The sequence below is a fragment of the Simochromis diagramma genome, unplaced genomic scaffold (genome assembly GCF_900408965.1).
Source record: "Simochromis diagramma unplaced genomic scaffold, fSimDia1.1 OVJJ01000553.1, whole genome shotgun sequence".
In the NCBI taxonomy this organism is placed as follows: Eukaryota; Metazoa; Chordata; class Actinopteri; order Cichliformes; family Cichlidae; genus Simochromis; species Simochromis diagramma.
In genome coordinates this window covers 2,183,230-2,327,408 of record NW_024387095.1, presented here as the reverse complement: position 1 = coordinate 2,327,408, position 144,179 = coordinate 2,183,230, and the positions used below count along the sequence as shown (strand labels likewise).

The 144,179-nt window shown below is 39.4% G+C and overlaps 1 protein-coding gene and 1 long non-coding RNA gene across 3 annotated transcripts; one reads left to right on the top strand and one right to left on the bottom strand.

The window, feature by feature from the left end:
• Positions 1-51,759: 51,759 nt before the first annotated feature.
• Positions 51,760-115,457, bottom strand: LOC120742887 (BMP/retinoic acid-inducible neural-specific protein 3-like). Of its 2 annotated transcripts, none has more exons than XM_040046374.1 (9): positions 114,850-115,457; positions 98,471-98,840; positions 80,501-80,691; positions 77,623-77,813; positions 71,631-71,736; positions 71,218-71,454; positions 66,770-66,992; positions 60,469-60,811; positions 51,760-55,831 (listed from the first exon to the last, which is right to left on the bottom strand). In XM_040046374.1, the coding sequence occupies exons 2-9, from the start codon at positions 98,689-98,691 to the stop codon at positions 55,061-55,063; spliced, it is 2,283 nt and encodes a 760-aa protein (XP_039902308.1). In that variant the 5' UTR covers positions 98,692-98,840; positions 114,850-115,457; the 3' UTR covers positions 51,760-55,060. The 2 variants fall into 2 exon arrangements, with proteins under 2 accessions (XP_039902308.1, XP_039902309.1); XM_040046375.1 differs by lacking the exon at positions 114,850-115,457 and adding an exon at positions 113,696-114,805.
• LOC120742888 lies at positions 68,372-90,683 on the top strand. Its single transcript, XR_005697984.1, has 4 exons — positions 68,372-68,771; positions 73,213-73,221; positions 89,465-89,468; positions 90,673-90,683. It is a non-coding gene; the product is annotated as an uncharacterized LOC120742888 (long non-coding RNA).
• Positions 115,458-144,179: the final 28,722 nt, after the last annotated feature.

Here is a 144,179-nt window from a genome sequence, read left to right as displayed (position 1 = left end):
GCGCTTCCAGATTAATAACATGTTAACCTGGGGCTGTGAGTGTTGCCTGCACTGCTGTACACATGCATGTAATAGACTAGTTCATAATCGGTCATATGTAAGGCTGACTGACCAGTCACTGGGGCTGAGAGTGCTAGAAATGCAATTCTATTTCCTGGCTGGTCATCGATGAATCTCTAATTGCACATGTATGAGTGCAGTGGATCCTCTCCCAAACATGGCAAAGACGTAATAAATGGTTACCTCTCAATAGAGACAATGTAAAATAACTTAATATGATTTTTAAAATTTACATTATCAACATAAAATTAGTTGCTTCATTCAACAGTGCCTTCACTTTTTAAAAAAAAAATACTTTCAGTATAATAAGGAAGTGTGTTTAATCAGGCGCCTTGCTGTCCATTTACACCTATGGTGAGGGCAGAGAAATGAATGCAATGGCCATGTTTTTCATTTTAGAACTGATAAGTTTCCTTAGAGAAGAAAATCCAAGTCTGAGATATTTCATTATCATGTTATTATGTTCAAAAGGATGGCTTTTACAGTTAAATTCCTTTCATTCAGTTGTACTTAGGTTTATATTCTCATGAACTGGATTCCTATTTTGATCAGGAATATGTCAAGCATTCACATGACACAAGCAGTTTGTCTCCTCTTAACGATTTCCTTGATGCTATTAGATGGCCGACCGCATTCAAAGTCTGAAAAGTCAACATGGTACATTTATAGTTATTACATCCGAGCCAGACTACGGGCAATAGTAACAGGAGGCAATTGTGACCGACACGCTTTTATATGTGTTCAAACCATATTAGCCAATATAATATGGACAGAAAGGAACTGTTTATACACATTTAACAATATCCAACATGTAAACAAATTTGAAAGTACAGTGGATAATGAGCGCTTCACCAGCAGAGATGGGCATAACACATTACAAGTAACATGTTACTGTAATCTGATTATTTTTTTTCAAGCAATGAGTATTGCAATTACTATTGCAAAAAAGTAATTACAGTATATTACGGTTACTTTCCCGTAAGCATACTGCATTACTGCGTCACTAAACCGTCATGATTTTGTTTGTGAGAGTGTCTCATATCAATGATGTAAGGGTGTGCGACGTCCGTGGCAGCAACAGACGTGTGTAGATCAACAATGGATAATACGGAGTGCAGGAGAGAGCACAGCCATGTTTGAAGCGTGGACGTACTTACGTTACTTTAAGTTTTATTCTGTGAAAAGTGACAAAAACATTTGCGTCTGCTGTACACTCTGCATGGGAAGAAAACTTCTTTCTACTGTGAAAAATTAAACTTGAAATCAGAGCAAGTACCTAGCACGCTGCCACAGGAATGTGAAATTCACAGAGAAACCCTCAGTTCCCCCATTGACATGATCACTGCAGCACTGGGCAAACTTCCACATGCTCCACTCGTGCTAAACAGGTGAAAACAGACTTGAAAACAACAGGAGTTAGTGCCACTGAATCTTTGATTTTATTTACTTTTTGCTGTGTTTTACTTGCATCTATTTGAAAGAGTGAGTGTAAACACAAAAAATTATTTTATTTTATATGCTGGAATATGCAGAAAATAGGTTTAAATATTTAACAATTTCTTCAAGTCAAAGACTGTTGCATAAAATTAAATTTTTGCTTATGCAATGTGCATAAAATTAAAAGATTACAACTAATAAAACAAACAAATGGAACTGGCTTTCCATTTGATTCAATTTTATATGATGGATTATGCATAAAAAATAGAATCGGGCTGAAAAGTCTATTGCTTTATTACGTATTCAGGTTGTGTATTGTGTTTTTGAAAAGTTACTAAGTAACTAATTACTTTTGAAAATAAGTAATCAGTAAAGTAACGGGATTACTTTTTGGAGAAGTAATTAGTAACTAATTACTTTTTTCAATTAACTTGACCAACATTGTTCACCAGTACATATAATGTATCTCTAAAGGTGCTACTGACATGAAATTCTCACCAGATCTCGATAACAACAAATCCAATGCACACATGCAAAGAACTCAAGCCATTATTTTTAATGAATGAAATTAAGTTATGTGTAACAATGAGAAATGACACAAATAAATGCATGGAAAGTCATGACACCAGCTGGAACCTATCAGTAACTAGACAACAATCCTGCCACTTAGTGAAAATTATTATCAGCTGATTCAGTCCCAACTGATGGCCTAAAAATTGGTGTGTCATTACCAAGATGTCACCAAGAAATGATGATTGGTAAAAACCAATGCCCAGGGGCTGCCTGCAAGATTTCAGACAGAGTTGTGGAAATAATAATCTGAAGAGTTGTCCAAGAGCCCAGTACCACTTGTGGAGAACTACAGAAAGACCTGGAATCCGCAGTTTCAAAGAAAACAGTAAGTAATGGACTCAACCTCCATGGCCTGTATCCACACTCACCAGGCAAGACTCCACAGCTGAAGAAAAAGCAAGTTGAAGCTTATTTAAAGTTTGATGAACAACATTTAGACAAGCCTGTGAAATACTGGCAGACTATGGTCTGGTGACATGAGACCAAAACTGAGCTCTTTGGATGCCATAATACAGAACATGTTTAGAATTCAAAAGGTATTTCAAAGCACCCCAAAAACACCGCACCAACAGTAAAGTTGGAGGTGGGAACATCATGGTGTGGGGTTGTTTTTCAGTATATGACATGTTATGCTTGTCAATTCAAATATTAAATAAATGTCAGTGAGAGTGGCAAAAAAGTGCCAAAATCTGGCAGGGATTTCATGTCAATAACACCTTCAGAAATATACTTACTCTGGCATGATCACTACATCTTTTACCCGAGGATTAAGTTATGCTGTTCACAATAGCCTCCACCAAGGGGGCAATGCCATTATAAAGAACATTATAGCCTTGTCCTTATTATTATAGGAGATACAAATTGTATTGTTTGTCAATGTGTACACACACGCGCACACACACACACACACACACACACACACACACACACACACACACACACACACACACACACACATATATATATATTAGGGGTGCAACGATACACAAAATTCACGGTTCGGTTCGATACTTTGGTGTCACGGTTCGATATTTTTTCGATACAAAAGAAATATTCATGCCTTTTTAATTTGTCATTTATTAAAATTATAAATATATATTTTAACTCAAAAGTACAGTTTTTAAATTTAACCCTAACCCTTGTGCGTGTTTTTTATTTTGACAGCGAATGCGCACCTGCGGACCACTTATGTGCAGCCCTGGTTATTTAGCTCATCATATTGCAGCCACAGAAATTATTTTGTCCATGAAACCATAAAGCTGCACTTTCTTTTTGCCTTATAGTCTGATTTGTCATAACTTCTCCGTTTTGTGGTAAGCTTTTCTTTGGCTGTCACTTCTTCACCCTGACCTGTCTTATTTGGCTCAGCAGAACTAAAATATATATGCTGCTGGTTTTACACACGCACTCACATAAGCTCAGCGATTCTCTGCGCGATCAACCTCTCACATGTTTAAGCTTGCTGCGGGAGATTTCACTTGTCATGTTTGCATAGTAAGCTAACGATTAATAAGACGATGTCAGAGGAATTGGTGCACAAATTATCATCACTCACAGATCAGTGCTGTCGCTCTCTATACACAGTTCGCACGATTGCAAAGTGAAAGCAAAAAAACAAGCGCAAATTCAAACGCGATTTCAATATGTCACATATTGACAGTGGCTCACCGATGCCAATGACATAATTACCCAGCTACATTTCTGAAAGAATGCAAAAGCATTGACATATATTTTTCCTACAATAGCCCGACGGGCAGGGAAGAGATAGATTTTGGTAGCCCGACTGAAAAAATCGCTAGCCCCGGGACGTCGGGCTAGTGATATTGCGAGCCCTGTATCTGATTGAGGAATCACTCATCTTTGGAAAAGAGAGTTTATTACAGAGAAATGTCTCTTTCCAAAATAAAAGCTATACTATCCGCTTCTTCTGGGCTATATTCTCAGCAGCATAAGGAGAATCATGTGCTAACAGCTGTCTAAATGACTCGGCTAAAGTTAGTAGCATGCTTGTTGTTTTTGTCTTTGCACTAGGATGATGTCGGCGTAAATGTGCAGTCATATTCGTTGTGTTCCCACTAGTGCTTTCAGGTTAATCTCGTTGAAATGACCTTAACGCCACAACACGGCAAATCTCCGTTAACGTGCTACCGCCGATCGCCCCGTGCATGGGGCTAGACGGCCAACACGTTAACGAGCTAACTGCGCTAACACACTAGTTCCCACCCATGTAATTGAGCATTGCATGGCACATCCAACATACTGTTTTACTTTAGTCCATGACTCGCTTACCTTCAGGGTCATACGTCACATGAAAACCAAAATAATTCCAAACGCCAGATCTGAATGAGGGTGGGGGAGGTCCATGTTGCAAGGCGAGCTTAACTTCTGTCTTGCTAGCTTGCCCTGCGCTCTTCCTTCTGACTATGCTGTCTGTGTTGAGCGCTCAGTGGATCTGTGCTCGACAGTGCAGCCTAGGCGGAGTAGTCGAACGCAGATTCACTGAGCGCTCAACACAGACAGCATCGTCAGAAGGAAAGTTGATAAAATAAATTACAAATGTTGTATTGTTCGATACATATGCGTACCGAACCGAAAGCACTATATATCTGTATATATATGTGTATGTATATGTGTGTGTGTGTGTGTGTGTGTATATATATATATATATATATATATATATATATATATATATATATATATATATATCCATCCATCGATCCATTCACTTCTGCTTATCCTTTTCAGGGTCGCGGGGGGGCGCTGGAGCCTATCCCAGCTGTCATAGGGCCAGAGGCGGGGTACAACCTGGACAGGTCGCCAGTCCGTCGCTGACGGCAGCGGTGACCATCTACTACCTTCCAATCATACCACACCGGCAAACGGTTCAAGTTACGGCCATCTCAATGGACAACCAGGTTACAGCCAAATCAGCGGCAGTGGATTTCCCAGTGACCTGAAACACTGACTCTATCCATCAACCAAACTTTAACAACAGCAGAGGAATGACATCAACTTTTTTGACGTGGTGCTTCTTCATTAGGAATAATATTGTATTTTTACCTTAAGTAAAGTGTTTTAAAATTTAAACTATCCCCCTTTCTTTCTTTTCTATATACACACACATACATATATATATATATATATATATATATATATATATATATATATATATATATATATATATATATATATATATATATGTATGTATGTATGTATGTATGTATGTGTGTATGTATGTATGTATGTATAGGAAAGCATGAGGACAAGCATTCAATTTTCCTCTCACAATTCCAAGCCTTCTTTGAGTTTGGAATTGAAAACACCTCAGTTTTAGACTTTACTTTGTAGTCACACAGTGATTGCAGCAGAACAAAACACAAGGAGGAACAATACAGTAAGGTATTCAAGCACAGAGAAAAAAAAGGTACTGTGAAGATTTCAAAAATGCCAAATCATAGTGGGTGATATTTTCTTCCACTTACGAATATGCAATTACTTTTAAGGACATCAGAATCCTTGGGCAGTAGAAGATCCTGCAGCACGCTACGAGTCTGACACCTATACAATACTGTCACCTCTCTCATCAGTGACACTTCTGCTCCTTCTTAGATGAACTATCACAGATGTCATATGTCATATTTCCAAATCTCCATTAAGAAGCTCAAGGATGTGCAGGGAGGAGTGTGAGTGAGAGTGTGTGTGTGTGTGTGTGTGTGTGTGTGTGTGTGTGTGTGCGTGTGTGTGTGCGCACGCGTGTGCATGAAATTTAAATTTAAGATTCTCCTCCTGTACAATTCTTAGACCCCAACTGCTTCTACGACCAAGAGGATCACTGTCATCTGTTGGGAATATGACAGAACTTGATAAGGGATGGGCAAGTGTTATGGGGAGTCTCGGGAGACAAGAGATCACAAGAAGAGCTCCTCATAGGTCCAGGATAAAGGAAAGTCATAGGAGAAATGGAGGTAGGAGGCAGGGTAGTAGAGAACAAGAGGTGTGGAGCCCAGGGAAATGGAGAGAGGTGAGGTCAGTATGAGTAAAGTTCAGGACTCAGTGTAGTAGATTATTTCTCATCTTCAACCCAATATAATTTTTTTCAAAGGAATACAAAGATAACTGGATGAGTCATAGTTTGTGCAATTATAAAAACAAATATTTTCAATTAAGTGTAATATATTAGATCTTAAAACAATGAACTTAAATGTTATATTTATTATATTTCAGCGTAACCTTCTATTCTGCTGAAAAAAATTGGTGCATTTTTTTAAATGCAGGACAACTTTGATCACTGGAAATCTTTTGTGCTTTTTTAAAACCTATTTTTTGAGGGAAATGTCAAGCAAAGAGGTGGATACAGAGAAATGTTGTGAAAAAGCTCTCGAGAACCACTGCACTGGCTATGCTGTGGTCTATGATTTACATCTAGTTTGGTGCGAATCGAGGAGTGTACATTATGTATAACAGCCCAAAATAATAGTAAATAATAATATGACTTTTGCAACATTACCTGGCTAAATTCCTACAGTTGGGCAAAGGCTTTCTCTGTATGTCTGTGTTAAGAATGCATGTCAGTGATTTAACCACATTTCCAATAAAAGATGAATACAGGAGGGAGCATTTGGGGATTTTTACCATAAGCAATTGTGAAGAAACAAATTAAATGAACAGGTCATTCAGAACCACTATAGTTGAAATAAGATTGTTTCCATCTGCAGCTATTTAAACTTGATGGCACTGCTCTGTTCTGGGACCTCCACACTACATCCATGTGGATACAGAAAAGCTGGCGGAAAAGCAGAAGCAAGACCCCAGAAAGAAAAGACTAGGCAACAATGACAAACAGATATGATGCCAATTACAATAGAAGCAAGAAATTAGGAGCACAGGAGGACGTGGATTGCTAAGCGGCCTGCAAAGTGAAGCAAACATGTGCAGGCTACAAAAAAATGTTAATCCATTGCCCTTTATTTGCCAATTCCATCTGTTGAAGGGTATTAGCTGATGTGGGCTGGCAGTGAGATCAGCTGACTTACTGAGCTTGACTTCGTGGCATTCCTGAATTAATCATAAGTTTGATTATAACAAAGACATAATGTAGAATATTTAGAAATGCCAAATAATTATCACTGCATAGACATTTTTCAAAACTTTTTTTTTACAGTTCTCTGTCACTTTTTATGAGCCTGTCTTTATAGTCCTCATATTTGTGCAAATGCAGAATGTAATGAACTGGGATTTCTTTAACAAACATGTACTTAATCTTTTTTTTTTTTTTTTTTTTTTTTTTTTGTGTCCCGTTTGGATCTTTGGCCATCAGAATTGTTGTCTTAAGGCCAAGAAAGATGCCAAGCGGATTTATTTTACCAAGTGGATCATCATGGCCTTGCCATATTGGTCCATTTGATTGACCTTTATTATAATTATGAATTTATTTTATTTTCAGTTGCTACAAACGGGACAGACATGACTGGGGGATAGGACAGGGAGAGAGAATGAAAGAAAGAGAGGGAGAGAGAGAAAACCAAAGGGGAGAAGAGACGGTGAGAAGGGGGGGAAAAAAGAAAAAAAAACAAACAAAAAAAACAAAACACCTGGATCACCTGTATGGAGAAAAAAAAAACAGAAGAGAAAGCAAACAACAAAGAGCAACATAATAAAAAAAACGGCACCATCACAATAAACTAGCTAGCAGTAGATATCAGTAGATACTAAATAATAAACGATATTGTGCAGCACGCAAGATAGACAGCGCACAATGTGCTTTGAGGCAGCAGCCAAGAAAGGTGTAGTCCGCGTCTGTGAATACCCGTGTGTACACCTGTGTGCATACCTGTGTGCATACCTGTGTGGATCAGCATGCTTGCATTCCAAAGGTTTCTCCATGTAACGATCTGCTAGGGAGTGTGGGGAGCCACAGCCCCGTCCTCCAGGGTATGAAGCAGGTATGGAGGAGATCAAAACTCCAGACATCCAGAGGCCCCCAGAACACAAGAGACCAAGGAAGACCAACAGAGGGGCAGCTGCGCCACTGTCCCAGTAAGAGCTGAGGAGAGTCCCAGATGAGGGCTCACTCAGCAGCCGCGGAGCAGAAGCCAGGGGGAGTTGCAGTGACGCGCCCGTGAGCTCCGCCGGCAGCCAGCTGTGCCTGAGTGACCGAGCCCCAGGCCGAGAGGCCGGGGGCACCCCACCTCCGAAGTGGCCCGAGCAAGCCCCAGGCTCCAGGCCCCGATAAGCGGCCGCCAAGGAGTGAGCCGGTGTGTACCCGGACGCCCACCCCCAGACACAAAGAACCACCAACGCACCGACACCTGAGGGAGTCCGCCACTGGCAGGGGAAGTGGTGGTGGGTGGAGATAGGCCTCCAAACCTTGGAGGGCCTGAGATGTCCCCAGAGAGGTGGCGTCTGATACCCAACCTGACATATAGACACAGACATACAGGCACACACAGACACAAACATCCATTCCCACCCTCATGCTCTCATATGCACTTACTCCACACTCAACCAACGTGGAGACAGACATAAAGAGACGCTGTACACACGATCACACTCCCCAAGCGTACTCTACGAACCGGGTCTAGGTACCCTTGCCCCTGGAGGGGGGAACTGCACCCAGACCCAGGTGGTGTTACCCTTTTCCCTGCGGTGGGGAGAGGCAGACCGCCCCGACTCCGCAGCAGCAGGGAGGCCCCACACTCCAGACCGCAGGAGGACGTGGATTGCTAAGCGGCCTGCAAAGTGAAGCAAACATGTGCAGGCTACAAAAAAATGTTAATCCATTGCCCTTTATTTGCCAATTCCATCTGTTGAAGGGTATTAGCTGATGTGGGCTGGCAGTGAGATCAGCTGACTTACTGAGCTTGACTTCGTGGCATTCCTGAATTAATCATAAGTTTGATTATAACAAAGACATAATGTAGAATATTTAGAAATGCCAAATAATTATCACTGCATAGACATTTTTCAAAACTTTTTTTTTACAGTTCTCTGTCACTTTTTATGAGCCTGTCTTTATAGTCCTCATATTTGTGCAAATGCAGAATGTAATGAACTGGGATTTCTTTAACAAACATGTACTTAATCTCAAGACGCTTTTAGTAGGCTACATTCAAGGTCACTGTGACCTCACCTGTACTTTTACTGTGAATGAGATCATTCTTGAAGGTCTGCTCATATTTACTTTGCAGTTCTGTGAAAAACTAAGTACACTCCATGCTTCAGTTAATTGTAGATCTGCCTTTAGCAGCAATATCCTGAAGCAATTGTTTTCTGTGTGACTTTATCTTCTTGACAGTGTTACTTCAGTTCACTGAGGTTTGCAAGCATTTGTTTATGCACAGCTCTCTTGAAGTCCCACGACAGATTTTCAGTCGGGACTGAAAAAGTCTGGACTTTGACCGGGCCATTGCAAGGTTTTGAGTCTTATCTTTTTCAGCTAATCTGTTGCATATTTGCTGCTGAATTGAAATTTGGCCAAATTTGAATTTTGACCAACATCTCTATTGTACTCTCATCTATTCAAGATTGTGGCATTGTCTTAACAAATACTTAAATGCTCCTGACCAGCAATTTGCGTTTGGATTTAAACAGGCATTCACACTTGCTGATAATCACTTAATCATGTGCAGTCAGATTTTATATAAAATTATGTGTTGTCATTTATTAAAAAAAACCCATTTTGGAATAAAAATCATGACACATTAAATATGAGTGTGTCTTTGTTTCCAATTTTCTGACTCCCTGCTGTATTGTCATTCTGTTACTGACTATGTCAGTAGGTAGGTTACTAGATACTGCCAGCAACAAAGAAGCTTGTCTGTGGAAGTTGCAGTGCTCTCCCTTAACATAATCCGTGTGCAGCCCATTGACAGCAGGTAAACTTTTGCTAATGATAGCTTAAGAATATCTTCTTTGCGTCTCCAATGAGACAGAGTGATATTTGAAAGATTAAATGAAACTATGTAATTTAAGCAAGTCACTAATTTAAATAGCATTCATATCCATATTTAAATACATTGAATAATAAGACTTCAAACCTAGTATGCCTGTTAGTTAGCCAGCAAGCTACTTTGCTAGCTAGCATGAGTTGGTTTAGTGTAAAAATGCATCGTATTACAGTTTGTTTGTTTTTTTTTTAAACAAAACGTATCCTTGTTTGCAACTTGGTTATATTTTCACTTGGGTTATTTTACAGCTAATGACAAGTGTGCAGGTCTGTTTTCTCTGTTCATGTTAACTGCATACAGACAGCTGTCTACTCATGCTGCTGCTACTGTCTGAGAGCATGAAAATCATTAACTGTTGGGACTTTTAAAAGGAAAAATTTAATGTGTTTTGTACACAGTTGAACACACTTCAGATGCTATACCAGCAGGAGGGCAGTGTTAGAAGCTGGGTCCAATACAGCAGGTTGCATAACAAAAGAGCAAACCGTATAGATTGGCATGTGAATGAGGCAAATTCACTGATTTCCTTTTCTCACATGTGTAAGTGAAGAGCACTTTTGACAGCATTACTGCATTAATATTTATCTTGTGTTCTCTTTTTAACATAAAGTGTCCAAAGTGTCACGATCGGGCGAATTACACACAGTAATTCGGCGTGCCCGTGTGGCGTGCTGGCTAGACCCAAACGCGGCGAAGGCTAGCGATGGGTTGGAACAGACACGCAGTTATTCTAGTAACGATCAGTGCAGGAAGCGTGGCTTCAGAACTGGCGTTACAGACGGAGAGCGAGCGGAGCCGGGATGAGAAAATGAATCGAGAGGGAAAACACTCACAGTTGCTGAATCAGGCGGAGACTGACGTCAGCAAGGTTTCGGAGCTCCTGACATGAAGAGAACGATGTCTGAGCGGCGAACAGGTGGGTGGCGTCTCTCTTTTAAACCCGGCCCCGTGATCAGCTGATCACCAGCTGACACCAAGTGTATTCCTTCCTCCTGGATCTTGTGGATTTCTTTGCATATTATAATAGTAATAATAATTTTTTTAAAGGATATTCTTTTAATAATGATAATTTGTGCCTGTGTGAATATGGTCCGTAAGAATCATGCACAGTTCAAACTATGTGTGGCATATGCCATACCATAAGGAAGCATTTCGAAACTGTATAGGACAGATGTAGGATTTAAAAAATGGAAGATAAGATAGATGCAGACCAGGCAGTTTTCAATCTAAGGATTTTCACTATGTAATAGCCCTAAATGAAATCCTTAGATTGGAAGCTGTTTGATGTACACATCTACCTTCTTATGCTATGTAGTGCAAATTGTCTAAGCAAATAGTCATTCACAGAGGTTGTAACTTATTCTCCAGTAAGGTAGGAAAAGTTAGTTGTTTTATTATATTTAGCTTTGTCAGTGTTTTACCATTGCATTTTATTTAAATCAAAATTTCCTGTCATAACAAGGTTTTGAGTATTTATTCATAATACACATTTTTTTACTTTAGCTTTTAGGCTTACACAATTCTGTCAGCACTTTGATTTGTTTGAGAAGGGCTGCTTAACTCAACTTAGAGAGAATGTGGTGTGGTGTGGCCTATCACCTATCATCTAATCATTCTAATAATGGTAGGTTGGGTGTGCTTCGAAAAAAAAGACTTAACCCCAAGATAGCTTGGGGTCAGATTTATTTTTTCTTTCTATCTCAATTTCGCATAAAATAGTGTTGATTGCATCCTTTGGACATTCACTACACCACCTGATTGTGCAGCTTGGCCCCTCTCTTTACAGCACACAGCTACTTCTTTGCCAGCATCCTCGGTAACACAGTGGATGAGGAAAAAAATCTCACACAGACTTAAGCTTGTTGGTCTCAAACAGCCTCTCCTCCACAGTCCTCATGTATAAAGTGCTCCAAAGACCCTAGCATTAAGGTCAGCTGTTGAATTCTGCGTTTCAGCACCTTGCTGGCTACTTGCTACACTTACTACAAAAAGTATCAATCAATCTTTTCTTCTTCTTTTTAATACAAAATGTTTTGCTGAAGCCAGGAGCAGTATAAAAGTGACTCCCTCAGATCAATTTTTTGTTTTAGCAGTCATGTAGTTGATGGCGTTACACTTCCTCTTACACTTCCTGTGATTAAATCCAGTTTCTCAGACAGTGTTCAGTCTGTAAAAATGATCAGAATAGGTGTCCACAGTGTAAATTAGGATTAATACATGTAGTGTATATGTTACACTATGGAACAAACTTTTGGACTCAAGCCTGAACTGATTCAAATTTACTGGTCAAAGAAAGAATGAATTTTGCACTTATACTCTTAAAGTTATGCACATGTAATTATAATATATGAATCCAGACACACGTGAATGTAAACTGTAACTTGAAAAGGATAGTTAAGACAAACACATCTGGTTGAAAGCATAAAGTCAGCTTCTGCCAGACACCAGAGCAGTGTTGTTAGAAAGTTAATTAATTTGTTTCGTTTTATTATGCTTCTTTTATTTGTTTGTGTTCACAAACAAAATTGTAGGCTCTGATAAAGCAATATTTGTTATAATTACTTCTGTGCCTTTCGCAGAAAAAGCAAAACTCTGAATATTCATTATTTATACATTTTGAAAAACAAGCCTGAAAAATCTTTTATGTAAACAAGGCTGTTCACATGAAAACAGAGCAGAGGTTTTTTTTGTTTTTTTTTTGAAAATTCTAATCATACTTGCTTTCTTTCTGACCTTCGCTGGCACACGAAGACCACTTTTTTCTCCATCACACAGACAAAAACAATCTGACATGTTTGCCTGAGGACCATCCCATTTCAAAGGTGGATTTTGTATGTAGACAACAACCTAGTAATTTCCCTCGACGCAGCAGCTGAGCACACTCGTCTGTGCGATGACAAACGGAAAGGGTTATCTGGTCCCTTCAGAATACCTCGCAAACATCGCTCAGATAAACCTAATTTTGCCCAAGGCTCTCTTCACCTGCTTGAAAAGTAGAGCAATAAATTTGCAAAAATCTCCAAGAATTCCCGCTTCTCTCAACCTGTAGTAACTATACTTCCACAGGGGCATATCACTTTCCCTTGAGGACTTTGGGGAAATATCATTGAAGCCTTTAGTTTTTATTTTTTTCTGATGGTAAAAATTGCAAATGTCATGGAAGAGAAATCACAAGCTCCATCAGGAACCCCGTAGCACTTTTTAGGGGGTGACAATGCCAAATGTGTTGGCTGCTTATTTATTAATTTTCTCTTTTCTTTGCGTAACATAATTCATGAATATTAATGTCGCCTCATGGTGGGAACTGTTTGCAGTACTCAGTGGGCTGAAAGAGGCCATGAAACAAAGCTGAGAAAAATCATACTCGCTAATGTGAAGTGGGAGTTGTGGGCTTCCAATGCAGTGGATCAGTCACTGAAATAACCGCAGAGTCATTTGACGTTTTTTTTAAACACATGAATAAATAGGTTCAGGGGAAAAGGCAGAGCAGGCGTTTTCCACTCAAATATTTGACATAATTTTCTCTGACTTGCCAAAGAGCTGTCCAAGAAAAGCTTTACACGCACCCTTTTCTATGAATGAGTCATTCGGGAGCTGTGGGCTGACCTATAGTGGGTCTTTACCCCAAGACTAGAGCTGCTTTTAGAACAGACAGCCAAACTTTAGGTCAGCAGGGATTAATTAGCTTTTTGAAACCCACCCAGCAGATGTCAAGGTAATCTTGGGATGCGGGCTGTAGAGGTCAGTGCAATATCTCAGAGCAGAGGGAATGAAAGCTGATCTCACCACTGTCCAATGCTCTGCCGTGCCAGGTATGAGGCCCACATAGGCCAAGGCCACGCCAGACCTCATTCAGGCCTCATTAATGGCAACACGTATAATTGGGTCACACTTTTAATGCCTGTGATAATTAACATAACTTGGAACAGTGTTTCTTTCCAGCCCCCATCATTAACTGTGCTGAGCATGTGTGAATTATTGGGGATGATCCTAATATTTATTATACAAAAACTTAAAAGACTTTCTGATCTCTTTGGATAAATCAACTTTTATCTCACATTGCCAGACTAACCTCAGCTATTCTGGAGCCCTGTGCCAGCCCAGGAGGAAGCTCCTGCCAAACTCATTATTATTCTGTGAAAGGTGAGAAAACACTCTAAGTTGAGAGGTGCTGAAATCAGAGTTGTCAAGAGCTGGTCTGAACTGCTTTAAATTTCCCTTGCTCTGGTTAAAATATGCCAGGGGCAAATATTACTGTGGACCATTCTGAAAACAACACTTGTAATATACTATAATATACAGGATTACTGATCACTTATGATAGCGTAGTAACTCTGCAAGAAACTAATTCATCCCGTGAAGTGTAAAAACTGGACCTTCTAGCAAATACAACACACAACAAATCAATCAGGCTGACCTGAACAGTGTGAGCTATTTTTGTTTACTCTATCCCCAGCATATTGCCAGCTTTATTGTTGTGAAAAGAAGCAAAGCGAATTACTTTCTAATCAATAAAAGATGATAAATAAACAATAGATGCTCATTCCATAGAATAAAGAGATGTTATTGTTATACAACTGATGGATTAAGAGAGGGAGTTTACACACTTGGCACTGGGTTCTGGATTTTTTCCCCTTCTTCCCCCATGCCCAGCCAGCTGTTTTGATTCCGATTTTACATAAGTAAACTCATCATTTTGGGTGGTCAGAGTCCATTTCTATAAAACATGCTAAGCACAACAGTGAGAAGAGGAAGCCTTATGAATCTGAATTTAAAATGAGCACTTAATCCTGTGGAGGGAATTTGTTTGTTTTTTTGAAGTAGGTTTTAAAGATTTTTAATGTTCCGGTTCATGTTTTCCTTTTCTTTCGTTTACTAGTAGCAAAGTGATGAGAAGAACAGAGTTCTTAAGGACTGGATAAAATGTCTTTGATGGATCCCTCTATTACACTCAAAATAAATGCTGACTGTACGTAATTAGATTACATGAAAATTTACCCTGCTTCCCACCCTGTGGTAGCTGGGATAGGCTCCAGACCCCCATGACTCTAATCAGCATAAGGATGAATAAATGGATTTTATAATGTAAAATATTAAAAGTAATGCGATCTGGTTGAATGAAATTTACTTGATTGGTATATATTGTTTACATGAGCGGTTAATTATTTGAATAAATACAACTTTCATTTCATATATTTCAGTTTTTGCATTTTTTTGCATCAGAACATGGTCAGCCTTTCGCTAACGTTAACCTTATGTTTTTGAGAAGGCCAAGAATTCAGGGTTTTTTTTTCTCTCCTGGAAAAAAACTATGAATCATTTATAATGTGTGTCAGGTAGAATGATGGAATCTTAGTTAGAAGTGGACTAATATTTGTGCTCCCAGAAAATAGAGTGGACGTTTGTTCCCCCATAATGCAAGGCCTGCCTATTGGGGTCATTTTTTTTCCTAAGAATGAAGATCATTGCTAGATAAAGACTTTTTGCCTGTTCTCCTGAGTAATCAACCTCTCTGTATCTAGAGTCAGCCCGAAACAGACTCCAGTATCCCTAGGCCCTGGACTGCAGGTTTGAACTCCAACCCTCAACAATTGTTTAAAAAAATTGTGTCTGGAAAAAAAAAACTAACTATTTTACCTGCCTTCAGGGTTATTGCAGTGTGTGTGTGTGTGTGTGTGTGTGTGTGTGTGTGTGTGTGTGTGTGTGTGTGTGTGTGTGTACCACTTCAGAGCAGCTTGCTTTTAACATCACTGTGCAAGGTGCAACCGAATAGCTGGTATTGTTTTCTGTGTTTGTCATTTATGGCAAAATGTGATCCCTTGAGACACTTTGTACAGTAAAAACGTCTGCAAAACATTTTCCCACATGTCTGTATGTTTGTGGAAAGATTTTCTTAATACAGCATTGTTACTGTACAGGCCTGTCATTAAAAGATCAAGTTTGAAGGTAAATGTGTTTCTACCCATGAGTGCTAACTAAATGACGCTGGAAATAGGCACCAGTAGTGCTGCCTGAAAGAATCCTTAGGCCTGGAAAATCACTTTGCATTTTTTATTCTTCTGATTCATTTGACTCAAAGTCAGCATCATTTTTTGTTTGTTTGTTTTTTGTCCATGCTTTCTTTTACAAAAACAGACACATTACCAGTGAACAGCAGCACAGATAGAGCACTTTAAATTTGGACTATTTTGTGTAAGGGGCATCAGATTGTGGTGATGATCTAACTAATGAAAACTCCTCAGAACTGGTTAAAAACATGCTAATCCATTTTTTTTGTTTACCATTAACATTATGGTTTTTTGTCTGTTAGCCTGCTTAAATATCACGACAATACAATATCAGTTAACACAAACTGCAGTGCAAATTGACTGTAATTTTATTATAGCCTGTGCTTGCACTTGGCCATTTATCAAATAACATGGCAAAAAATTGTTGGATCCTCACCTTCTTACTATAATCATCATAGAATATTTATATACATACGTCTCTGTGCACACTATCTTCTCATTAACTGGCAGGCCAATCACAACACAACTTTGGACAAATATAGTCACAAATACAACGATTATTAACATCTATATGTTTATAACATTCTTTTCAATATCTCAGTTCTTTTGATTTTCACATTCATCATCCCATTGGAAACGTAATTTTACATTCTCAGTTTGTGTCATATGTCAAATTCAGCATATGCTGGTGGTGGTGATTACAATCTCATGAATATGGATTGGACTCCTGTCATTGAAACCCATACATTTCAATCACATAATTGTCAAACTCTATGAGTCAGTGGACATTAAAAGCATTCTAAGTCCCTAAAATCCACGAGTTTCCATGGAGGATAGCCCTAGGACTAGGTTATGCAGTTATGAAAATTAATAGATTGGTGAGAAACCATCATTACCATCACTAAATACATGCTGTTTCTGTGGAAGGGAAAAAATTACAGAAGGACTCGATCTATTGCCGGGCAGTCCAAGTCATCATCATTGACATGTAAAATCTTTGTTTAAACATATTATATTATTGTTGCTTAGGAGAGGATAAGGATCTGGTAAAACTGTCTCACTGTGCACCTGGGGGAAAGAATGTTGGCAAGCATGCATTAACTGCATAAAACCAATTGTTCAGTGATCCACATGCTCATAATTAAACACAAACCAAAACCAATCAGCAAATATGTGTGTGTGTGCTGGTTGATGCGGTGGGGTGGGGTGGTGTATTCTAAAATTGATTTTAATGAATTAGAACAGGATAATCTGCAGATTGAACCAACCACTTCTTGTCCTCACAGTTAAAATACATTGTGATGAGGCTTTAGATATGGCAATGCATGTGAGGCTGTACTCTGCTGTTATTTGGAAAGTATTGGCAGTGGTCCACTTGTGATAAGTAAGACTATGGTGAAAACACACAGCTTTAGTACATGAAGAGGTAATGACAAAGAGGTGAAAAAAGCTTACCGTGTATTCATGCTAGGCGCCGAGAAAAACTCAGTTACTTTTGTTCCTGGTTGACCCCACTGATGAGAACTGGTGACCCACTCTGCAGTGGCACAGATTTAATGACTCAGAAAATGTAGCCCAGCAGAAAGCTTCCATGGGGGCGTCGGTATGGGCACATACTAGATGTGCACTGTTTTAATAAGCAGGTGCACTGCTTGAATGTAGGTCCCATCAAATCAAACAGTTAATATGTTCATAGGAACTTTGATGGTGAGCATTTATTTCAGCAACAGTCTACTAAAAAGCAGCTCAAAGTTGTGCATTAGTATAAATAGTCTTCTTGCTATATCGCCTTGTATTTTCTCTTTTTTTTTTGTGGTGTCCCTGTTTGATTCATTTGCCTATGTTTTTTCAGAGTTTGTGCTGAACACAGCAAAGCTTTCTGTTTGAACCCTGCAGCCTGAAGGCTAACGTATTTCCATATGAAGCAGCTGATATTGTGTCTTTTACAATACTAAGAGAATTCCACTGTGACTTGACTTATGAGATTTTCATAGATTGCATTGATCACCACTGCTTGTTCAGACTGGAAGGCTGGAGAGTCACAGTGCAAGAAGAAACCCACTCTCTTCATACTAAGATTGTCAGTAGCATCCAGCCTAAGTGGTCCAAAAAGACCTAAGAACGAAATGACAATGAAGATGCTGAACAGAGCCAAAACAACCTCTGACTTCAGCTGCTGTTGTTATGAAATCGTTATTCCACTCATTTGAGGGATGAAATTAATTCATTCGAGAACACAAATTGCATATTAGACAGTATGTATTGCTAATTTGTGCCACAAAATTAATTACTCATGCGTATAAATTCACAACTTGCACACAAATGAGTCGTTTGCAGTTACTTTTCCTAATTAAGAAACATGCTACCCCTGATACCTGCTGAGCTCTGTACGAAAAAATGTTTGACAGACAAAACAGTACTAATGTTAAAAAGTAACAAAACAATGGCCATGCTTAAATGTCAGGCTCCAGAGATAGGACACAAACCCCTGCTGTGTGTTAAGTAAAAGAGCAATCCATTAATACCTATGATTACAATTGTTTGCACATTTGATTTTGGGGGGTCTAAAGCTGACTGTGACTAAAGCAATTTAAATAAACAGACAGGACTATGTCATAAGTACACAACTGACTGATCTCTGAGAGTCCAAGAACATACCTACCCAAGAAGGATTTGTTTGAATTCACAACTTTACACCTGGATTTACCTTGAGAATATGAAGAACAAATGGTCGAATTAATGTTTTTGGTAGCATGTGTAACAGGACCATGAGTACGTGAGAGAAAGAGAGAGCAAAGAAACCCCCCAAAATTTGTAAAGTGCACACTTTCAACTATAGTATAAACAAAACAAACACATCAGTTTTAATGAATCACCCCAATGGATAACCCTTATCAATTGATAACACTCCCACAGATATCACCAGTAGACAACTCACTGCGATTAATGGTGGTCATGCTGCTTTTATGAGCAGTAATAATAAGTATTTCCACAAAACAAAAAAGGAAAAAGTACACAAGGAGGGATAATAGGTGGCACCATTTCCATTGCTTTCACTCGTTTCTTTTTTTGGCCACTTTTTTAAATCTATGAACCATTATATCATATAATTTTCCTCATTTTCAAATTTGATCTTCCTTGTTGTTCAGCTATCAGTCATATCAATAAAAAATAAATAAATGGAATAGTGAGACATACTGTAGAGTGGCCTTATTTGGCCTATACTAGAGTATCTCTCTACAGCTATGGCAGCTACTTGAAATTGATTTCACATCGACTGCAGCTAAAATAAAAATTGCGGCAAGGTTCATCTTCTCAGGTTGTCATTTGCTCTCCATGAATCTGTCTCACGCTTGAAAACAATTTAACAAGCAAATAGTTAATTATTATTATTATTATATAATTATTTTGTGGTATGACAATATTACTAGTTAAAATAGTTAACCATAAAAAAGCACAAACCTTACCTGATTAACATTTGGTTTGTGGTTTCTTCAAGGTGGACCAAAGACTGTAAAAGGTGTTGCCCTTCACTGATTTTGGACTCTGTTTTTAAGTGTCAGTGTTTGAGTTCGGGCTACTGCCATGTTCATTTCTCGGGATAAAGTTACATATGTGGGAGAAAGGGTGGTGTTAGTTGTCGGTTAACACTAGTATAGGTTTGATTAGGAAGCTGTATGTGACACATACAGCGAATATCCTTTAATTAGTGCAAGGTAAGAGACTAACACTGGTAATTCTGTTAGAAATCTCCAAAGGGCACCAGCAGCTGCAGAGAGATCTAATTTAGTGATTCAGTCCTGTTAGCAGAGATGATTCTGACCACACATTATCACAGCTACCAAGTGTCCAACTTCAGTTTTCAGGATGAGTTATTAAAAAAAACACCTATTGAGCAGTTTTTATGAAGAGGAGAGCTGACTAAAGAGACTAAATCCGACTGAAATATTGTTTTTCTACATGATTATCTTTAGCCCTTTAGGGTTGCTATATGGTTTTGTCATTCATTTTAGATCTGTCCCAGCATAACCAGTTCGAGGTTACATACGGACAACCTTGAACTGGTTATCCCAGCTATCATGGGACATCGGGGGGTACATCCTGGGCAGTTCGCCAGTCTATGGCAAGTCTAACAAACAAAGATCGACAACCATTTATGCTTACATTCACGCCCAGTGTCAGTTAGACAGTGGGAGGAAACTGAATACCCAGAGTGAAATTACGGAATTTTCCAAATTTGCACGGACCTGAAATGCTGAATGATGTTAGTTAGAAATCCAAGTGATGTTATACTTTATAACAACACTCGCAGAACGCCTCTACCACAGTCAAATTACTTGGCCAAATGTGTTTTATAGAGAAGGTTTTTGCAAGTCAGGGTATTCTCTTTTGGATTAAGGATGCTGGCACAGATTACTACTGGGGAAAAAAAAGGAAAAATTCACCATCCAATTTGTGTTCAGCATCCGTGGCATCTGTATTCTATACTTTGCATCAATTAATCTTGGCTTTCATTAGAGTTGTGTTTCCTCAGGGCGTCTTTTCATTAGATGGAGCTAGAGCTTCGGTATTGGAGGTCTGAAACTTAATTCTTGTGCAGTACCTTTTAATAGGGCTGTTATTAATATATCACATAACATGAACCATCTTATTACTTTTATTTATTTATTTATTTTTAGATCTCCAGATAATAAATAGCTACAGGCAGCAAATATGTTAACATTTGCAAGCTCTTGCTTTGCACAGTCTACTTAAAAAAAAAAAAAAAAAAAGGGGGGGGGGGTACATTTTGCTGGCTAAACAAGAAATAGATTTACTTGTGTTTTTTCCCCTCCTTTAGCATTACCTAGTTTTCTCACTCAGTCATATATATAACTTCTATTTTTATAGCTTGTTGATAGAAGGTAATATCCTTATATCACTTTATATCCCCAATTTGTTGTACCAGTTGTGGTAGATTCTATTCAGTTCAGTTCAGTTTTATTCATATAGCGCCAAATCACAACAACAGCAGCCTTAAGCCAATTTCTATTGAAAGAAAGACCCTGCAATAATACAATAGACGCCCCTCCCTGAGCCTGGTTCTGCTGTAGTTTTATTCCTGTTAAAAGGAGTTTTTCCTTCCCACTGTCACCAAGCTCTGGCTCCGGGGATTTCTCTCTACTATTGTAGGGTCTTTACCTTACAATATCAAGCACCATGAGGCAACTGTTGTTCTGATCTGGTACTATATAAATACAACTGAACTGAATTGAATGGACAAAGAAGCTGTATGAGATGAAAGCAATGATTAAAAAGACATCCCTGAGCTGGATAGGCATTCATACTTTTGCTGAGGACACTCCGCTGCATCCTTGCTCACCACATGACTCAAATGCCATTAACAAGGTTAGGGAGAGGAAAATGAAAGACTTTGTCATTAATAATCAAAGTGCAGTGGCATTGTTTAGTGAAACTGAATTACTGAAGAGTTCATCGCCAACATATATTCAGCCCTTTTCTCTTTCTCACGTCTAATTAAAGAATGGAGCACTTCCAACTGAGACTCGGGAGAGACTAGGTGCACTAGAATCATTGTGACAGTCACTCACAATGAGGGCACTGATGCAATTTACATTTGTTAGACCCATCGTTCAGTCTGCAAGAAAATAATCAGAACAGAAAATATTAATTGGATAAGTTTGAGTGTGTGGAGAATCTTTTGACTTTGAAGAGAGGACAAACTGGGTTACAAAATATTCTACAACAACTTTCAACTCATGATATCATTATGCATGTTCTTATGTCTTAAAACTACTCCTCTTTAAATTCTATGTCTTGCTTTTTTATTATTGTCACTTTCCTAACACAGCAACCTTTGTGTGTGTTTTAGTTATTTGTTACATTAAAACTACTAATGGGATTCAGTAAGGGGCCACAGTGGCAAGCTAGTTAATTAAGAATTGTTGATACAGGATTTTTTGCACGCAATCTTATTACATATTAAAGGCAATTGTTGTTTTGCAGGCCATGAAAGTTCTTTTTAGAGAGGAAAGTGGTTGTTCTTTTAGTGTTTCAGTTTTTCTTCACATTTCTGCATAATGAAAGCCAAAAATGCCTCAGCTTGTGTCTGTAGTAAGCAGTATACATAGAAAGCAAAAAGATCACAAATAAGCTTCCATGTTTTTTGGGTTTTTTTTTCTTTTTGCTTCCTTTACTTGTCTCTAGTATCAGATCTAATATATAACACGCTGCAGTGTCATTTCTTTGATTTAATAAATACCTGCAGCATCACATCTAAACTGTGTCTGATGTGCACCTTAACACACTGCAACAGTAACTTCATAAAATGTATCTGACTATAAATACTGTTCTGTTTTCTTTTACACATCTGACAAGACAGCTGTTCCACACAGAGTCGACGTTTATATGCTGGAATTATTAATTTTCTCTTGATGATTCATGAGTTCCAAGTCAGCTGTCAGGATTCATCCAAAGAAAGGGACTTGGAGGGATGTTAAAGGCAAGAGAAGCCTGTCATTGTCTGAAGATTTAGTCCTTGCATCAGAAAATATAATTTCTTTTCCTGCCCTTGGTCTGTGTTACTATGTAGTTTGCCATAAGAAATACATGATTAAAAGCTACCTTTATATTGTGTTACTATACTACAAGTATCAAGAAAGGTAAGAAACGCTGGCAGACACAAATGCAAAATTTGAGTCTATTTAAAAGGTTTATTGTCAAAAAGCTTTGGCTGTGTGAATGACGCTGGCAGATGAGAAGGTCTTGAGCTGGTGAAGCAGCACATATGAGGGGAGGAATTACCAGTGAGGAGTAGACAGGTAGGCAGGTGAATGGGATTGGAAGGCTTGCAGAATGACGCACGCGGTGAGCTGCTTGTCATATGAGGAGGATCGGGGGAAAGCTGTTAGAACTTGAGATTTTTTTTAACAGAAAAGCAAAACAATAAATGTTGAGCGTGGGATGGAGGCCAAGGAACGAAAGAAAAGGTCAGAGCAGCAGTGGAGAGATGGGACTATGGTATGACACACTTCTGTTGCAGCCTCATAACTGTTAATTGCAGACATTTGTCTTTGTTCAGTTACGACAGTACAACAATGTCAGCTCTGACTGTGCATAAAAAAGACTCAATATGATATTGTTCAGCCTATAACGTGTTTCAGAAAGGTTTAATTAAAAGTCATATTAACTTAAGCTGCCTGTGCTTCATCCCATTCATTTCAACACCCTGTCTAAAAAGTAGTAGCAACTTCCTGGATATAAAATTGGAGGACAATGAAGTATAAGAAAAGACCAATTAAATAAATCTCAGAGTAGCTTATAAGCATTTTAGCGGTATTCTTCTTCGTTATTTTTTTTAAGCCAGCAAAGCCACGCTGGAGCTGGTTTTGTTCCCCTTGAGAAACTGTTTACCTCTAACTGCATTTCTTCGTTTCCCCTGATTGTTTGCAAGTTGAGGAAGGTGTTGTTTTTGTTGCGCATGAATGCTATGTCAGAGAAAGTTGTACAATTAAAGAGAAAAAAACAGTATGCATTAACAAGAACAAAACAAAACAACCACAATAAATGGATGAAAAAATAACTTACAGTGTATCCTCTCACTTTCATACTCTGGTCTTTTGACTAATTCTCTGTAAATATTTTAATTGTATGTTTTGACAATGTCTTTGTCCTGTTTTTTGTTGTTGTTTTTTTTTTGTTTTCTGCTATTAACCCTGGAGCAGTTATCACAGATTGCACAGATTGTCTCAAGAAAAATAAATGAATAAATGGGTCATCAGCGCCAATCTTGAACCGTGGGAGGTAATTAAGAGTGATATGAGACACATATTACTGCAGTGAGAACATTCACATGAATTCAGAGCTGAGAACAGAGGGCAGAGTTTTTGAATATTTAACGACTGTCACATTCTTATCAAATAGTCAAATTTGTACTTATTTTTTTTTTATTCCCACAGTTTATGCATAATGTACAAATGTTATGCAAGAGAAATGCGTGTGACATTCTTCAGAACCTGCGAATGTTTTCCGTCGTCTCAGGAGGGGCTGGAGAGATGAGTGTGACTGAAAAGATGCCTTCTCCAGCTTCTACTGTACCATGTTCTTGGGTCAGTAATTAAACTTTAAAGAATTTTTCTCATCTTAAGAAAGACGAGAACTGGAATGCCTCCAGGCTCAAAGAGTTATTATGCGTATTTTGAGCAGTTTATCATCAGTTCCATCTGAGTACCTTTCGAGAATATAGTGATCAAAACATGATGGATAGCTTTCACATTAGCCCTCAACTGCAGTCCCACTTGGCAGCACCCACAGAGGTATTCATTCGAGCTCGGTCGTGTGGGCGTAAATGTGGACGTACATGGCCGTGCAATCTGTCACGCTTGGTCATAGCACACTGGGGAGCAATTAACTTTAATCAGGCTTCAGCTGGGTCAGTAATTCCTATCGTAATGACAATTCTCCAGACATCTTGACGTTAGATGTAGACTTGTCACCAAGCTTGTTTCATCAGATCAAAGTGTCCACAGAGGCTTTATTTGCTAACATTCATTTGACTTTAAAATCATTTCAAATACCAGTTTAGAGACAACTGAAAGACAAAACTGATTTGAAAACTAAACGAGTATCTTTTTAGTTACTAAAATAGGACCACATAAAGTTGAGGTATGATTAAAAAATTTTGCAAAATATTGAAACAGAGGTTTTCTGTCTTGTGAATAGTATGTGTGAATTGTAAAGCATGCTGATGCTGTTGTTTGGCTTTACTTGACATGGAGTCTTTGACCTGTAATTACTCTTTTGCCAGCATACCCTTTGCTTCAGTTGTCTGACCCTACCTTATCATAACTACAAAGTACTTACATAAAACATATGCTGTAGTAAGAACTGGACACAATACCCTATTCAGTATTCATGTCCTTGTCTGACGATAGGGATTAACTTTTAAACTTTTAATCACTAGTACAGGTCAAGCTTCAAAAGCTAACTATCACATAGGACTTGTAGCTACAAACAGAAGAACTGCTTTGAAGTAATATAAATGGTTATAAGGTTGCATTTGGTGAAGAGGATTGAAGTAGGTCTTTGTGAGCTGTGGCAGCAGACTGAGGTAATCCTACCCACCGTGAACACATGCATTGAAAAAATTGGATGTTACTTACTAGTGCTGTGAATAAGCCTGGGGTGTAGCTGAAAAGAATGGCAGATCATTGCGTTGGCAATATCACCTATTCTCAGACAGAGGTGTCATATAAAAAATACGAAGGAGGGGGTTCTGAGAAAAAAGGAGTGTTTCCTCTCTAATTCATCATTTTAATTAATTACGCTCACTGAACACTTGCAACTCATTTAGGCATCTACTGTAGATATGGTGAAGATGACTTGTTGTAGTTAAAACTGTGCATCAATATGGGGCAGAAGGTAATTTCAGTGACTTTGGACATGTTATGGTTTTTGGTACCAGACGGATTGTTCTGAATATTTCAGAAACTGATGATTTACTTCCCACAGCGTTTACAGAGAATGACAAAAAAAAGAGAGCATATCCAGTGAGCGGCAAAAAAGCCTTGCTGATGACAGAGAATAGCTAGACTGCTTTGAGTTTATAGAAAGGCAATAATAACAGAACAACCACTCATTGCAACCAAGGTATGCAGAAGAGCATCTCTGAACATACAACATAAACCTTGAAGCAAATGGTCTACAGAGGTTGACCATGCCAAGTGCAACTACTGTCAACAATTAACAGGAAACTGGGCCTACAATTCTATTCAATTCTAAGGATTGGAAAATGTTTTGTCTGTTCAAAAGAGTCTCAATTTCTGTTGTGCCATTTCAATGGTAGAAACAACAGTATAAACAACACTTATAAAAGCCTGGATCCATCCTGCCTGCTATCAAAGGTTCAGGCTAGTGGTGGTGTAATGATGTCAGGGATATTTTCTTGATGTACTTTGAGCCCCTTTGTACCAACTGAGCATCATTTAAACGCCACGGCCTATGTGGCATCTTGTTGCTGACTGTGTCCATCCCTTTATGACCAGTGTACCCATCTTCTTATGTCTGCTTCCTGCAGGGTAGAGCATCATATCACAAAGCTCAGACCATCTCAAACTGGTTTCCTAAATATGACAATGAACACTAGTACTCAAATAGCCTTCATGTGGCTGCAACCAGACTTTTGTTATCTTCATTACCACCAAGGTTCAATCGTTTTCTTTATTACAGCTTTTGTATTGTTAAGGCAGGAGGTCTTATATTATAATATTATCTATTACAAGTCAGTCCATTTTCATGTGGTTTGCAACACAATTTATTTCAGACAAAATATGGGGATTTTTTTCCATGAACCCTTGCTGGCTCATTTCTGGTCCTCCTAGGTGTCACTGAATTTAAAAATCCTGGAAACACAAACACAAATTGCTTGCCCATCAGAAGTGTACAAGCAAAACTTCAGTGTTGTTCAAAACTAGTGACTTCCTTGATTTGCAGCCCTGCAGTGAACTGCAATAGTCTATGTAGCTCTGGCCGGCTACAGTAGTGTTTTCTTTTTTACTTTCATTTTGTTTTCCTTTGTATCTCAGGTTTGAGAGTGTGTATTTGTGCATGAATGTGTGTCAGTTCCTTGTTTACATTTGTTCCAGTATGCTGGGTTCATTGTGAGTGAGCGTTTATTCAATAAAGGCTTACAGGGATTTAAGATGAATCTTGTTTCTCTGTCGTTTTCTGTTCCCTCTTTGATTTTCGTACGAGGGCTGAAGATAACGATTAGAGCTGTGCGACCTTCAAAGAATGTGTTGGGACTATCTCAGAGGCACGCGCCTTTCATGTGACCTCTTGGCTGATTTATGTATGACTCAATCTGATGCTGTAAATATTCAGATTAAAAGGTGATGTATCTGTAATCACTCCAAATTATCTTGTCCTTGAGGAATAAAATTCTATCAAGGCCTGACGCTGGTGCCTTGTAGAATGTCTGGGTGGTCCTTTATTTGGCGTTATCCTCGTGGCTTCCTTTAGTGTGTCCAGCTTGAAAGGAAAGCTTTGCATCATGAAAACCTGAATAAATTACAAATTGTCTAAATGCTCAAATAAAAAAGACTCCTAAAAAAAAAAAAAGTGGACGTCATTCCAATAAAAGGTCAAAGCTGGACAAGATTCATTGGTCTCCAAATGTATATCTGAGGCCTGGGTTCACACCTTGACTTACATACATATCTCACTGCCAGAATGAGACAAGAATATGAACTGTATGCTCACCCAGGCATTGAAAAATCAATATCATTTGTGAATTTTGCATTGTAAACCTTTACATGGAAATTCCAGTGCTTAAAGGCAACAAAAGCCTCTGAAAAAATATACTTTTTTGTGGTAAATCAGCTGTAATTTGGCTCGATTTGTCAAGTCGGTATCTGCAGGTGCACCAGCGAAAATACAAATGCTGTTCCTGTTTGTGTCAGATTGATAGTTATGACATAAGTTACATGTTATCCTGCTGCTTTGGTTTATCTGATAGAGCTGTGAGCTGACATATTAGCAAGAACATTGGTGTCCTTATCAATATTCACTCTGCATCCTGAACCGCTAAGAAACAGATGGCTTCGCTGCTCTTTTTACAAAAACCCACAAGAAGTTGTTACAACACTTGCATACAAAACACAACACAGGCTAGACTAATGTGATGCCACTCTGCATAATGTCCATGTTTCTGATGGATTTAGGCACATAATGGATTCTTAATTAATGCCTGTAAGTTTTGAAAGGTGCCGGTGCCTGCACAAACGATAAGGCTCGCTGACTGCCCTACATTTGCTTTTTGGAAACAACGCATGTGAACTTGATGATGATGATGGTGATGATAACATAAGTAATTAGTTTCCTCTGCGCCTGTGCATAGATGAGTGTGCCATACAGCCATGGGTAGTGATCCAGTATTCACAAACGTAAGCTGAGGACATTTGTCTTGAGTGTCAAAGCCACTTGACTTTACAGGCCCTCAGGCTCACTTCTCAGAGACAGGCTGACAGGGATCTTGCCAGGCGATTTGGGGCCATATAAGACAGGGCTCGACTGTCAGAAATGCCCTCTTCGTGCACTCACCCAGTAAAAACCTGGTGAAAAGACATCAAAGACAACTTTGTAAGATGTTTAAACACAGAGACTTGGTTGAAAAGTGAAAGGTGAAAATGTGTTCTTCAAGCCTGTTGAAAAGACCTCCCTTAATGTCTACATGTAGTTGAGAGGTGAACAGACCCATGACCCATGGCACATACGAAGTGTGTATATATATATATATATATATATATATATATATATATATATATATATATATATATATATATATATATATATATATATATATATTAGGGGTGCAACGATACACAAAATTCACGGTTCGGTTCGATACTTTGGTGTCACCGTTCGATATTTTTTCGATACAAAAAAAATGTTCATGCCTTTTTAATTTGTCATTTATTAAAATTATAAATATATATTTTAACTCAAAAATACAGTTTTTAAATTTAACCCTAACCCTTGTGCGTGTTTTTTATTTTGACAGCGAATGCGCACCTGCGGACCACTTATGTGCAGCCCTGGTTATTTAGCTCGTCATATTGCAGCCACAGAAATTCTTTTGTCCATGAAACCATAAAGCTGCACTTTCTTTTTGCCTTATAGTCTGATTTGTCATAACTTCTCCGTTTTGTGGTAAGCTTTTCTTTGGCTGTCACTTCTTCACCCTGACCTGTCTTATTTGGCTCAGCAGAACTAAAATATATATCCTGCTGCTTTTACACACACACACACACACATTCACATAAGCTCAGCGATTCTCTGCGCGATCAACCTCTCACATGTTTAAGCTTGCTGCGGGAGATTTCACTTGTCATGTTTGCATAGTAAGCTAACGATTAATAAGACGATGTCAGAGGAATTGGTGCACAAATTATCATCACTCACAGATCAGTGCTGTCGCTCTCTATACACAGTTCGCACGATTGCAAAGTGAAAGCAAAAAAACAAGCGCAAATTCAAACCTGATTTCAATATGTCACATATTAACAGTGGCTCACCGATGCCAATGACATAATTACCCAGCTACATTTCTGAAAGAATGCAAAAGCATTGACATATATTTTTCCTTCCTACAATAGCCCGACGGGCAGGGAAGAGATAGATTTTGGTAGCCCGACTGAAAAAATCGCTAGCCCCGGGACGTCGGGCTAGCGATATTGCAAGCCCTGTATCTGATTGAGGAATCACTCATCTTTGGAAAAAGAGAGTTTATTACAGAGAAATGTCTCTTTCCAAAATAAAAGCTATACTATCCGCTTCTTCTGGGCTATATTCTCAGCAGCATATGAAGAATCATGTGCTAACAGCTGTCTAAATGACTCGGCTAAAGTTAGTAGCATGCTTGTTGTTTTTGTCTTTGTACTAGGATGATGTCGGCGTAAATGTGCAGTCATATTCGTTGCGTTCCCACTAGTGCTTTCAGGTTAATCTCGTTGAAATGACCTTAACGCCACAACACGGCAAATCTCCGTTAACGAGCTACTGCCGATCGCCCCGTGCATGGGGCTAGACGGCCAACACGTTAACGAGCTAACTGCGCTAACACACTAGTTCACACCAATGTAATTGAGCATTGCATGGCACATCCAACATACTGTTTTACTTTAGTCCATGACTCGCTTACCTTCAGGGTCATACGTCACATGAAAACCAAAATAATTCCAAACGCCAGATCTGAATGAGGGTGGGGGAGGTCCATGTTGCAAGGAGAGCTTAACTTCTGTCTCGCTAGCTTGCCCTGCGCTCTTCCTTCTGATGATGCTGTCTGTGTTGAGCGCTCAGTGGATCTGCGCTCGACAGTGCAGCCTAGGCGGAGTAGTCGAACGCAGATTCACTGAGCGCTCAACACAGACAGCATCGTCAGAAGGAAAGTTGATAAAATAAATTACAAATGTTGTATTGTTCGATACATATGCGTACCGAACCGAAAGCACTGTATCGAACGGTTCAATATCGATACGAATATCGTTGCACCCCTAATATATATATATAAAAACACCCAGCACGCCCCTGCGGGCGGTTTATCCTTCAAGCTCGGGTCCTCTACCAGAGGTCTGGGAGCTTGAGGGTCCTGCGCAGTATCTTACCTGTTCCCAGGACTGTGCTCTTCTGGACAGAGATCTCCGATATTATTCCCGGGATCTGCTGGAGCCACTCGCCTAGCTTGGGAGTCACCGCACCTAGTGCTCCGATTACCACGGGGACCACCGTTACCTTCACCCTCCACATCCTCTCGAGCTCTTCTCTGAGCCCTTGGTATTTCTCCAGCTTCTCGTGTTCCTTCTCCCTGATATTGCTGTCATTCGGAACCGCTACATCGATCGCTACGGCCGTCTTCTTCTGTTTGTCTACCACCACTATGTCCGGTTGGTTAGCCACCACCATTTTGTCCGTCTGTATCTGGAAGTCCCTCAGGATCTTAGCTCGGTCATTCTCCAATATGGAACCAGGGCACCCTGACAAAAAGTGGGCTACTGGAACAAGAAGGCATCGGTGGGCAAGAGACGAAAACAGGGCGTTGTTGGAATGCTACTATGCAAGTAACCCCGGAATGCTACTACGCAAGTAACCCCGGCGGAAGGGGCTACATGAATAGGATGAGGGACCTATGGATATATATATATATATATATATATATATAGACACACACACACAAGCTTCTCTTGTTCCTTCTTCCTGATGTTGCTGTCATTCGGTATCGATACATCGATCACTATGACCGTCTTTCTCTGCTTCTTTATCACCACTTTGTCTGGTTGGTTAGTCATCACCTTTTAGTTTGTCTGTATCTGGAAGTCCCACAGGATCTTAGCTCGGTCACTCTCTACCACCCTAGGGGTGTCTCCCATTTTGACCTCAGGATGTACAGATGCACAGATGTTGCTGTACACTATGCCGGCCACTTGGTTATGGCGTTCCATGTATGCCTTGCCTGCTAGCATCTTGCACCCTGCAGTTATATGCCGGATTGTCTCAGGGGCATCTTTACACAGCCTGCACCTGGGATCTTGCCTGGTGTGATAGACCCCAGCCTCTATGGATCTTGTGTTTTGTATACAAGATCCATACTGCTGAAAAGTACCAACAATGGTTACAAGAGCATCATGAGCATCAGAACAGGACCACAGAACAATAGAAGAAGGTGGCCTAATCTGATGAATCTTTTTTCTTCTGTTTTCTTTTACATCACGTTGATAGCCGGATGCATCGGAAGAACGTAAGCCAGTGGAAGCAGTGTGATGCTTTGGCCTTTTGCAATGGGTGTGCACCTTTTAGACATCTTTTAGACCTCTCTTCAACAGAAAATTTCAGTGGGTAAACATCAATAAGTGGATGATCTTCTTTTTCTTGCAGAAAATAACATTGATGGACATCCAAAGTAACACAGTATGTCTTCTGGAAATCCAGCTCTCAGGTTTGAAACTACAGTGGTAGAGGGACACCATTTGCCAGGGTGCAGCATGATGCAAGAGAAAATGACTAGATTATACACTGACTACTGCAGCATGATGGGCTTTAGGCCATTTTGCAATTTAACCAAAGCTCGTTAAGTGGTGGGATGGAGGATAGTAAGAGGCACAGAGGCCTTTAAACTCATTCTGTGTAAAACTGTTTTTATGAGTCATATGATTTTTTTTCCTCCACATTTTTTGTGTGTGTTATATTTATGCAGGTTACTGCATAACAGTTCTCTCAGATACCTCCAGAAATCTGCTGTGGTGACAGGACTGCATCAGTCTGCAGTCCCGCTCTCGCCTCAAAGAACGAAAAAATGATTTGAAGGGCATCTTTTTGCACTGAAAAAATTCCAGAATTTAATGTATCCAAATTGGTTTTAGGAAAAAAAGAAATGGTTTGCAATTTGCACGGAAATGGGTGGGGAGGGTGGTTTTTTTTTTTTCTTCTTTCTGATCTAACAGCACTGAGGGGGGAGCTTGCACTCCTGCTATGTCTCATAAATGTCTCAGCAATGATTTATTTCCGCAAGATAGCCACAACGTCACCATTCTGTCAAATCCATTCACTCTGATCAAGGAGCAATTTCAGCAGATACACTAGAAGGGCTTTTTTTGATTTAGTTTTTGACATTTTTGCCAATATGTCTGACATACAATATATGCAAATTGAACTTCTCTAATAAGCATCTTCTTTGGTTCATTTGGTTCAGACCTTTCTTTTTTCCCTCTCACTCTCCCTCACTTTCTTTTTTTTTCTTTCTGACAGTCTGCATGCCTAATTTTGGTCATGAAAATAGTCTTATTATTTCCCTGATAAGGGCATGCCTATTGAGATGTCACTATTATGTTCTCCTGGAGCAATCACCCCATCCATTCAATTTGGATTCAAAATATCACTTGCACTCCTCGGGGGAGATTGTTACCTCTCCACAGCATGTAGGTACATGCGCAGATGCAATGCATGCACACACACTCAAGCACCTCATCACTGTCACCTCAAATAAGACTTGAATGATGGATGGTTTTGTATTGTATTCAAGGCCAAACGGGAACACTGTGCTCTCCCAACCAGTTTTCCAATTTTTTGCTCTCTGCTTTGCCAGGTAGAGGAGCAAAAATGCAACATCAATATGTACTGTTGATGTTTTCCTCATATAAAGAAAAATGCAAGAGATGGTAGCTCTAGGGGGTCAGTGGGAATCACATTAACTTCCTGTGAAGGAAGAGCATAAAAGACGTATATGACCATGCCTTCTGCCCATTGTTCCACCCTGCACGGTCCCCACTCTCACGCCATGGGCACACTCTCCCCACGAGGCTGAAAAATGAACGGCACCAAAGCAGATCTCAGAACTGTTACCAAGCAGCTGCACTGTGAAATTGATATTAATTGAAATTGATTATTCAATCTGGGACATATGGGTCATTAATTTCTAATCTTTCCCTTCAATCAATAATATATCCCTCTCTCCACAGCATCTTTTGCCACTTTTAACTCGTGTTTATGAATAAAAATGATCACAATGATAGCATTCCTTAATTAAAGCCACAGCTTCCCTGTCTCGTCATTATTTTGGAGAATTTCATGCCTCTATTAGAGGAGAAAAAAAGTCATTAAAGCTAAAAGAAACAGTAGGAGTTGGAGAAATGTCCTTGTGTGAACTCACAATGCAAATGTGTTTGTACCTAATTTACAGTTTGATTCATTTCAAGTGAAAGCAGGGGGGGAAAGAGTTTGCTGCTGCTGTCCTAACCACATTTTAATAAAAATTCAAATGCTAGGCTTTTTAAAGTCCTTTCCCTGATGTCACATACTGATGAAAATTACATCCATTTACATATGTGGGTGTCAAAATTCAGGGGACGTTTATGCATGAACCCAACAGCTGACAACCCAACACAAGACTGAAGGATGCAGTGATAGTAAGTATGTTATATTTTAAGTTATAGTAAAAAAAATAAATAGTGAGGAAAAAATGATTAAAACAAAAAGTAAAGCTTGAAGAACAGGGGCAAGATTAGATGACAAAAGGGCAAACAAAATACAAACATCAGTTAGAGCGATGAAAAGGAACAGATAAACCCAAGACAACAGAAAGGGCAGAAAAAGAAACAGAAGTGTGGGAAATAAAGCAAAACAAAAACAGAATGATACAAAAGGATCTAACCTTTGAATTCATGCTAGAAGTAAACTGAAATAGGGAACAAGAATAATCTCACTCAAATAACAGTGAGGCAAAGTGCACAAAGAAGAGTCTGAACATCAGAATTCTATAAACTAATGTGAATCTGTGTTTATATTAGTTATAGTGTTGAATGCTCAAACTAAACATTGCCAAAGTTTGAAATAATGAGATCAGTGTATTTGTTTCAGATATTCACATTGCTTTATCACGGGCTATACTGGGAGACTTGCTACAGATGGTTTTCAACTTTGTTGTCAGTCTTGTGTTATAATTTAAAAAGAAAGCCTTTTGTTTGTACTCATTAAGACAGTAATATCTAGTAATTAACTGACAATGTAGCTAAGACCAAAATGTAAAAAGTAATGTAATGAATTACTTTCTACAGTGAGTAATTATAATACATAAAGTAATACTTTTTTTTTTTAACAAAAATGAGTTACAAGTAGCATTAATATGGTAATTTAGGATTAATTAATAAAATTAAAATTTGTTGTAAACTTGATAATAAATAAGGTCCGCGTCTGTGAATACCCGTGTGTACACCTGTGTGCATACCTGTGTGGATCAGCATGCTTGCATTCCAAAGGTTTCTCCATGTAACGATCTGCTAGGGAGTGTGGGGAGCCACAGCCCCGTCCTCCAGGGCATGAAGCAGGTATGGAGGAGATCAAGACTCCAGACATCCAGAGGCCCCCAGAACACAAGAGACCAAGGAAGACCAACAGAGGGGCAGCCGCGCCACTGTCCCAGTAAGAGCTGAGGAGAGTCCCAGATGAGGGCTCACTCAGCAGCCGCGGAGCAGAAGCCAGGGGGAGTTGCAGTGACGCGCCCGTGAGCTCCGCCGGCAGCCAGCTGTGCCTGAGTGACCGAGCCCCAGGCCGAGAGGCCGGGGGCACCCCACCTCCGGAGTGGCCCGAGCGAGCCCCAGGCTCCAGGCCCCGATAAGCGGCCGCCAAGGAGTGAGCCGGTGTGTACCCGGACGCCCACCCACAGCTTTCTTGGCTGCTGCCTCAAAGCACATTATGCGCTGTCTATCTTGCGTGCTGCACAATATCGTTTATTATTTAGTATCTACTGATATCTACTGCTAGCTAGTTTATTGTGATGGTGCCGTTTTTTTTATTTATTATGTTGCTCTTTGTTGTTTGCTTTCTCTTCTGTTTTTTTTCTCCATACAGGTGACCCAGGAGTTTTGTTCTTTTTTTTTTTTTTTTTTTTTTTTTTTTTTTCTTTCTTCCCCCCCTTCTCACCGTCTCTTCTCCCATTTGGTTTTCTTTCTCTCCCTCTCTTTTTTTCATTCTTTCTCCCTGTCCTATCCTCCAGTCATGTCTGTCCCGTTTGTAGCAACTGAAAATAAAATAAATTCATAATTATAATAAAGGTCAATCAAATGGACCAATATGGCAAGGCCATGACGATCCACTTGGTAAAATAAATCCGCTTGGCATCTTTCTTGGCCTTAAGACAACAATTCTGATGGCCATAGATCCAAACGGGACACAAAAAAAAAAAAAAAAAAAAAAAAAAAAAAAAAAGATAATAAATAAGGTAAAGCCCCTCGGCCCTTCATTGTGGAGCCCATTTGGGAGCCTAGTGGAGCAATGCAGTGTGGGTCCCAAATAGGAAGCCACCTGTGAGCCTTGGGATCACCATCTGATGTGGCAGGCCTGCTAACTCAAGCCCTCTGTGGCCTTGCTGGAAAGGAGGCCTTGCAGTACAAAGTAGTACTGAACAACAAAAAAAGACTGTCTTTAGGAGTCGCCACAGTGCATAGTCTGCCTTCATCTCATCCTATCCCTAGCATCCTCCTCTGTCACACCAAACCACATGTCCTCCTTCGCTGCATCCTCTTTTCCTCCAGCGTGTCAATTCCATATTCATCATCCCTTTTCTAATATGCCCATTACCATATGTCAATTCTCTCCTTGAGACCTTACCTGGCCAGCACTTCCTCATCACCTCTCTTCCCTTCACCCACATGTGCACTGAAATCTGCTCCAATAACCACTTTCCAGGAAGATCCCAAGGACACTCTCTAACACTTCATCCAACTTACTCCAGAATTCCTCTTTCTGTTCTGACAATCAAGAACAATGAAAAAAGAGAAAATTGTGAAACCTTGTATATAGTGTATTATCTTACTTATTTTTTATTTGTTTGTATTTTATTTGTATTTTCCTTCTAATATCTCTACCTGAGCTGAGGTAACGCAAAAAATTTCCCCGTCGTGGGATCAATAAAGTCTTATTTTATCTTATCTTATCTTATCTTATCTTCAAAATAACACAAACAAACTTTCAAAAACAATAAAAACACCACCATATTTGACAGGACAGCCAACAGTTACTGTCTGTAGTGGGGAAAATCCATAGGCATCAACATTAATGGGCTTCTGACAAAACACAGTTAATTTCAAACATTAATTCAAAATAGCAATTTAGGTCATACAGGAGTAATAGTTTATATTTATATTATATGGTACCGACCTTCTTATTCTTCAAAAGAGAAAATGAGTCTCTAAAAAGTGGCTAAAATCCAAGCAGTCTGATGATCTTTAACCAGTATGCTACACTGACTGCATAACAATCTTCAGCCATAAAAAAAGCAGAGCACAAATAGTTGGAACGTTCATGTTCACACACAAGTGGCTGTTTTTCTTCTTCTCTTTGGCAGCCTAGGCATGGTTTAGTGCATTGCTTTCTCCTACTGATAGAATGATGTCATTGCTTTCTTTCGTGTTTATTCTTTTAACATCACTTCAAAAAAAAAATCAGTGAACTTCTAAAAATTAACAGCCACTTAACTCATTTTCTTAAGTGAGGAAAGCTGGTATAGTTATAGTGCACATTTCTCTGGAAAAACTAGAGGCTTCAGCTACCACTGATTATTGATCTATAAATAATAATTTATCTAATATAAGTATTATCACAGACATGTGAAGACTTTTTAGTTTCATTTAATTTAGAAATTTAAGATCACCAGTATTTGTTCTAGCTTTAACTACAGAGTAATCTGAGGTGCTGATGTAAACTTCAGTAACAACTAAACAAAAAGTTTACTTTTTTTCCCCCGCCAAGCCTGTTAACTTCATTTGGTAAACTCACTATAACTTGCCCACAGAAAATTGTTAAAATTACTATGGGGTTAAAGTAGCCCACAATAAAACATTCATTGGGATCAAAAAGGCCAAAACCGCTGTGGGCCATGTGTAGGCATACAATCTTGGCTGCACACACAGGCTTGTAACAGACCCAGTGACAGCCGCTGTAGGTGTAACAACTGCTAATCAGACAATTTATAGTAAAAGTAAACTTCTGTAAAGTAGGAAATGGTCTCCTTGCATTACAGTAAGTGTAATGTCACAACAGAAACCAACTTGTGATTTGGCAAACACATACAAACATTAGAATCACCAGTTAACCTTACATGGATGTCTTTAGACGGTAGTAACTGACACAGGTACAAAGAGAACATGCAAACGCCACAACATACACAGCACCAGGTATGCAATAAGAAAATTGCTTCATTTAGTAAATTTCATGATAAAAGCGCAAAACCTTTAAACTTGTTTTTTTCTCTGGTAATAAATGCCTATTCAAACGGAGATATCTTACTAGCAGCCACTTTATGTAGAAGCAGAAAATTAACATGGGCTTCTTCAGGCAACGTAGCTTGCCACAATGCAGCCTGATTCGGCGTTGATTATGTTTGTTGGCTCAACCTTAATTATCCCGGCTGTTTGGTACACATCTTCTCCCTCTGATTGCTGACGCATATCACCATGAGGTTGCGGGGAGCAGCATCCTCCGCACGTCAACTGCAACGTCTCAAGTGCCACTGAGGCTCCTAATGATCATTTCCCAGCACTTCAGGCTGCTCAGAATTTGATTTGGAGTGTGTGTGTGTCTGTGTGTAATGGAAGCTTCTTTTCTTTTTTAACGAACACAAGTCATGCGTTTTCTTGAACACGCCTTTTTTTGAATCATTATTCTTAAAGATGATGAGCTCCTTTTTCGAGTGTGAAGTGATTGAATTACCCGTTTTTTATTTACATTATGTTGTGAAGTAATAAACAAAACCTTACCTTACCTACATGGGGCGATTGTGGCTCAAGAGTTGGCACAATCGCAGTTCGTCTTGTAATCGGAAGGTTGCCGGTTCGAGCCCCGGCTTGGACAGTCTCGGTTGTTGTATCCTTGGGCAAGACACTTCACCCGTTGCCTACTGGTGGTGGTCAGAGGTGGAGCCAGTGTCCGGCAGCCTCGCCTCTGTCAGTGCGCCCCAGGGTGGCACAATGTAGCTTGCCATCACCAGTGTGTGAATGGGTGAATGACTGAATGTGTAAAGCGCTTTGGGGTCCTTAGGGACTGAGTAAAGCACTATACAAATACAGGCCATTTACATGTCAAATATACAGCAAGTGGAAGATGTAGCTTGGTATCACTGAGAGATATAATACACTCACTAAAACAAAAATAGTGGCTGATATTATTTTACTTCATTAGATTTATGATGCAAGGAAAACAAAACCTAATGCAATAATACAGTCATCTTATTTATTCTTGGAACTTATGCTACTGCTTTTTATAGGTCTTCAATTAAATCAGTGCCAAATGAAGAGCATAGGAGAGATAACTCTTCTAATGTTGTAATCATATACAGCATTAGCTGTCATAGCTCATAAGCAAAGCAGCATCTCTATAAGAATCATAATACCAATTGTTTCCTAGATACAGTAGCTATCACAGTAGTGATTTTTATACACAAGAAAGCATGAATGCTAGCATGTGGGTAACACCTGAAAATTCTTAATTAGGTAAATTATCATACTTGGAACTGACAAAGCCTCTTGGATGAGAACTGAAACATCTTCACGAAACTTAAAGATGTCCAGTCGTTTTCTTTCCAAGCTCCTTCGTCCTCCATTCTCTGAACTTCTCATCTCAAAGTGAGCACTTCTGAAGTACTCCACAATTAATGGGACCCCGACCCATGCTAACAATCAACTGGACAAATAATTTTCTTACAACTTTCATGACTTTTTCAACATAATGTATCAACTGACTACCCACATTGGGCCATTCCATATAAAAAGCACCTTTTTCATGAACGATAACTTTATTTGTATAACATGTTCTAAACACACTGTTAAAAAGTGCCTTACAGTTTGCATAAAACCACACGTCAAAGATAAGTGTACATGTCAAAACATATAAACACATACATACAGTTTTACATTCATTCCTGCATGCACACTTCTGTATACAAGAAGTCAAAAAATTAAAGAAAAAACAACAACTCAGCAGTTGTTTCAAAATAACCACATGGACCACACCAGTCAGGTGATCAGAGACTCCAACTGCTGAAATGAGGTCTGAGCAGGTCTGCCATATATACAGAAGTCCAGCCATAGAGGGCTTTATATGCCATTAATCTTTTTTCTAATGTATTTTGAATTTCATTGAAAGCCAGTGAAGGGCATCAGGAATAAGGGCGATGTGTGAACAGCCTAGCTGCTACATTCTTAACCATCTGAAGACAGACTATGGAGGATTGGGAGATAGATGTGAAAAGTGAGCTACAACAATCAAGACTGGAGAAAGTTAAAGTTATCGGGAGCCAATAAAAGTTTTGCGATGGATGAGCTTTAGGGATGCGAGTTTCAAAATGTAAATGTTGGTGAGAAATAATGCCAAGATTCTTAGCAGGTGTTTTGACTTTGGGGAGGAGAAGGAAGAGTTGCCTGTGTAATGACTGACCTCCTTAGAGAAGTTAATGGGACCTGAAGACACGAACCCCCTTTTTGCCTGGATTGAGATGGAAGAAATTTAAAGACATCCAATTATCAATGGCAGTGAAGCACTCTGTAGGAGCTATAGCTAATGTAGAGGTATCACAAAAAAAAAAACCTTTTCATTTTCACCAAAGCTTTCTTCACAGCTGATTTTCTCTTATGGTACTTCTATTCATTTGCAGTACCTCCAGGAAAAACTACATAATGAATCCCAATTTAAATGACCCCAATTAGACATAATTATAAGGGCCAGTCTAACGTTAAAGAAATAAGTAAGAAATATTTTAACTGTCAGACTACAGTGTCTCAGTTATCCAGGGAAGAAATAGTACTGATTACACACCCCGGTCCCTTTACACACAGACAGACTCAGACATTGACTGTGGAGCAGTCTATTTGTAAAAAACAAACCACACATACACAAGAAAAACAGTGACACAAATCCAAATAATTCATAAATGACCTTGTCTAGCACTGGTGCCTCAATCCTCTGATGAGTACATGTCAGAGCAAAGGATTGTCTAATAAGTGATGCATTGGAAAGCCTGGACAGAGTATCCCTAAAGCAATTCTTTTGTAATTGATGTTGCAGCATAAAATGGCTCTCAGTGGGCCTGGCTGATTAGGTTGGTTTTTTGTTGCCGTCTAGCCGCTCGCCTCACACAAGCAGTCCCTCACCAGGTGGAATGACAGTTTCACATCCAATTATCCCATTAAAGCCGATCGCATTCTTGTGTGTCCCGCCGTGCTTCTTTTATCTCATCTGTAAATGTGCGTTTTGCTGACCAGAACGGTACGCGTGTTCATTCTGAAGTCTGATCACCTGGAATAATGAACAGCGGTGAAAACAAACACAAACAAGTTGCTGGAATTTATGGGAGCGTATTAGAGTATTGGTGAGAGCAGTCCTTCTTTTTGTCTCTTTTTATCTTCGGCTTTCCGTCTCATCTCTGTTTTTTTATTTTATTTTTTTGCATTCGATGCCATGGGGACTGGTGTTCCACTTTCTCTTCAATCCAACAGGGTTCATCAAGCCTAATCAGATGCGTGCTCTGTTGATTCCCCTTCATCTCAACAGATGCGGAGAAACAAGCAAACGTATATTTGTTTGTATACGCAGACGTATAATCCTGCGAAACATGTGGCTGCATTCTGCACGGGCGTTGCAGCCACCACATGCCTAATATTAGCTTACTGTGCAAAAAATAGAGATTATGATAAAGCCTGTATGAATACAGCACTAAAACCAGTGGCCCTTACAAGCAGCACTATGCAACATATGCTGCAACAATCTGACAATTATGATAACACCCTAAAATGAGTTCACAATGTGCTTTTGGTGCCGTGCGAGCAGCATTTCTATTCAAGCATAGTACATTTGTGTTCTGTTGGGTGCATCTGCACAGTTGCTGTGGTGCTGCGTGTGACGTTTGAAAGAATATTTCCATAATAAAAGTAGAAGCAATGTCCGGCCCTGTCTCTCATCCTCCATGCTGACGATTTCATGCTGTTTTCTCCACTCTGTGTGATGTGACAAGGACACATCATTCTGGTGATTTCTCGAGTACACACAGTATCCAGCTTACTTTGGGAAAAGAAATGTGTTAATATACTGGACCAAAAAATAAATAAATAAATAAATAATTGATTTTGAGCCGAGCTGAATAATTAACAGCATTTTTTTTGCAGTTGTGGACTGTTTCTGCCTTGTTTGCAGTGTGACTATGCCAATTCAATTTATTATTAATGTGTCAGAAATAGTGCTGTAGTACAATATATCCTGTGTAGGGTGCATATAATGCCATAACATTTTGAAAAGGCCATTCCTACAGCTGTGTCTGACTCCTTGAGCTCCATCTTCTTGGACTGTTGTTAATGATTCCAATAACCAGCCAAGTGGTTCTTCTCATATCGTGTGTTGTGCCACCCAGTGCTTTTACGCGTGATCCCTAAGTACAGTATTTTAATCATATACATGAATTACATATTGGATTAAACACTTTTAGTGAAATTTTGAATGTAGCTTTTTTACATAACCCAGTGTAGTAAAGTAGTACTGCTCAAAGGCTGAAATTCTAAAATGAAAGCACCTGATTGACTTTTAATAAGCCTACACGAATAGTCATAAATAAGTTATTTCCCTCCTGCTGCATGAATCCTGCAGAATGCGTTATGACAATCTTTCTTTGAAACATATACCGGTATGTTACACTACATTGATTTTCTTCTGTCCATCTTAAATGTTAAACTTAAAAGCCTGAATCACGAAAAATTCTGATTTTCGAAACTGGAGTATTTTTTAAAATTAATTTACATATAATTAGGGGAGAATTGCAATGATGATGTAAAAGTCTAAAAAATTGATCAAATACCAGTTAAGGGGTTAATCTTCAAATTAATATTGTCCTCTTCTACGCCTTGTAATCTAGCTTAACACTTATTTCATCCCCAGTACAGATAAATTCAGCCCAAACTCCAGAACTGTTTTCTTCCACTTGCCTATGTCTTTCACTCACTCGCTCTCATTCTCTGCACATCCACGGTCGATGCAGCCTCACCTCCTAATGAATGGCATTCATCTAGCACCCTGAGTAATGTCATTTTACAATGCATCATAGTGGCTAATAAACTCGGGATTGATTTGTGCTTATACAAAAACACATCAGGCGGAAACCATCACATCAGTAATAAATTGATGCTGATCTGGTCGTAGGGACGGAGCAGCCAAATGCCAGGAGAGTTTTATTTATTTATATTTTTTTCTTATCGGAGGCTCCTCAGAGGTGCAATCGATCTCAGTGCAGAGCCTTTTGTTCTCTGAAGTAATAAAGCAGCGTATTGATTTATTGGCGGGCGACAGTTACCTTTTGCCTTCTCCTCCTGTTCTCTGTTTCATTCCAGTGTCGGATCCCCAGGGAGGAAAAGTTTGGTCTTTACAGAAGCTGAAGTCTTACACTATGCTACAGTAAATGCACATCCACACTGACATTGAGATTTAAAGTCTGCAAAAATACAATGGAAGGGATATTGATTTGAACAAGTAGATTTTTCTGGAAAGGGTGTTAGACAGAAGTGTACAAATATGTTTGTTGATTCTGAGTCTCTCAAATGATAAATCACATACCATAGGATTCTCTATTCAGGTGATCTGCTCTAGCAGGGATTAAAAAAGGGGGGGGGGAAGATAATACGTCAATTAGTTGCACAACTTTTTACTTTTTAAAGGTTTATTTGAATTTGTAGATGAGAAAGGGAACATTATATTACAATATGCATGTCTTAATCATTAATAAAACTATAGTGTCACAACTTCCCATCTATAGGTTTTATCTTAATAATGGGTGTATAAAAAATATTTTAAATCATCTGTGCTGGTGTACAGAACAAAACTGGTGTACAGTAAAACTCAAGGAAAAAAACATACGGATCTAACTGTGGACACATACATATATTAGTACTGTATAACCAGCTCAGTACATGACATTCACTCTCAAAAGCTGAAACTATTTCTTGGATGGTCACTACCACACAACACAATAACTTCAATTCCTTCTAGTATAACTCCAGAATGGGTATTTGCATTTCCCACAGCCATCATGTAGTTGTTATGAAGGGAGGAAACAAACTGGTTTTTGCACCTCTATAGTTAGCCATCTTATGGTGGGTTTCTAAATACAGTGGGAGTCGGAAATTCCAAGTTCCCAGTCAGATTTTTTTTAGGGACCGGAAGTCGGATTTTCCGCTCGGAAAGTCCAACATACCAAAAGTAAGCAGCAGTAAAACTGTAAACCTTTAATCTATACTTCCACTATTGACTCATTAAGTCATACGGAGAGCTCTGTCTATAAGTATTAAGCAATATTCCTATCACTTTTTCTGGAATATAATGTGCACCCCTGAATAAGTCAGAAGTTGGAATTTGAAACTTGAATGTGCACGTAAAACATCAGTGGGGCCTGACTTGATTTTGAAGTCAGCCTCAAGTGGCCATTAGAGGAACTGTGTTTCACATTAACCAGAGGTTGCTCTTTGGAGTAAACAAGCATGCAAACAAAAAAGGCTTAACTGTGTTTTTGTAAAAACCTTTAGATGAATAGATGGAAATCTATTCAATGTGTTTGTTAAAGCTCAAGGATGTTTACCAAAGAACCCTGAATGCTAGCATAAATTTGGTTTGTTTACAACAAAACTCAACAAGGTACCCTTAACCGAGACCATGATCTTCCCTTGTAGTTAATTTTATTGTGCCACTGCTGCTAGAGTTTATTTTAATAGTAGCAAAAACACAAAAATAATGATGTTGATCAGAACTTTTTAGAGTTCTGATTTTTCATTTTTCAGCCTAGAAAAATTATTTAACAATGTTTGCTCATCACGTTGATAGAATCTGAGATTTAGTGTAGTCCTGACTTCATACCTAAAATTGACCTAACAAATAACCACTTCAGTTTATAGCCAGAATCAAGCAATTCTTGTCTAAGCAGATTTTGTAGAAAAACTACTGAAATATACTAAAAACTTTTATCTATAGTAATGAGATTTTCTCACATCTTTGTGAAAATCAACTCAGACACCTCAGATGTAGCTCAATAAGAGCACCGTGTCTCTAATAAAGTTCTCATCGCTCCAGTTCTCAAATATTTGCTCTGGGGTTCATTCTGTCAAAAATTGATTTTAAAATAAAACCGCTCCTTATAAATCACTACTCTAAGTGGTTTAGGCAAGGAAATACAAATCAGACATTGCACAGGAATATTGACCCACCAGACCTCTGAGGACAGATAGCAGAGATCTCTCAGGTGTCCAGAGAAGTACAGCAACACATATAGTAAGAAAAAAAAGTTCTCTTTTATCCATCCAGTATGCTCAAAATGTGTTTGCAATTGCTTTTAGTCAACTGAAAGCCTCTACAAATTACCTTGCCTGTCTTGTCTGGTTTCTTGTTTTGAGTGATTTTTTTTTAAAGGTTTATTTTAAATGTCCAAGGTCATCATCTGCATAACTGTTCTGCCTTTGGGCAAATTTCTCTTCAAATTCAAAACAGAAAACGAATGCATAAATAAAAGTGAAGCAAACATCTTCAGGAAACTTCAGATGGAGGCTTTAATCAAGACGCTTTACAGTGAATTAGACACGCTTTTCTAGCCTCTGATGCCTCTGACTGACAGATTACTAAAGGTCAAAGCTTCTCTAATCAAAGCGCTCTTCTTGCCACCCACTCACACTGTCACATGGGAGGCTAGAGTCATCTGTGGAATGGAAAAAAAAAAGAGAGAGAGAGCTATTTACAAGCTTGAGGTAATGAATTATGGCTATAGCTGCTTCTGCTGGATGAGTTTTTAGAACCGAGTGTAGTAATTGCACAATGAGCAGAGTGCTGTTAAACATCATAATTATGGGCGTACTACCTTGGGATCTTTTCATTTTGCTGGAGGAGGAATATGTACCGTAGGGCAGAATTATTTTCACTCCTCCATTTCCATTTTTCTTTGAAAATCACCCTCCAAATCCCTAATTACTCAGGCTGTGTGAATGTCTTGTTGTTATTTTATATATTTCTTTAGTTTGGTGAAGATGGGGGAAATGTTGTAATGCCTTTCCCTCCTGTACACTGGGTTACAACCTATTTAACAACTTCAGGATTGCCTATATTCAGTTGAGTCGGTTTTTGGACATTCAACGACCTCAAAGTTGAAACTATGTCATAACCAGAGGTGATGTCTTTCAATCTTTCCGAGCTGCATATTCCGTGGAGTGGTAAGCGCTCATTTCCTGTGTGTAATTGACACGGCTGTTTCCAGGAAAAGACATGCTGACATTTGGTAATACATTCCACCACTCACATCTCATCAAACGCTACTCATCCATGTACAGTCCTCATCCACCGTAGCTTTTGACACGAGTTGGAGTTGATGGGAGGAGCAGACAAATTGAGGTGATGACTGTTAACCTTCACAGGTGCTTGACTTCCCTTTGGTGTGCGGTGTCACTGGCGCACGTACATTTGAACAGATCAGAGATGACATCTTGCACCTGAGATTAATAATGCAGGCAGGATCTTTGACCTAGAGTACAGACGCATAACAGGATTTAATCAGCAGCTAAACGTAAAGCCCATATGTTTATTTATCTCTTTAGCATTATTTGATCCCACCTAAACGGGAGACATTAGTAATTAATTAATGTGAGGAAAAGTAAAAAGCCTGAGTCCACTCATGCGTGAAACACAACCTACACAGTGAAGCTTGGCTGCCTACAATTAAAGTTTAAACCCATAGCTAATGTAACATTAAATTTACAGCATGCTTTCATCACACATCAAGTGATATTTGACTTTCTTAACTCTGTAGTTTTTTTTTTTCATGCTCACTGTCTGCATGTACGCATTTTTTCAGAAGCAGGTGTAGTTCAACATTTACTATTAACCTGACAGGTGACGGTTGACTGAACCAAATAAGGTCATGCACTATATAGTGTCTGCAAATTATGGCCTCGGTTTTTTAAAAGCCAGAAGAGTTTTACTATTTGTGCATTATTCCAGGATTAATGTTCAGTGCCTCTGGGTCCAGTTAGTTTGTGTGCAGCGCATATAAATGATGCAGATTCCTGGTTGGAAAACTGTTGAAGGGAGTTGTGAAAGGTTTATGGGAAAAGCTTCCATGGTATATTTATATGCGCACTCAATAGGTAGTTTCATATTCATACTAATTTTGTGAATTATAATCCCCAATTAGTGTCAAAATAGAGAGAAATAAATGGCATGGTCACTTAGCTACTTGTCATTCAGCGTGCAGTGTCCACTGTTTCATAGTCAAATCTTCCCCCACATCTGTGATGTCTGGTATTGAAAAACAAAGATGCCCAGACTGAAGGCCCTCCAACACTGAGCGTGTGGCAAAAATATAACACAAAATTTCGCCTTGGCTGTTGGTGGCTGGCACTATCTATCTATCTATCTATCTATATATATATATATATATATATTAGGGGTGCAACGATACACAAAATTCACGGTTCGGTTCGGTTCGATACTTTGGTGTCATGGTTCGATATTTTTTCGATACAAAAAAATGTTCATGCATTTTTAATTTGTCATTTATTAAAATTATAAATATATATGTTAACTCAAAAGTACAGTTTTTAAATTTAACCCTAACCCTTGTGCGTGTTTTTTATTTTGACAGCGAATGCGCACCTGCGGACCACTTATGTGCAGCCCTGGTTATTTAGCTCATCATATTGCAGCCACAGAAATTCTTTTGTCCATGAAACCATAAAGCTGCACTTTCTTTTTGCCTTATAGTCTGATTTGTCATAACTTCTCCGTTTTGTGGTAAGCTTTTCTTTGGCTGTCACTTCTTCACCCTGACCTGTCTTATTTGGCTCAGCAGAACTGAAATGCTTTTACACGCTCACTCGCATAAGCTCAGCGATTCTCTGCGCGATCAACCTCTCACATGTTTAAGCTGCGGGAGATTTCACTTGTCATGTTTGCATAGTAAGCTAACGATTAATAAGACGATGTCAGAGGAATTGGTGCACAAATGATCATCACTCACAGATCAGTGCTGTCGCTCTCTATACACAGTTCGCACGATTGCAAAGTGAAAGCAAAAAATCAAGCGCAAATTCAAACGCGACTTCAATATGTCACATATTGACAGTGGCTCACCGATGCCAATGACATAATTACCCAGCTACATTTCTGAAAGAATGCAAAAGCATTGACATATATTTTTCCTACAATAGCCCGACGGGCAGGGAAGAGATAGATTTTGGTAGCCCGACTGAAAAAATCGCTAGCTCCGGACGTCGGGCTAGCGATATTGCAAGCCCTGTATCTGATTGAGGAATCACTCATCTTTGGAAAAGAGAGTTTATTACAGAGAAATGTCTCTTTCCAAAATAAAAGCTATACTATCCGCTTCTTCTGGGCTATATTCTCAGCAGCATAAGGAGAATCATGTGCTAACAGCTGTCTAAATGACTCGGCTAAAGTTAGTAGCATGCTTGCTTTTTTTTTGTCTGCTTCCACTTGTCTTTGCACTAGGATGATGTCGGCGTAAATGTGCAGTCATATTCGTTGTGTTCCCACTAGTGCTTTCAGGTTAATCTCGTTGAAATGACCTTAACGCCACAACACGGCAAATCTCCGTTAACGAGCTACCGCCGATCGCTCCGTGCATGGGGCTAGACGGCAAACACGTTAACGAGCTAACTGCGCTAACACACTAGTTCACACCAATGTAATTGAGCATTGCATGGCACATCCAACATACTGTTTTACTTTAGTCCATGACTCGCTTACCTTCAGGGTCATACGTCACATGAAAACCAAAATAATTCCAAACGCCAGATCTGAATGTTGCAAGTAACTTCTGTCTCGCTAGCTTGCCCTGCGCTCTTCCTTCTGACTATGCTGTCTGTGTTGAGCGCTCAGTGGATCTGCGCTCGACAGTGCAGCCTAGGCGGAGTAGTCGAACACAGATTCACTGAGCGCTCAACACAGACAGCATCGTCAGAAGGAAAATTGATAAAATAAATTACAAATGTTGTATTGTTCGATACATATGCGTACCGAACCGAAAGCACTGTATCGAACGGTTCAATATCGATACGAATATCGTTGCACCCCTAATATATATATATATATATATATATATATATATATATATATATATATATATACACACACACATACATACATATATGTATATATGAACTGATCTGAATAGATTTGAATCTTCTTTCTTTTTGTTTTTTTAACATCAGGTCATTGCTAAGAGTCGTTTTAGGTGTGATTTATTATAAGTTTGTCCTCCTCTCTCACAGTGGAGAAAATACTAGCAAAGACCATGTAGAAAAAAAACATGTTGTAGTAAATGTGTGAAATGTTTGACTGCTTCCGGTAGAGTGTTCCCAGCTTAACTGAACTTTTGTTGATTAAAACACAAATGGCTACCTGCTGCTGTCGTGTTGACAGCCTCCTACCATCATTTTACACATGCTCTAAAGAGACAGTCTCTCATTGAACAACAGTAAACTGTCTGCCGGATAGTTCACTTGCTCACTAGCAAGATTGCATTCGGTGTTTAAATAGACAGGTTCTAATTTTGTATCAGAGCGGCCACCCCTTTAATTCCAGCTATTAGTTGCTTAGACCAGAATGTACCGAGCATAGTGGTTTGCTTTGTCTCATCAGGCAGCACTGGGATTCTGCAATTCTCTTTTGAACTGAAAAGAGCAGATGATGATGAATACATTTCACTTTGACGAGTGTACCTCTAATTCACTAAAGGTCATGAAAAGATTGAGGTTGTACTTAAATATTTTTGAGCGCTGTCTGTACAAAATGGCCCCTGATGTTAAAAGTAAAGCTCTTGTTTTCTCCCCCTTTGCCCTGACACACTGACACAACCCCACACACAGGCATTTCTTGCAGGCACCATTTTAATGATGGTTTTGCTATGCACTTTAGCTGAACAGAAAGTGCTGTCTGCTGCCTGAGCTAATTGGTATTTCGTCCCATCACCTTGTCTAAAGCGGCCACACAGCGGAAGCAGCATGTCAACATCACAATAGCAGCATCTGCTATCCTCTGTTAGGGTCTACACTGGATCTGTTCGACAACAGTGCACCGCTGTGCACTCAAGACTTATTTGACAGAGCTCAAAGCCCAACACACAAGCATATCTGTTTGTTTAAGAGGCCTGAAAGTGTTGACAAAGGCTTCAGCTTGCAGTTAAATGTGTAAAGCAGGAGGGAGGCCACTACACAGCTGGTGTAGCCAGCTGCATAGGTATAGTGTACCTCACATCCCATCCATCCACCCATCCATCCATATCAATCACAGAGACAGGAGGAGAGACTGGAACGTTAAACTCACACATCCATTGCTGATGGGATGTTATCTTCTACAGGCGAGAGAGAGATTGACATATTTCTGAAAAACCAAACACACTGAAATATTTATGTTCCTAAACCCGGCACCTGACACTGGATGATTAACCAAAGCTACGAATCCACTCTTTATAAAGCTTAGTCATTGTTTTACACATATGCACATCATTGCTACTCTTCCCTTTAGCCAAAAAATGATCATCATTTCCATTTCAGCAGAAAATACAGATAAAATATAGACCCATAATTAGTCACCTTATAAGAATTGATACAACACAACCTGATAAAAAAAATTGTAGGTTGAAAAGCAGGAAAATAGGGATAATATCACAGTGATAACTGTCTCAGTATAAATCATTTGTTCTGTTTTAACTTCTGTTTATGTTAACGAGCGTATATGTGTACTGAAATATATGTGCGGCCGGCACATTTTTATCACACTTGTAAATAGCAGTTTATGCACATGGAAAGGCACATGCATTGTTTATATATCTGGCCCTCGGGCTTTAGTCAAATGCTGCAGCGGTCCTCTGCCCTTGACTCACCTGTGAGTTCCAGTGTTGATTGTGCGTCTCTGCATCTACCACTCCTGTTTTTCAGGAAATCAGCTCAGTGGGTCTACGTGCACAAAATTGCGAGTGACTAAACAAGCAATTCCTTTCTGCAATTTGAACCTCTTCATTTCAATTTCACACTGTTCCCCCTTGTTTTTTTTTTAACACACGCTGTTGTTTAAAGAGAAAGTAAACAGAGGGATTTGCTTCCAAACCAACCAAATATTGTTCAGAGAAAATGTACTGTTTAACTTCTGCAGATTTACCTACGCAAATAAAATAAAAGGGAACACATCCAGCATGATCTTGGAAAACTCTACTAGACAAGTGACAGCAAGCAATCTAAAAAAAAAAGTAACTATATGTATCACCTTTTAACTCATTTGTTTGAAATGATACTATAATGGCAGTAAATGCAGCAGATGTAATCCGATGTGGAGCGCATTTTTCATGTCTCTGAGCTTTAGTTTTCTGTTAAATGAAGTGGTTTCAAAATCTCGAAATAAATAAACAGACATAAATGTGTGGCACACTCTTGGCTTTCTACTTTCTTTCTTGTGTTCTGTTGCTCAAATCACATGTCACCGTTCAGCCCTGCTACTATGCGTCACGCTAAAGTTCCCAGCTGATGGTCATCTCTCTGGCTGCTCACAGTTTGTTCAATTACCCCCTCACAGATCAGTATCTACTCCAGTTAATTCCGGTGTACCCCAAGGCTCTGTCCTGGGTCCTTTACTTTTTATCATCTATCTCCTACCCCTAAGTAATATTTTTTAGGAAGCATAACATCCAGTTTCACTGCTACGCAGATGACACCCAGCTCTACCCATCCTCCAAACCCACAGCTACTCTCCCACCCACATCCATTTCTGACTGTTTAAGTGAAATCAAGCTCTGGTTTACTCACAACTTTCTTAAACTTAATGGCAATAAAACAGAATTCATTTTAATAGGCACCAGATCAAAACTGACTACAGTTCCAACCAGTCTTTCGTTATCCATTGATAACTCTGTTGTCACACCCTCCCCTCAGGTTAAGAGTCTTGGTGTTATCCTCGATAGCACTCTGTCCTTCACAGCACATATAAATAATATCACTCGGTCTTCCTACTTTCATCTCCGTAATATTAACCGTCTTCATCCCTCACTCACACCACACAGTACCGCCATACTTGTCAATGCTCTTGTCACATCTCGTCTGGATTACTGTAATTCTCTTCTCTATGGTTTACCTCATAAATCCCTCCATAAACTGCAGTTGGTTCAAAATACAGCTGCTCGTATTATTTCCAGAACTAGATCCACTGAACATATAACACCTGTTCTTAAACAACTCCTGGTTCACCTCCGTGTCAATTTCAAGATCCTGCTTCTCACTTTCAAAGCGCTTCATAACTTTGCTCCTCCATATCTATGCGATCTTCTCCATACATACTCACCCCTTCGTACACTCCGCTCTTCTTCAGCTTCCCTTCTGTCAGTTCCACCTGCTCGCCTGACTACCATTGGACTCAGAGCCTTTAGTTGTTCTGCCCCGAGACTTTGGAATGCACTTCCACTTGCTCTCCGGACCACACACTGTCTCACCACTTTTAAATCACTACTCAAAACCCATCTGTTTAGAATTGCATACACCTGATCTGTCTTAGGCCATTTTTACCTTGCTCAGTTTTTATATTTGCTTTTATACTTTTATGACTGTTTATGTCTAAATTTTATCTACCATGTTTGCTATATATACATTTTTCTTATGTTTTTTATGGTATGTTTACATGCTACTGTAAGGTGACCTTGAGGGTCTGAAAGGCGCCTATAAATAAAATGTATTATTATTATTATTATTATTATTATTATTATTCTTGACTATTTCCATTTTGGCAAGAATCCATTAGCATTTACAAACCACCTTGGCAAGTAGCTTGGGTGTTCAAATCACAATTGAAGGCTTAACAAGTGTTCCTAGACATCTAAACCCAAAACCGTGGGAATCACAGGTGCTGAAGTCCATGCAGCACACTCTGGGGGAATTATTGAGGGCCTGCATCTCTACTAATTGACAGCTGAAAGAAAAATTGCAGTTTTTTTTTCTCTCTTTTTACATTTTCAGTTGTGTTTTAGCAAGAAGGGCCTGGATTCGAATCTGCCATCTTGCCTTTCTATGTGGCGTTTGCATTTTTTTTCCATGTCTTTGTGGGTTCTCTCCTGGTACTGCAGCTTCCTCTCACAGTCCAAAGACACGCAGTTAGTGGGGTTAGATTAAGTGGTGATTCTAAATTGGCCTTAGGTGTGAATCGCTATCTATCTTTCAGTGTTAGCCCTGCAACAGACTGGCGACCAGTCCCGGTTGTCAGTCTGCCACTTGACCTATGGCAGCTGGGATAGGCTCCAGCCCCTTCCCATGACTCTGAATTGGATAAGTGGGAGAAAATGGATGGATATATTTCATATATTTATTTAATTATAAGTGAGTGAGTCTTTAGTCTTTAATGGTGGATCATGGGTTGTTTAGTTCAAGTTACGTCCCTGACCAAAGTGTAAGCAGGCACTTAAGTGTACTAGAAATGCCAAAGGTGATTATTAAGTTTCTCATTTAATTCACAGATAGCAGAATCAGTGCATCATCAGAATCAACATCTCAACCCACAGTCGCTGGCAAAAAAGTAAAGAGCTGCTGTTGTGTAATACTGTATTTATATAATATGCATGTACTTTGTAGCAATAACATCCACTAGTTATGATTTGCAAACAAGCAAACACAAAGGGAATTTTTCAGAGGTAACAGATAATTTAATGCATAAATGTTGTTTCCTGTGAGCCACTGGCCAGCTCTTTTGTTTGTGTGTAGATTGTATTTTCTGTATATGTTCTTACATTATTACTTTTTAAACTACTACAATGGACATAACACTTCTGCACACTTTTCAGAACTTCTTTCATCTTACCTATAACTTGTATAATTCAGTTTTATAATCATCTTTTATGGTGTTGAATAATAACGTGTTTGCATATCCCTCTTACTGCAGATATGTCAGTGTTTGTCAAAATTAACCAGTCCCATTCAAATCCACTAGTTATGACATGTAACCAATCAGTCAAAGTTACAGATTTAAATCAAATATATTTCAGATGTTCTAGTTTAATTAGTTAGATTTTTCTGACATTTGCTGACAGTTCCAAGTCATAGTTAGTTCTGAGACAAAATCTGCTGAAAAAGTTAAGACAAAGAGATGTTTCACCTATCAGCACATCAACTAAACAAAAAACCCAATGGCTCCACCAGAACAAGTTTTGGAATAACTTGGCAATTGCACAGACCTGAATCCAACTTAAAATCTATGAGGTGACCTGAGGACTGTACCAAGATGACCCCAATTTGAGATATTTGGGATGTTTTTATAAAGATCACTGCCCAAATCCAAATTGCTCCATGTCGATACACTCTCAAGGTTTTAATCTGTTTTCCAATTGAATTTTACAGGTTATAGGTCACCTTAAAGGTGAAAGAATTATAAAGTTATTTTTTACAGGCTATACCAAGTACACAGCTGTGGGTGCTAAGGGGGCTACCCTTAATTCACATAACGTTATCCCCACAGCATGCCCTGCATGAATTATTTTTAAAGAGGAAAGAATATCTGAGACAAATGGAACATTTTTACAAGTATATTTAAGAGCCCCTTGAAAGCGTAAATAACATTCTAATATAAACAAATCACATGTGTGGCACATTGCACCATGCATAACATTGCACACAATGTCAAATTAATTTGCTGAGTGTTACTGACATATCCAGTGCTAGTACCACCTTGTGTCCTTACAAATTAACATCTTGTGTAGGACGACGTTATGCACTGTAATCGAGTTCTTGGGGTTAAGCGCTCTATTTAATGAGGTCTCACTCACCTGAGAAACAGCCTGAACAAAGGTAAGTCTACTGAGACTGCTGAATGGTTTGTACAGTGGACCACAAGGACAGCCCACCTGCAGCCCACCTGCTTGTAGATATGGCACAGACATGCTGTGTTTCCTTATCTGGAAAGCTGACATAGAAAGTCATTTATGAAGCCCAGTGTAAGATTTGAACTTCAGACAGGACCTGCTGTAATGTATTCTTCCATTCTCCTTAATATCAAGTAACAGCCTAAACAACACTTAATTTTGTAATCCAAGTACTGCAGAGTTGCGCTGGTTAGTGCGCCTGTCATTAGCTGTACTTTTTAACCTGCTTACTTACAATTTGCCTAAATGGATGGCGACTGTTGTCTGTAATATCATAGAAATCAACATTTAACTGGTGTTGTGCATTATGAAAAAAAGTAATGATTAATTTAACTGACTAAGGTTCTTGGTGCAGACTAACAATTGTCTGGTCAAACTGGTTGTACAAATCCCTAAATACATGGTACTCTGTACTCTTGACTGTCATCCTGATCACCCCCCGAAAATTTGAACCATGCTTACAAAAAGTCTGTGATGCAATTCCTTAATACGAAAGGGACCCAAAAATTCTTCTGACAGCTGGAATGTGTTATAACGTGATGTTTTAATATCAATTTATCTACAAAATCTTGACTGACACCACTGTATTCTGGTTTCCATGGAAAGTGCACTGTCACTAAAGCAAAGGAACATATAAAAATTACAAACAAACAGACTGTACCATTTTTAACATAAAATGTCCGTTCATTTGTCATTGGTACTTACAGTATAAATGAGCAGAGTCATTTCGAAACAGGATGGTTCAACTTTATGAAGCGATATCTGAATTTCTACTGTAGACATCTTTTGTAAAGAGTTTGTTCTGGAGAGTTGTGTATTTCCTTACTGATCCTTCCCATTCATTATACTATAGCACTGAAGGTAGTTGCCACAAAAGAAAATACCAGAGCAACCAGTACAGTACATTCTTCAGCTGTCCACAGCCAATCAACTCCTGATTAATTGTAGAGTCTGGTAATCCATAGACAATGAGCACAAATATAAGCATCTGTATCACAATGGGCACAAATCCTATGTCCATGAGTTCTCCTTCTAGCCATTTACAGACTGTATTTCCTTTCAAGCAGCTGTTAACTGCACAGCTTGGTGGTCTCGTAATCCACTGAATTGGGCAGACGTGAGCTGAAGGCCTGTAAGGAAGCATGGATGCGAACCACCTCGCTGGCAGTCAGTTTGAGTCTGTGCCGGAGAAGGCAGGCAAACAGGTCCAATCTCTGTTGACCGGGAGGGGACAGCCGGTTGACCCGGTCTCGTATTTCCAAGAGCTGGAGCATAGCTGTGTCCTGGGACCCTTGAGTGTATGGGTAGTCCAGTTGCAGAATCAAGTCACGGATTGCCTCCGGGTCAAAATGCATGCTGTAGCCAAAGACCTGGATACTGTTTATCTTCATGTAGCCCAGGTTCCGAGCAGGATCTGCCATTTCTAAAGGCTCATAATAAATGCTGTCATTCAGTCCATCCTGAGTCTTTATCCTGCTACGAAGGTAGATGTGGATGGTTTCAAAGAATGTCTTCCACTTGTTGCCCAATGTCAGAGTCCAGTTGTAGCAGTCAAAGGGCAGGTCCAGTTTGGTGGCCTGCCAGTCTGGAAAATTGTTCTCGTTGACAGTGATGTACCAGCTCTCTGAGTGGCTCCCACCAAAAGGATTGATATAGAGTGTAAGGGCAGGCTCCAGGGTGCTATTCTTTGTAAGGCAAATCTGAAGGGATATTCCCAGCAGCATGTGGACCATGTTGGTCTTATACTTGTTGCTCTTAAGTGTCAGCAGCATCCTCTTCCTCCATGATGGATCAAACCAGCTGTTGAGTCGCATGTCATTGCTGATGAAGATTGCATGGACCTGTCAGACAAAGTAAATACATACTTTCAGTAAAATAAGATGCAGTGCTAAAAATAAAAATTAGATTAAAACTGATTTGATGGTAGATGATTAAAACAGCTGCCCGGACAATGCTATCGAGTTAGCAGGACGCCACACACACCGAGCCGACAGGCTAGCAGATGACTCCGGCAAGACCAGAGGTGGAGGTTTGTGCATTTATATTAACAATGCTGCATGGTGCGTGAACTCCACTACTACTGAGAGTCACTGCTCACCTAATGCGGAGTTTTTAATGGTCAAATGCAGACCTTATTATCTCCCCAGAGAACTCACCTCTATCATACTCACTGCCTTGTATATACCCCCCGACGCTAATGCTAGGTTGGCCATGAAAGAACTTTCTGCAGCCATTAACAAACACCAGAATAAACACCCGAGGCTGCTTTTATTGTTGCTGGCGACTTCAACCACACCAACTTAAAGACAGTCCTCCCCAGATTCCACCAACATGTCTCCTGCCACACCAGAGGAGACAAGACTTTAGACCATGTGTATTCCAACCTGGCTGGAGCCTACAAAGCCACACCCCTCCCCCACATTGGACAATCGGACCATTTCTCCCTGTTCCTCACACCTAGGTATTCACCACTCATCCAACGTGTGAAACCTGCTGTGAGGACAATTAAAGTGTGGCCAGAGGGGACAGACGCAGTGCTCCAAGACAGATTTAAAAACACAGACTGGAATATGTTCACCCACACAGACCTGGACCAGTACGCCTCATCTGTACTGGATTACATCTCCAAAACCACAGACAGTGTCACCACCCAGAAACAGATCACCATGTACCCCAACCAGAAGCCTTGGATGAACCGGGATGTTCGTCTCCTCCTGAAGGCCCGCAACACCGCCTTTAGGTCAGGAGATGCACACGCCTACAGTACAGCCACAGCTAATCTAAAGAAGGGCATCAAAAAAGCCAAACACCATTACAAAAAGAAGGTAGAAGAACACTTCTACCACTTCAAGTCCAACCCCCGACGCATGTGGCAAGGACTCCAGACCATCACAGATTACAGGACCACCAAACCCTCCCCCGCATCCTCTGATGTCTCCTTCCTCAACGAGCTCAACAACTTTTATGCTCGTTTTGAGCGAGGGAACCCCACAACCACAACCAAAGCAGACGTGACGCCAGACCACCAACCTCTGACTCTCTCCCCCACCGATGTAGGAGCGGTGCTGAGCAGGATCAATGTCCACAAGGCTGCAGGTCCTGATGGCATCCCCGGGCATGTTCTCAGAGCGTGTTCTGGGGAGCTTGCAGGAGTGCTGACAGACATATTCAACCTGTCCTTGGCCCACGCTGTGGTACCGGCCTGCTTCAAATCCACCTCCATCATCCCGATACCCAAAAACTCCAACCCATCTTGCCTCAATGACTACCGCCCAGTAGCACTCACCCCCATCATCACTAAGTGCTTAGAGCAGCTGGTCCTAGCACACTTCAAATCCTGTCTCCCCCCCACCCTGGACCCCCACCAATTCGCATACCGCCAGAACAGGAGCACAGAGGATGCAGTCTCCATCGCACTGCACTCTGTCCTCTCACACCTGGACAACAACAACACCTACGCCAGAATGCTGTTTATAGACTTCAGTTCAGCATTCAATACAATCCACCCCTCACAACTCATCAGGAAACTGACAGACCTGGGCATCAGTTCCCTCATCTGCAAATGGTTACTGGACTTCCTGACCAACCACCCCCAACATGTCCGGCTGGATAACCACTGCTCATCTACCATCACAATGAACACCGGTGTACCACAAGGCTGTGTGATGAGCCCTTTCCTCTACTCCCTCTTCACCCACGACTGCAGACCTGCTGATGGTTCCAACACCATCATTAAGTTTGCAGATGACACCACGGTGATTGGCCTCATCAGTGACAACGATGAGACCGCCTACAGGGAGGAGGTGGATCGTCTGGCTGAGTGGTGCGACACAAACAACCTGCTGCTTAACACCGAGAAGACCAAGGAGCTCATCGTGGACTACAGGAGGAATGCTGACCCACATCCACCCATCCACATTAAGGGGACGGCTGTGGAGCGTGTGAGCAGCTTCAAGTTCCTGGGAGTCCACATCTCTGAGGATCTCACCTGGACGACCAATTGCTCCAAGCTGGTCAAGAAGGCTCACCAGCGCCTCTTCTTCTTGAGGACTCTGAGGAAGAACCACCTGTCCTCAGACATCCTGGTGAACTTCTATCGTTGCACCATCGAGAGCATCCTGACCAACTGTATAACAGTCTGGTACGGGAACTGCTCTGCCTTGGACCGGAAGGCGTTGCAGAGGGTCGTGAAAACTGCCCATCGCATCGCCGGAGCACCACTTCCTGCCATAAAAGACATCTACAGGAAGCGGTGTCTGAAAAGGGCTGGGAAAATCATCAGAGACCCCAGTCACCCATCACATGGACTCTTCACCCTCCTGCCCTCTGGGAGGTGCTACAGGAGCCTCCGGACTAAGACCACCAGGTACCGGAACAGCTTCTTCCCCACAGCTGTCAGACTCCTGAACTCTGCCTCCTGACATCTGACCCACGTTAACACATGGACTGAACATACACACAACCACAATGGACAACTGTACCCCCAAACACACAATAATAACATGGACTGAACCACCACTCACAACCACTAGCACTTTATATAGCCTCTGTAGAAATTATCCACATATCTCACTTATCTTAACTGCACTACTGTATAGCTCTGTGTAAATAATCATTCTGTACATACGATAATTTTTAACCCTACAACTGTTTACAACTTGCATAGTTCCCATTTCTGTATAACTGTATATCTCAGATTTCTGTAAAGTTATTTATTTCATATTCTGTATAGTTTTTCATATTTATATCCTGTTCATATCCTGTACATAGCTTGTACTCACTACAGCCTGTACATACTTATAGTTATAGAATATTCACAACATACTTCATACCGTGTACATTATAACATACCATAATAGACCAATTTCTGTAATATACTTACATATCTATATTATTGCTAATATATATTGTAATATATCTATATCACTAAAGCACTTCTGGATGGATGCAAACTGCATTTCATTGCCCTATACCTGTACATGTGCAATGACAATAAAGTTGAATTCTATTCTATTCTATTCTATTTTTGATGGTTCTACTAATGTTACTCATACGTTCTGGTAATCTGTGGAGGCGAGGCTTTCACTTCACCTCCATGTCTACTGGAGAAATTCTATATTTATTGGAGAACAACATGACTTTATGTGCATTAGTTTTTAAGTGATAGCCAAATAAGGTGTGGAGTATTCTAAAAACTATGAGCTGCCTTTTTAGGCAACTTTATAAAAGGCATATTACAAGGCAAAAGAGCCTGGTTTGAATTGAAGAAGGCACAATGTATTTATGGTTTACACATGATATTAAGATATTAGAAATTGTGACATGCTCAGATGGAAAATTGTCCTCTGTTTTCACTGTATTTTAAGACCAAAATGTAAGATCCTTCATGGACTTTTTTTGGCACTATGGAAACCATCTTGGAAAATGTTGTTTGTTTGTTTTTTACGCATCCACATGCCAAAATCGCTACACTGTCATTTAATAGAGCTGAATGAACCCGATTAGGGCATAAAGGATGGGTTAAAACTATACCATGGCCTTTGGATAGAGTCAGTCTGCAATCCTTTTTGACAACATCAACATCACAAAGGAAGGCCGTGAAGGGCATCATACTGTAGTTTCTAGAGCAGGGGTCTCAAACTTGTGGTCCGGGGGATGAGGGAATATAATGCAATTTGGCCCTTGAAGTTACCTTTTTTTTTCTCAGGGATGGAGGGTGTGTTTGTTGTTGAGTGCAATGTTAAATTAAGTTTAATATAACATTAATAGGATGGCAAGAGTAGGAAGCAGAGAGTACAAACATGTTGAGGGATTGGCTGCGTTAGTTCAGTCAGAGAGTTATTTGTAAAGAAAACAATTTTCACTAGCAGCCAAAAGCTAATGTGTACACTTATGTCTGCATTTATATTTTGTTAAATATGAACAAAATTATAGCAGGAGTGCTGCCACATGTCTGGCCAGAAAGAGAGCACCAATTTGTTTATGTGGTAGTTCAATGAAAGGCTTCAGTTAGTTAAGAGTGAGAAGAAAAAAATGTGTTCATGTTTGCAGTTTTGACTTGTTATACAATATCTTGTTTTAAAAAACAAACAAAACATTACAATTTCAGAAATATTTGTGGGTGTTTTCTTGTTTGATTTTTGTACTACTTGAACGCTAAAGCGGCCCTCACATGAGATGACAGTGCCAGCAGTGGCCCACAGCTCATTTAAGTTTGAGACCCTGTTCTAGAGTGACTCCTCCAGGTCACTTTTTCATTCCCATTTCTAGCAAAAGTAAGTAAAATAAAAAGAAACCACAAACTTTCTGTGTGGTAGGACAATAAATGGTATAAAAGAAAAAGTGGTGAAACTAAAGGGTTTCAGTCACCAAGAGGGCGAGATTTTTTACATGTGTCTTTCCAAGACTACTGCTGGGAAAAGACAGCTCAGCTCTCACTGAGCCTGACATGATTACACAAAGGCGAAAAGAAAACTACCTCAAGCCTGCGGTCAGCTCTCTGCAGTAGGTAGCCCAGCTCCAAATCCTGAAGGTCTGTCTCGAACCCCAGATAGTTCTCTGTAGAGTCTGCCACCATAGGCCTGCAGGTCCCTTGTGTCAGGGCAAAGCCTGGGTTGCAGCTCCCACAGCGGGTTTGGTTGTCTGGTGCACAGGCCGCACAGGCCAAGCCTTCTCCAACAGAGCAGGGTGGAGGCAGCTGACAGGAGCTGTGTTCATATCGGCAGCTGCAGCTGTGGAGCTCCTCTGAGAATGCACCAAGCTGGTTGTTCTCTGAGCAATATAGGAGTGACTGGAAATGACTCAGCCAGTAGGACTGAGGCCTGGTGGGGAAAAAAAGAAGACAAAGAGATAAAGGCAAAGAGGGACTGGTTATTGAACTAGCTTTAAGGATGAGCCATTTTAATAGGGAAGTGTTTTATTAAGCCCAGGACACTTGTCTGGGTCTGCAGACAGCTTGCTTGTTAAAAAATAAAAGAAAGAAAGACCTGACATCATTTTAGTGATCAATTAGGTCATTTACAGGTCAAAAGACTCGTGCAAAAAGTTTATTTTTTTTACGAAATCTTTATTTCAAGAGCTTGTTGACACTTTGTTGTCACTGACTTTGTATTTACTACTTAGAAAAGCAAAATGTCCAAAGACTTTTTTTTTTCATTAATTAGGTTATGTGATAGTGACAAATGATCAAACTCCATCAGCCAAAAGAAAGGTTCACAAGAGATGGCTGAAAGTTGTGGAATATTTTGATTTAACTTTGTTCTAACCTAGATCAAGTGGAACCAACTACTGTTTGACTAAAATGAGTACAACACAGTCGTCCCAGTGTCACCAAAGTCCTTTTCATTATTTTCCCCAATGGGATGGTAACCTAAAACAGAACAATTCATAAGGGTTTCTTAAGGTCAATATGAAAGTTCCAGCTTGTTTGACAGCCTGAGGATGACAAAGAATTTTCGTAACACAAATATGGTACATAAAAAGACAAATATGAAAATGAATTCATTCCTGAGCAAACAACACTAAGAACTGGTATTTTGTACTGAAGGGTACAGAATCCAGAACTGTTAGACCAAACACTACTGGATCTAACAATAGGTTAACACTTATAGTAGGCGTATAACGACCATTAACTCTTTTAACTTTTTTGGCATGTAGATAAAAGCTCTTAAAAGCATAAAATTCACCAATAAGGCAACAATCACATGCCCGTGAGTTTACAACCCATCATTGCTCCAGAGAGAGATTATCATTCTGAGCATTCTTACATAATGCCATTTGGTCAGTAGCCAGCAAAACTGTGAAACTTTACCTGTGTTGACTGAATCAAAATAAATATCTCGGCTAGTTATAAAATCTCCATGTCCCAATAGTTTGATATTTTTGTGCTTTATACTGAAAAGATTTGTTGTTCTATGTTTTCTAGTATAAAGCACACAAAATAATGATATTTTTATATTTTCTTTGGTAATGTGTAGATATGTAGACATGTTAACACGTAAAAAAAATACTTCTAGAAGTACCTGAGTCTCTCGTATTAGTTTGCTTTACTACACTTTAATATTTTATGATGTAGGTTATGCATGCGAAGACTGCGGGTACAAGCAGTTCTGGAAAGTAAAGCGTGAGAACCTGAATAGAAAGCAAGAGAAACTGTCTTTGATGAGTTAGTGACATAAATATTGGAAGTGCACAGCAGTTGTAGGGGGAGTTTAATCTCAGACATACATATAATTCCCCCATGAGCACTTGAGTTTGATTCCCTTCTGTAGGACTTTATGGCTTTTATCCTCTTTGCTTCATGAATGCAATACTCACTCTATACCGCTGGCTTCACTTGTAGAAAAAAGGCTTCTTTGATGAGGATGCATTGAAGGAAACTTTATGCTAATCTGAAAATGTTTGCTGGATTACATTTAGGGTATTTTCCTCTGTACTCTGCTGTTATTGTGTGCTTGACAGTGGCAAGCAAGCTGGAGCTCGGAAAATCACTGATTTGAATATCAAAACCCTCTAATGGAAAATGCGGTCATGGGAAATGAACCGAAAGGACTCTTCCTTTCCATCAACCGCTACCTGTGGGTAAGGCATTTCACCTCTGACAGCTTCAGCACAGCAAAGCAGTCACCAATAGAAGACTGCGGTTGTACTGTTAGTTCCCCGGTGTGATTATGTACAGGCTTCGTGCTCCCCACAACTCTTTCTCCAAACCGCTGCTGTAAATCACAGAGTTTTGCGCTGCGAGGAGCCAGCAACACTGAGCTTTGATAATACAATCAAGCAAATGCGGAGCTGTGTGAGTCATTTAATTCTATAGATAAAGAACATAAAATATTATAGTCAAGCTTCAAGTAAAATACTGTGCAACATATGGTGACTTGCACATTATATACAAATGTCATAATTGAACTTATTATTCTGATTCCATTGCCATTAATCAGATTTCTAGTCTTCTGGGAAGGAAGGAAGATTTTGGAACATGGGTGCAGGGATTCGCTACCTTTCAGTCATAAGAGCTTAGTGAGATTCAATAATGATTTTAGACGATAAGGACCGGCTCAGTTCCAATTTATCTCAAAGGTGTTGGATGGAGCTGAGGTCAGAACTTTGTGCAAGCAAGAAATCAGTAAACCGTGTATGTATTTGTACAAGATGTACACATGGGTTTTGGCGAATTTAGCTGATGTCACCGATCATCCCTGTACATTGGGATGTGTACAGTGAAATTTTTTAAAACGCACTGAAAACAAAAGCAGGAGGAAATTATACATTGAGTCTTTAGGGAACACACATAAGAACAAAATAATGGTGAATTGTAATAGTAGCATAAAACGTATTTATAAAAAAAACAAAAAAAAAACAACTCTGGGTTCTGCAGGTACCCCAAGACTGAATCAAATCATTATTATCACTGTGGTATTTTACAATAATAACACTGCGCTTGAAATACTATTTCTACTGCTAATGTTCTATTGTTGGATTTGCAGTACAGGCTCCTCAGAGGAGCACTGTGCTACTTATTTTCAGAACATTTCATCATATTTATCTTCTGCTAGAGGTACTGTATATTATTAGTCAGCCAGTAACAGACCAAGCCATCAAGAGCAATCAATATGAAGAACATAAAGAAGTCACCAGAGTCATGAAGTGCAATAATTGCACTTGGGCCATTTTTTTTATCTGTACAAATGAATGTCCATTAAACACTATGATTTTAAAGACAAAATTGTCAAATCTACCAAATGCCTTGAAAGGGTCATTAAAAAGCTATTCAACACTTTTCAAGTCAAATCTTAATTACACTCTGGAAGTAGTCAAAGAGGAGAGGACTCCACCAGAGAAACATTCAAAAGTGTACATAGAAAAGGAAAAATCAGCACCTTTATATGGGAGAGATCTATGCATAAGAAAGGTATTTTCTAACCTGATTAAAGCATAAGTACTAAAAGCATCACTTGAATGGCAATGTGGATCATTATGCATAATGGCCAAAGTTTGAGCACAAAGAGTACCGTGCTGTCTCATCATTAGCTGCTGAACAAAAGCTGAGCCGACTGCTGCTTCCACTGGCTTATTTGCTCATAATTGTCAGCGCAGTGGAAAACTAGCCCGCAGGAAGCAAAATCAATCACATATCTCCCTTCTATCGCAAGTCCTATGAACAGGATGTTAAAGAGAGACTAAGGGTGGTTTTCAAGAGCTTCCCTTTCTCTCCAAAGCCAGCTGACGCACACCCCTTTCCAAGTCTCTTTCTACTAAGTATGGAGATTTCTATGAAGACAGAAAAGAAAAGGAAGGCTTCACAGCTGATGTGCCAATAATAATGTAGATAAACAGTGCCTGGACGAGTGCGATGACACATCCTGGCAAACTTGTGGGAATATCAGCTGCATAGATCAGTGATTAATGTGTGTTTTGGCAATGTGGTGAAGAGAATAACATTGATTAAGAAGAGGGTACACTGAGGAACAGAAAAGAAAGAACAACAGAGACATGGGCTGGACATTAAACAGAGCAAACTCTAATAGATTAATCTGAAAGTTGATTTATGTGTTGATTTATGTCGCCATTTCTGCAGCATTACCGTGGCGGTTGAATCGAGGTGAGCGTAGTGTGACTGACAGTGATTGCTAGATTCTTCACCTTCTCCAATTGCCTCTTCTGGCAGGTAAAAGGTACCCATTACGAATGTGGATTTCTTTCAATCTTAAAAGACTAGTGTGTGATTTGTCTCCTCCAAGAAAAAGCTCAAACACTTATAAGGGCATATCTGTACGTTTTACTGACAAATTACCTTTTTATTCTCATTTTGGGTTTCTGTTGAGTAACTTCCTGTTTCCTTTTGTAATTTTTGGTCTGTTTACACCATTATCAGTTTAACTTCCAGCCTGTGTTAGTTTCCCCTCCTCTGTGACTATATGCCCTGCCCTAATTGGTCTCCCCTGTGATATCCCTCACACCTGTTTCCAATTAGCCAATCACACACCTCTGTATTTTTTGAGAAGTGTTGAGTGGCTTGTTACTGCCTCATTATGACTTGTACTCTAGCCTTCTGGTGTTCGCTGGGTGGATCTATATTTTCCTGTGTACTTTTTCCTTTTGTATTAAATTGTGTTTGCTGTTACTTTTCTCTGTAGAGACCTTTTGCCTGCCTTCACTAGCTGTCTGAACTGAAGACTAGATTTTGGATCTTATCCTACCTCTGTGTGTCCTGCGCTTGCTTCCTCGTCCCCCGTGACTGTCACACTCAAGCCATAGAAATAAAAACCTTCCTCTCTCAGCAGCAAATGGTTAATGTGCATGATGTTATTATACAATACGTTATTTTTTTAAATTAAAGGATTAATTTTTTAACAAACTTTAAGTTTTTACAAACTGCTTGGAATAACAAGCTATTAAATGACTGAATATGTAGTTGTGTAAGTGGGAAATCTTCATAGCTTCAAAAAACTAAAGGGAATAAAGGGACTTTGGTATTTGTGCTACAAAAGTACATATATATTATGTGTGTCCTGTGCTTGTCCTTCCAAGTCTTCAACTATAAAGTAACTCATATTAAGGAGACAAAAAACAGCATCTCCACAGCAAATATTAGCTAGTGACAGTCAAATCAATACACATTATAGCATTCTTCTGAGCTAGGTGACTAAATCTGGACAATTAAAACAACAAAATACTGTGTAATTAAAAAAAGTGCTTCCCTCCAAAAATAAGACAACTCTCAAACAACTCTGAAAGCAAATAGTGCATACTGGAATATACCTTTACTTGCCCATCTCTACATAGATGGTGGATGCTAGGTTGTCATAGCTATCCACCTATGTGTGTGTGTCTGTAATTGTTTCAAAAATGCAGGTGCCTTTTGCACATCAGTCAATAATTCAAGTAGGTTAAACTGAACCACAGAAGTCACACATCAGAAAACATTCTGGAACAAATGTAGTGATAGTTATATTTTTAACGAAATATTGCCACACAAGCATTTATGTATAATAAATGTGTTAATAAGTCTTGGAATGTGTTACTTAATTTGCCTAAAACCAAATTTAACACTGATGTGTAAGTGTAATGTTGTCACTTAATTAGCTTAACTTGCTAATTAATCAATTCATTAATTAAGTTTTAATTAACAAAAGGCTTTATACCTCATAATTCTGTCTTTGTATTTAGACAAATTAGAGATTTTTATTCATATTTTATGAAGATTTTCAACATTCAGACATGAAACAAGTCATGAAACTCTGGTTTCAAAAACATTGCAGGGGGATTCAGAGTTAGGAGCTTAATGTTACAGTAATGTATGCTATGTGAACTCCTTTCTTTGGAAATGCAGCTGTAAAAACCTTGGATAGAAAATTAAAGCTATTTAAAAATGCCTGATCTGTTTTTACAACATTTCAATGACTGCAACAAGATGTACAAAAATTCTTAGCAAATGCAGGTGCAAGAGTGATTCCACAGAAAAATCTATTCCATAATCTCCCCCTATTCAAAAAGTAATTGCAAGGGTACGCAGGCTAAATGCCAGAACTACAATGGCAAATTGTTTACTTTAATCAATGTGTCTAGATTAGTCTATAGAGTAAACTTGTGATGTGCAACCTCTATGAGGAAAACCTCAAACAAGAACACTGCACCAAAAGACACCGCTTTAATGTTAAAGGCCACAGTATATAGAGTTGTGGTATGAGAACATTTTGAAGCTGTGCAGAATTATTGAGATTTAATGTGAACATAATAATGGTGAGCATGAGAATGCGTGTTACTGTGGTTGTGCTCACCGTTCTCTTGGTATGCGCACTTGGGGCTGTCTGTGACATCTTTTACTGAGACTGAAGAGTTTGAAGATGACTCTCTCAGCACGTCTGGAGAGGACCCGCATGCTGTTCTCCAGCTGCTCATATCGCCACTGGAACAGGCTATCCAGGGACCACAAGTGCTGTATGGTTGACATGTTCAGGAAATAGTTTTGGGGCAGCCTTGCATAGAAGGCCTTGAATTCATCTGCAACAACAGACATAGGAGAAAGAGGTAAAAGGCATAACTCATCACCACTATTGCAGTCTTACTAAGTAAGTAGAAATATTAAGAATTTATCTTGACAATAGGACTGTGATATGAAAATATAACTGAAATAATAACCAGTTTTGTTCAGGTCAATGAGCAAAACTGTCATGACTGAATTATGCAGTCAGCCCGCTATGAAGCTGGCTTATCTTAACACACAAAATTTAAATCCCTCAATCCTCATTTCATCCACAACCAATCATTCACTGTTGGACAGCACATGATCACAATATTTTGGTTATGATAACAGACCCACACTATTGTGCTTGACATGCCCCTCCCTTTTTTTTTAAGCCATGCAGCTCAACTATTAAGGACAAAGACAGCAAAATGAAAAGAACAACAAAAGCTGCCACTTCAACATGAAACATGACCAAGTTATTTCAGTATATATTGAAGATTTTAGTCAAGTGTACAGACAAAAGAAATGGCCCAAATCAGAAAATCAAAGACCTAACCAGTGTTCACAGCAGTCCATAATAAAGGTGTTAACTGTACTCCATGTAGTGCAATTATTTATTTAGGAGGCACCACTGTTGGGAAAAGTAAAACCATCCATGTATTTAAGTTATTTTAGTCAAAATGTATTAAAAAGATCTTTGAAACAATCCTGCAATACCTTTGGTGACCCTGTAACGCCAAGAGTATCGTATTCGTGAGACTTCATGAGACTTTTCTCCCAAGATCAAAACTTACATAAATTGCACAATACAAGCAATACACTGAAATAAAAGGAGAATGTGGAAAATATAATAAAATTAAACCTTATACATGCAAATTAATATTTAATTTTATTTCAGAAAACATCAGGCCGCATCATATCTTTAAGACATTAAGCATTATTATCATCCCAACAGAGCATTTTGCTCTCAGACTGCAGGCTTGCTTGTGCTTACTAGAGGTTCTAAAAGTAGAATGGGAGTCTACACTCCCGTCTCTTCCATCCCCATGTGATTATACACCATTACTGTCATGGTCTCACGAGTCCAGATCTGGTTTGGTTCCTTGACAATTAATGCATGTCATTAAACTGTGTCTTCGCTCTACCATCGTTTGTATTTTCTCCTGTCTCCCTCACTTGTTCTCTGTGTCCTCACCCCCCACCCGAATGCAGCAGATGGCCGCCCCTCCCTGAGCCTGGTTCTGCAGGAGGTTTCTTCCTGTTAAAAGGGAGTTTTTCCTTCCCACTGTGCTGCTCAAGTGCTTGTTCACAGGGGTTTGTCTGATTGTTGGGGTTTTCTCACTAATATTGTATGCTGGTTTTTTTTGGGGTTTTTTTTTTTTACAATATATAAAGTGCCTTGAGATGACTGTTGTTGTGAATTAGGGCTAGATAACTAAAAATGAATTGAATTGAATTTTTAGTGCATTTAATTTTTAAGTTTGCCCAAAGTGTCGTACAAAAACAAATCAAGAGATAAAGCGAAAGACAAAACCAGTCACATTAAAACACATTTTACAAAGTTCATTGCTACACTGCTAAATATCTGATTTATATTTTATTGTACTAAGATGGTCAGTAGTCGATCAAATCATTATGTATTTAAAAGTAACTTTTCATTTACACTCTTGTTTTCAAAAAATTGTGTCAAGACTGTTGTGGCGGGGCGTGGTCTGCGGTGCCGCTGCAGGGGAGGCGGACGCACCTGAGTGGCATCCGCAATCATGCCTCGTCGGCTTAAAGGCTGAACTAGATCCTGTACTGTTGTTGTTGTTGTTGTTGTTGAAGAGTTCAGCTGCGAGCTGAAAACCTGCAGCTCTGTGTGTGTGTGTGTGTGTGTGTGTGTGTGTGTGTGTGTGTGTGTGTGTGTGTGTGTGTGTGTGTGTGTGTGTGTGTGTGTGTGAGTGTGTGAGAGAGACAACAGCAACCGGTGAATAAAAGTATGCTGAAGAGCATGGAAACGTGGTCCGGTCTGTCGTGCATCTATTACAACTGTGAAAAATGGGGGGAAAAAAATGAGATGGTGCATATTGTCTTTACCTGTGACATTTTATTGTTTTTTTGTTTTGTTTTGTTTATTTTAGAGATATATAATTTGTTGGCCAAAACATGTTTAAAAGCGAAAAATCCTAGTACCGGTCCAGTTACCATTTATAATGCATCCCTATGCCATCATGGATACTGAAATTTAAAGCATATGCTTAAAGTTAGCTTCCTCTGTCCTCTTTTGTGTAATGAATACACATCCACGATTACATCCATGATTTCCAAAAGTAATTTCATACTTGTATTGATCAGACTGCAGTAATTTTCTTCAGACTCTTTGAGTGAGATCTTGCTAGCAGAATTTCTGGAATATGTGTATATTTATCTTCTATGCTAATTTTGTCTGTTTTGTTTTTTTAAACTTGCATTTGTGGATGCTGCAAACTGTGTTTGCTAACAGCTACTTTTGGAAGTACTTCTAAGTATATTCACTGACTTCTACTAGAGAATCATGACCTATGGATATAGGTTCTATGTATTAAACAGGGCTGTATGTTAACCTTACCTAAACTGTAATATGAGGATATGTTGCCATTAAGTGGGAGAAGTCTAAAAACTGTATGGTATCAGCTGTTGGATTTTACTTTCACACAGATTAACAGCTTGGATGAAAAAATTCTGCATGACCTTACTGTGATTTTTCTGTCCATAATGTGTAGGATGCTAACAAGGAAAACCTTTATGGCTTCCTGCCATAATTTACTCCCTGCAGCGGTTAGTTCATGTAGGATATTTATCTATCGGTTCCGCAGTTTGAGGCAAACAAACAAGGAGCCTTTTAATTTCGACACATTTTGGCGGCCTTGTCTGTTTTGACTACAAATGTAGACTTTGGAGTACCTGAATAGGGACGGCATCTGGCAGCTGGTGCTTTGCAGAGTCACTTCTCACCCTTTCATCATTTTCAGTAAAGCCAAAAAAAAATTGGGTGCACTTTGGAGCAGAAAGATATATTTCTCTCGCTGTGGATCATGGCTCAAATTTGAGAAAGCAAAATCTGAAAAAGCATTGCGACAAAAGCAGTTTTTATTTGATGCTGAAAGCATTGTAATTTAAAAAATTATGATGTAAACAGCCTTATTGGTGTTAAGAAATGTCTCGTTATCAGCTAAATTGCACATATACTATGTGAATTAAGATCATCTGAGGCCAGCAGTTATAGAAGAATAGATATATAATGTATCCTTTTATCACCTGTTGTTTCAGAATTAGGAGTCTTTATTCTTGGTTGGATTTAGATGGTAAATGTTCTGCACTTATATAGTTATTTAGGCATGTTCTAAAGCTCGTTACAATGCCTGTCAGTTACCCTTCATATACTCAGCTGCCATGCAACGTGCTCCTCTTGGCATTCAGTCTTTTTGAAGGACACTTCAACAAATGAAGAGGCTGGGGATCAATCTGCCAAACCTGCAATTATTGGACAACCCGCTCTTCCACCTGTGCCACAGCCAGCCTTTATGACTTCTGCTTCTGCTGATAAAGCAGCGAGCTAAAAATCTGCGCTTTCCATTGCTAAAGGACACATTTATGACACCTGTGGGTGTCTATATTCTGGGCACGCTCCTGCCCTAGCTTCACAGCCAGCTACTAGAACATAAAGTTTGAAAGTAATTGCACTTAGGGATATTTCAGGCAAATCTCAAGACTGGAAGAAAAAAAAAAACCCATCAATTTTGATTTCATCTGAGTAATAATCACCAAGGCTTGGTGACCGAGCACAGCAATAATAACCAAACATTATGCTTAGAGGTTCCATTCAAACTCTGTTTCACTGGTGATATGAAAAGCTGGACGGAGAATAAATGGGTTTTATAGCTGCTTAATCTGCTCCAGACATATTGTAAACTACCTGAGCCGAAAGCTGTTGATTTTTTTTTTTTTTTTTCCTAATCTGGTCATGTTGCGTTGTTAATTTGCTATATCAAGACAGGACGCCAGGATCCCCAGTGCTCAGTCAACTATAATAGTTTACCTATAAATCATAGAATAGGGAGGGACATACATGGAGGATTCTCACTCAGATTTAATGGTGCAGATAAAACAGCTGAAATCATCCCTACTTTCACTCGTATAAATGATTTATATTCAAACTGTCTGATTTTCCTGAATTTAAATGAGGAATGCGACGTGAAAGGCTCCAATAATGCATTTTTATCAAAAGGCCCTCCTCACCTGATTCTTCAAATTCCTTATACAGCATGCCCCATGTCTCGGTGATTCTTTCCAGGCTCTCCTCCATGGCTTGGATGTCCATGTAGGGGCAGTTGCACTCTGGGAACTTGGGGTCACAGCTGCACCAGCAGTCACTGTCCTTGCAGACAAACTCACCCTCTCCATTGCAGGCAATGTAGCTGAGAGCCGCCTGTACAAAACTCTCTCTCAAGTAGTCTGGAAGGATCACTTGCAAGCCTGTAAAACAAAGCTGGGTTTAGTTTTGTCATCAAACCGAGACCTTGGAGAGTCAGTCTGCTGCCAGAGTGTGTAACGCACTTAATGCAATCTAGAAATCCCCATATTTCTGTCTTTTCAGATAAAATATATAATGTCACGACAGTCACAATAAAAGTGGTAGAAATTCAACAAACCTTGCAGCTGGACTTTATTTTCAGGGCTCTGAACCAGCACCGAGCTCACAGAATCAAGGTTGTCATAGTTACTGCATCCAAGAGGACCTGTGCGGGTCTCTGTCACCTGGGCAACAACAAATAAAAGGCTCATTTATAAATTCCCAACTGCATCCATTTTAGGACAAGTGCATGATTAAGTTAGATTTCTTTATAGAAAGATATGCTTAAAGGGTACTTCTACATTTCAGGCACAAATGGGGCATAGTAGGTCACAGAAAATGTACCTTATGCAACATAAATGGCTGTCTCGCCTCTGATTAAATAAGTAGTTCCTCCATAATCGATTGCACTAGTGAATGTGAAAGGAATGGAAACGAGGTTAAGCTCATTTTGATTCCTCTAAATTGCTGTAAGAGTGCTTTGTTGCACTTATTTCTATGCAAGAAGTCTACTTTTCCTTTTTTTCCCCCAACCCCAGCCACTGATTGAAGATGTTTCGATTGACCTTTGTCACAAAGCCTCTCCAACAAAGACTCTGTTTTCACTTCATTTGCAAGACAAGATCCTATTTCAGCTCTCTCCTTTTTTCTTTCCATGACATAGTGAGGAGCACCTAACACTTTCTCATTTTTCTCTCTTTGTGGTTGCGGGACACCATATTTTGTTCAGTGATTTGTCCTGGTCAGGCTTGTCAGAGGACAGTTGGTGTAAAGTGACAGATGGACGAGGCAAGACAATAAGGGTCAGACGATCGGTAGCGCCATCACAGAGGGCTGAAGGGCTTGGGAACTAATATCAGGCCGGTGCTGGAGAGAAGTGAAAACTCAGTATGGGGCTCTTTAATCAAAAGCCTAATCCAGAAGAAAGATTCGGAAGGAAGAATAAATATCCTCTGTGAATGGGAAAAGGAAAATGGAAGATAATTTGAGTGCAATTCTCTGACTATAATATTTATATCACATTATAAATCCCTTGTTTCCCTTATGAGGGATTTTAATGCCGATATGACTGTGAGGAAATGAGATACAATGCTGGCTTTCAGACCCCATGAATATTGAATCCATATAAGGAATTATTTGATATGCCATATGATATGCCATATGGCAAAACACTGAGTGATGAGCAGAGCATTCAATTTCCGCTTTGCTTAGCAGCTGCTATTCACTGTAGATACATTCTGGTATATTAAAAATACTTAATAGGACATTATTGGCCACCTGTACCTCAGCGCAAGACTACATGAGGGATGGAAGCAAATGTGGAAGATGAAAGTGGAAAATGTGTGTCTTTGTCTGGCCATTTTCTTCACCATCTCAAATTATAGTCCAGTGGCAGTATTCGCAAACATTCTGCAAAACCCTCACAGAAAACTGTTCATTTGGCCTTAAAGCGTCCAGCAAGAAGTGTGAGCTTAGGAGTGATTGACAAAAACTTCTTTGAGGGAGTGAGGAACTAAAATTATAACCTTAATGCAGTGGTCTGGCTGACCAGGCTGGCACACGCTTTTAAAGATGAGGAAAATTGACACCCCACAGGTACACGAATGCTTCCACTAAAGTCAATTACAATAGATATATGAGACGCGAGAGGTAATGATAAGCGTGTGTGTGTTGTGTGAGCATGCTGCAGATACAGTCTCTGCAAACGTAAAAAAAGGAACAGGCCTTCCATTTTTGTTTTTTATCTTTTATGCAAGGTGTCTGTGGAGGAGTGAGGGAGTGTGGGAGTTTGGGCGTGTGCCAGAAAAACAGAACAGTATAAAGGAAACAATACATGTGCATTCAGATTCCTCTAGTAGCTACTTACATTCTGCCACATAGCTGCACACGGCTGTGCAGGATGCATTAAAAAATGCTGCTTTTGCAGTATCCTTTTCAAATCCTGATATTTGTTTTATGTATTTTCCGTGACATGGGCCACAAACACTAACCGTGCATGATCTAATCTGTACTGTTGTCATTTCATCAAACCGATCTCTGTGACTTCCCAGTTTTTAGCTCACTTAAGGGCCATTTATGGTGGAGATCGACCAGCCGGGAAACTGAATTGGCCAATTTTCAGTGTTCTCAGCGTGGACCGGTGACGGAGCGCCTCACACACAGTGCTTAACACATTTCTTAGATCAAGGTTTGTGCCAAAGCTGTCCTAAATGAACGGCATTAGTAATAATCAAAATCATTTCGTATGTTGCTGTCATTGTTAATCCATTAGTAAACGCAAGCACACTTTTTCATAAAATATAATTATTGTTGTTATTCATGATTTTTCAAATGTCAGTTTTATTTTAAAAAAAGCAGAAAAATAATAAAGCAAATTATTATTTTTGATTAAGATGTAAAATGACAGTTACCACATAATTATCGGCAATAATTATAATAAAAGTGTGAAAACTCTGACTCACACATATGACATGAACCTGAGCTAATATCTGACTAAGTTAGCATTAGTGACTGGCTGTTATGAAATGATGTCTCTGTTTCATAGTTGCTGTTTCTGTTAACCTGATGGATTTCAGGTCCATTCTCACTTCCTGTTTAGTTTTTGACAAATCCTAAAAAATTACAAACTTTATCTCAGAAATTCTGTTTTCTAAAGCTACTCTTCCTAAATTGCTCCATTCCCTAACAGGAATAGAGATACATGCAAATTTTCTTAACAAGAGAGAGAGAGAGAAGTGACCGCTGCGCTGCAGACAGCAGAAATGTGCGAGCTAAAAAACAACAAAAACCAGCCTTCTCAATTGCCTCCAACTGCCCTTATGAGTGTGTCAATTTGTGGCTCTGTGTGTGTGCAGTATGTCTATGACTGATTTATTATTTTTCTCCTTGGTATCTTCATGCTAGACATATCCTGTGAGAAAAAACTAGTTTGAAGGAAATCATAAATGACCACAGCAGCTGCCTATCTGCTCTGTGATAGTTCAGCCACCAATCGATCGAGTCACAAGACTGGGCGCACTCAAATGTGAGCCACAAAGCCCAATAAATTGACTGTCCACAAGAAGGAAATATCAAAACCAGACGATCCTGCTGTTTTCTACTTCGTGACCGGCACACTGTTCATCGCTGTGTTTAGATAGGCTGGCAAATATGGTGTGAGTCAGGTGGGGATCTGACCATTGATTCAGTCTAGGAAATTCTCAAATTGTAGCAAAACTGCTCCCCTCTGTTCTCTAACAACTGCAGTCATTACTCATTGTACAAACAAGCTGGTCCAATCAGACTCTCCTCTGCACTGTGACTTCTTGAATAAAGCCCAGATTTCCAAAGTCGTCCCCCCCGGCAAACCACAGCAAAGTGCTTTTTCTTCAAAATGAGCTTCAAATTTCTCTTTGCATGGAGACCGCCGGAGGGGGCCTTTGCCTCACCTGCAACCCTCTCATTCATTCCTCAAGTTCAATTCATGCAGGTCTGTTCTGCTACTGTACGGGTCAACACCCTGTGGAAATGATGCGCAAGTGTGGAGGAATCTGTCGCTCCTTTGACTCTCTTCCCACCAGCGTTGGAGGTGAATGTCTCCTCATACTACTTCCCACCTGTCAGTTACACCAGATGACTGCCTTTGGAGCATGAAAGCAACACTCTCTCGTCTTCTCTTCGCGTCTGTAGCTTCAGAAGAAAAAAAAAAACTGAAAAAAGCCCTGATTCCCAAGAAATGAAACAGACAAAAGTTTTTGCCTCTCCACCTCACATGTGCCTGCCTGATCTGCAGAAAGAAATATCCAATCCTCCCCGAACACAATGTAGCGAGAGGACAGAGCTTTGATATAAGTAGGGGGGGATCTGATTCATGTTCTGCTACAGCAAAGAAAGCGTCACTTCACAGGACCACCGCCGCTGTGTACCGAGAAATGAAAAAGGTAGAAAAGAAGGGTCATCCCTCCCTCTGTCACCCTATTAACCCCATGCTACCTGAAGGTGACAACTGGAGGCAGAAAACTGTCGTGAGGCGTGTTTCACAAGGCTCATTTATCTTTCCCTCACCATATGTGCTCATCACGGAGCTTCCTCCAGACTCGGATGTGCTTGCAGCTGAAGATCGTATCTCATCACAAGCGGGAGGATAAAAAGTATAATCTTCTGCTTTATTTTCATTGCCATTATCGCCGTGTTTTAACAAGGGAAAGCGTTAACAAAGGAAATAGTACTGTACCCACAACCATTTTTACCAGTTTTCAAAAGCTAAAAGGTTGAAATTAAAAATTATAGATCTCTGATAGCTCATAAGAGGAAAACTTTTATTCATCATTTATAGAATAATAACAGTTATATGCAACTAGGCAATATATTTTTTAATGCTTTTCATTTAGTACTGGTCTTTAAAATTTATGAGATGTTTTTTTGTTTGTTTATCTTTTTGAGAATTGCAGGAATAAAACTACTTTTTGCTATCGTGCATATTAGATGTATTATCATGTATTATCATTTCCTATGTTAACAATTGTCTTGTCTTGTTGCCTAGCAACTGTAGTTGTTTAGACACAATTTAAAACTATGAGCCAAAGAGAGCTTGATTTGATTAATAGATAATACAGAGCTATGAAAAAGTGTTTGTTTTAATTCAGCTGCATTGGAGGGTTGTTGAGTGTGGTTAAGTTTATGTCAAAACATCTCAGATTTATTTCTGGTATTTGATTAGGCTAGTTTTTTTTTTTTTTTTTTTTTTTTTGAGCCATTCAGAGATGGTCTTGCTGCTGAGTTTTGAATCAGTGTCAAGTTTCAGGGCAAAACTATAGTTGACCCAAGCATAGTTCCCAGAGGGTGGAAACATATACTGTAGTTGATTTGTGTGGGAATCATAGCCATGAGGAGCAAAGCTGAAGAGCTGGAAGCTGTGGATGGGAAAGTGTGTGGCAGTGGTGCAACTCTTAGTGTTCTTCTTCAAACAATTAGAAAGCATTAGTTACTTTATTGATGAATTTTAATATGTGTGTCATGTTCAGTCTATTCAGTAAAAAGCTAGCACTCTGTTATAAAAACCCATTTTCATTTTAAAGTTTTACACACTCATCAGCTACACAATTAAAAGACTAGTATGTGTTAATTATCTTGTTTGTTGAAGTAGAAGTTTTGAATTTCTGCATTTCCCATTCCTCATGAAAGTCTAAAGCAACTGCAAAATAATTCAATCACATAAAATGAATCTTAAATTCCTTTTATGTCCTGTTTTGACACTGCTGCGGCAGGGTGGTTAAAATGACCCCCATGGTGGTTCCAGTGGGTTCTAGTGCTAAATGGTCACAGTATTCCCCACCCACTTCTGCCTGTGTTTTCATGAAAATGAACCTTATAATGCAGAAGCAATACAAAGGAAGGTTTGTTGGACATGGTTTGATGTTTGCAATGAGAAAACAATCCTTATCTATCTATCTATCTATCTATCTATCTATCAATTCATTGAACTGAATTCATATTTTTATACCCAAATTTGATATAAAAAATAAAGTAATTCAACTGGTGATTTTTTTTTTTTATTTGTTGAAAGTAAATAACTGTAATTTGACAGGTTTATCACAAAATGATGATGTACTTTAGTATTGTTTCTCATTGTTTGCAAAACAATAAACCTGAAAATTCATGAATAACAACACTAATTGTATTTTAGCATCAGAAATATTATTTTGATTAAAGAACTTACTCATGCTAATGGATGAACCATTACAGACACGAGAAATATTATTTTGGTAATTACCAAGTGTGTTATTTTAGTGCAGCTTTGGCACAAATCTTACATTGGGTGGGGGGTATAATATATTTTTAGGCACTATTTATAAGAGGAGTCTGATTTAGCTCCAAGTATGCAGCAGAAGTGAAATAATGTTCCAAGTTGAGAAGGAAAGAGAGTGATCTACTGAGAGCACAAGTGTTCTAGCCTTAGATTATAGTATAACAATGTCAGTTTACTGTCATTGTGATTTTACTGATGGATAAAAACTGAACTAGATAGAAGCCTTAATAATGTATCCGTTAAATATGTCCCTATATAACTCATAACAAGCACACAAAGATACCTTGATTGCAGTGGAGGCGATCTGGATGTGGTGCAGCTTGCGCAGAGTGCTCTCCCTGTCGATGAAGTAGGAGGCAGCCAGCTGGTGCAGAGCTTCCAGAGTCACAGTGGAAGAGTTGCCCGAGTAATCGCTCACCTCTGCTTTCTTACTCAGTTTCCGCTTATCCACAAATATGGTTAAGGCCTCTTCTCCTGCAATTAAAAGATAATCAAATTTAATTGTTTTCAAATGCTGCTCGGAGTTTTAGAAAAGTTGTTTTTAGTTGTTTTTTCTTTATCGTGGACTCAGATCTTTTCACTTGCATTTTGTCATACCTGACCAAAGCTCATTATGCATGTTAATAGATTTTTTTTAATTAACTGAAAAAAGAAAATTTCCCATAAAGTATTTTGGGGAATTTTTAGCCTTCATTAGGACAGGACAGGCTCAGTAGACAGAACGAACACACATCAACCAGGTGAGCTAAACCAGCACCACTAAACAACCTAAAGTTGACATTATTTAAAATTTGTCAGCAGCATTTGTAGCATATAGAACCAGAATGTTATAGATGTTTTCCCGCATAATGTTACATAAGTGGTCTTTAAAAGACACTTAGAACATGAAATAAATAAATACATTCTAGGATCCAACTTTTCCCGAAGGCATTTATTTCTAGTGTCACAATATTTTGCAGCAGAGCTTCAAAATGAGACCTTCCCCAAACCTCTCTGTTGCCTCTAATAACCTCTGTGTAAAGAACTCTGGACAAATATTATCAAAAACACCAAGAATAAATGATTGTTTGAATAAAATCCACCCAGTGCTGCCTTTCTTCAAGCAAATGTAAGCTAAAGCTAGCATGCCTGCAAATACAGATGAAGATCATGTGAAAGCTCTTCCACATATGTAGCTAAATGCATTAAGTGTCACTGAGGTCAACTACTTCATTCAAACTTTAGGAGCTGATCTTGTACCTCAGCTAGTCCTTCCAAGATTGCTTTATTAGCTAGCATTGATGCAAATGGTCTTTCAATTGATAGGGTACTTTAAAACCTGCTGAGAGATACATGCACCAAACTCCAGGTGGTTGTGAGCACAGCGACAGCAGGCGCCTCTGAAGCATAAAGACACTTGACCATAATTAGGATAAGTCACGTCACCCCGAATCAGACGGCACTGATCACTGCAATCAGGACTTCATAAGTCTAGGAGCTGTGATGCAGCACACTTGGAGCTCTGAGAGTTCCCAAGACACTGCACATCATATTTCTCATCATAATGCAGTGCTAATGCTTCAGGGCCATTTTTCTGCCCACTGCCTTTCTTACTCAGCTGCTGAAGGGCAAGCTCTTAATATTGCAATCTATTTATTAATTTCATTAAGTCCATATGTTTCCGAACACAGAGGCTATCCATTTAGAACCACAGAGGCATATCACTGGCAAAGATCCAAGGCAAACTCCTCATTCTCCTCTCTTCATACCACTCAGTCCTGGCTGAGAGCCAGAGTGCAGGGCTGCATCAGCTCTGGTAGCTGGAAGAGTTGCATTTTATGCATCTACTCACAACAGCGACCTTTTCAAAGCCAGGAGTTGCGTCTAAAGTAATTGACATGTGTTGTTTTGTAAAAAGCAAATGTGCTTTTCAAGACTTGCCCGGGACTCTCCAGCATCTTAAATGACATTTTTTTTTTTCGTCTCTCGAGTCAGAGAACTATTAGTGCTTATCCATTCATCAGCCGGTAGAAAATCAAAAAATTCCGTGGCTATGACTGGGAGTGGGAGTGGCAGGTTCACGATACACAGGCTTTCACATGTATTCATACATCTCTGGAGACCAATTTTCTGAGCTGCCAGTGGCATATAATTCCACTGTGATGTGTTTTTCGGTTACTGTGAGTGTATTGCATTATTATGTCCCGTCCATCTGTTTTCCATACAGACCACCTGGAAAACCAAATTTTAAAAGCTTTTACCATAAATTGCATACTTTATTTAACCCCAGATCACCTGAGTGAGAACTAGTTCCTTAAAGCACATTTCCCTGTTTATTCTAAGCTGTAATATATGGGCTAAGTAGTTCTACGCTGGAGTTTAAGAGCAACATTGCTCTTTTATTTCTGTTAGTCGCGCGAACAGGTGTGGGATTAGAGCTCTGGGTAGCTCCCCAACTGGGTCTAGACTGGGTCTAGAGAGTATTTTAAATTCAGGGAATTTAAAATAGAAAGTAGCTCGTCCACAGAAGGACTGGTAGCTCCCCTTACGATAAGGGTTCAGATCGCGCGAACAGGTGTGAAATGTGTGTGTTTAGTTAGTTTGTTTGTTTGCTTGTTTTAATCAATTTTAAATCATGCTTTTTATTTGTTTTTGTTTCTAATGTCTCTGTAAAGCACTTTGAATCACCTTGTTGTTGAATTGTGCTATACAAATAAATTTGCCTTGCCTTGCCTTAGTCATTTGCAGGTGCTGACCTGGGACCAAAGTCTTTTTGCATCATTCATTATTTAGCTCTGAAAGCATGTCAGAGATATGAAAATCAGGATCAGAGCTGTGAGTTGAGCAAAACTGCCTAGCTGAATATCTAAAGTAGGTAGTTACTGCTGATAAGATCTGCCAGCAACAGATTTCATAGAAGAACGCTTACCAAAAACTGTAATTTCATCTGTTTAATCTGTTTTGCTCCAGTGTGTCATTTTGACCCTTCAACTTCAATTTTATTTCTTATTTTGTCTGAAGTTCATGGCAAAAATAGAAATGTGCACATACACATAGTTTCAACAGTTCTTCCAAAGTGTGATCTAATCTAAAAAACAGCAGCTACATGGTGGTCCTGAACTGCCCAAGGAAACAACAGTGAATGGTAAAACAATCGATAGAGGATGGTTAATAATTGTTACCTCCCAGGGTAGCTGACAACAGGAAGTGAGTCCCATACTTCCTGATCAGGCTGTCAGTGATCATCTGGGTGGTGGGCCTGCGGCCCAAGAGTCGGATGTTCCTGATGAACTCAGGAGTAAGAGGTAACGGAGACTCCAGAAAATCTCTCCTTTCCACCGCCAAGTTGTTCACCTTCCATCTTCCAAACTCCCTGGAAAATGAGAAGCGATTATTATTAATAGCCACTAGATTAGGGTTTCTAAGTGATAAGAGAAAATAAGATTACCTGAAAACAAATGAAAACAAGATTTGCGCAATTTTAGACTTATAGCAAACAGCTTGTAGCTCTGAAGCAGACATGCTCACTGGTTCACACCGATTAACAGATGAAAATAATGTGCCAAGATACGCAGAAATGCACCAGCAAAGAAGAAGGCAGCAGCTTAGCAAAGAGAAAGAAAAAAGCACATATAGAAGAGAATAGACAGATTATATTTTGTCGATTAACACTACATGTAAAAGTAATCTTTATTTAAAAGAAAGGTTCACGTGACTTTCAATCATTTATGCAGCTAAAATATGTCATAATCACTTATTACAGGTTCTTTAGTATTTTCTCTGTATTCTGGCCTTTTTACATAATTGCAAATTGAATTGCTTTGATTTGAACTGTTGCTACACTTAGCAATGTGATATATGGAAACTTCATGCTATAAATGTTTATTAACAAAACTCCTTGGAAAGACTTCAGTTGATCCAAAACGTCACAGCAATATTATAGAATAAACAATTAGCAGTGGAAAAACATGGCCTATAGTAGTCATTATGGCATCACTTCATCTAAGGTAAAGGAGTTGACCGCGTTTGCATATTAGAGATACAGTGACATCATACAGATAGATCTTCTGCCTAAAACTGAGCTGAATAAATTACACGAAGAGACAGAAACAGCAAAGACAGAGAAATAGTGAAAGAAAGAGTAGTGCATTGCATTTACGTTATTATGTTGTGTGCTATGACAGAGTTCAAAACCTCTCGACCATGCTGACACAGCCTGAATTAAGGTGCAGCTCAGAGAAAGAGTGAGAAACAAAAGAATGAATGAATTCACAAGAGTTCCTTTAGAAATAACATCCAGAGAAAAATCTGCTATCAACTGAAACCACGACTGCCACATGGGATAAAAATGTGCTCCAACTACGCAGCTTCCAGCTGTTTTCTTTAATAACCCTATCATTACAGAGATATACATCAAAATGGACAAGGTACAAGGCAGTAAAAGAAACAATAATGGATGTTTTCTATATTGAAAAAGAAAACAAAGTGAGATGAGCCTAAAGAAAAGACTCTGAGCCTTTGTTACGTCTTCAGATTCTTCCTCTCTGTCATTTCCTTCAAATTATTTTCACGTCAAGTGTAGCTTATGTGATGCATTTACTGTACATTAATACTTGTTATTTACTAGAATATGTATGAACATATTTGTGTAGGATTGCACTTGACAGACGATAATAATTCAAGAAAGAAAAATGAATAATACTATAAAGCTTAACCATCTTACCACCTCTCTCCTCCATACAGCCTATATGCTGCTGAGACTTCAACGACTTCCATGTGAAAACACAGCAAGGACATCACGAGAGGAAAAATAGATACCGTATGTCAAAGACAGCACGATAAACTGAAGCGGAGTGAGACGCAACCAACTAAAGGATACAGATGTTCAATCAATAAAGACCAACCTTGCACCCTGCATGCATTTTTCCAAGTATTTGTGTGCAACATTTGCCCGAGGCACAGCTCTTTGTACTGGGATTCCATTTGGCAGTGCTTTGACTTCACACAAAGTTATTCTGTTACCATAAAGTTCAAGGATGATAAATTTCCACATGAAGCGTCCTTCACACACAGTACTGTTTACGTTAGTTGCACTTACACACTTTTCTCAACAGAGTGAGCCTCAGTGAATCAAATGTAGCCTCTTGTGTGCTTTGTTTGTCTAGCATGTGGCAAAAAAAGTACTGGCTGAGAACACCGTGTTGTGAGAAGAGAACTTTGCATGGCATCCTTCATGTAAAAAGATCTCCTTGGAGTTTTGCTATAATGCATTTTACTTTTGCTACCCAATATATTTGTTTTGATTAAGAACCAAGTCATAACAAAACATAAAGTGATAATAATCATGCATTTTATTTTAGGCACCTTTCAAAGTACTCACGGTCACCTTGTATAGAAGTGTAAAAAGCAGTAAAAATAAAGAAACATCAATCAAGTCACTAAAGCACATACAAATGCAGTATGTAAAATTTGTAATCCGCTATTTCTTTTTTCCCCCCTCATCAACACGATGGTGACTGCCAAAACTGAAATACAAATGTCGGCTGCCAATATGAGTCTAACTGATAGCACAAAGTTTATTTTATCAGTGTGGTTTTGACCCAAGACACTATTCACTGCTTTGAAAAAGCCTCACAAATGTGAAGTTAATCACCAAAGAAACCAAAGAGATAAAACTAAATAACTTCTGAGGCTCCTCACAGGCTTGTGCTCTGACATAAAAGGCCCAAAGCCTACAATACACAACATTAACGGCTCGTAAACTAAAGCATGGCACAGGAAATGACTGAAAAGCTGACTGCACACATGGGTGAACAGCAAATAAAAAACTTTGCTTATATGCACTCATTCACCATATATTGACTCGGTCTTTTGTTCAAAGTATCAATAGAAAAGTGTGTCTGCGGGTTCACGCTCTCAAACCTATAGGGTACTGTTGCAACATATGCTGTGTACCCACTGAGCTCAGGTGGAAGGTTTTTTATTTCAGTATCTCCAACAGGGAGAAAAGTCTGCTAACTTTGATGAAAGCGCTGCTACTTGCAGACTTTCAGGCAAGGCTTCAAGTTGTACTCTGACCATTGCTACCCTGCTGTCATAACAAACAGGATAAGAGAACCCGTGGCCTAACTCCATGCGACTAAGGTAGCCGAAGATCAAAACACAGGGTCACTATACAGGAAAGAAGCACTTAGAAGTGAGTGCTGAGCTCAGGGATTCCTAATCTGTATCGATGTTTAAAGGCCCAAAAGATATAACACGAGGGTGGCAACAGTTACTTCAAACAACTTCAGCATCTATGCTGGTGCTGCTTAAATGTTCTGGGACTTTGTGAAAATTATTATTATTTCTTTCCACCTACCAATCAGATTTTGTAAAATTTAGATGAGAATCTTAGTTACATTTCATTTTGTGTTGGGATTTTTTAAGAGAACTGCTTATAAAATCCACTGACAACTCAACAAGCTAAATGTTGAAAAAGGTGTTACTATAAAATCTATCCAACAATACCTGACAGCTGTTTTGCTAGCTGTTGTTGGTTTGATTTTGCTGTTATGTTGTTCTTCTTTTATTGTGGAAACTGTCTAATCAGAGAGATTAAACTGCAGTGGATGCTCCTTCAATGTTTTCTTTAAAAGCAGTGGCAGTTGTGGGGTTAACATCAACAGCAACATGCATGACTTTTTGCCACATGAATTTACCAATCGATCTACGTCCCTACCCTCACCTATGGTCACAAGCTGCGGTTAGTGACCGAAAGAACGAGATCGCGGATACAAGCGGCAGAAATGGGCTTCCTCCGAAGGGTGGCTGGCCTCTCCCTTAGAGATAGGGTGAGAAGTATGGCCATCCGGGAAGGGCTCAGAGTAGAGCTGCTGCTCCTTCACATCGAAAGGAGCCAGTTGAGATGGTCAAGGAATCTGACAAGGATGCCTCCTGGGCGCCTCTGGGGTCAGGTGTTCCGGGCATGTCCCACCTGGAGGAGGCACCAGGGCAGACCCAGGACACGCAGGAGAGATTATATCTCTCGGCTGGCCTGGGAACGCCTTGGTGGTCCCCGAAACAAGCTGGAGGAGGCTGCTTAGGCTGCTGCAACTGTGAAGAAGAAAATGGATGGATGGATGCTTTTTCTTGTTCAATTGCTGTCCACCCCACATTAATATATTTTTCCATAACTTCACAAAATCAATATTACTTTAATTTACTTTATCTTTTACTTTCTGTTTACGACAAACAAATGAGCTTTAGGAAGCAGAGCAGCATTTTGACATTTTCAGTTGGAAGGCTTTTTTTTAAAAAAAAACCTTTTTTCTGTTACAGTTTTCCTGACAGTTAGATTAAGTATAAAACACAGATATTTAATTTATGATTGGACTTGTATTAATATTATCATGACATAGATAAAAAAAGAACAGATAAACATGAAAAAAGACATCCCGCCTACAGAGAAATAACCTAGTTTGCCATTTTGCTAAATTAAGGCTGTTTCCTTTTTAAAGCCGTTCAATGTTTTTGATGTTTAAAAAAAATGTAAAACTTAGTTATTAAGCCAAGAACTGCTGAAGATAGATTTTTTTCGCTCTTTCCTTGCAAATCTACATTGCAATGAATTTCTAAAGAGACATTTATGAAGTCACAGACAGATATCACAGCTGTAATTATAACAGATAGACTGTGATTACTTTGAAATTTCTCTTGGAGGGTACCAGAGTGTGGTGCCAATTTCTGCTTGGCGCTGCTCCCAATTTACTCACATAATCACGCTCATGTGAGAAGAAAGTAACGGGAAAAATGTTCTTCAAAAAACCCTTCTGCCTGTTTTGGAGAGCACTCTATTCATTTAAAACTTTTTTTTTTGATGGGTTACATCCTGATGCAGCGTGAGCATCAAAAGCACAAATGAGCCATGCAGAAATGAATGCGACTGTCCCGAGTGATGGATTATTTTTGTCAGACTTCACTGTGTGGCAGGAAATAACAAACATTTAGTAAATGTTTGTGAGCTGCATTGTCCAATCAGTCAAATGTTGCACTTTTCTGTCTTCTGAGTAAAAGCTTGACTGCTGTAATCAGAATGGGTTGAACAACCTTGGCTGCAGATGATGGATGGAGGGAGTGTGGCCTTTTGAAAGGGTATATATCACATTAAACCAGGAGTAATGAGGAAAGCTCCAACACACAGATGTTTAAATGATACAAAGAGTAAATCGCCAAGAACTCAGGCTGCTGCATACAAAAGTTAGAGCAAGCTGGTGACACAGATTATAAACAACTCATATCATTTTCCTTTTCTGTTATAGAACTATAAAGCGAGACTGATTCACACAAAATTAAGCAGAAATTGAGGGCAGTGTGCGAAGTAAACATAATGATGTTAAATGGATATGTGGTACCAGTTGACCTTTTTGCTGACACTGTAGTATTCAGACAAAGGCTTTGACTAATCTCTTGCTCAGATATATCTAGTGTAGCTATTAATCTTCACCTCATTTCATGCCGTACAAATAAATGACCTCTTCAAATGGGACACTATGTCTCTTGAGTTCCACTTTGCAGTGTGAAAGCACTACTTCAAAGCCACAGCACGTTCTGTGGGACCAAAAAAAAAAAAGAGAAATAGAAAGGGAGGGAGGGGGAGGCGGGGGGAGTTACAGGTACAGGAAGAGTATTCGAAAATCCCCCGCTGTTGTTCGTTTCTTCAGTTATCGTTGACTGTGATAAGCTAGGCCTGTCTTATCTTAAACCCCCAATAGGCCAAATGGTTCATCCTGCAGGGAAAGGATAAAATGAAATGGGTTTCACTACAGAGTTGATTTTAGGGGCTGCAGTCCTCTCTACACCCAGCTAAGTCATTATTATTATCAATTTCATTTCTTCTTTTTGCAGGGGTACATCAGTTTCATCAGTTTCAACTCTCTTAACACCATTACTGCCAAGTTGTTGATTTTTTTTCTTCCTTTCAAACCCCAAAAGGTCCTGTTTCAGCTGGACCATCTCTACATTCTGATGTTCGTATGGATACCGTAGGTCTTTAGTGATATGGCGATGAAACATTGTCCGGTTGTAGATGATATTGTTAGCTGCTGTGGAAAGGCTGTGAGTTAAGTGTTGCTTTAAATTTTTTTCTCATTGTCAATCCTTTAGTGCCATCATGACTTTGACGTTTACAGTTTCGAGTGAAATATCTCTGTGACTTACAGCTGGCTTGTCAGATATTTTATTCAGATTGCTTGGTTTCAGCTGCAGTTTGTTTTAGGCTAATTTGCAATGAACACACAGCACTGTGGCACTTGACATGCGTTACACCTGCTAAATAGAAACGTAGGTTATTAGCATCAGCGCTGACATTACCATTTAGCTCAAAGCACTGTGAGAACAGCACAGCCTCACCCAACCATTGCAGTCACAGCATCAGACTATAAGTCCTGTTGAAATAAATTCACCCTGGTTGTGTTGCTATGTCACATTAAAGTTATGTTTTCTTGGATGCATTTAAGAAATGATAGAAGATAGTATGACAAAAGCTTTAAATCAAGACCTCAACGAATTTGAAGAGCCACAGTATGTTCCAATGTATTGATACAATAATCACAATACAACACTGTCTCACCTGTTTCTCTTTTGAATATTCCAAATGTCTATCATCACTTTCACCAGTAAGTGTTTTTGACCATTGTGCTACATTCCTTTGTGCTCGTCTGTTGCCTTGATAGCCTTGGGATGGTTAACAAAATGGACAGTGAGTCTGTCAGAAGATCACTGGCAGTAATCTGAATGTTCCTGACCATCGTTTTAGGGTAAAAGCCACTAAGACGACTTTATAGAAGCAGCTACTGCCTTGGCACATGATATTTCTTTTACTTTAATCAGCATGCAGGATATGCATGCCTACAGTTAACCAATACTTGAGATCTTTTGTCCCTTCAGCTATTAGCTGTTTAAACTAGAAGAATCATTATTACTCTGCCTTCATATAAATATTATTCTCTCTTTTATCTCCACTGAGTGGGTAAGTGGAATAATTAAAGTGTGTTTTTTCTCAGGGCATGTGTACATTTCTGTTTTTGTTGATATTTTCTTTTTTTTTTTGTCTTTGTGTGAGGATATTTGATGAGGCAATCCAAGGCAATCCAAAATGATATTTTGAGTTCATAAACATTCAGCCTACTCTGAAGTCCTGGATAAATATAAAGGACTCAACAACTGATGCACTTTTACTAAACTAAAATACTTCCATGTGTTGTTAATTTTGTACTGCTCAACTACAAATTAGAGGGATGATTGCACTCCAACTTCTAAACCACCCCAGACTTAAAAAGAACGCAAAAATGTCAAATATCAGCTACACAAAACTGCAGTTCAATATCATCCCTACCAGGTCTTACAATTAGGTAAATACAACCTGAGATGAACAGCCTAACATGACATATCACACCATGTCATTACTTCACTCAAAAAAAAAAAACCCTAAGCCAAAATCCAGAAGCATTGTGTGAAGCTTAATATACCCCATTATTTAATAGCTTATAGAGGCACCTTCAGCAGCAATAGGTCTAGTAATAATAACTAATAACTGCAATAACGTTCCCATATGAATTTATCAGTCTCTCAGAGTAGTGTGGAGTAATTTTGGGCCACTCATCTTTCAGTGTTAGGTTCTTTGAGGTGTGCAAGCATTCATTTATGCACAGCTCTCTTAAGAAACAGCCACAGCATTTCAATCAGTTTCAGGTCTTTACTTTGACCACTGCAGCACCTTGAATATTTTCTTTTTCGGTCATTCTATTGTAGGTTTGCTTTTTTTTTTTTTTGACCAAGCTTTAGCTTTTAGAGAGTTGACCTTGTATTACATTCGACTACTGAATATTTTGGTTTACACTGTTGCCCCAATGACTGAAAGGTGCCAAGATCATGTGGTGTTTGGTTTTTGTCAAATGTTATACTGTGCATTTTAGCAAAACAGCTCCACTTTTGTCTCATCTTTTCGGAGGACATTGTTCTAGAAGCCTTGTGGTTTGTTAACAACTTAACATAAGCTGTGCTGCCAGTAAGAAGAGGCTTTTTAGTAAGAAGAGGCTTTCTCCTGCAACCCTTCCAAACAAGCCATACTTGTTCAGTCTTGTTCTAATATCACTGTCATAAACATGCTAACTGAGGTCTGCAGAGTCTGAGCTGTAGCTCTTGGGTTTTTGCAGTTTCTCTGAGCATTATAAAGTCTGACCTTGGGGTGAATTTGTTAGAATGTTCACTTCTGGGAAGATTGCCAACTGTTTTGAAAGTTTTCCACTTCTGGATAATCTTCCTCTCTATAGAATAATGGACTTCCAACTGTTTGAAAATGATCCTATATCCCTCGCCTTGATGGTCGGCGACAATTGCTTTTGTCCGTGGCATTGAGCTAACAAACACCTGAATACTCCAGACCAGGAAGCTGCCGAAAGGACCAGACTGTTTTTATTGTCCTGAAACATAAACCTTTAGGATTTAAGAAAGGTGGGCTTTTTTCATGAGTGTAAGTGGTTTTACAACCTTTAATCAGCATAATCAATTCAATCAATTCACAGTTAAATTGTAATTTTATTGAAATCTTAAAACACAAAAAATAACCACATGGATTTTCTAGACGCAAGAGGTTCAGAGTAAGGCCAAATGCATGTCAGCACTCCTACCTTCACCCTGGTGAATTTGGCAGCTTTCCTCTTGGCAGTGTTGGCCATGAACAGGTGGCTAAGGCAGAAGGCCCACATTGTGTTTGCATTGGAAGCAGTGGGGATGCTCTCCAGTGAATCCCCAAAGCACACAATCACACACACTTGCACACCCACAAAAACACAAAGCCTCTTTCATTTCCTTTGCAGAACTTGTTAAAAAATCTTTCAAATTCAATCAGTAAGAAAAGTGGGAAATTGAGTAGAGGCATAACGTGGTGTGAATTCATTACTCCATCACTGCTGAGCCAGCTCAAACACTGTAACTCGAGCCACCGATTCTGGTAATTCATCTTCTCCTGTCATTGAGCATTTATTAGGATTTAGCAGAAATCTGAACTACACATGTGGAAGAGCAGACCAGAAAATAATATTGTCACTTTCAATCACCTCTGCCCTGCAGTCGGCACTAAGCAGCGTGTCTTTCAACTAAAAAAGGACTGTCAAAAATTATCACTGGCAACAAACACAAGCGAAAGCCACATTTACTTACCAATGTAGCACAATGGTCAAAAACACTTACTGGTGAAAGCTTCTCACATGATAGAGGACAGTTTGCAATATTCAAAAGAGAAACAGGTGAGACAGTGTTGTATTGTGATTATTGTATCAATACATATGAACATACTGTGGCTCTTCACTATCTTCTATAATTTTTTAAATGCATTCAAGAAAACATAATTTTAATGTGACATAGCAACACAACCAGGGTGAATTTATTTCAACAGGACTTATAGTCTGATGCTGTGACTGCAATGGTTGGGTGAGGCTGTGCTGTTCTCACAGTGCTTTGAGCTAAATGGTAATGTCAGCGCTGATGCTAATAACCTACGTTTCTATTTAGCAGGTGTAACGCATGTCAAGTGCCACAGTGCTGTGTGTTCATTGCAAATTAGCCTAAAACAAACTGCGGCTGAAACCAAGCAATCTGAATAAAATATCTGACAAGCCAGCTGTAAGTCACAGAGATATTTCACTCGAAACTGTAAACGTCAAAGTCATGATGGCACTAAAGGAATGACAATGACAATGAGAAAAAGAATTAAAGCAAATGAGCCTGTATTTTGTCCATTTACAGTGGAATCATTGCCTCTTTAATACTTTTATGATTTTTACTGATTTAAATAATTGTGAAATGTTTTTTATTTCAACTTCCAAAACAACCAAGTGCTAAGAGAGCAACACTTTTTCCAAAACAATCAAAGGGAAGAGTCTTAAAAAGCCTACTATTTATTGTGGTTCTTTTACCAGATTATTTACCTCATGGGAGAACTTGGAGTTGTCAAAACCTCTAAGGGGATTTCAGGAGAGGAGATAAGACAGAGAACATCAGTTAGAATGTAGCAGTGGGATGTTGAGAAGCAGCGCTGAGGGAGTTTGCTCTAAAACACTCACCTCAACCCTCTTCAGAGCACCTGCAGTCTCCCTTGTGGTTTAGGAACTCTGCTGTTGTTCATTGTAGCTGAAGTGCCTCTTATATCAAACCGTAAGCCGCTTTGTTGTGATCAAGTTGAACACAAAGAATGGGTGCATCATAAGTACTCTGGCATGTTGAATAAATAAATTAGGAACAATTAGAAGAATCCCATTGTTTTAGTCCACTATTCGTTAATATACAGCGGCGCTCAAAGACACATTGATGCTAGCTGTGCTGTAATTAATTCCACTGAAAACCGTTGTAGTAGTTTAATTATGTGTCCTTAATTTAAAGTGTGAAGCAATTATGTGTTGTTGATGACTTTAATATCTATGTTGACAGCAGCTTTTGGGGGGGGGTAGACTAAATTGACTTCAGCATGTTGAAAGACTGGAGTTTATTTTTAAAGGTTTGATCTTTTAACATGTCACATTTACATGTTTCAGATTGCCTACTCTTTTATTAGACAAAGATACCCATAATAACCAAAAAATGAAATTTTTAAATGATGATTCACTTATTAGGGAAAAGAAAAAAGCTTTCTAAATCTGTCTAAGCCTATATGAACAACAAAGGTTAATTTCACATTAGCCAAAAATGTCTTGATGATCCATGAGACATTTGGGAAAATTGTCTGTGGATTGACCACTCAAGAGTTGAGGTTTTTGGAAGGTTTGAGTCCTGTTACATCTCATGTCTGATATAAAACAAAAACACATAAACACACACATACATATAAAGAGAGCAGCAGCGGACAGAAAGACAGACGAAAGAGAGGGAAGGTGATCCGGACTGGGATTGAGTTGGAGTTGCCAGATGGCAGAATAAGAGACAAACAGGAAAGTACCTGATATCCCACAGGCCAATGGGAACCATGATAAAGACACAAGAAGGTCAGCCAGCAAAACACCTCTAAAAAGGTAAGCCATCTCAACAATAAGAATAAGATCCAAGCCATCAATACATACACCCTACACTGCAAAAACTCAAAATCTTACCAAGTATATTTGTCTTATTTCTAGTCAGAATTATCTCATTACACTTAAAATAAGACAGTGAGCTACAGGGCAACATTTCAGCAAACTAAAGGAACTTGTTTCAAGACAGTGAATCTTAAAACTAGAGATTTTTCACTTGTTCCACTGGCAGATTTTTTTTTTTTTACTTAATACGAGGTATTTTAGCTTGAAATAAGTGAAAAAATCTGCCAGTGGAACAAGTGAAAAATCTCTAGTTTTCTCTAGTTTCAAGATTCACTGTCTTGAAACAAGTTCCTTTAGCTTACTGAAATGTTGCCCTGTAGCTGACTGTGTCTTATTTTAAGTGTAATGAGATCATTTTGACTAGAAATAAGACAAATATACTTGGTAAGATTTTGATGTTTTGCAGTGTACCAGTCATCGGATACCTTGCTGGAATAACAAACAGGCCACAGAAAGTCCAGGACCGTGAGGCTCTATGAGCAACAGAAAGAGGGAGTGCAAGGTTTAGTGAGTGTCAGCATGACAATCAACAATCCGAAAAAATAGATCAGGAAGATGCCCCCTACCCTGAAATGAGCTGCTTCAAGAATGCCCAAGCTAGCTGAAGACAGACTGAGTGACCGATGCACCTGGGATGTACGATCAACAGATAGAGGAAGGGGCTGACATCAAGAAATCTTGCCAGTGGCTAGAAAAGGCCCACTTAAAGGACAGCAGAGAGGCTCTGATTGTGGCAGCACAGGAACAGACCCATAGAGTCATAAGTCTATCATAGCTGAAATATGAGAAAGTTGATGTGTTAGAAGCAGGAAAACTGGGCAATCATACGAATTTGGGCAACTTTGACAAAAGCAAAAGCATGATGGCCAGACGCCTGGCTCAGAGAATCTCCAAAATGGCAGCTCTTGTGGTGCATGCCCGGTCTGCAGTGGTCAGTATCTATCAAAAGTGATCCAAAGAAGGAACAGTGACCAGTGACAGGGTCATGGACAACCAAGGCTTATTAATGCACATGGGGAGTGTCACAGATGACCATTACCTTCATCAGCAACTCAGTGGGAAAGGAGAGGAGCTGTAGACCAACTCCGAGTCAGTGATCACCAAGTGCAAAAAAGATCAAAGTGATGCACTGTTCCCACTGCTGTTCTGCATAGGCCTTAATCCTCTAAACCAGCTCATCACAAAGAGTGGATACAATTACAAGTGGAATGATGATCAGCCACCACCTGCACATTGGAGACATCAAGTTAAGTCAAGAGTGACTAAAAAAATTTAGTCACTGATCCACATCACCAGGATCCACAGCAAGGGAATCGGGATGTCATTTGGAGTGAATAAATGTAGTTGAATGAAAAAAGAAAGGAATAACCCACACTGATGGGGGACAAATGCTAGAAAATGAGGATGCAGGAAGGTCACCCAGCTAAGTAGTAAGAATAGAATAAAATAATAATAATAATAAAACAAAATAGAATACATACACTCTACTGGTCATCAGACACCCAGCTGGTATAATAAGCTGGGTATGTAACTATAAATTGGCAACCACCTGGTGAGCACTGTTAACTTAACTGACATCGCCTGTTTAGTGTTAAACTAAGCAGCCTCATACTTATCACTGTTAAAATGGTTAACTAAAACCTTTTTCTACTGTTGTTATTAGGAACAAAAATCCTGTCCATTAATTTTCTTCTTCCGCTTTTGTCAAACATCTTGGTCCTCGACATGTACAGGAAACCTATGCGTAATATGGACACACATCTTTGGATCAAATGTTGGTCCAATCCGGACTCATGAACAAATCAATCTAAGGGCCCCTACATGTTAGCAGTAGCAAGCAACATACTAGAAGAACAGAAAGTGAATATATTGCACCTATTATTAGTCAGCAGTCAGGATTTTCAGGCTACACCAGCAACTTTATTTTGTATGTAGCAAAAGTTTTTCATTTAACAGCAAATTTCAAGTCAAGTGAGTTGACACGCCTGAAATCATCCTATGATGACAATGCATTTCTCTCTCTCTCTCTCTCTCTCTCTCTCTCTCACTCCAGCTCTTGGTGTTCGGTCTATTGCTTACTGTAACATAACATGTCGGTAAGTCGGTGATGTTGATGCTGCTATTTTACTCCACCTGTCTTTTGTCAGCTAACCTCCACATGTGGCATGTTTGTGTATGTGAGAGAGATGCACTCAAACTGGGAGCAGATTATATTCTTGGATGTATTTATTTGCTACATTTTATTTTACGGAGTAAGAGAGAGATGTTTATGGTAGGTTTGATGTTACTCTAGCTTATTAATTTCTGCATAAAGTCCTCATTTTGAGGAAGAGACTAAGGAATGGATCTTTTAATACTGGGATTCAATCAGAAATCACAGCATACATAATGTTCTGGTAATACTTGCCAACACCTCTGTGTTTCCAGAGGTTCTCTATTATTTCAAAACTATCTGTTATTACTTTCATAACTTAAGTCGAATTCTATTTTGTGTGTGTGTGTGTAATTGCCAGCTAATCTTTCTAATCTAACACACTCCACATAATACGTATACTTTGAACTCATCTGTCACAAAATCTGGTAACCCACCACAACCCAATTTAAAGAGCATATGCAGAACTGCTCTCTGCATAGGCAGACAGATGAGTTACATGTGACATTTAATAAAATAAAAACGTTCATCAAAATGAAGCATCCTACTACCAAGACACATCTACAAAATCTCACACCAAATAAAAGGAGGAACAACAATATTATTTAATCTGCACACTATGGGATCACCAAGATCACTTCACATATCACTGAGTATATTACAGAATATAAAAAAATGTTTTTGCATACCGCGGGTGAGATGGCAAACTTAGTGCGTTGAATAAACACAGCTATAATATAATATGCTATAAGGAATCCATTGGTTTTATCTGCTAATGCTAATAATAATAATGATAATAGGCAGCAGATAATGATTGAGCTGATAGGCAATTTGCTTGTAGTGACAAATATTACAGTAAAAGCACCTTTGGGCTTGTCTCATCTTGAGAGGTACTGCAAGGTTTGTGTTAGATAAGCCAGGAATATTTATCTCCACACAAAAGTCATTTAAATGTATTCAAGTGACAAGGCGGTGTAGGATGACCACAGCTTCAGCTCAGCAACTTCCACAACAAACACTAATGGGGTAGCAAAATAATGCTGAGCAGTTCTGAAATATATATATATATATATATATATATATATATATATATATATATATATATATATATATAAGAGAGAGAGAGAGAGAGAGAGAGAGAGAGTCATCTCAGAAAGCAGACATACTGATTCTGAGTGCATTTCCAATATCAAACACTATAGACTGGAAAATATTCTAGTTAGTACTGAACCAGAAAACACCAATGTATACTGGCAAAATATGTAACTGCTTGGTGGTGGTGTGTCTGAAGAGTGAAACCATGTGCTTAAACTTGTATTATATTTAATTGTCAGCAATGATGACTCTTCAGGTTACAAAATGACTTCATATAGAAGAAGGAATGACCAGCTGACCAAATTTATACTGGTTACTGGTTCAATTATCACTTAAAGTCATAATGAAAATACTAAGGATTGGCCAGTTATACTTCTACAGCCAGTAAGCAATTTAATAGTCAGGTTTTCCCTCCTACGAGTCACAATAGCAAAAAGTTTAATACTCTAGGCTACACAGTGGTAAATCTCTAACCGCAGGGTGGTAGTTCCAACTTTTAAATACAGTCTAATTTAAAAATAAAATAAAGAAATCTGTAATTCCTCAGTAAATTTTTATTAGATTGATTGTATATATAATGTGGTCAGCTTTTTCTAAATCACAAAACTATGTTGCCATACAAATTAAACATTACCTTGTGTGGCTGCTTGTGTTAAGACAATATTCCAACATTGCATTATGGATATAAGAAATAAAGTAAATTGCTATTATACAGCCACAGTTCCAAAAACATTGTGTAAAATGTAAATAAAAACATGTTTTAGTGACATACAGGGGTGGCTGTAGCTCAGGTGGCAGAGCGGGTCAGCCACTAATCAGAAGGTTGGTGGTTCGATCCCAGGCTGCCTCCTGGCTGCATGCCAAATATCCTTGGGCAAGATACTAACCCCATGTTTGCCCAGTGGCGCCAGTGTCCGGCAGCCTCGCCTCTGTCAGTGCGCCCCAGGGCAGCTGTGGCTACAATGTGGCTTGCCATCGCCTGTGTGTGAATGGATGAATGACTGAATGTAGTGTGAAGCGCTTTGGGGTCCTTAGGGACTAGAAAAGCGCTATACAAATGCAGGCCATTTACCATTTACATAGTGCGAAGAAAAAGAAAATGCGATCATGAACGTAATGGCAGAAACATGTCTCAAAAGATTGGAACAGGACCATGTTTACCACTGTGTAGCATCCCTTTTTTTTTTTAAACAACAGTCTTTAGGGAGATCTTTGCACATTGGTGAACCTCTGCCCATCTTTACATCTGAGAAACTGTCTCACTAAGATGCTCCTTTTACCCCCAATTATGTTACTGACCTATACCATTGACTTTTCTCAATTTTTTGTTGCCATAACCCAACCTTTTTGAGATGCTGAATTCAAAACAACCTTATTATTTCTTAAATGGTACATTTTCTCAGTGAAAACACTTAATAAATTTTCAATGTTCTATTATGAATAAAATATGGGTTCATGAAATTTCAATAATTGTATTCTGTTTAAATGCAATTTAAAGTTTAGACAGGATTGTAACTTTTGAGGAAATACCCAGCTCAATTACTAATAAAAAAAGCTGAATCAGAACCAATCAACCAATCAACACCACACCTATTTAGGTCCCTTTTATTTAAATAAATGCAAACATCAGTCTTTGAAGATGTGCTCGCTATCTTTTGGTTTTGAGGAGTAGTAAGTAGTAAGGAGTAGTAAGTAGGATTCATTTAATCTTTCGCAGGCCAAAAAAGGGTCAGTGACTACCTTAACAGTGCATAGCGATCTGTTCTTGTAGTACAGAAATAGCCTGACTGGAAATTTAAGGACATTTGTAACACAACAGGGGCATAACCATGTGGTTTGACCCCCTTGGGAGAAAACTGCAGCAGGCCCACATTTCTTTAATAAAACAATCCTCCCTGAATTTTTTATGAGCTATGTCCAGGTGTGTGTGACCAAACTCATCACTACACTTCACCCCTCCAACACTGGGACTGAAAAGAAAGTTGTTGTTTTGGGTTTTTTTTTTTGCTAGAACAAAAACGCGCAGCTGTATCCGCCCATGTCTGTGTCGGTTACTGAAATCAAATGGGACTGAATCCAAGTGAATTCAATTTGGGAAGATTTACAGGCTATTTACTTTTTAGGTTGGTTTTTCCTTTTAATATAATCACTATTAATCAATGCCGCATTGTAGTAATCTAGAGGGCCTCAAACACAACCTTGCAGCTGACAGAAGCCTCTCCAGGGATTCTGTGATAATGCAGAGTAATAAGTACTAAGAGCTCACTAATCACTTGGCCACATGATAAGACTATTAATCTTGCCGCCCATGCAGCTCAGCTCCAGCAGACCACTGCCTTTTGCCGGGGAAGGAAATATTAAAAAGCTCGAACACAGCAACCGATCACAGAAGCCATAAAGCATCCTTACAACGATCCGTAGATGACAGGAATCCCGTCTGTCCATTTCCAGAAGCCTGGACAACATCCTCCTAAACGACGACGGATATGATTCATGACACAATCTCCACTAATTTGGTCGCGTGGCGATACCTCTGACTGTGCTGTCATGGCAAATCTTTCTTCTTTTACAGTGCTAATCAACAGATCTCATTTGACCACCTGATCAGGTGACTCCCCGAGGGTTTGGAGAGCAGCAGAATGTGATATAGAACCAGCTGATAGCAGCGTGCGTGCATGTAATACATCATGATTCTGTCTAGGCGTGTCAATTATCCTGTGAGCACTGTGCTGTGAGGATGCTTTAATGCATGACAATGCAAGCCAAATAATACAGTCTGTGTATTAAAGAGCCATGAACAGGGATTTCATAAAGCATACTGCCCACCAAATGCTCTACAGTTATGTTAAATTTTCTCTCCTCCCATACATGTTGTAAAAATAGAAAACAAGGAATGGAAGATGTCCTAAAAACCCTTGGTACCCTGAAACGTGTATTTTCAGAATAAAATCCCCCTGCAATATCTTTCTCTTTAACTTTGACTTGTCCCTTACATGTATTCTACAACAGATGTATGAGCATGCTTTTAAAAGCTTTTCCAAACATGGCAGATAAATGTTTACTCCTTTCCTTCCTCATCTCCATCATTTCATTTACATGAAGCGGCTTCATTTCATTGCAAGCATTATCATTTTCACTACAGTGCTTTATGTGGGTCAGTAAAGGACTTTCATTTAGCTCTCAGGTTGCCGAAATTCACATTTCACATTAATTATGAAGAGTACATGTGTAAATCTTTCTTATTACACACCACAAAATACGCAACAGCAGACTGATAATCGCCCGGTGGTACCTACAGGAAATAGTCACTGCCAATGTCTCTTTCTTTGAACAGTCCCAAAATCAGTGCATAGGCCACACAATGAATGCATTGCCTACTGTAACTGTGTCTTTTGCTAGATTGTTGGTTGCTAACTGCATTGAATCAAAATAAGCTGATTTTTTAATATATTTTAAGACTTTTAAATTGTAATAATAGGTGCAATATATTCACAAGCTAAAGAAGTTTGGTGTCAGCCTTTCTCTGTTAGCGGTTAAAGTGTTTAGCATGTGCATACTGACTGTACACAGAAGCCTGGAGTTAACAAAATGCTGAGACTGTGACTAACCTCAAAATGTAAACACATTAACATCGATATCATGTGGCCTTATTTACACACAGCTGATCTTTCAAAGGACAACCACAGAGACTATTTGATGCGACTGCTGTGAGATCTGTCATGCATATAATAGGGTAGCGATTTGGCAGTAGTAAATACAGTGTAAAAACGTCTCCTCATGCTGCAGTCACAACTCACCTGTATATCTTGTATCTGGTGGAGAAACCTTGCCGGTTCTTTTCCACAAAGTCGATGTATTCTGGGGAGTGGTGGAAGGGCCCCTTATCAGACAGGAGCCAGTCCAGGGGTCCCCCGGGTTTGTCATTTGGGAGGCTGGCTGATGTTGCTGTTGCTGTTACACTGGACCATAAACACACCCAGCAGTGAAGGCTGAGGCTGAGGATGCCCCATAGAGCCATCAGAGATGGATGGAGGGTAGGAGGGATGAGGGTGGTGGTGATGGTGGTGGTGGTGGGGGGGCGTTCAGCAGCCAAAGATACTTGTCATTAGCTGGCTCCTCCACTGGGATGACCGAGGGACCTGCATCGCCTCAATGCCCCCCGAACACCTAAGGCAAAAGCACAAACACACAGTTCAGCAAACAAACAAACACCCACAACCAGCAAGGAAGAAACTTGGCTACAAAGACAGAAATAAACAAAAAAAAATCCTCAGAATATGTTGCAGCTGACAGAAGCCTCTCCAGGGATTCTGTGATAACGCAGAGTAATAAGTACGGTGTGGGAATGCTGTTTGAATCGGGTTCATCATGTGGAACTTGAATTAATAAATGTAAAAATGACACCTGCTAATTTCAGCTTGTGAGCGCCTGTTGCTTTAATGGTGCTGCTTCAGTAAAGTTTCATGTTACTTTACTGTAAAATAATGACAAGTCATTTTACAGTGTGTTTACTGTAATCTATAAAAACTGTTTCTTACTGTAAAAGAAATGATGCACTGTGATGTATAGAATATAAGATCCGCAGTAAAATACTGTCAACTGTTTGGTTGCCATTATACTGTTGCTTCATTGTTTTACTGTAAAATGTCTACACCTGTGCCCTATTTAAGCATTTTCTTTTTCCTCCAAGTTTCCATTCTTCTTTTATCACACAGATATGGAACATTATGAAACCTGGCCTAATGGAAGTAGCCACTAAAGCCTCTATCGTGGTGTCCCAGTTCTAGTTCAAACCTTCTCACTCCCAGAAGCACAGGAAAACACATCACTGATCCACAGCAACCAAAGCCTAATCCAAAGGAACCATTACAGCATCTCTAAATGAAATCTGAATTTAAATGTAACAGTAGTTTGCTGTCTTAAAGTGAAAAAAATGAACGTTACTGTATAATTATTATGCATTTTTACAGCAAACTGTTAAAATGTCTGCAATATATCTGAAAATACTGAAAACATCAGACTATAAAAAACTGTACAAAACAAGGGACTTCAAAATGTCATGCTATTTTAAATAAATAAATAAAATGGTCAACAAACTAAAACTAAAATCAAAAGCAGCTACAAAATATCCATTCTGTGTTTTACAGGTTTTTTCAGACATGATTACTTTGATAATGCAAATGCACACAAAAAAAGAGATTGCCAATAATTAAACGCACCCAATCATTAATTATAACCCTACTTTACACAAATAAAGAGAAATAATTTTTCTGGAGCATGATGAGAAAGCAATAACATAGTTTAATTGCAGTATTTGGAAGCAAAAAGACCCAGCAATAATTAGAAATGGACCAATCCGATATTATGTATCGGCATCGGTCTGATACTGAACTAAATTACTGGATTGGATATTGGAGGGAAATAAAAAATGTAATCCGATCCATTAAATATCACGACAGCACCTCACAAAACTTGCGACATGGCGTAACTCGGCTCACAACCTTAGCACGTCGGAGCAGTATGTGTCACGTGATAGAGCGGATGTGGTGTGCCAGACCTCTCGGTGGTGTGGTTCAGCATTTGGAGCTTCCCTATACCAAACCGGCATTTCATCTCAGAGAAAGTTATCCCAAAGAGAAGTAAAGCAAGTGTGTAAGTTCATCTCTGAATGTTTGTAAAGCATATATATATATATATATATATATATATATATATATATATATATATATCCCACATTAAGCTTAACAACGGCTTTTCTGTCGCGACTGCCGTCTCTCTTGTTTGTTTTTGGCCCACTTTGCACCAGAAAGAGGAAACCAGCGGCTAAACAACAGAAACAACAATTAGAATTTATTTAATATTACTTTCTACACCAGGATCTTTTTCTATGTAGCTGACAGCTGGTAACTGTGCAGGGGCGGATCTAGCAAAGTTTAGCCAGGGGGCTATAACAGGCATTAACAGGGAAAAGGGGGCACAAAGACATACTTTTCTTTCTTATTCTCATTTAAAATGTCTAGCTTTTCATAAATAATTATCTTAATCTTACACCCAAAGTTATAATCTGATGTAAAATGTATAGAAATCCATTACTGTATATAGTAACTATTAAGTCTAATATACCCCAAGTAAGCTATAGTACTTTTTCCTTTGGGAAGGTACCATCTGTGCAGTCTGCAATTCTGTTGAAGAAAGATGTTGAATCTATTTAATTATTGTAGAAAAATAATTGATTTCTGTGCATTTTTTTACACATGCATTGAATTTAAGTTGATTGCGTTGATCAAGCATCACAGGGTGGGGGGTGGTTGCTTTTTTTTTTTTTTTTTTTTGCTGGGAGTTGACAGCCCTATTATTTAGGTTGCTTAATATTTCTGCTAAGTACTCTTTAAAATACCAGAATAGGGAGGATGGTGTAGGTTTGAGTAAATTAGATAGATCAGTATTGCTGAACTATGAAATATTTTGGGTGCAGTGTATTTTTTGCCTACAGGTATAACAGAATAGCTTTAGTGTTTTGTGTTTTAAAACTCGAGTGTGAACTTATACAAAATGCAGCAAGATGTATTTAGGGCGACCGTGGCTCAGGGGGTTGGGAATCGCATCTGTAACCGGAAGGTCGCCGGTTCGATCCCTGGCCTCTCTGTCCTGGTCGTTGTGTCCTTGGGCAAGACGCTTTACCCTACTTGCCTACTGGTGTTGGCCAGAGGGGCCGATGGCGTGATATGGCAGCCTCGCTTCTGTCAGTCTGCCCCAGGGCAGCTGTGGCTACAACCGTAACTTGCCTCCACCAGTGTGTGAATGTGAGAGTGAATGAAAAGTGGTATTGTAAAGCGCTTTGGGTGCCTTGAAAAGCGCTATATAAATCCAATCCATTATTATTAAAAAAAACAGTTTTATTCATTAAAAAATACACTATATCGGATTCATATCGGTATCTGCAAATATCCAAATTTATGATATCAGTATTGGTATTGGACATAAAAAAGTGGTATCGTGCCATCTCTAGTAATAAAGTGCTGTGAATCCATCTTACTTTAGAGAGACACAAAACCATTTAGCCCCCCACCCAAAAAAAGTGTATTTAACTTTTGTTACAATTCGCCGCATTCACTGCTCCATGTGAGCTGGAATTTCCATCCAAAAGAAAATAATTTGAGCAAAAACTGAAAAGACTTGATTACTAATTTTACACACTTCTACTGCAGTCTGGCGCTGTGATTTGCAGAAATATTCGGATGTAGAAGTTCCACCAGGAAGAAAAAAGTCTAAACTGGCATGATTCTAATTATAAATTCATCTCTTTAACTTGGTGAATAATTGCTTTGCTGCTGTTTTTAAAACTATCCCCGTCATACTCGAACACTTTACTGTCACACCGCAACACATCTATTAAGAGCTGCAGTTTCATGCAAATCAATGGAAGGAAGAACACACTCCCACACGCACAGACACACTTTAAGATAAAAAGTCTTTGCTGCTGTGATTTATCAGACTACCTGCTGTTCAGACTGCTGTCCAGAGCTCGCATTAGTCTCTATCACCATTTTGAGTTCTGTCAATCATCTCCCCTGCAGTGTGTGTGCATGTATGTGTGTTGGGGTATTGGGGGTGGGGGGGTGAGTCCCATTACAGTATTGTGATGACAATCTGTCAAGTTAAGTCAGCCATATGACCGGGGTGTGAAGGTTTAAAAAAATCACTGCTCTCAGACAATGCAGGCGACAGCACTGGAAGAACACGCCACAGCTTGAGGTGGGTAAAGGGAAGAAAAAAAAAAAGAACAAAATTGCTATCAAATACGATGATATATTCATCTACAGGGTTAATTATTGAAAGTTAAACATGCAGGAGGACTTTAATTTAGTCATTTTAATGAGATGAGATGAGCTGGCAATTTGGAAATTGATTTCAGTCTGACATCGCTGTCAGCACTCCCCAGACTCAGTTTGTCAAGCCCTGGTGTGTGTGTGTCCATTCTCACTTGTGTTTATGTAAACATCTGTATAACCAGCTTTATGGTTTAGTGTGCTTTTAATTAACAGAAAGCACATGCTAATGCCTGTACATGCAATTTGGTTTTTGCATGACATCATTGAACTATGCAAAATGTGTTTTTTTTTTTTTTTTTTTTAAAAGACATGTATATTCAGATCTCCAACAGGCAGTTAAGTCTCAATTGCACCAGTGCAGGTCTCAAATCTAAACTCTAAAGTTAGGTTATAAGTATTAAACTGAGTCATAATCCAAGCTGTTCGAGTATTTTGTGGAACATTTTTCTTTCACAGCTGCTGCATGGTGCTTAAAGTACATTGCCAAAATTGAAGAAATTAGTCTCTAGCCTGACTTAGGTCTTGAGTTATTTTACTTTCAAATCTTCTGTGAGCTCAAGACTTCAGGGAGTTGAGTCAAAAAGTCACATTTCAGAGCAGTCCGGAGCAGTCAAGTCTTTGATTCTACAGCTGGGAATAGACCTTAAGTTTATTAAAACCTGCAAAGAGCAGACTCCCTGTCTGTTAGACTCCTCCTAACATGCCAGGGTTCCTCGGTGTTAACAGCTGAAGGGTGGGACATCTGACTCAGTGACTGGAGTTGGGATGCATCCAGCCCCTGAAATCCCACCTTTTACAAAAAAAGACTCAGACAAACAGAAAAAAAAAGCTGTCCTGCTAATACATGTTACAGCTTTACATTGTAGAGCCACAGACACAAAGGGGAAAGCCAGACTTGGATGAGGTGATGAAAAGCTGGATGTGGGAGGGGAAGAACTCTGCAGTGACAGCCGATGGAGACAGTGCTTTATGAGACTGAGGTGAACTTTGCCCAGCTGTGACCCTGCACTGAAACCTGATGAACTGGATCAGAAAAATTATTTGCTCTCATAGCAGCCCACTGCTTTATCATTTGCATAACTTGCGCTTTTTTATTTTTTATTTTTTTTGCCGATTGTTGAAAAATCATCTTTATGATAATCTAACTGGGAAAGACTTGATCAAACGGAAAAACTAACTGATCAGGTCAGGTCAAAGACTACACCCACAAGTCTGCAGTTTTGATAAGTACACATTACCTTAAGGTCTTGTATAACATGCAGTAGGCAGAAACGTGGTACAATTTTAATGAAACAGGGCCGAGAACGGTGTTACCCGGTGCCGAAACAGGGCAAATCCTCCCCCGGATCTCTTTCAACTTCTTTGTTGTTGATGCAGTTAAACTGTGAGTGTTTCCTTCAGCAATTTCTCCTCGCATTCCAGCAGCGCTGAATAGTTTATTGGACTGTGACAGAGAGACCTCTGTCTTCCCAGCATTTCTGTTATCGTCTGCCACGCTCTCCGTTTGAGCTTGAGCGTTTCACTTTTCTTTCTCCGTCCCGATTCCTTCAGCAGAGACGCTGCCACACAGTGAGCAGTTGTGCTTTGTGTGTGTTTTGTCAAAAATCTGACACCAAAGTTACGGGTTACTATCCTATAGTGTGAAGTCTGAGAACAAGTTGCTGTGTACTGACAGTGTGCCTCTGCTGCAGTAAAATGGCCCCAAAAATAAGCTGCTAGTGCAGCTCCATTAGATGAATCCACACCTACCTCCAGCCTCTCATAACACAGATGAAATGCTTTGTTTTTTTCTACTTTACATTGTGCATGTTGTGTATAAAGTGACCTTGCTCAGAGGGCAGTTTCTGGTATGTTAATATCAAAATACAGCTCAGAGGTCACATTTAAAGACTCTTTAATCCTATCATCCAACAGGCAGCTGTCCAAAACGCTGATGCAGGAGAACACGGGCCTCCCTCGATTCTCTTCGCCTCGCTTTCTCTCTTTTTCACCCCACCATACTTCTTTTGTCTCACCTTCCTCACACAACCCACTCTCATCCTCATCTGCCTCAATTACCTCTAAAAGCCAACTTTGCATCACTAATGACATACGGACATTTGCTATTTTCAGACAAATGCATTTCTCTCTTTTTTTCTTACTTTACCTCTAGATTATGCTATAATATTCAACTTGTGCACTCAGTGCATTTCATGAAGCTGTGTTAAAAGCACTCGTCCTTGAGCCCCCTGTATAATCTAGAAACAACAAAACAAATGTCGGGATATAGAAGATGGAAGGAATTTTCATGTGAAGCAGTAAGGAAGCAACCGGGGCTCCAGCAGATCCACTCAAATATGATTTTGCACGACGTGGGCCAGCAGTTAGCTCGAGGCTGTTTGGAACCTCTGTATAAAATGAAAGCACTGTTTGTTCATGTGAGGTCCTCTCAATGGAATTGTGACGGGAGTGCAAATGATGGGGGACCAGATTTTCCCACACACGAATTTAATGAAGAGTTGCGTCCTCCGGATTGGCAAATACCAAGAACAATATTGGAAGGAGGCGAGATGTGGCATCATATAGCAAATCCATGTTTATTTGAACAATCAAGTGACTATTGTTTTTCCACTCTTTTCATAATCCTTTTGTAGGTCTCAAAAAAGGCTGCTGGGCTTATTCTATGAGGACTGAGGTAATTATAATTTCAATTTACAATCTGAAAAAAGTAAAACATAATATTCCATAAACCTTTTTTCCTAGATCTGTAAACACCTGTCATTGTGCTCTCAAGGTTTCCAGCAGCTCTCTGACGAAATGGACAGTCAGCACGTGCCCCCATGCACAATCACTTCAGCCTTGTCATGTGACACATGATTGTTTTTCATGTAAAAGAAAAAAAATTGTCCAAGACATTTGCAGAGGAAACAGAATGTTTCTTTGAGCAGCGGGAACGCTCAGAGATTGCAATTTATCTTTGAAATGACACCTATGACAAGGTCCTGTTTATTTCTGTGGGGAAGAAATATCCATTTGGAAATGCTTTCCTTTTTTTGTCCTGCTACTTCAATAGAGAGAGGAGGGTGTTAAACAAATGGCCATTCCACTGAAGCACAGCCAACAGTGGATCAAACTACAACATTTTTACGCCCACTGCCCATCATAATGGCAGGCTATATTCAGTAAGCACCGCTGAACATCAAATATTTCAGCTGAAAAAATACTTAACAAGTCATCTTTGATGACTCTCATCATATGCAAGGTTTAATTTCTTGTCATTACTTGACCTAAAGGCCACGTACGTCGATGGCACAGCAAAAAAAAAAAAAAAAAGCTATGCGTAACTCTGTGATACATCTTTCTCATCTTATTCAAATTCTGAATAAAACATTTGTCAAGTTATTTCCAAATACATTTCATCTCTTGGGGTTTAAACCATTCTCTGCAATCACAGAAAATTCCCTTCGCCTCATTTTCATTTATATAGAGTTAGATCACAACAACGTTCATTCTAAGGCACTTGATAATCTAAGATAAAGACCCTACACTGCTGCACAGAGAACCCCAATGTTGCAATAATCCCCTCTGAGAAAGCACCTGGCAACAAGGGGGAGGAGGAACTCCCTTTTAACAGGAAGGAAGGGCATCTGGCAGAAGCAGGCTCAGGGAAGGGTCGGCATCTGCTGCGACCGGTTGAGGAGTACGCAGGTAGGAGGAACATAAAAACACAGACAACATGGTGTGTGCTCAATAAAGTCTGAAAGGAGCAAAGAGTTTCTGCAGTATACTTTCAGACAACATTTTCTCATCTGGATTTGTAAAATATTATCTCAAAACTCAGGTTTCCTTCTAGTTTTTTCTTTCTTAATCTTAAAATCCAGGTAGTCACACTAAGGTACAGATTGTACTTATTGACATCGATGTATGTGCAGCACTAAAGAAAACCTTGTGTCCTATAAATGAACAAAAATGCAATTATATGATCAGAATTCTTAACCTTCAGCATATGGCGGTGATATAAAAGACCACACTATTTTCTTCTTTTCAGGCAAAAGATACAACCGTTGGGTTTGCTGCTGTATCTCATCAAGCGTATTAACCCTTTAAGACCTACCATAGAACCAAGTCCGCCAGAGCTTATATTATATTTTTACATGCTGTGGAGCCATTTTTGGGAGCATTTCAAGTTGCTATACATCAATACAACCATTATAGCCCAGATTTTAATAATATGTATTCATTAAGTGCATAGTAATTACATAAATTGCAAAAAAGTGCAATAAACTACAAAAAAATTGAAAATCGTTTTTGCGTTTTTTAACATATATTTCTACTTGGAGAAATTTAAGAGGCTTATCCCTCAAAACTGTAAATACAAAAAAGTTGCACAAAATAGTTTCCCCACAACAGGAAATTTATTTTGAGTGTCTTCATAGTTTTATTTTTGAAATACACCAATTTTTATACACTGCAGGAAAAACGAAAATAAATATTATAGTGCAAATTTGCAAAAAAGCAGCATATGCATCAAAATAAACTATTTCCAGCAGTGCAATATGAGTCCTAAGCATCACAGAAACGACACAGAAAGTCATAAAGTCAAAGATAACTTTTAAAAAGACCAGTATAGGCCCTGAGGCCCTGATGGTAAAAAAGACTACATTTCCGCGAAAATGACGTCACTTCCGGTTTCGGGCAGGTAATGGCGGAAATGCAAAAGTTCGCGCTGACGTCTATTCCAACGTAGGAAGTGTTATGAACAGCTGATCGGATCGGCAAAGTGTGTTTCTGGAATATTATGTTTTTGTTGCTGCAAGCGCTTTTTATGCAGTTTTTGCAAAGCTTTATGTGGAAGGAAACCGTGACCTAGGACAAGCTGATGGCATAAGATGTAAGTACAACTCCTCCTGGTTTCATATGCAAAAAAATTTTTTGCGCTAGCTCATGTGGTTGCAGTGCTACCGGGATTTAAAAATAGTTACGCAAAACAGAGCGTGTCCGCTCCGATCGGCTCTAAAGGGTTAAAGGTAATTTGGAAAAAAGAAATATGACAAAGGGAAGAACCTGAAGACTTTTATGATTTGATACCATCAACCAAGACAGGCTTGCTGAGGCTAAATATGATTCTGTGTGCTCTGGATGGTGTATACTGTTAATGCATTACTTTTGCTTAATGGTGGAATTGAGAAATAAACTCCCCAGTCTCTCTCTCTGTTCCTCCCTAACTGTCTCTCAATCTCTCTTCCTGTCTCCACATATACAGCCGTGTCTGAGCCACGACGTTATTAGCCATTAAGTTGATAGCAGTTGGATGGCAGAAAAAAAAAGCTCTACAAAATGCCTTGCAGGTCTCATCCAGTATTGCCGTAGGGTTTTCTTTAAAATACCCAAAAAAGCAAATATTTAATTTGCTGTTTAGATATTTTTATTTCCTGAATGTGGGTCTAGAATTTGAGCTCCTAACAATAAATTAGTGACTTACAAATATTGAGAGCCCAACACAAGTAGAGCCATTTAATCTTTTGAATGAATTTTCAGATTCAAATCAGTGATTTCAGTCCCTAACACTTCTAATGCAGGTGTATCATCCATTCTAAATTGCATGTGTATTACTGCGGACTTCTGTTAGATATTACATTTGTTGGACTATTAAGTGCCGTATCTCAACTGCAATAATGACACGCTGCGGGACGTGCAGTCATGTCACAATGAAAGAATTACCGTTTTTCTCGGAACATAACTTCAGATTGGAAAGCAGGGTTGGCTGTTTTATTTTTATTTTTGCGGGAACACCAGTCAAGCAAAAATGAAACACATGTCCATAACTTAGTCATCTCTCAAAATGTTCTTCCCTGAGGCAAAAAAGTCAATGAAAAGATGAGACACTGAGTCAAAGCATTTTTCATCACAAGAACTACTGGTGGTTACATTAAAGGTATGACGTGCACAGTGCGGAGCCAGCATTTCCTCCAGCTATTTGGAGCATCTGCGTGAAAACGACAGCTCTCTTTGTTTTGTTTTTCCCGTTTTTCCCAGAAAACACTGAAAGATTCAATAAAAACCATTATTTGTAATGCCCTCAGATGGTACAGCTGTAAAATCTCACAGATTAGCAGCCCTGGGATGAAATAAAATGTTTGCAAATTCCTCATTCGGTCAAAGAAATGATTTCATAGAAGCCGTGATTGCAGATATCCTCGACATTATTCGTTGCTCGTTTTGAAAGCGGGTGATTGATTCACAGGCTTCTTGAGCTAAATTAACAAAATTAGCAGTGTTGCCACTTTGAGTTAATATCTCAATTGATTTCGCTAAACAGAATATTCTAAACAGCTCATTTATTTCGCCTTGCCTACCAATCTGCTCCATTTGTGATGAATAGATGTATCTGTCTGCACAATTTTTTTTTTCTTTCAGGCTGCGCTGCAGCTCTTCCAGTAACTTTGTGTAACAGCCAAAATTACATGTTTCCTCCAGAGATATAGGGCTGGCTACCGACTGCAGTGTTGGATCTTGACTCTCACCCCGTCTTTTGGAGGATACAGTAAGCTTGATGAGACGAGGGAACTCCCAAGCCTAATCTTTCTTGAGAATTTCAGCAGCCGTTCTCGTCGGAGATTGGGACAGAACTGAGCTTCCAGCCCCCGAACATCTGCTCACTTATTGAAAAATGCCAGAGCTGTAATGGTCACCTGCCTGAGCTGTGTGTGTATGTGTGTGTTTAAGTGTAAATGTATGTATGTGTGTTCTCACAAAGTGTCCCCATATCCATGTCTGGAACACACACACGCAGCAGATCTACTTTCTTGGCACAGCAAATATGCAAATTGAAACAAGTCTCTTTTTGTGATATCTCACAATTTGAACACATTTGAAGGAAAACAATAGTAGAAAAATAGATGGAGGGGAGGCATGCGCTTTGCAGGGGGGAGGATTTGATTAAAACATTTCATTAGAATTTCTTCAACAGGATCCACTTTGTAACTTGTCTGCAAGCCAACCCTGAAACCATCCTCAAAGTAGGGAAACAGGAACTGATAAACTTTACATCTTCCCCTCCGTGCTGACTAATGAGGTTTTTGGCCCTAATTAACCTAGTTATCTTCCCCGCTACAACTGTCAACAATGCCTCTCATACCAGTGCCACGGGTAAAACACAGCCTTTGTGAAATTATAATATGACTGCCAGTTGCACTCATCCGGCTGTCTTACAAACAAATAAAAAGGATCAGCTCCCATGGTGTCCTGGGAAAAAGACATCAAAGACCAAAAAATAAATAAATAAATAAATAAATAAAAATGTCACTATCAAAGTGCTTACATGCGCAGCCATGAACACACATATTTACAGATCTACAAACATGCATTTAAAAACTTTAGACATGAAAACCCAAAACAATAATACATGAATAGCAACGCTAAGCTGCTGCGGGGAAGGTCAGTGGAAGTGTGTAGGCAGTGTGGGTGTGTGACTGAGTGCTTTTTTCCCCTGTACAAACTGTTGTGTAGGAGTTTTTCTGTGGACTCTCAAATTTACTTCTGAGACTTCTGAAGATGCTGGTGATCCAATTTAATGATGGAATGTTTTAAAAAAAAAAAACAAACACCCACCATGATGCTCTCAGATACTAAAATCTGAATTAATAAGAGAAGACAACAAGCCCTAATTTCATGTTTTACATTAAACTGCTCTTTTAAACTCATTTTATCCCTGTAAAGCTATCAGACTTTGTGATTTTCTGCAGTTTTCTTTATCTTTACTAATCCTCTTTGTATGCAAATACATTCCGGTCTACTCATAGAAAAAATGGAAACTTATTTACATTTCCTATTTAAATTGGCTGGTGCTGCTATAATCATATACACTACTGTATATTCATGTATTTTTAACTCTAAAGCAACCAAGCTATTTTAGCAAATAAAATGACAGAGTGGGATGATTTATGGCCCCATTCTATTTTAAATTACTCTATTAATGGCTCTGATTATCATACCTAGGCTGCTTTCTTTATTTATGACAAATGCTCCAACGTAATAGTTGTGTTTTCCAATCATTTTACGTAAAAAGGAGTGCAACAAACAAATCATGCAAACAAAATGACATTTACTCAGCCAATCTTTTTCTGTGGCTTACGAAACATTTATTTTTCAACAATACAGAAGGACAAATACATGTTAAAACTTCTGTTTGTTTGATTGAATTGTGTATTACAGCACACTAGTATCATTTCAAGACCAAAATAGAGACAAAATTGTGACCCTGTGATACTTTAATCATCAACAAAACACAATAGCATCATGGTCAGGCTCATGTTTTAATCTTACTTACTTCCATGCCTCTTGTATGTAGATTCATGACACTCAGGAAACATTTTCATGATTAAAATGTATAATATATATAATAATAAAAACAATATAGCAGAAGAATAATAGTATATAGTATAATATACAGCTGGTTTCATAAATGAGGTGACAAAAAAGTACAATATATCCTATAAATTTTGACAATTATTTGTTGTTTTTGATATGGATAGATCCTCGAACTGAAGGTTAAACATATTACGAGCATGTTTAAGCAGAAATATTTACTTATTTTGGAATGGTGCTACTAGAGTAAGCAATTTATATATTTTAAAAAAACATCACGTAACCGTGCAAGTCATGGATCTGTGATACACAAGAAATCAGGTGAATTTATTCAAATCAAATCTCGCTAAACAGCAATTGTAACAACATGTCTAAAACTCAGCAAACATTAAGATGATTTTTTTTGAAAGACAACGTTTTTTGTTTGTTTGGTTTGTATCTCCTACCTCTACGAGGGTCTGGAGCAACTAGACCCCCCAAAACAATGCATTAGAGTTAAGTATGGCAAAGGCAATATACTGTGTACTAATGATGCATTTGCTCAGTGTGGATGCTACTGTCGTACAGCAAAAACAAAAACTCTTTGTTCTCCATATGAAATGAATGCAGCTGTGCAACAGTGGAGCCAGGCAGCATATAACCCAATAACCCAGCCCGTGTTATTGTCACAAATGCGCGGTGGGACTTTACAGTGAAACAGTGTGTAGTTCTGTTTAACAGGCATAGGCATGTGCCACATAAGACTCTATGTCTTTGTATTAAAAAAAATCCAATTGAATCTTTCTGTGACTATTTACAAAATGAGACAGTAGCTTATTAAGGCAGAGAGACTCGACAGCAGACGTCTTCTAGGCCAACATGGAAATAGATCAGTCCGACAAATCCTTCTCCTCGCAAACGCAGGACGGAAAATTTGGCTGGAGGAAGCAATAAACTGATAACAAAAAACAGCACCCCCCCCCAGCACCATTCATTTACTACAGCGACAATTCATTATGAAAGATGAATAGCGGCGCGCCCAGTCAGCTCACACACTGACATCAACATTTCACATCATTATGCAAAGAAAGTTAGCTCGCAACACTTCAAGCTCCTCCAAATCAATCCACAGCAAACTTTGATTTCCGAGTGTTGACTATCAATATAATTATGTTAGCACAGGCAGAAAAAATTCTGAGTGTTTCTCCGGCAGCGTACAGTATCTGCATACGTCTTTTCCTTGCGGTGGCTGTCTGTGGAGGCAACGTGAGATCAATCGTTTAGCTCAATCGATGGCGTGTGAAGCAGGTTGGAGGTTTTAACGAGTAAAACTCTGTGAGGATTAATCCGCGAGAATATTGTAAATCATTATAAGGTGCCGTGCGTAAAAGTTCAGCTGAAAGCAAACAGGGGGAAAGCTGTCTTAATGATTGCTCCTCAGACTGTAAACTTCTCACTTTCTAGCATTTATATGGCTGCATATCACTGAGTGGCCAAGAACATACAGAGAGGAAGCTTCTATAAATCACCGGAGAACACAAATAGGCCTCTTCTGCTGGTGGCCTTGTACACACAGACACAAAGGTTGCTCTTAAATTAAAGGCACACATTCCTCCCTCACTATTTACTCTGGGCTCTTTTTTCTTCTGGTATTCTGCTGCAACTCTGTCTCTGTGAATATCTGTAAATGGAAATACATGTTTCACTGCACGATTCTTGCACTACTGAACAGGTAAGCTAGTTAAAATTTGAAAAGCAACCCCCCTCATGTGTCATCCAGTCACATGCTCAGCCACCTCTGTCAGTGCATATTTATGGGCAGGGTGACAGCGTGACACCTGCCTGTTTTAATGACAGGAAGTCTGTCCTTGATCTGTAAAGAATTATGTGCAATATGGTACAATTTTGCTCTCAAAGCAGCCCTGTGTCCATCCGTTTGTGCGCCTCTACAGAATACGCTCAGACTCAACATTCAATTACCAGTTGCCTCAGAGAGAGATTTTTGGCTTAATGCCCCCGTCGGTCTTAATCTGAGAGATTCTACTTTAGCGCCAAAGTCAGCCTCAAATCCCTCAATGAAACTTTTTGATTTTCTCCTCTTTAGCTTTTCTCTCATCTTCTCATCTCTCCCACTTTTCCCTCCTCTCCTTGCAGTGGCTCTTCTCTGTCTGAAGTGAAACTTTGTCAGTTTGCTCATTATCATAAATTAATGGGCTGAAGATGTTGAGCGGATCCCGGCAAAACTCGACCCTCGAAATACCACCTAAACCAAGATGGGGTGATCTTCTTGTTTTTCTTCTTCTTCTTCTCGTTTCTTCTTTAGCTTATGACTTTACTTCCTTATGTCATTGTGTCATCATGCCAACTGTAATTTGCCCCCTAAAAATAGCAATTATGATCAATTACAGGGTTTCTTAAGCTGAACACTTGGTACCACTCTGCCCTCTAAACCTCATCCACCGATCCTCCTGAAGTCAGCAACAGACAACTACTTTACGTTGCATTAACTTAATGTTCTGCGCAGAGCTTTTCTCGTCCTTTTTCCTGTGCTTTCTGCTCTTTTTCCCCCCACTTCCTCCCACCACATCCGCCCTTCTTCAGCCATCACACCTTCAAATGAAGCCGCCTCCTGCCCACCACTAAACTGTAAGAACAAGGAGCCCTCTCAGGCATGTAGTGTCTCCTGTTAGCCTCAGTCTAAAAAGCCTATAGCTGGTTTCCTGCTCAGTCACAGTTGCCCTGTAAAAGTTCTGTTCAAGCTCGATTTGTTTCCTCTCAAGTACACGTCAATCACAGACAGATGGTCCTGTCATCGTCACTCTGACGGACAAGCAAACAGACACGAACACAGAAAATTAGACTTACATGCCATATACAGCCTCGACTGGCATCTCAGCAGTGAAGTAGAGAAAAAAAAGAATCAGACAAGGTTTTGAGCTCCTTCCGTTTTTGTTGCTCAGATGACCGATGCAAGGAGAGAAATCTCTCTTTTCATAGGAGGAGACAGTGTGCCTTTCAGGCCTGGACACGGTTGAGTTCACCAGTCTCCCAGGATAGATGAGGACACTGCTGAACAGTGGCCCTGTTGTGGCCCTATAAACAGTCTGAGGCTTTGGCACTTGTGCCTAACACTGGCAAGTGGCAATGAGAATTACAGCAGTGATTCACTGACTTTTTTTTTCCTACCGTGAAGCTTTGCAACAAAACAAACCCTCCTGCCACTGCAGTTGGGGGTTTTCACATGAAGTTACATTTAAAATACTGCAAATAGCACCTATGCCAGCATGCCCTCGGGCCACTATGATAGCATTTTAAATGTTATTTGTTTTCTTGGAGGGTATTTGGCTCATTATCGCAGCCTCCACTGATCCCATAAGGCTGCCTTTGACTCATGTGCCTTTTTTGAGGGTGAGGCTTGAGGGTGCGATGTATAATTATGAAATCAGTGGGACTATTTTTTTTTTTCACTCTTCCAGCCTGAGAGCAGAGCTGGGAGCTTGGCGAGCAGTAGTCTGTCCACACATCAGCGTAAGAGATCTGATCCTCCACAGGAGCGAATGCCAATACACCCCTGAGGAATATAGATTAGAAATGTTTGTTGTTAAGGCAGATAAAGAGTGGCAGTGTGGGTGAAGGAGGGGTAGGTAGGGGGGCTGGGGGGTGGAGGAGACAGAAAGAAGGAGGAGGAGATGAATCTGATTGTGCTCATGTATAAACTGACAAGGCATGAAAAGCAATATTGTGTATGCTCTCCTGAAAGTGCCAGCAGATACAGTTCGGGAGTTTGTGTGCATGTATGCAGGGGTGAGACTGTGTGTATGCGTCTGTGCGTGAGAGTTTCACATTGTACTGTGGTCAAGCAACAAAGAAATTCACTGATGTCACAGTCACAGCAGATACAAAGAGCTATTCGGGTCAAACACTGTGCTGAGGGTGAACATCCACAGGTAGCGTGGGGGTTTTCTTTTACTTTATACTCGCACAAATTCGACAAATTAAGCTGAATTGCAAGAACTCACCGCGGTTTAGGACGACAGAGAAAGTTTAACTCAGTGTGTCCCATGCTCTCGCCGAATCCCGGTGGCTCTCAGCTGCCCAGATTGTGGAGAAACTCATTTCACAGTTTGTCAGGGTTCAACTGCAACTCCACGGAGGGAAAAAAAACACCACTCAAAAAAAAAAAAAAAGGAAGAAAAAAAAGAAAAACACTCCGAGAAAAAAAAAGAGGTAAAGCTGCTCCGGACAAATCCGACGGTCGGTTCTACACCAGTGAGAAACTTTGAGAAAAGCAGTCGGGGGTGCGCTTGGGGTTGACAACCGGCTTATCCCACAGTTAATTCAACGTTCCTGGAAGCAGAGGCTCTGACCTTTCTGGGGATAATGACTTTACAAAATGAAATCATCCAGCAGGAGATGTAGTCAATCGGAGAAACGAGCAGAAGGAGGAGGAGGAGGAGGAGGAGGAAAAAGACTCCAGGAGCGCAGAGGAGCTAACGTTCAGGAGATTAAAAGCTGTCTTAGCGCAGTTACCAGAAAGCGGCGGGGTCCAGCCTCGGACAGATGCGACGGAATGCGGCTACCTGCCACCCCACGAAGATTGTTAAATATCCCGTTGTGAATTCCGCCCCGGCACCGTTTTTCTTTTTTCTTTTTTTTTTTTTTTGTTCCACCTACTTGACCCGCCTACTCCGCAGCGCTGTGTGGAGGAGCGCAGATCCTGTGGAAACTGAAGGTATAGGCGCTCAGCAGATAACAGGCATGGGCGCTTCGGCTCTCCCCTGTGCCCCTCTCTCACTTAGTCACATGTTTAAGACACAAGTAGCCCTCTGTAATAGCTGCCAAAGCAGGGTAGACTAAGGTAGCCGACGTGGCGAGAATAATAATGCGTGACTTTCTCCCCCCCGCTCACTTCAGATGAAAAGCCCTTTTCGCAAAATGCTCGAAATGGCATTCCTGCCATTAACTTTATGCCCCAATATACTTGTTTTAATGCTGCAGCTATTTCTAAAGACACGAGCATCGGAAGTCATTGAATATCCCTCATAACTGCTTGGCTGCAAACTCCAGAAAAAAAAGCCCCTCTGGAGAGGACGTCAGTGTTTAAGTCCTTATGTGTCTGAGCTGTCACATTAGTTAGAGGAGGAGAAGGTGTTGAGCATAATGCCTAATCCTCTTTGGTTTTGTCTTGTGGAGCATGCCTATGCATGAACCATGAGTCATTAAATGGCACTGCAAAGGCGGCTCTGCTTCAAAATAAAATAAAATAAAAATAAAAATCACCATGCAGCAGAGATACAGCAACTGAGTGAATGAATAGATGCTGGCATTTTCATAATGACTGTGACAGCACACATTATAGCAACAGGGATCAGCGCTGTTCAACTGTATGCTGCCTGGGCACCTGATTTCATTTCAGATTGCATTGATCAAAAGCGGCGCCAGAGCGTGCAGGATGTGAATTGGTCAGGGAGGCGGATTCCGTTTCCTTTTTATTGGCTCTTACTACTTTGCAGAAATAATTAACATGCAGGCTGGTGGGAAAGCGTGCGCACTGTGCCCGAATTACATCTGAAATGCAATTTGAATCCTCTCAGAGAGCAGCCCATAATTCCTAAAACATCAAGAACAAAAAAAAGTGAATGCTAAATACTTCACTGCAGAGATTTCATATTGCATGCACTGATAAACGCTGATGATGAGACTGCAACATATACAATTCTGTGTGTGTCTGTGTGTTTGTGTGTGTGTTGGGGGAGCGGGGGTGCCCGGGCCGTTCCTCATCTCATAATTCTGTCGGCACCCGAATCTACCCAGAAACAGCAGAAATTAATCCGTGGGAGCAATCGGGGTGTGGAATTCTGTGGGCACAGTAGCCTCGGTGTGGTGCTAATTAACCCAGTTTCCCCGTGCGTTCCAGCCTCCTTTTAGTATGCCGTACCGTACTGGAGCTGTCCGTGGTTCTGAAGTTGATTTATGTCGCGTCCCAGCAGAGATTTGTGGCAGATTCAGCGTGACACAGACTCTGATTTTTTTTTATATCCCCAACTGTCAATTCCGATCAGACCGGTGCTGCAAAATGTGACAACTTGTTAGAAAAATGCGTCTAATGTAAGCATTTCCTTAAGTGCGTGCATCCATCTGTATGCTGCAAGTACAAAGATGACAGCGTTGTCCCACTATCCAGGCTCATTTGTCATTCATATTAAAGGCCTCTGGCTCCGTAGTTGTTACTGGTGATAAGCTTGTGGGTGGGGTGCTGACCTTGGGCAGAATAACCACGATCTTTTGAGCTCCTGGGATCGTGGAGGTTAAACTTTCTGATCAGCTAAAAACTTTCAATGCTTGGTTGGGTAAACAAGTATAGTTCCCGAAGGAAGGCACACACAGTTTGCACTTTGAGTCAATTATTACATTATACAGCTGCACCAAACAAACAAACAAACAAAAAACAATGGATGGAATATATTTACTGCCCACAACTGTTAGTATTTATTTACCAACCAAGACTCTGATAATCCTGATTTGTCTTCTGACAAATCTCGTATGACGGGCAAGTCCATCTGGTCAAACTAAAACACAAAGTAAAGCAAAAAGAAAAGGAAATCTTTGTAAAAGCTGGCAGTTTAACGTTGTATGGCCTTCAGCTTAACTCAAAAGAATGCTGAAGAATGCAAGAAACAGTAGGGTTATGTGTTAGACTATGTGAAAAGGTTGGACAAGGTAATGAAGGGAAAATTATAAAGAAATATTTATAAATATGCAGATGATGCTGTTTAACTAACAAGACAGTTAAAAGAAAGGCCAATGGCAGCTCACTTGGCAGAGAAGCCAGTGTGCATATGTGAAGGTTGTGCCTATTGTGTAAAATGTTTGAAAACCACTGGGATAGACAGTATATAAAAGTTCAAATGTTTTGTTGCGTACTGAAGTCAATATTGTTGCATACACCATGACGTCACTCACTCATTTCTAGACTTAAAGACTCAGCCAGAGGCGATCTTCAATTTTATACTACCCATTTTATGGGAGATAGCTGTAATTCAGTAGTGCAGCAGAGGGCGCTCACAAGGTTGTCCTCACTGAAAAGGTAAAGCTAAAATAATTGCAAATGAATTTCCCTCATCATTTTTAGTGTTCGCAGAAACTGTATCAACATGTCCAAAATAAAGCAGTGGGCTACATGCTCTACTTGGAGGATAGAAACAAAGTATCGATCCTATCGCACTAGCATCGATCCAATGCCGACTGGTCAACTGAAGATTTAAGACCGAGCACACTCCCTTGGTGGCATCTGTTTTCAAATAATCACACACTAGACGCATATATAAACCACCGTGACAACGTGCATGTGCGTATGAGAAGCAGATGATTGCAGTGGTCAAAGGTGACTGCTACCAGGAGGCTGATGCTCAAAATTCTCTGCTTCTGCTCACTCACCAGTGCTGAAACACAAACCACGTCCACATTTCACTGGATTAGTCATTTCGTATCTGTGAGTGTTAAATACAAAACATATTCACTGATTTTTGGATGTTTAAACACTCTCACTAGAAACATGTTTCTTCCTGCAAATGGCTCCTACTGGAAACAAAGCCCCTTCCTTTTCACTGTTCCTGGCTATGACCCACCAAGTACTATAATTCTATTAATTTCGCTATCAAGCATTAATGACTTCCATTAGCATATTAATGAGCGATGTTCATGAAATGGATCTCCATCATGGCTGGTGGAACTGGAACAACCCAGTGGATTTGCTGCTCCAGTGTCTGTGATGAGCAAGACTGTGTAACTAATTTACACCTTAAGCACAATCTCATTAGAGGACCTGGAGGTGTCTGGAGAGCGTCACATTTCATCCGAGCTCCACTGCTGTCTGGATGATGTCCCTCTAGCAGGAAGAGGAGTGTGATATTTGGCCTTTTTCGCTGTCATTCTTCATCTTCTAATGCCAGCGATCGCTTCAGAAAAGGGGTTCACATCCATGTCAGTGCTTAGTCATTCCTGAATCAGAGATGTAACCTTTAAATTTGCGTGAACGCTTGTTTGAGTTTACATCTTTTGTCAATAGGGACTTCAATACACAACAGGAAGGGTTGCTTTTTCTTTCTTTTTGTTTTAGTGGATCTTAGTGTAGCAGACACGCTGACTGTCAGGCTCCTGTCAGGCTCCTGCAAACTCTTAAGGTAATTTCTCCACAGTCACACACAAGTCGAATCCTCGCTTGTAATTTGACCTTAGCAGTCTCCAATATCCCTCAGGCAGCCATGGAGGACAGTTGATTCAGATAACTCCATTCCACTGGGTCTGTGAAATGAATTTAGGCCTGTTCAACTAAGGGCCCATTCATTTTGGCTCCATTTCACCGTCTATCATCTCCACCTGAATACCACCAGAGCAGCAGTTATCTATTCTATATTTAAAACAGCTAGGATTATTTGGTGCAGGGGGGATGAATATACCTCATGCTTCATACAGATTACCCCAAGCTATCTTGTGTTACCTTCTATCTATTGCTGCACTACAGATTTGGTATTAGAATATAAGCCAGTGGCAGCAGTATCATACCCTGTTTATTATGGTATGTGCTTATCTTTGCATACCCAGGACAAAAGGTTCGTGAACAGAAGGAACTTTTAAAACGGCTCAGAGAGAATATTTAACATTTCTTCTCTCCGCAAAAGGAAAACTGCTGCTTTTCCCTTTGACCTTTTAAGGAGGTAAGTTGGAATCATTGTTGTTTAGCTTTTAGTGCGCAACAATGAAATCTCTCTTTCTGTTGGACTTATTGTGCAATTAGCAACACTCTGTGTAGTGGCCGGCATAGGGGTTAATGCTGACCCCTGTGAGGAGAGAAATTAACCTGACACCAGAGGTAGTATAATAAAGGTGAGATAACCTTGTGAACAGTAACACTCTGATAGTGATCTGTGTTCGCATTGGAGATATTTATCACTGTGCGACAGCGGCAGTGCTCAACTGTGTGGCTGCTAATTCATTTGGATTGTGCGATTAATAAAGCTGTGGACTAAGGTAAGCTGCTTTCTCTGTCCTTTAGTGAACACAGATCACATTCATAATGTCATACAGATAATGCTCTTTTCTGACAGCCACCTTACTAGAAACAATGGAGACTTTAGCAAAGACAAATTGCAAATGAAATGTAAATTGTATTTCCGTTCACTGTTAATGAAGTAAACTTGAAAAGTTGTATGAAAAAAATCCCTCTACAAGGTCAAAAAAAAAAAAAAAAAACGACCCACACTCAGAGTGCCCTTAGGTTAGCTAAAAACTGAACCACTACCCCTGCTAAGCTAATCATTAGCCAGCAAAGCAGAGCTGTAATAAACATTTGACATGACAAAGCACTCCCACTGCTTCTCTTTGATTTTGCTGTAATGTTTTCTTTTCTAATAAGCTTAATAAAAAGGGTGAAATATTAAAAGACTCAAAAATAATCATCATGATCCGCAGCACAGCTAAATCCATCTGTGTAGTCATATTTATTCTTAGCAATACAGAGATTTCAAGAAAGAAAGCTGGAAAAATTGAGAGATACGGATAGATCAGTCTGCCTTTATACCAGGACTACGCTGTGCCGTGGAGGATATCACCGAAACCCAATGAACAGATAGCTTGAAGATTTATCTGAAATGATATAGTGCTGTGAATGAGAAAGCTATGGCTTCTCCATTACCCATCCATCACCTATGATGTATTGCAGATAAACTACTAGGCAGCAACAAGCTTTTGCTGAGAGGCTGACCTCATTGATGAAAGCGAAAAACTCCCCCATGGCCATCGCGGAGTACACAGCCCCCTCTTTTCAATACAACAGTCAGAGCTTGTCTCTGTAAAAGGGAATTCATATCAACGCTATTACTTGTTGGGGGTTGGTGTGTGTGTACTGACAGAACTGAACAAACTCACAATTTGTCTCCGCACTTGGGATGGAAAGGCCCATGCCTCTACATCAGTGCTTGAAGGTTAAGTCAAAAGGCTGTTCTCGCTCTACAGCGCTGAGGTGAATCTTCGCTAGAGCGTCTGGTTTTATTTCACACAGGCTCGTGTAAACAGACTGCACCTGAGCCCGTATTTTGAGTTAAGTGAAAATAAACGATGAGCACGAGGTCTTGTAAAATCTTTTGACATATTTCAAGGACTTAAAAATCCAGGAATCAGTGGCACCAATGAAGCGATGCATTGTCAAGCCGAGTCGGTGGGTGAAAAGGGCTTTTCCAAGAGGTGGCTGGTCTTTTGAAATAGAACGCACTGGAAAACATGACTCTCAGCAAAAACTTTGCTTAATGTCCCAGCAATAGCGGATCCCTCTGAAGTACCGATGCCCCAATTACGTTTTTAACCCACACTGCCATAATACAGTGCGTGCTGAAGGAGGCAGACCTAATATTTACATTTCCCTTTATACTGTAGGACAGCAGCATGGTGTCTGCACTCCAAGATTCCCACATTAAAATGTTTAAATATTTGCATTTTCTAATCAAAGTGTCCTGTGACAGGGAGCGTGGCATCAGTCTGAATTTGTTGTAGCTGCTTCAGGATTTTCTCAGTCTCATCTTGCTTATCATCATTAATTATCATTTGTTAGAATTTTAGGCACCTGTGTGGAAGATGTCACTTCTTTGGAGCTTTATTTGTTATTATTTCAGCCTTTATTGGTTTTAGACAAGGGCAGTAGAGAGCAGGAGGGAATGACACAAAGGAAATGGGCCGAGGCAGATTTGAACTCGGGCCCTACAGCCTTTGGGCATATGGATTGCCTGCTCAGCCAAGTGAACTGTAGTGCCATCCCAGAAAGTGTCATTTGATCAACACTAATTTTGCTCTTCTGTGGTAGGTGATCGCATAGATTCCACATAGATTACTCTGAGCTGTAAGTGACCCTTACCTTAACTCTTAGTGATATAGAATAGAATACAATAGAATAGAATATGTGACTTTTGGCCTTTGAAAATTCCACTTGCTGATCAAAAAGCTCCTATTTGTTTTTCTTCCAAACTACAGGGACAGTTTTATAGTTTTCATTTGTGGCTGCTGTTATGTCATCCAATGATTCTGTTTCCATTAGTTGCCTTAAGTTGCAATCAACACCTTATTTATTGGCTTAAATGATCTGATCTTGAAATTATAGGTGTGAGGTTGAAATTGGGGCATGTTTGGCACTGTGTTGCAGGCTAGGTAACAAAAGGATTTGATATGTTCTCTATGTACTATTTTCAAATAAACATAGGGTGTAAATGGTTTCCTGGGAAATAATATTTCCTAGATTAGGTTATTAAATCCATTGTTGAAGTTATGAATCAAATGTTAATTGTACTTTATTTTTTTCTCTTTAATATCTGCCTGTCATAACTAAAGCTTTTTCCCTTTCCTTTGAAATAGATGACACAGTGTGTTTATTTCAAAATTTGCTTTATATGCCCTGGGTATTGTATCCCCACTCTGTACACCAGTTGTCTGACTAAATACGTAGTTATTCCCTAGGGTTGTGTGCCTCCAACAAATCCTTGGGTTGCAGTCTGCATCCACGTCAGCACAGGCAACCCTAAAGAAAACTTTAAAGGAATTTGATCTCTTGGCATCAGAGATTAATCTCACCAATCCGGTATTCAATCAAATGTAAAATATTAAAACGGGCACAGATTCTTCTTTCTGTGGAGAGTAATGATGTCACAGTGAAGTCAGCCACTGACATTATATAGAATGTTATCAGATCATTGTTTTATCCTATTAGATATTTGTTTGAAATCTTGTCATCTACAGCTTCTTACCCTTGGGGGAGAAAAGCAGCTTTCTGGAGGTCACAGTGACTTTAAATTTCAACCATCAAATTTTAATAGGTTCTTCTTCTAAGTGAACTATGCCAGATTTTAGGAAATTTGCTCACAGAGATCGCTTTTATAAGAATGGGATGGAAGCAAGGTCTGCAAGTGACAGTTAGGTCCAAGTGAAAGACAAAGATAACATGTTTATGTGACCAACGCTTCCTGTTCTTTCCCCCAATTGTTGCTTATAATAAATATATAATAAATAAATAATAAATAAATAAAATACAATCAACAGCAGAGCTGCAGATTCCAGATTGCATTTACAAAAAAGTTCAATCCCTCTTTTTATTATCCACAAGGACTGTTTACTTGCAGGTGCCTGAATTGGTTGATACAACCACAATTTCAAAAACCGGGGATGCTGTGTAAAATAATTAAACCAGAATGCAATGAACTGGAAATGTCATAAAATAATGTTTTATTCACAACTGAACATAGAAAACATATCAAATATTAAAAAGGAAAAATGTACCTTTAGTTTATATAAAAAAATGTAAAGTCACTTTAAATTTGATTGCAGGAAAACAAAAAAAGTTGTGATAGAACCATATTTACAACTGTGACATTCCCCCAACATTTTATGACCAGCCAGTAAACTTCTGGAGACTTCTAGAGTGGCACTTGTTGGACTACCTTATTTACATCTTACATCTCATGGCCTGTAACACTGAGGGCCATGTGAGCACTGCAATATCAGATTCTTGTGTATGATCTGTATATATGGTTTTTGACAGTAAAGCTGACTTTGATTTTGACTTTGAAAGGTCTGAACTGCAAGAGGGTGTCTCATCTGTGTAGCTGTATTTTTCCATACTTCCTTCTTTCCTAGTTTTTTTATTTGTTTTTTTCTCATCAGTTGGTTTTGTTTCATTATTTTGTGGGTTTTTTAGTAAAGTTTTTGGCCACTTGGTGTCTAAACACCATGGTTAGTACAGGTTGCTTTTCCATGCTGACACAAAAGCATGACATCAGGGTTAATGTTTTCTGCGTGTGGTGGAGGAGGTTGCTTTGGCTGTGGGCGCTGAACAGAGCTGTGGTCCTGTTTGTTGAGAAGGTAGATCGGATTAGGCTAGTCGAGGAAGGGGTCGCTGTTGGGGGAGCTTTTGTGTCAGTTGTTCTGCTGGGACAGCCTGCTACTTGATCACTCTTTCTAATGTGCCCCCATTTATAAGTGATGAATTTCAGAGATGCGAGCTTTCAAGACGTTTGTGTTGTGTTGAAAGTTTTGTCTTCCATTAAGAAAGTTTTGTCTGGTTGCAAATCACCCTTACTTAGTCATTTCGTCTCTTATAGACACCAGGTGTTTATGATTCTTCACAATGAATCAGATGAGCTTAAGCTGCACTTTCGTGTCAGACTGGAAGATTATGATTAAAGTTTTTTTGCAGTGTCCACTGTTATGAAGTGCTTTGGCTGTGAGGAAGAGGGAAATATGATAAAAGTGAGTCTAAATGATGAAATTATTGATGCTTGAGCTGTTCAGGTTGGTGAGGTGGACCATGCTGGCCTGTCTATAGAAATGGAATATGAGGATCCTGCACCTCCATTAAAACGGCACAGTAAGAAAACAAATGTGGATAAAGCTGGTGCAGAAGTTGGCGCTAAGGCTAGAAGACAGAGAATCAGCCAGCTGGGTAGAAGAACCAGGCTTTCTGATGACAGTGACAGTGAGAGCATGTTCTCTGATCAGAGTGACTTGTTTTGTACTCAGAGGTCAGAAACCAAAGACAAGTTGTATCCTGCTGTGGCTGTTAAAAAGTTATTACAGGAAACAAAAAACATAAAGAGGATGAACTCAGAGTCATTTTTTCAGGATATACAGGTTGGCTAAAGTTCAGTCTGGTCTAACAAACCAGGAAGTTTACAGGTTAAGGAAACTTTGGCCAAAATAAAGAAACAGATTTGACAATGATGGACAACGCTCTAGTTAGGCTTTTGTTTCTTAGTTTATTGACTGTTTCTGTTTTTTTTTAAATATTTAAGGCTTTGTAAATATTTTCAAAGTGGGCAGTTTGAATGTAAATGGTGCTATGGAACAGAAAAAGAGAGCAGTGTTCTTTAAAACTGCAAACCTTAAACAGATGTCCTGTTTGTATAGGAAACCCACAGTGATTTGAACAATGAAGTGGACTGAAATAGAGAGTGGGCAGGGAAGGTCTTTTTAAAACATGGTACAACACTTAGTGTAGGAGTGGGGATTTTATTTTCCAAGGCATTTGCCCCAGTATCTGTAAGAGTGGAGACAGTGGCCCAACACGGAGCTTTATTAGTCACTGCTGTTTTTGAGCTTTTTAATGTTTTTTGTTTGTTTGTTTTTTTAAATCTCTATGCTCCTAATTGTGGAGCAGAGCAGACATGTTTCCTAATGAAAAACTGAAAGATTGCAAAGTTACTGCTTATTTATTTTTTAGAATTTAACTATACTGAGAGTGAGCTTTTAGATCATCATGCAGAACCTCTTTTAATTTGCCAGTGTGCTCTGGAGCGCCTGGATGTATGGAGAAGGATGCTCGCAGGCTGCAGACAGTACACATGGTCTCAACATAAAGACAGTAGAATTTCTTTGGCTCACCTTGATCGCATTTCTTTCTTTTCTCATCATTTTGATGTTGTTAAAACATTCAAGATCAAGTTCCTACCTGTTGGTTTTACGGATCATTCTTTGGTTGAATGCAATGTTTCTTTTACAAATATTTCACCTAAAAGTACCTACTGGCATTTTAATTCAACTATGACTGCTAACAGATGTTTTAGAGAGACTTTTATGTTTTATTGGTCATGTTTTAAACAGAGAAAAAGTGACTTCTCTTCTTTGAGTGAGTGGTGTGACCATAGGAAGGTTCAGTCAACTCCTGTGTCAACAGCACACGCTTAATGTTGCTCGTAGCATCATCAGATCTGTTGGAGATCTGGAGTCTGATATTGTGGAACTTGAGCGATTGAGTGAATCCACAGGAAGTCAAGGATATGTTAAACTCCTTAAAATGAAGAAAGTCTGACACAAAAGTACAGGGTGCTCTTGTTCACTCTCGCTTTATTTTTTGGGGCCTGGAGAAGAAACAAGGGCAGAGAAAGATCATCTACTCTCTCTTGTCAGATACAGGGCAGGAGTTGACAGAGCCAGCCTTGTTAAGGAAGAGAGCAAGCTTTTATTCTTCATTGTTTTAAAGTGGGTACAAAGAAAGTAAAGAATCGCAAGAGGACTTCTTCATTGGTCTGCCAAGAGTCTCAGATGAGATCAGATGTTCTAGGCTGACTCGGCTTCTGTCTATAAAGGACCTTTGAGCTGCCCTTCAAACAATGCAACTGCTTTCTATGGAAGACCATGGAAAGGTTTGAGTTTTGTAAGGTGTATCTGGAGGAGCAATGGTGAAAAGTTTGGATTTTTCTCTGTTTTTAACTTGTTTTAGATCTTTGTAATTGGAAACATCGTCAAGCCGTGTGCTATTTTCAAATACACAAAGAAAGACAACATGTCTCTGCACTGGTTGCTGGAGGAGCCTCTGATATGTGGATCGAGGCTGAATGTGATGGCTCCATGCCTGGGCTAGCAAGGGCACTTTGCAATGGTTGTATGCTTGAAACAGCTGGTGCAAGCAGCTTAGCAAGGTTAGCTAGCTCCACTGCTAAAAGTGTACTCAGGCCAATTGATCCAAAAGACGCTGGCTTTCTGTAACAGAGAAGAAACTTGTTTTAAAGTATGCCATTTGAGAAGTTATACCAAACCTGTTGGATGTTCTCTGATTTCCATTTGACTCCTGGGTTCACATTTATGAATGGTCCTCTGAATGGGGACGACTGAGGCGAGAACCCCACTCCAGGAGCCGACTATGAAGACAGGAAAAAGCAGGTAAGTTTTCACACAAGATCTAGACTGAGTGATAGTTACACCACTGACTAACATGGGATAGCAGATACTTGGGCTGCTGCTGGATAACTGCAGGAATTTGCATAACATTATAATTTGTTATTATTTACCTTGTGCACAGCATCTCAAAGTTGCCAGTGCCAAAAGTCTTGTCCTCTCACATCTGCAGATACTCATGTTCACATACAGATATATGTTTACAGATATTATATATAGGTTGTAACCTGCACTAAATATCAGAGTCATTCTTTACAATTAGCTGCTTAGCTTTGTGGGTGGCTATGGAGGAGGTCGATTAGGTCATCCATCCAGTTTATTGTTTGTGTTTCAGCAAGATACTGAAACCCACAGTGGTGCATGAGAGACAAAGATAGTTAAATTGCAATCCATTAAAATAGTCAGGAGGTATGTGTGAATGTGTCAGAAATACTTTCACACTCCCAGAAATCTCAGTTTTTAATGTTTCCATTCTTTTAAGACATATACTTAGGCCTGCATCGCTGTAATAACATACCTAATGTGGTGTTGGGAATTGAGTCTAGTTATGCCACCAGAATGCCTTGGGCCAGTCTTAGAGATGACAAGAAAAAACTGATTCATCAGTTTCTGAGAGCAGATATTTGGTTCCCTTTGACTGTAACCGGCTTGTTGAGGTACAGTATATTTGGACAGACAGAATGAATCTACCGTCTTATCCCTGCTCTGCTTTGAGATTTAAGGCTGCTCTGGGTGTTAGAAAAAGGACTGCTGGAAAATAAAGTGGTTCTCTTTTTTTTTATGGTACATTCTTCTAATCTCACCTTTTGCTTTCGGTAGAAGAGTAAACAAATGACACAAAGCTGAGTGGAAGTCATACAGATAAATTCTCAACCTGTGGTTTGCGGAAGATTGAGCACTGAAAGAGGGGACAAGTTAAGGCATGTGAAGTGACCTGGTCCACATTACCCCTGTCACTATCTGTATTTCCCAGCTTGCCCTGATAGATCCATGGGCTCTCTGCTGACAGAGATAATACAAGGCAGAGAGAAAGACGGTTTTGTGACAGCATTGGGAAAAGCAGAGAGGAGTGGGGGAAAGGAGAGATGGGGAGGGGAAAGTGCATGACTCAGCGAAAGGTGTTGCACCATTAAAATTAAATTTACAGCTGGTTTCAGACAAATCTGTAAGCTCGGTGGCTGTAGTGAGAGCTGGTTGGACGTTTGGAGGACAAATTGACACCCCAGTTCTTGGAACTTCTGAATCATATTTTACACCTACCACTACTTAAACTGTCTGAGCAGTGATGGGTTTGGCACTCGGTTGTCCACAGTTAATTCATCAGAGCTGAGCTGGCTGGTGTACTGTCTGTCCAGCTCTCTGTCATTAAAGATCTCAAAATCTCCATCTCCAGCTTGCACGTTTTCAGGAAAATCAAAGAGGAAGCTTTCCTGCATGTTTGTCTATCCGTTTAAAGGATAGACAAAGAGATGGATGGATAGATGGATGGATGGATAGATGGATAGATAGATGGATGGACACTTGATATGAGCTGAACTACTCCAGTGTTTTAAATGAAAAACATTTGTTATTCTACAAAAGTATCCAAAATCAGCAAGCAGAAAGAAAGAAGCGTTCACAGGAGGTTCTGCGATCACAGAGTGTGCACAAAACCATGGGTAGAACTGATGAATTTTCTTCTGTGGTCTATGACCCCTGATTAAACAAACAAATTAAATTACAAATTAATAACTATAACCTGGCGTTTCCCCCTGGCGATATTACAAAAATCAGCACTGCCAACTTTATGCAGAGAAATCGATTTTTTTATATTACCATAATACCCTTATAGGCCTATCTATCTTCCCAAATTAAATACTTCAATTACAGTGGAGCTTAGGAGAATGGATTAGAACATTTTGGCCAGAGAGCAAAAGCCAATCACTTCAACTCGACAATCATTTACACATTGATACTGCACACACACAAAAAATCTGACTTACAAATGAATGCATCTGCAATCTAAATAACTGCCACTCATTTGTGTTTTTCAAATGATTTTCCTGTTCTTCTCATAATGCAATAAGGCGACAGGCTAACCATTAGCCTGTCGCCTTATTTAAAAGCAACATCACATCATGCATGGCGTAACATTCACCACATATTTTTTCCCTCGTTCTGTCGCCTCGCTGTCCAATAATAAAAATCATAAAAGAAAATGCTGTGTGCAATATTCCTCGATCGCAGTCATGCTCAGGGTGTTTTTCTGCATCACCAATTTCTTTCATTTTTGCTCTGATTTCTGACTGTAAACAAATTTCACATCAGACTTTAAGGTTTTTCATTTCAATAGAACTAAACCACAGAAAGCATGGTGGGGGAAAAAAACTCTGTATAGCATCCTGTGGCTCCAGAGTAGCACACAGACTGAGTGTCCATGATGCTGCAAACAACATCTATAGTAATGTGCAAAAGTCTAGAGCACCCCTCATTATATTTTGCCTGGAAATGGAAAATAGCTTGTAGTAACTTACTTAAACATGCACAAAAATACATGGAAATACAAGGTATTATTATATAAGGTCAAACATCAATATTTGGTACGATCACCTGCTTTCTTCAACACAACCTGAACACTCTTAGGCAGCTTTCTTGTGATTTTTTTCAGTAATCTTCAGGCTTCTTGAATGATATTCCAAAGCTCTTCCTCTACTGAGATGTCTTTACTTTAAAGAATTCGCAGACACAGCACTGACACAGAATTGAATTGAATAATTTAGATTTTGGCCAATTTTTCTTCCATTTTTTTAATCAAGATGATCACAGACTGCTTCAATAATGTCGAGGGCCGGGCTCTGAGGAGGCCAATCCATGACTGATAGTGTGCCATTGTGTTTTTTTTTTTTTTGGGTGCTTCAAAATCAGACTCTTCTGCTTTCATAATTGCATCAGTTTTAATAAGATCCCCCCCAAGATACTAAAAATCTGAAGCAAAGATTTCAAATTTGGATTCCAATACTCATTGCTCTGAAAATGATCAGGTGCACAGACTGGGCTGAAATTAAATGAAAAAGCAACCAACATCCAAACACAATAAAACAAAAAAAATGTTTCGGGGGACTTTGATGTAGCAGTTTCAAACTTTAAAGAAAGCAGTTGATCTTGCAAATAGTTTTGTATTTATGAATCCAGGAATTATAAACAATACCTTGAAGTCACTCAGGATCATTACAAAACAACGAAACAAAACAAGATTTACATTTCCATATGTAAATATTACATCTCCATAATTTATGTTTAGTAGGTTTGTTTTGTTCTTGGAGCGCACAACTCTCCCAGAAGAAATTAAGATCCTAAAACAGAACAGAGCAGGCATGAACGAAAACAGATATGAAACTGATGACGTTACCACACATTTACTATTCTTTCCAAAAGTCTCATTTAACTCCAGTTTTAGCCTAGACCAAATCCTATAGCTTCTGTAGCTACTAAATTATGTGTATACCTATTATGTGCACCATCTGTATGATGCTGAGAAGGTTGTATACAGTGGGCCTTTTTAGATTTATGTTGTGACAGTGATCCAACGTATTAAAAGCTGTGGGCTGAAACATGCTATAGGCCTCCGTAATGCTGCTGTAGATTCAGCTTAAACGTCTCTGTAAGTTCATCAATCATCATGAAGAATCACTTTCACTTTGTCGTTTTTTGTTTTTTTTATAGTTTCTAAGTAATTTTTGTAAGCTATTGGCTGCTTTCAGTAGTACAAAACCAGAGCGCAGTAGAGCAAATAACAATGTGTGTCTATAAATGTGCAGATAAAGTCATGAAAATAGCTTTCTTCCACCGGTAAGCTCACCTGCAATGGAAAGAGACATATATTTATCAGCAGCTAGGCAAAAAGTTTAATCAAATTAACCAAATTAACATGCTTTCAAATCAAGACATTACTCATAAAATTAAAAATAATATATGTCAAAAGAAAATGCATCATCATTGACTTGAAAACACTGAAAGGTCATTGCTAGAAGCAGGTATTTCTGACATGAGCTATTAATTCGGTTTCGTAACAGAACCACCTGCCTCGGAAAATAATTGGGATGCCGAATAATTATTTGGCTTCCTTCCAAGGAAAATTTCCATCCATCAACATTTATTTAGACATTGAATGTTAGACATCTGTTTTGGGGGGTTCGAGAGAATATTTACTGAGAAACAGAGCTGTCGCCAATCCCTGGCGTCGTTGTTTTATCCCCACTACAGACAGGGGATTTAGAGGTGCCTTAGAAAGAGTGATTGACAGCCATGTTAAATTACACAGCGGTTCCAGAAGAGGCTTCTTCCCTCGTGGTTAGACTGGCTGTAATTTTCCCTGAATCTGGTGCAAGCATTCCCCTGTTCCTGAGCCCTAATTTAACAGTCCTAAACCACCCTTGTGCACTCGATGCTGAACAAAAAACCAAATGTTGCTAATGCCAAGTTAATTAATAGAACCCCAGCTGCTTGGGCCTCAGAAAGACATACTATGCCAAGGAGGAAATCTTCTGCTCTCTACGTGTCCATAGTGACAATATTGCACTAGTGTCAACAGGACATGCCCTTATTGGCCTGCTCATCTGCTTTGTTAATTTTGTTTACAGAGCCTTTGCTTTCCAAAAAATGTTGTGATTAATTTCAGTATCATGGCTCTTGGGGGGCTTCCATATGCCGTCAGATCTGAAAGGCAGCTTGTGCTTCTACACAAGAGATGGTTGTGATAACTGGAAATCCAACTAGACAAGAAATTTGTTCAGGAAAGACTTGTTACTTGTTACATATGCATTTATGAAGACACAGAGACACGCACAAGTTTTCATTTTCACACTACAAAATTTGGAACCAACAATTTTTTGTCCCCATTTCCATATAAACAGCATGAGCAAGAGCACGGCACATGATGGATTTCCATGATATTCTGAACAGGTATCCGTGGTGTCCATGAGATAAATCCTTTGGTGATAAGGACTAATGGATATACAACACCCACCCACCCCAAAAAACCCCAAAATATTTAAGGACACAGAAAACCGTTAAACACAGAACATGGAGATAATCACTGTATTTAAGATAACATGAGTAATCCCTCCTCTTCATCAAGGAACAGGGGTAATTGAAAGGATAGATAGCACCATGTTTCCATTGAGTGCAAAGCTTTATCTAATCCAGTTTTGAGTGAAGATAATTAAAGGTCAAATGGCCGACTAAGGTAGTGACGATGGGGCCCCCTGTGATAAAACACCATGTCACCCAATCATTTAATTAACTTTGCTTTACATGTGGTATCTCTTGAATCGAGACAATATGTGATTGCAGGAGGCAAGGTCGTAAATCATCTGGCATGCCTGTAAACACTATCACTTAAAAAGGGACGGTAGAGATCTAGCAAATGCTGTTAACAAATCCCCTTTGACCCGAGAAGCAGACCAGCAGCCCCCCTGCTCCGCCCTGATGCTTTCAGCAGAGAGCAGCAGCAGTACACACCGTTCCAATTTGTATCTGACTCTTTAATTTTTCATATCTAGCCTACCTCCTGATATGAAAAGGCAGGTCAAATTGAGAAACATTGCCCTCTGTATGGTAACTGTGGTCATTTAATGGCTCTGAAATATGTACGCATTTTTCCCTCAGCACAAGGCATGCATGCTATTGATTCCTTTGGGGCGCCCATTAGTCACAGCGATAACTCCACCGTCACATAAGTTACTGAGAGCCATCGTTCAGGCCAGAGGCTGACAGAGGATAGCACAGGAAGGGACAGAAATCTATGAGCTCTCTATCTATCTACTTAGTTTTATTCAAGTGTGGGGGTTGTTGGTATTAGCAACTATGTTGTGTTATTAAGAACCAATGTGCAATATTAATGTATGTTCAATTTCCACCATTATTACCTCATATCCAAAAACTCTTGTGTAACTTCAGAGGTCATATTCATGAATATATTTATACAGTAGTGCACATGGAAGTGGCATTGGTCAATCTGGACACTCAGGAAAAGCTGCAAGCAGATCAAAGGGCAAATTACATTCACAATGTTTTTTTTCATAACTTGTTCTGAACTAACTGTTCCACAAATCACTGAATATATTTTCTTTAATGCTATCATTTCATCCATCCATTTTCTTTCGTTTATCTAGTTCACAGTCACAGGGATGCTGGAGTCGATCTCAACTGCCACTGGGCAATAGACAACCCTAGACCATGAATTGATCTGCTAGCTGATCTTAAAATAATCTTGCATGTCCTTTTTGTGTTTTCTGAACTGTCAAAGTAGTACATTTCAACTGTGCAGTAACATAATTAAGAAGTCCATTATTCCAAAAGAGAAATACAGATACATGCATATCTGTTCTATTTGCAGAATGTTTTGAATAGAAGTAGACATTTGCTAAAAAAAAACATGTGAGCTACAAGATGATTTAAAAGAAGAAATACACAAATTACACAGAAATACATGAAAAAGTTTTATATTTGCAGAACGTTTGCAATGGGAGCAGAAATCTTACTGAAAAACATGTGAGCTACAATCAGGGGTGATCATTTAAAATGAATGAATTTATCACTGACATCTACAGGCATCCATGTGCACCTAAGCAGGTTACTCTCCTAAAGAAAAGGCACAAAGAAACAGATTTATCAACTTATTGTGCTGAGCCAAGGTACAACAAAAGAGAACAGAAAACTAAGCCATGCATGTGTTTTTTGTTTTTTTTAAGAAGCATAATTCCTTAAAAAAAGCAAACAGTTCTAGTATACATAGTTTTTTTCAGTTTATTTATTTATTTTGGTGTCATGAATAATTTTAATACATGCATCCGAAAGTTTTTTGTGTATGGCTAATGAAACCCAGGTTACCAGACTGCCTACTAAACACAGTTAACATGTACAGAAAACAATCAAAAAACCCAAACAAACTAAAAGCTCTTCAGTCCATCTTCAGCAACAAACTGGCAACCAGCAAGCCCAAACCTGATTTAAGAGGTGTCTGTGATGCTGCTCTTTGTGTAAGCAGAACAATTAGCCACTGAATGAATTAGCGGCTGTCTTATCTGTTGCTTCACCAGTTCAGCTCTCCTTACGCTGAAGATAAAGAGCTATAAACACCAAGGTTTTTCAAACACGCCAAAATTAATAACTGCAAATTGAGTGATGTGTGAATTTTCAGATTTAAGTTTGTGAAAGTTATTTACAGACTCACTAAAGCTGGGAAAAGTGCCAGTGATTCCACCTGCCCAAATATTCAAAGGTTTATTTTGAATTCATGATCTGAGTTATAAAGCCTATGACAAATTTAACTAAATAAATGTTACACCCCGTTTGATTTAATCATTGTGACATTTGCCAGTTGTTTAATTTATTTTCCATTTGTTAGTCTAGCAAATTTGTGCTTTGAGCCACAATTTTGTTGATAACATACAGACCTTGAATTGACCCTCCAACTTACTACATAGAGCTGAAATACATTTGTAGTGAACATTTATTATGCAATCTTTATAAAAATATTCATGTCATGTGGATTTTTCCTTTCAAGTGCTTCTCTCCTGAGAGGAACGGGTCACCCTGCAGTGTCACTAAGAATTGCATCAGTCTAGTTTCTGAGAGCTTTTGTCCTGTAACAGCTTGAACATTGTTCTTGGAGTATTTCCACTTTGATGAGGGCACAATTCTGGGCAACAATACTTGATTATACAAGAATTTTTTTTTGTTTGTTTTTGTGTTTTTTTGGGGAGGGAGTGGGGTTCAGATCATATTGAATTGCACCACAAAATACTCACTGCTCTTTTATAATACCAACGTGATTTTCCGCAGTATCAGTCAACCACATTCCAAATACATTATGTTGTTTTTTTAAAGTCGTGCAACATATGGGTTTAATGTAGATAAATGCAATTAGTCTTTTGACAGTAACAGGGATGTTTTGAAAGTCAATTTGTTATGTTTCTGTTTGACTGGCACCCTGTGGACATTGCTGACACCGTTTTAATTGTGCTGGTGCAGAAAATCTCTGCCATCATGTACTGCGCCAAGATTAAAAATACCAAGATTGATTTGCAAGTAGTCTTTGACCCATGCCTTGCTCGCAGTCCTGTACAAATGTCACTCATATGGGCTGTATGTTTGAGGAAAGGAAGGAGTAATGGTGGTGTTCGGGTGTAGAGTCAGCATTTAAATATTCTTAAAAGAAAGGGGGAAAAAAGGACTGGGATGCAAAAACAGACTGGTCGCCTTTTCCTTTCTTACAGCCAGATATGAGTTAACAAGTAGCCATTATCTGATTGCTTTGCTGATGTCAAAGCTTTCCTTACATAAAATATTCATTAGGCATGTTTTGAAATGCTCTCTGTGAAGTCATAGCAGAGGGTTGTTTGCAGTGGAGTGGTTATGAATGATTTTTCTTTTTTTAACATGATGATACATCATCATCATCATCATCATCATCACCATCATCATGTTTTAACCCCTACGCAAAGCCTTCATGCTGAAAGGGACCACAGGCTTGTTTTTGGTTGTTTTTGATTAGACCAATCCCTCAGATGAAGTTTGATATACAGTACTATGTGAAAGCATGAGTCATTCTTCATGTTTTTATATTGTGCTTCCAGGGTGTCAGGCTTTTTTTTGTCATCTTTTTTTAAAGCTGAGCAATAGTTCTACAGGCTTTTGGACATTTTGGACATTTGCTGCTTTTCCAGTCCAGTCCTTGTACCCGGCAATTTTCAAAGGAATCTTTTGTTGTTTGTTTGTAAAACCACTTAACACAAAACTACACATCACAACTAAAGACATGAATTCAATAGAATTCAATTTATTTATATAGCACTCTTCACAGGATAAAAACCACAAAGTGCTGCACAGTAATATAAAAACAGATATACATAAAAAAAGCACAATCAAACGTTCAGCACAAATCTAATTAAATATAGATATGAACCACTGTTGTGTTTACACAGACAACTGAACAACTACCCAACTTAAAAAGATCTTTATGCATTTTATTACTTGCCAGCTATTGCAAATGTTGGCAGTTATTGAGTTAAAGCTACAGAAATAACGTTTGAAAAACATGAAATAGTTCTTTTGAAAAATAAAGCAATTCACAGCATGCTATTAGTCAGAAACTTGGCTTACATTGGCATCATAGCAAAGTGTGTGGTGCATCCTTAAAAAATTTGAGGAAACTGGAGCACAAGAGAGAAACTTTGTTTTATGAAGATGTCAGCTATCTACACCTGATGAACAGTCTCTGAAAGCCGTGTGCTCAAGCAATAGGAAAACAAAAGTCCAGCACTGTTGTTGGTTTTTGATCAGGATCGTGCATGCACCTGCAAGAATCAGGTGGAAACCACAGGGAACGCAGGTCTGCAAACTCAGCACATCGCCACTGCCATAGGTGAATGTTTTTCAGTCCCCGGAGACCTCCAGTGGCCTGGGGCTGCAAACAGTTGCCTGCTTTGCCTGGTGGTAAACATCACCACTGAGGGTAAGTATTCTCCATTGGGGTTTGGTCTAGATGTAGGTGTATGTTGTTGCAGCATTGGCAACCAGACCAAAAATACATGTAAAAATCTGTTGTATAAGCAACAGTTACCTCTAAAAATGGAAATAGTAGATGTGAAAGGTGACAGAGTGAAGTAGTGTTTTATTAAATCAACATGAAACTAAGAAAATAAATCAGAATTTTGACCTGCAAAGTGAACATTTTTGCACACATTCCATCACAACTACTTACATTGGCTAAAGTGAAGCAGTGAATATAGAGTGAATTTTACTGTTCTTATTGGCAGTTGCGAAATTGTATCGTATACCATGCTTCAATATAGTTTTTATGATTAAATGTCACCAGATTGATCCACCAGCTCAGGTTGTAGAGAACATTCTCAGGCCAGTTCAGGTTTAGTTTTGCCGCTCAGTGTTTGTTCCAAGTACATGGAACAAACACCTGGGTTTCTTCTCTGTCCTACAGATTGGTCTCGACCATCTGTCAGAAGCCAACCTGTTCTCAGGCATTGCGCCTCCACACCAGCTTTACTCACCTGCTAACCCCACTCTCTGCCTGCTTTGCCCTCCATTTCAATTAAACACCTTTCAAATGTGATTTCTGGTTTGTGTGTTTTCTGTAAGCTTATGCTCTGCTTCATTTGGCTGGCTCATACTGGAAATAGTTTTTTTTTATTTTTTATGTTTTGTGTGACATTTCGTACTATATGTGTCAGGGGAACTTCTTCCCTGACTCCCTTCAAAGGGCCATCCATATTCATTCAAGTGCCACATCAACTTCACTCAGAGCTCAACAGAGCTGAATTCATTCAGGAGAGACTTAAATTAGAGGACAGCTCAAAGAGTAATTAAATGATTTGACATGGTGTGCACATAAGGAAAAGTTGAGGAAAAATGTGAGGAGTCCTTTGCGAATAACATGTGATGTGCCGGGGGTGACGAACCATGAGCTCGTGATGTTAATGAAGCCAGGACTACTGCCTGAGTCACTGACAATGACATATAAAGGCTGCCTAAGACCATGGACAGCGTGACAGATGCAGAGACGGCCTCTTTTTACCATTACTCTGTCCGTCCTTGATTTTTTGGGCAGAGATTGTTCAAAATGAAACCGGCCAGGAGGGCGGCCGCATGGCCCAGCGGCTGAGGCGAGTGAGCAGGTCCGGAGGCCGACCACGCCGGCGACGAAGTCCAGTCAGTGGCCTGGAAGGTGGCCACTTCGCCAAATCCGACGTGGACTAGGAGATGGCGGCGGCGGCGCAGCAGCAGCAGCAGGCGACGGCGTGGGAGCCAGCAGTGACGAAGGAACAGCTTTTTCCGTTCTTTACACGTGATCTGATATCGTCACATTGGTGTTATTCCTGGGTCAACAAAACTAATATTGATCCAAGTTCAACAGTGCGAGTGAACAGTCCCATTGTAGTGATGTCATAGTTTTGTGACATGAATCATCAACACACCATACACCAACACTGTAGCTCTAACCCCATAACCTGTAACAATCATCACATCCTAACATATAACCCTCATCCTGAAATGATCTGCCTCCTGTTTTAGGTTCTCTTTCCTTAAATTTTTCCAAGCTGCAAAGCTATGACATCATAACAGCATGATTGGTTAGATGCAATCTTAATCCAGGAACAACACAAATATGAGAATATCTAATACACCGTTCTTTACTGGGTCTTACCATTGCTCTCCAGAATGGAGACATGTCTGCAAACATAAATTCCTGCAGTTTAGAGTAACAGTCTTCTTTTAACTGCACTTGTATTTACATTGCACTATCATTTGAACCACAATTCATTAGCCTGACAATATCAAAGCCATTTTATTCTGTAAGTAACTAGTTTTTCTGTTGTATAGTTGCAAGACTGATGTCTTCTGCTCAGTATAAACAGTCTAGAATGGGAAATCAAACGACTTAAAGAGGTTGACTGCAATGGTATAAATGAATGGAAGCTCAATAAAAGGCTTCAATATGACTTCAAAACACTGAGAATAAACAACCACATCAGTGCTTATAATAGTCTCCTATATCCATTACATATAGGTTATATTTTAGTATATATTATGAAAGTTTTCTTTCATAAAGAAGTTCTTTTGAATGTTTGTCATAATGAATCGAATCAATTTCTTTGCTAAAAGCTGAGTTTAGCCAGGTTTGGTACAACTTTAATGACAGTTATTTAAAGCCAGAAAAAGGTTTTTGCAACAAAAACAAATTAATCCTAATTAAATGGTGTACTGTACCTAAATTGACTACAACAATTAGAGAAAATGGCTACAAATACTGAAACTAGTGAAATAACCAGAGGCAATGGCTCATTTTAAATGGTTGCTCTCTTTTCGTTTAGCTGTAATAAAAGAATATGATATACCAACTCACTGTTACCTGTGTAGCAAAAATGGTAGACATAAAGAGCTCGTGAGGGTTTCAGCATTAATGCTCATAGTAAACTCTTTTTTCCAATGATTTTCGGTCAAATTTACTTACCCAATTAGACTCACCAGAGCCAAGGATGCATGATTTAGCCGGGGTCTAAATGAACTGGTTTTGTCCCAGTAGGGACTGTCATTAACATGGACTCCTGCTTAGAGCCTCAAGCTTTAAACTGTCCTTAAACTTGCAAAGCAAAAATGAGAAATTAGCAAATGTCAATCACCGGCTGACACTATTATCAAGAGAAGTCAGTGGGACTCTGAGAGGACCCGCAGGGGTGGTGCTAGGGCACAGCCTCTATCACTTTGTCTGAATATCAACTCGTGATGTTATGTTCACCCTTCACACTGTGCTGTTCTTGCCCTGGGTGAGTCAAAGAAAATCATCTCATCCTGTCACCTTATTTGTTTAATATGACAACCACTGGAAATAATGTAGGGATACCAATTACATGCCATTAAGGTACAACCATCAGTAGCACTGGATTTCAAAGAAGTCACCATTTCATGTGCTTCACTATGTGTACAATACAATAAAAAGAAACTCAGAACTGATAGTATGTCTTTATCCCACGGCATCAAGCACTGCTGTTATGCAAATCAAGAGTTTATCAGCCAGGAGACCAGGCTTTGTGTCTTGTTTGGGAAGTTGGTGAAATCTGCTTTGCTTTATTTTTACTTGCTTTTGCTTTTAGTTGGAGTTATGTTAAGGAATCCAAAGGCACTTAGTTCATGAAAATATTAGAGTTACAGTTAAAATATGCCACATCGCAACATTAAGCCTTCATACTGAAAAGCAAAGCTCCGCACTATGTTCCAAGGTGACACCAATAATTGTTTCTCTGTTGCTGCTGAGTCATGGCACATAGACCATGGGACACCTTGTGTGCATGTATGTGATGCCAGCAGCTTTGTCCAAATTTAAAGTGTGTGATGCCTCTGGAACAAGATCAGGCTGGAATTTAGTTTGCTTAAATCTCTTTTTCTCCCCAGTTTGGTGTAACATTAAATTTTCACATTTATTAAGCATACTTAATAAATGTGAAAATGTATTAAGTATTAAGTATTCAAACAACTACTCTAATAGCAGCATCAAAGAATTTGAAACCCAATGTCCCCGACCTTTATCTTTCCATAGTGCAGTTTTAGGTTTTTAGATACTGTGAGGATAAAGGGACTGGGACATGTAAAGAAAAAGCACACCCAATGGTACCTGGAGGCATAGAGGCGGTCTTTTGTTATTTTGAGTAGAAGAGCAAAGTGTGGGTCTGTGGCCCAGCTGGACATCGAATTGGATAACGAGAAAGTATTTTTTTCTCTTTTTTCCTCACACTGAGCACCCTCCCCCCACTGCATAAACTTCTCCCAGGTATAGAGTTCTTTTGATGGAAGTACATTTAATATGTTAGTGAAAGCAACGGTCATTAAAAAGGCAAAGTATTTGCAAATTGTACTGTAACAGCCTGACAACATGCAGAAGATTGGTGCAAAATCACAAGTTTAAATTATGAGCATCTGTGTGTGTGTGTGCATGTGTGTGTGTGTGTGAGAGAGAGGTAGATAGATGAGGATTAACTGTGATTTATTTGTGACATTTGCTTTGATACTTTGCAGTACAGGTGATGTATTTACTACTAAATGATTAAAATCCTGGATGCAAAGACCTGATAAATGTTACTTGGCAACTTATTTTCTGACTTCCTCATGTTGACAAGGACCTTCTGAATGCACCATTAAACAAGTGGCCATTGCACAATGAGCTGCAAAAAGGTACAGCAATTTCCTCCCATTTTAAAGCCTTTAGTAGAGGACAGGTCTGTCAACCTGGTCTGATATACTAGGTTTTGAAATATGGACTGCCAGAGGATGCAGCCTTTGAACTGACGGGCAAAACAGGACAGAAGTGCCAGATAGAACCCCCTGCCTCTGTCATTGTGTTTTCCTACAGCCAGCCCAGTGCTTTCCTTTCTTAGTTATTTCTCAGCTGCCTGCCTTATCATCCCATAATGTACTGAAGCTGTGCCCTCATTCATTGCTGTGCTCTATTTGGTTAAGAGGAACACCTTACCAGTGTTATTTAAGGTATACGTCTTGACACGTCAGAATTACACAAAATTGAAAAAAACTGGGAGAAAGCTAGAAACTAGCTGACAAAAACCACATTGAATAGTAAAGTACTGTTACATCATCAACACCATTGTTTCTACTTTTCAATACCCCCAAGCTTTTGTGTTTAATTTCTTTAAAAGGCCCCTAAACGCTCTGCTACCTGAGTCACATGACTTGACACAGAGACTTATTTTAAACATCACTGGCTTAGTGTAATTGATTTGAAATCTATTTTGGTATGAAAATCGTTTAAATGATCAGATTAGACCTTACATGGTCATCCATGACAAACTAACAAAGAATCTAAAAATGGAAAAAGTAACATTAGTTGACAAAAAAAATCACAGTCAATAGCTAGGTTTCATTTGACGTAGACGTGACGTCGACGTAAAGCGCGAAATTTGACTGGCGGTCGGAAGTGAAAAAGATAAGCGCAAAATCACAGACAGACAGTACGCAAAATGCCTATGTCCTGTTGTGTTTACGGATGCTCCAGTAGGTCGACCCGAGAAACTGATAAACGGTATTTTAGGGTACCAAAAATAGCCCAACGAAGAGGAGAAAAATGGAAAATTCTAACCGAAAAACGTAGGAAAAAATGGATTTTAAATTTACGTTTACAGTCGGGAGGAGCAGAGTCTGCCAATGCCCGTGTCTGCAGCGACCACTTCGTCAGAGGTAATGTTATGTTTGCAAACGAACTTATTAGCATTAGGTTGTCGTTAAATTCTCGTTTACTTAGTGCTTTTAAGTTAGTAGTCTAATATTGACTTGATTGGGACTATAGGCTGCCCAAGTGCTTTGGATGACGAAGAGTCGGAGGACTGGGCTCCGACGGTCAATCTCGGCTACGAACGAAAACCCAGATCGGAATCAGTTCTCAAACAAGAGAAAAGAATGAAGCTTAAGGCAGAACAGCATCGATGTGCAGAGGCGATTTTGGATATGCAACAGACGGCTGAGAGCCCGGATTTGAGCCTAGTGACAGTGGAGAACCCCGAACTGCAGCTTCCAGCTGAGAATCCACAACCAGAAGACTTCAGTGTGAAGTTAGACCTCGTTAGACCTCTGAGAATGGTTTACCTTGAAACAAACAACTGTCACTCTAACGAAGTCCTAAGGATGTGGCATGTTTGTTGACGTTAAAGCCGCTACCGCTAACTGTTAGCGTGTTTAAGATAAAGCAATATAAGAACAAACACTCACCCTTGCAAACACCAAACTGTATCCATCACGGAGACGTTTTGTTCCAAGGTTGTGGACCCACCCGCTGACAAAAAAATTGTACGCCTCCAGACTCTTGAAAGCTTTCATTTGCTGCCTAGTGTAGTAAGAAGTCTGGAGGACCAAGTAGTTGGTGATATCCACAGCCTCGATAGTAGGCAAATCCTTTACTTCTGTGGTGTATTCGGACATTTTCAAAGAATACGGATCACGTCCGATATATTTTTTAACTATCTGTTTATATCTCTCCCGAGAAACGGGGTCTAAAGTTGCACAATAGATCAGATTAGACCTTACATGGTCATCCATGACAAACTAACAAAGAATCTAAAAATGGAAAAAGTAACATTAGTTGACAAAAAAAAATCACAGTCAATTTGACCTTATTTTAGACTTGACTTTTTCCTTAGCAGACCTGTGATTTAGTTAATGTTCAAACTTTTTGGGAATCAGTTCAGGATGGTGAAATCACTTAAACTGACAGCATAGATGTTAACTTTCTCAGAGCCATCCATTATAGATGATTCATGCATTATTCAAGCAGGTTTATTTTGTTTTTTTACTTTCTAATATCCAACTATCCTTCCATCAATTTTCTTCTGCTTGTCTTTATCAGGGGCACGGAGACCTGCAGCCTACCCATCTACCAAAGGGAAAAAGGTAGGGTATATAAACAAAAAGCACTGCAGGGGAGATACAGAATCTAACACAAGACACTAACAAGGAAGAAAAAGACCCCAAGGGCTTGAGTGGATACGAGAACACTGTGCAGGGGACAGTCTTTTTTTAATACAACATACTTCTGGACATGAAAAACTAGGTAAACACAGGTGAAACTACTCATGCTAACTAGAAACACTACACCTGATGACAAAGGCAGAGCCCCTCTGGAGCAAATGGATGAGGGAGAAGACCTTCAATAGCTTAAGCTGGCATTCAGTGGCAACAGAGGAATCCTTTTGGAGTATGGGCCTGATGATGGCAGCAAAGGCTGAGAGGTGACCCCACTGGATTGCTAATTTGGGGAAAGACAGAACTGAAAACCAGAGCCATTGCCTGGCTTGGCTGTCCTCTGAGATAGCTCATATCGGACAAATACCTCAGGTACAGGTTAGAAATCAGACCTTGTAGCTGACTACATGGAGAAATGAGTCATATGATAACTCAGGAACAGAAATTGTGCATCACACAATACATTCCACCTATGATAACCAAGCTCTCTGACATATCTAATACAGGATGCCAAGATCATCCTGTATTAGATATGTCTCTGCACACTGTAAAGGCACAATTAGGTACTGATACAAAAAAAGTCACAATTGATAACTTTTTGGGGTTACTCAGAAAGCAGACACAAATACACACACTGGAAAGCTGTAGGTTAAACTAAAGCAGACACAGGAGGCAAAAAGGCCAAGGTTAAATTCAAAGGTAGCAGATAAAATCAAATGGTTGGAAAGCTCAAACATAACAAAGAGAATCTGATGATGAAACAATGGTGGACTGGTGGTACTCAGGGAATGAATAATGGAAGTGCATACGGGTGAATAAGGTAGAAAATAAAGGAGATGAGGGCTTTTTTGAGCTGGCAACTACTTTACTCATTCCCTCATCTACAAAGTGCAGTAACTAGAGAAAAAATGCAGACAGTTGTTAGCAAAGTTCAGACACTACAGGGATACATCACTCCTACATAATAAAGCTAAATTAATGTCCAAACACCTGTACCATATTTAAGCTACTTTGTGTACTTGGACAAAAATAGCATAGTCATTGAGCCATATCTCTCCACATTAATAAAGAGAGTTATTAATTAACTTACAACAAACTTGGATTGTACCATATCACCCTATAAAAGCACAATGAAAACTGCAGCAGTTGTGCTTGCATGTACTAATCTTCAATTAGTTGCCAATGCACTGTATTTGGGGTGGCTGTAGCTCAGGTGGCAGAGCAGGTCAGCCACTAATCAGAAGGTCGGTGGTTCGATCCCAGGCTGCATCCTGGCTGCATGCCAAATATCCTTAGGCAAGATACTAACCCCATGTTTGCCTACTGGTGGTGGTCAGAGGGCCCGATGGCGCCTGTGTCCGGCAGCCTCGCCTCTGTCAGTGCGCCCCAGGGCAGCTGTGGCTACAATGTAGCTTGCTATCGCCAGTGGGTGAATGACTGAATGTAGTGTAAAGCGCTTTGGGGTCCTATGGACTAGAAAAGCGCTATACAAATGCAGGTACCATTTATCAGTAAGCAAAGTCTCAACTAGGTGTCAGGTTTGATAGCATTTTTAAAAAAACCTGCTGCTCAGACAAATGAAGAGACATGGTTCTGGTCGATGGATATAGTGTAAAAT

Coding starts and splice junctions, on each gene's coding strand:
- LOC120742887 (XM_040046374.1), bottom strand. CDS start 98,691: ATGGCTCTATGGGGCATCCTCAGCCTCAGCCTTCACTGCTGGGTGTGT. Junction 77,814..80,500: donor GTTGTCAGCTACCCTGGGAG/GTAACAATTATT, acceptor TTTTAATTGCAG/GAGAAGAGGCCTTAACCATA. Junction 71,455..71,630: donor AAATAAAGTCCAGCTGCAAG/GTTTGTTGAATT, acceptor TTTGTTTTACAG/GCTTGCAAGTGATCCTTCCA.